The sequence below is a fragment of the Schistocerca americana genome, chromosome 5, assembly GCF_021461395.2.
Source record: "Schistocerca americana isolate TAMUIC-IGC-003095 chromosome 5, iqSchAmer2.1, whole genome shotgun sequence".
NCBI lineage: Eukaryota > Metazoa > Arthropoda > Insecta > Orthoptera > Acrididae > Schistocerca > Schistocerca americana.
In genome coordinates this window covers 579,763,708-579,907,886 of record NC_060123.1, presented here as the reverse complement: position 1 = coordinate 579,907,886, position 144,179 = coordinate 579,763,708, and positions in this window count along the sequence as shown.

Sequence of the window (144,179 nt, the reverse complement as noted above, 5' to 3'; positions counted from 1 at the left end):
GACTTACTTTGTAACGGCAACCTCTTGATGTCTCGATAAGTAAACCATCTGAAGTGTATAAGAGGAATGTATGGAACAAATAGATGGTAGATGGAACTCAACATGAAATTACACCGAAAGGGCGCTTTAAAACGACCTACAATCAAAAAAGTGTGTCAGTGAATAAAACAGTCGTGGTCTACATTGAGAGAAGACATTATTGTTAAAACCTTCAACAACTGCGGCATAAGGAACGCTTTCGATGGTAGTGGAGGCGATCTTATATATGAAGAGGGCAACGATGACGACGAAGAGGAAGAAGAAGAAGAAGAAAGTTCAGATGACGATTTTCAGAGATTTTAAAGGTCAGTTCGGTTTTATAGAATAAGAATTTTTTAAATTGTTTTTTTATTGCTTAAAAATTAAGGTGTGTCTTATATTCCGTAGCGTCTTCGAGTCCGTAAAATACGGTAATCCTTTAGAAATTGCTTCATTATGTATGTGACAAATAACACCGACCTGCTGCAACCCGCAGTAACGTTTGTCTGCCTCAGAAGCCAAATAAACTGTGCAGTAATGTCTTGGTGCATAGCACTGTTCATTGTATTTGCAAGGAAAATGGGGCATATTATCCGACGATGAAATACGGTAGTGCAAAGTATTTCGTGAAAGGCGGCACTCAATCAACCTTTCATGTGATTTTTGCAATTTTATGAAGTTCTATACATGGTCTTTACTCTGCCTCTGTTTTCTAAGATTTTTTTGTCTTTTCAGGAGAAAACACAACTCTAGGAAGCTATCTGGTTTGTTTTTATTCTAATTTTTACTACGCTTGATATTTGGCATACCATACACCTTAAAACACCTTTCCTAAACGTGGATGATTGCTTCATGCCGGCCGGATGGCCGAGCGGTTCTAGGCGCTACAATCTGGAACCGCGCGACCGCTAGGGTCGCAGGTTCGAATCCTGCATTGGGCATGGATGTGTGTGATGTCCTTAGGTTAGTTAAGTATGCGTAGTTCTAAGTTCTAGGGGACTGATGACCTCAGAAGTTGAGTCCTACAATGCTCAGAGCCATTTGAACCATTTGATTGCTTTATTGTACGCATGTGGCTGTAACTACAAACACTTGCATGTGGTTGAATTCAGGCGGATTTTCTTGGTTTCTTCTTACAACACAGCCTGGGAAAACCGTTGGGATTCAGTCACCAATACGGCACGAGTCTGTCCACCCGTCCTTTCGTAACGCACAGCCCTGCGATTGGTTCCTTCAAATCCACGTACAAGAAAACGGTTTACGCTAAATCGGTGGGAAATTCTGAACAGAGGAAGCAGACGTTGCGTCTGCTGTCCCCTTATTGGAGAAGACGCCTGGTATACCACTACAAATTCGCGGTGTCGGATGGTCAGTTCGACATGAGGTTGGGGCAGGATGGATTTTTGCTCAGAGCCAGTACTCGCTGTGGTGAGAAAGACCTGCCACTGCTGTGTGCACATGGAAGTTAATCAGATTATTCGCGTTAGGAAGATTCCGTAACTGTTAACTCACTTGTTAGAAGCACTTTTACGAGAATGTTGTGAGTTATAATTTTCCGATCGTTTATTTAGATTCATTTAGGGTTGACTTCGTTCGTTATCCAGTCACAATTCACTTTAAGCGTCGTGATCCCGATCAAGTGCAGTGATTTTTTTCCACTGTGGGTCGCAAGCCAGATTTCACAACTCTACCTCCTCCAATGATGGTGAACTAAGTCTTTCGTTATCTTAGAGTGAATTTTTGTAGCATTTGAATGTCCATATTGGTTTTTTATGTATCCTAATCTTACTGATTACTGGTGACAAACCTTGTGGAAAACAGGTACAACTTACTGAAGCATAGTGATAGGATTTTGTAAGTATTAAATGTTTACTGAAGTTGAGGACTTTGCTCCATTTTATTAATAAATGTAACTTGAATCAACTTAATGGGCTAAACTTCACCCTAAAGTGCATTTGCCGAATAATCCAATGTTCCTGAGCTCATTAAAACCACCTGTCTTGTAATGAAAATGTCTGAGAAGGCACATATCGAAATTTTATCCTTTGATCGGCTGTTCTGGAGCCTAATTATCAGAATTCCCGTCGCGCACATTATTATTAAACTTAGAGGCAAATTTTATTAATGTTTCGCGCGACACCAGCGGGCTTGCCATTCAGTGTAAGTTACGGAACAATAAACACTTTTTGATCAAAAGGAAACAGGGCAACTATGCAAAAGTCAACGTCATAAGGCAGAGAGTCGTCCCACAGAAAAATCAGCTACTAAAATTTAGACAATATGAATATTTCATAAAAAATGAGCAGTTTTTAATGTGGATTTTTCAGTAGACGAAATTCATGAAGTTTGGTTGTTCACGTGTCTACTAAATCGAAACATCGTCTCATCTATGAAAAAAATAGATGTTAGTAAACTACCGAAACCGTGAGCAATACGCTAGACACTTTTCTTTCAGTTTCCGTACACTAAGAACATGATTTGCACGAAAATTTAACTTCTGCATCGTTTTCTGAACATACGAAATCTGGTATAGGACAGATAGTTACCTCAAACGTTTTAAAGAAGAGCTCAGCGTATTACCTCTCACCTCGCCCTCTTTATCATCTGTTAAAACGGCCGATTTTGTCTGCAAGTGATCTGCATTTCCAGAAATAGTTGATTAATCTCGTTATTATCGACCTGTTCAACAGTGCAACTTCTCCATATTTCTCACTAGAACTACTTACGTACGACTGGCAAAACACTTTTCAAAAATGGAATCACATTGCTCTCAGAAAAAAGACATGTTTACTAAGCAGTGAACTGCACATCCCTATAAACTTCATGTGACCAGCAACCATTGTATTGTCATTCTTGTTCATTGTCGACTATACCTGTGGTGCTGTCTCGCATGGCTGATCGAACGAATGGCATACCCCTACCATTACAGGTACGTTTATTTTCATGTGTGCGACTTCTTGACTGCAGCTTATATGAAACGGGTGACTTCCCTTCAGATTTTCAGAGAAGTGTTATTATCACGTTACCGAAGAATGCAGTTGAAGAAAAATGTGAAAACAGAGGAGTACTCCATTAAACTTCGGGGGTGCAGCAAGTGAGCAAGTGAGGTGACGCAGTGGTCGTCAAACTAGACTCGTGTGCAAGAGGACGAAGGTTCAAATCCGAATCGGCCATCCAGATTTAGGTTTCTCGGTGATTTCCTAAATCATTTTCCTTTCCAATCTTTGAGCTTCTGCTCCATCTCTAATAACCTCGTTATAGACGGGGCGTTAAATCTTAATCTTCCTTCCTTCCGTCCGTGCAACCCATGAATTTCACTTCTTCTAATATTTCGGCCGTATATCGTTCGGTCGTCTTCGGAATGAGCCGACTGCAGGGCCGAAATCTAACGCAGAAGTCAGTGCACCGTGAAAAGATGAAGGCGCACAATCAGACGATTAGGTTGCCAAGTCAGGTTTGTAAAGAACTAAGAAGAATAATGTGCAGAAGTTTAGAAAGAAAAATTAAAGATGTACTGGATGCAAATGAGTTTGGTTTTAGGGAGGAAAGACGTATCAGAGAGGCAATACTGATATTACGATTAAAAGTGGACAGATATTGGAGAAAAATCTGGGTACATTCTACCTTCAGTGGACGTGGAGACAGATTTCCGGTAAGGTTAAGTTGGAATAAGATGAAACAGTCACGACATACCTTAGTTAAACAGGCAATGCTTAAACTGCCAATATATTCTCAATAGGATTACAGATCCTCTAGCCAGTTCCGCACGCTTACGCCGTAGCGTAAATAAGATCCTTTCTTATATCTGATTTTCCCTTGTATGCACACGTTGACTGCAATCACTAACTCCGAAATAGAAAATCGTAGCACTAAATCTTTCACGGGATTGTCTGGCGAGAAACAGTGCCCTCTTTTCGTGACACCCCGTCTTAGCAAAAGAACAGATATAAACTGACGGAATACGACAAGGAGGAAGACATATATAGAGTGCTGTAGTTCATTTATGACAATATAAAACTTTAAGCAAGCCTCAAAGATAGGGCGCAGACATAATTACGAATGCATGGTTTCGCAGCGATATAGACTGATATAATTCTCTCGAACGTCCAGCCGCATGAAGTGATTTACAATCCATGCGTTTTCGGCCGAGAACTCCTCGGCCATTGTTAAAACGCGTCTGTCTTCTAATTGCCTCTACAATATGTTTATAGCCGCGCTGCATTCTGTGACATCACTGATGTTCACTCAAGCGCGGTATAAGGTAACGTTCTCTTTGGGCCCCCACCGCGTCCGCCACGCCTCCTTCAAACTTCGGGTGCCAAGCAGTACTTAGCTGCCAACGGCCGTCGTTATTCAGGGTGTTGCCACAAATATTTATCTCCTAGAAGCTATTACTCTGTGTAATAACAGATGTCGGCCGAAATTCTATGTGCGTTTTCTGGAGCAGGTTCTGCTACCGCCGATTTCTCAGAGTGCTAGAGACGAAAACATCTCTCCTGTTCTATACAGCGTTGTTCAACAGCATGCACAATTTGTCGGACATACACCCCAATCTTTCTGAGGCCTACATCGTCTTCCACAGGTCTCACGAGCTGTATTTCCGCTAGAGCCTTGAAGATTGAATTAGTTTTATGTCTCTGAAGGAGCCAGCTAATGTTTCAGTTGCTGAGCAACAGAATGGCAGAAACGCAAGCTTCTTCGTGTCCCCCTATGACGCGGCTGGAAGATAGAAAGAATTTTATGAGGTGATCTAGTTGCATATACATTGGGACCACATACTATCAGGCTAGGTGGTGTGCACATATGACTATGACAGTGCTACCTTCTGCTACCTTTCGTTTGCCTCGTAGCTTACACATGTTGATAAATCCATCATGATATTGTTCTCAGAATCGGAACTCGTATGAAGAAACGACGTGGAGCCATTCTTGTGTCCATTGCTGGCGTTGTATACACCACTTTCGGCGTACATCTCTCTGCTGTCACGTCAAGGGGAGCCGTAAAAATGGTCATCATGCTGATAGTCCATGATCACGCTATCTTTCTTGAAATTTGTCTTAATGAAAACAAGACCATTTATTGCTTGTGGTATGTGGTACAGCTGTTCGATCCTGGACAGCTACTTAGGTGGCGCGTTCCCTAAGTCACCCATTCTATGTTCACATACTACTGTAGGAACCCAACCAATGCAAACAAAAGTATTGCGGAACTACGGACTATAATATCGTCGGGTCGCGATGCTGTCACTGTCGAATTTCCATACATGCTAGAAGACACTTTTCTATCTTTTATGAGATATAACGCGACCTTCTCAGAAACATTCAATATTCAGATCATATTTCTGAAAGATAACTCTGCAGCGTAACCTTCCCTTATACACAGAACGTAGATAGTGCTACATTTTCCTGTGACGACCAGACGAAACTACAATCGTCCAGCCATAACTATGGGTTCTTTGATTGCTCTTTGGCATGGCTCATCTGCAGAATAACGTATGAAATAGACCTATTAAATTCATTTTATTACAAGCATGATGTAAGAATTTTCTATCTTGATACAGTCCTTTGGCACATGTGTACTTGATAATTTACTATTGTCATTGGCGTTAAAGCGCCTCTTGATACATGTGGTTATAACTGCACTTCCATATTCGGCTCTATATTGACCTCTGTGTGAAGACGATGCAGTGCTGAGAGAGAGGTGTGGTCTTCAGGAATGCTTTCCATTCGTCGTCTGTGGTACCGATGTGCATTGCCGACTTTGCTGTCGCACCGCGGTCGTTGGACGATACCACACTCGCCGCTAATCATTTCCATACTGAAGAATTCAGTACACTGTGAAGATTCGGTATTCTCACACGTCATATTATTTACAATTACCTGTCACTAATTAATATAATAATTATAGGATGATCTGAATAATATGTATGATTGCTTGATTCGAGAAATGGGTGTGGAGAAGAATAATCTAGCACTATTGGTAGTATCTTCATGGCAGTATTACCATAAGTCACGCCAATTTTATATTTGTTGCTAGCCGCCTTCATGGTGTAGTTCCTTTAACGAAAGCTATTTAAGAGCGCAGACAAGAACTACAATATACAAAACAGTTTACAAAAGATATTCAGTCTGATAGTTGAGTAAAGATGAAAAGTTTTGCAGAAGATAGAAAAATGTTGAGAATAACATGGAAACTATGGAGATACCGATAACTTAAAGAAAAATAGCGATTCCAAGACTCTGTTCCCAATCTTTTATTTGAAGCAATAGTGATGACGTGGAACCAGCAAATTATTCTCGTATTAGTCGTTTAATGCCTCTACTAGTAAGTGATCGATTATCTGTGAATGACTGGAGTTGGAACTTGAGGAACTGTGAGTCCAGCGACAGTGTGCTTGTAGTTCTGCGATAGTCCTGAATCGCTGCGAACTATACTGGTTTATGAAGGGGTCAATTGAATGTGCATTCTAATCATTTTAATCTCAGATACACAGCATGCAGTCGAAGACTCACTTGCGTTCTATCCTTTTCCACGTACATCAGCATTGGTCGCCAATAACCACCCACAACACTGCTAGTTATACCGCTCAATATCCTCTCCTGCTGTCAGTAGCGCGAGAGTGTTTTGCCTCATCTGCAGTCAGACTGCGAGGAGCTGTCAATAACGCCATTTAGACGTGGCTGAAATATACAGTCGATAATCGTACGCGTTGACAAAGAGCTACAATCGCTCGCTTCATAGAGAGACAGATCTCTATAGTCCAGTACTGGAGCACTGTTACACCTCATGTGTTGCTCAGCAGCAGTGCTTGCAACGTGATACTCTCCTAATTACTGTCATAACCCTTCGAATATCAAAGCCTCTGATTGCTGGGAGAGCGCAGGTGCAAAGCGAAACGGTTTAATTCTCGACAGGTCACGTTGTCCAAAGAAATTTGTTTCGTAATGTCATACAGTATGGGCAACGTTGCTAGTAAGTGTATCTACGTTGGTTTATTCGTCATTGTAAACGAAAATAGAATACAAGCACCTGAAAATGGCTTCGAAACAGTTTGTGCGAGGTTCAACTGGTTAAGGAACAATTCACAGTCCAAGATGGAATATAAAGACAATATGATGCAATGACAGAATTAGATAATTACTTTAGGGTACGGGAAAGACTACCCTGTGAGAGTAAGCAGACTGAAAAGCTGTACAGCCACATGTTGTCGTATGGATTTACCCAATCGTATGACACAAATGACAGTCAACCTTGTATTTTCAGAACTGCAAGGGGCTAGAGCTCAAAAATCGCTTCGCCATGACCAATGAATTGTTGCAGTTGTTGGAAGAGGAAGTGGTATGACACGGGCCTTTCGACCAAACTTGCGTTCAAGAAACACGTGCTCATTTGTGTTCACTTCGCGGTTATGGTGAAAGTCTGTTTAAGTGCACACTGTCGCTCACGACACTATTCTCCCTACACAGGGTGGTCAGAAAATGTGTGAAATGCATTTTTTTCTTAACATTTATGTCTCAGTACAATCTGCGCTACAACATCACGACAAGCGTTTCAGACATTTTCTGACCAACCTGTATATCAATGATTCTCGGCGTCGCTTTCATCTTGTCTTTGCGATAGGACAACACGCGAATGTAATGGAAGTAGGAGTGGATGTTTCAGTTGATAATTGGATCCACTGGTTGAGCACTGGCTGGCGTGACAGACACATTGTGTCACAATTCCTACGTGGAGCTGATGGGCACGCAGGGTTTGCTATTGTATGTTACCTTACAGCTACTACAAAAAAGGCACAGAGATTAGCACCATAGCTCAATAACAATAAATATTACAGCAGACACATAACGGTCCAATTTGGAGGGGAAGCTGAGTCTTGCCATCGCTTCGTACAGGACACAGTCAAGTTAGACGAACATATATTTTATCTTCTTGGCTTTGATAAGCTACGTTTTGTAGTGAAGAAATGTAAATTTATTGTATTTGGCTGTAACTTTAATAAGCGTGGTTTAGAATTAGCCTTTTTTATATCGTTGGTATAGCTAGCACCTTACTGAAATTGCCTCTTATACGGAGATGTACATGTTCATAGAGAAGATACAGTCCGTTCGTATTCCATACACCGACATAATACACAGCAGAAAAAATATTAATGCACTCTGTTAGAAATTTCCAGTTCACTAACGATATTTCGTGCATCTGCGTATATGGGATACATAAATGATAACAATTACAGATCAAAAGCATAAGCGGTTCAGCGGTAACAGTTATCGATCCATAGTGAAGCAGCCATATTAGTACGTTGTGTAGCATCCAAGGATCGCAATCCAGGCGCTGACTCTGGCACCAGTCGATTGTACAGATGCCGAATACTGTCCTGCGATACTTTATTCCACCCCTGCCCGAAGCGATGGCATAGTTATGTGGGAATCGTTGGTTGACGAGTCGCACATGTGACTACTCGTCCCATCATGTCCTACACGTTCTTGACTGGAGACAAGTCCGCAGACTGTGGTAGTCAGGGAATTTACTGCAGATTTTGCAGACCACGTTGAGCTTAATGGTTAGTGTGTGAAGGAGAGTTATCCCGTTGTAACAACATATCAGCTTCCTGTTGCAAGAACGGCAAAATAACGGCTCTAACAACAATCTACACATACCGAGCTCAGGTCAGAATTCCCTCCAGAAACACCAAAAGTGAACCAAAGTTGTAACTTATCGCACAACAGACGAAAAGGCCTATGCTTACCAGGCCTATCCCGTAGGCGCAAACGAACGTCACCCGCGTGCTTTCATCGTTCACGACCACGGTGCACCATTCCATCTTCCAAGTGGTCCTCTAACGGTACCAGCCGAGCCGTTCCCGCCGATGCTTTGGTGTGTGTGGAAGACGGGTTAAAGGCGTGTATGCTCGTAATCCCACTGCTGATAAGTGGTTTGCAGCAGTTCGTGTTGAATGTCTGAGCTCACAAGCCCTCCTATCTGCCTGCGATAGTTATACAGTCTGCCACTGCTTCCCTTACAAGACGATGGTCCTAACCGGCGTCTTTGTTACGTGGACGTCCAGAATCTCGTCTACGTATGTGAGGATGTTCTCCCGACCACTGACATTATCATCGTTCCACTACCAACGCGGTACGTCCTACTATACCACACAAGTTGGTCACAGTAAACTTCCGTGCTTATGGAATATCGTCTCAGTTATGTCACTGGATTCACGATTTCCTGTCAGAGAGGTCACAGTTCGTAGTAACTGACGGAAAGTCATCGAGTAAAACAGAAATGATTTCTGGCGTTCCCCAAGGTAGTGTTATAGGCCCTTTGCTGTTCCTTATCTGTATAAACGATTTGGGAGACAACCTGAGCAGCGGTCTTCGGTTGTTTGCAGATGACGCTGTCGTTTATTGACTAATAAAGTCACCAGAAGATCAAAACAAACTGCAAAACGATTTAGAAAAAATATCTGAATGGTGCGAAAAGTGGCAGTTGACCCTAAATAACGAAGAGTGTGAGGTCATCCGCAGGAATACTAAAAAGAACTCGTTAAACTTCGGTTACACGATAAATCAGTCTCCCCTAAAAGCTGTAAATTCAACTAAATACCTAGGTATTTCAATTACGAAAAACTTAAATTGGAAGGAACACATAGAAAATGTTGTGGGGAAGGCTAACCAAAGGCTGCGTTTTATTGGCAGGACACTTAGAAAATGTAACAATCCTACTAAGGAGACTGCCTACACTACGCTTGTCCGTCCTCTTTTAGAATACTGCTGCGCGGTGTGGGATCCTGACTGACGGAGTACATCGAAAAAGTTCAAAGAAAGGCAGCACGTTTTGTATTATCGCGAAATATGGGAGAGAGTGTCACAGAAATGATACAGAATTTGGGCTGGAAATCATTAAAAGAAAGGCGTTTTTCGTTGCGACGAAATCTTCTCACGAAATTCCAATCACCAACTTTCTCTTTAGAATGTGAAAATATTTTGTTGACACCGACCTACATAGGGCGGAACTATCACCGCGATAAAATAAGGGAAATCAGAGCTCGTACGGAAAGATATAGGTGTACATTCTTTCCGTGCGCTATAGGAGATAGGAATAATAGAGAATTGTGAAGGTGGTTCGATGAACCCTCTGCAAGGCACTTAAAAGTGATTTGCAGAGTGTCCATGTAGATGTTGATGTAGCTGTACTGGTGAGGCAATACTCCGAAAGGGCATCCTACCACTCGGAAGACCCCTTTTCAAACTAGCTAAGTTTGCTGTAGGATACACGAGTGTTTCTCTGTTAAAGGGTTATCTGATTGCTTCACACGTTTGCACCACACTCAATCTTCTAGCTGTGAGCATTCGCTTTTAAACGTTAGACGCAGACAGCACTGCGGTAGCGATGCCACTACGGTATCTGTTGGCGAACGGCGCTGAAGAATTATCAGACTATCCACTACTTCCCAGGTGCCATATGATGTCATCGGCAGTGTATTTTATCATGAGTGATCTGAAGATGATTGTATGAACAACAGGTAGTCGAACGTGCTAAAGCACGGGTCTAACCTCGCCACTACTTAAATTTCAAAGAAAAGGCATCAGCAAAGTTGGCCGACGCCATGCGGATTAAGAATTCACCCTCATTCCGCCAACAGCATTGCCAAAGACGCCGGAGGAGCGAACAAAGGTTCAGGGCATTCCTCTTCCCTTGTGGTGGGAAACTGCTCCTATAAACGACATGAGGATGCTGAAGGCAATGAAACCACTGCATTGAAGACACATACGGCCTGTAATTCAAAAAAGTGTCATAATTATGTCTCCATTGGCAAAAGATTCCAGACTAGCCCGTAATCATATCTCTGGGAGGGGACGGCCAAGGGGTAGGTGGATATGAGAAAAAGACTGAATAACCAACAAGAGGATAACGTTATACGAGTTGGGGCGTGCAATGTCAGAAGTCTGAACGTGGTACGGAAGCTACAAAATCTGAAAAGGGAAATGCCAAGACTCAATCTTGATACAGCGAGGCTCAGTGAAGTGATATTGGAAGAAGATAAGGATTTTCGATCACGCAGGTGTAGAGTAATACCAACACCAGCGTAAAGTGGTATAACAATAATAAGATTGGTTATAAACAGAAAGGTAGGGCAGACCGTGAATTATTGTGAACAGTTCAGTGATAGGGTTGTTCATGTCAGTATAGACAGCAAACCAACACCGACAACGACAGCTTAGGCACATATAGCGACATCGCAAGCAGAAGATGAAGAGAAAGTAAATGAGAATATTGGACAAATAATTTGGTACGTAAAGGGATATGAGAATCTAAAGGTCATGCGTGACTGGAATGCGATCGTATGGGAAGGAGAAAAAGAAACTCTTACGGAAGAATATGTGCTCGGTAAAAGGAATGAGAGAGAAGATAGAGTAATTGAGTTCTACAATAAATTTTAGGTATTAATAGAGAATACTGTGCTTAAGTTTTACAAGAGGGGGAGGTATGTTTAGAAAAGAACAGGCCATACAGGAGCATTTCAGTTACATTACTTCATGGCTACGCAGAGATTCTGAAATCGGATAATGGATGCAAAACACAGGAGTAAATATGAACAGAGATCTCAGTTTAGTAATGATCAAGAGTATGGTGCAGTTTAAGAGTGTAGTCAGTGGGTGATGGGAGTACTAAGGAATGACGAGGTTATAGATACTGCGATAATGAATAGCTCAGAACGCAGTTCAATTGAAGAGGAATACACGTCTCTAAAAAGGAAAATCACAGAAATGCGAAACAAAACCGTAGGTACAAAGAAGGCAAGTGCGAGGAATCCGTGGATGATAGATGAAATTCTTCAGCTGATCGGCGAAAGAAGGAAGTACAAAATTATTGATGGACTTCAGCAGTACAAAAATACAAATCACTTACGAACGAAATAAATAGGATGAGCAGAGCAGGTAATGCAAATGGCTGCAGGAAAAGTGTGTAGAAATAAAATTTAAAAAAAAGATCGTCGGAAGGACGGACTTAGCACATGTAAAAGTCAAAACAACCTTCGGTGAAATTAAAAGCAACGTTTGTAACACTGAGGCTGGAATGGGAGTTCAGTGGTTAAATGCAGAAGAGGGAGAGTATAGATGGGGAGAGGACACAACTGAAGACCTCTACGAGGGGAAGACTCGTATGGTGACGTGAAAGAAGAAGAAACCGTAGTCGTCACGGAATGGATTGGGGATTCACTGTTAGAATCCGAATTTAAGAGAACTTTGGAAGACTTAAGATCATACAAGGCAGAAAGGATAGATAACATTACATCGGAATTTCTAAAGTATTTGGGGGAAAGGGCAACATACGACTGTCGTGCGTTGAATGTATGCGACTGACGATGTACCATCAGGCTTTCGGAAAATCATCATTCACACAATTCCTAAGACAGCAAGAGCCGATAAGTGCGACAATTATCGCACAATCAACTTGAGACCTCATGTGTAGAAGTTGCTGACAAGCATAAAATACAGAAGAATGAAAAAGAAAATTGATAGTGTGTTAAATGAAGATCAGTTTGGCTTTAGGAAAGGTAAAGGCACCAAAGAGGCAGTTCTGGCGTCGCGAATTGATAATGGTAGCAAGACTAAAGAAAAACCATGACAAGTTTGTAAATTCGTCGACGTGGAGGAAGTGTTCAACAGTGTCAAATGGTGCAATATGTTTTACATTCCGAGAAAAATTGGGAGAATCTGTTGGTTAAGATTGGTTACATACAGTATGTACCAGAACCAAGAGGGAACAATAAGCCTGGAAGATCAAGAAAGAAGTGCTCGGATCAAAAAGGGTGTAATGTAGGGATATAATATTTCGCCGCTACTGTTATACTAAACACCGAAGAAGTAATGAGGGGAACAAAAAAAAGTTTCATGAGAGGGATTAAAATTCATGGTGAAAGGATGTTAATGGTATCCGATGAGATTGGTGTCCTCAGTGAAAATGAAGAAGGATGACAGGACGTATGGAATGGTATGAACAGTCTAATGAGTACAGAGTATGAATTGAGAGTAAATCGAAGAAAGACGAAAGCAATGAGAGGTAGCAGAAATGAGGACAGCGAGTAACTTAACATCATGACTGGGGTTTCACGAAGAAGGAATTGTGATACCTAGGCACAAATTTAGCCTATGGCGGATGGAGCATGGGGAAATGGAGGACATAAAAAGCAGATTAGCACTTGGAAAAAGGGCATTCCTGGGCAGGAGAAATCTACTAGTATCAAACATAGGTCTTACTCTGAGGAAGAAATTGCTGAGAATGCACGTTTTGAGCACATCAGTGTATGGTAAGGGACGAGGAGGTTCTCTGCAGAGTCGGAGAGGAAAGGAACATACGGAAAACACCGACAAGAAGAAGGGAGACATCAGGGAATAACTTCCATGGCACTAGAGAGAGTAGTAGAGGGTAAAAACTGTAGAGGAAGACAGATAGAGGAATACATCTAATAAATAATTGAGGAAGTAGGGTGCAAGTGCCACTCTAACATGAAGAGGACGACACAGGAGAGGAATACGTAACGGTTCACATCAATGCAGTCAAAAGACTGATGACTAAAACAAAGAAAGTATTATTTGCGGTCTGGATAGCTATAGAAAGAATTGTAAAAAATGTATATTATTTGCGTTATAGGCAATTACAAAAAATTATAATTTTTTTAAATGTTCAAGTAATTATTACTACAATGGGCACGGGAACACATATGTGGATCATTGATAAATTTTCCTTGTAACACAAGGTCGATGCGTCCACATACAATGCAGTTCAGGCGATCGGCTGCTTGCGCCAAGGTCACTAGCCGATGGGGTCAGCTTTATGGTATGAGGGAGATATACCTGCGATTCTCTGTGGCATGTGGCAGCAATGGAAGGAATTGTGACAACTGTGGTCGCAGCTACGAGTTTCCGACTGCCTCCATCCCTTCATACTTCGTCTCCTTCCGATACTGATATCTTCCAACAGGATAACTCGCATTGATGCAATGTCGGGATCGTGCTACTGTAGTTTGAGGAGCATTGCAGTAACTGATCGTTGTTGTATTGTTCACAAAATTAGACCGATCTGAACCCAATGGAAAACGTTAGGGATGGTATCTCGCGTGATATCAACACACTTGAAACACCGACCAGTAACTTAAGGAAATTGCGTGAATGTTTGTACGTTATTTGGTGCTATCTGCACTGATTCTCATAAATTAAGGATAATTGCAGAATGTGGTGCCACACAACGTGACATACTCTGGATCAGGTGGTCGAGCAGCTACAGGGATATAGCCTCACATTCTTGCACCAGTGCCTTTCGAAGCTGTTGAAGTGTCCTAGGGGTTTGACGAAGTGCAGTGATACGTCGACCGACCGCATCCCAGGCGTTCGATGGGATTTAGGTCTGGAGAACAGGCTGGCCATTCCATTCGCCTGATATCTTCTGTTTCAAGGTACTCCTCCACGATGGCAGCTCGGCGGGGCCGTGCGTTATCATCCATCAGGAGGAAGGTGGGACCCACTGCACCCCTCAAGAGGTGGACATACTTGTGCAAAATGACGTCCCGATACACCTGAACTGTTACAGTTCCTCTGTCAAAGACATGCAGGGGTGTACGTGTACCAATCATAAGCCCACCCCACACCATCAAACCACGACCTCCATAGAAGTCCCTTTCAAGGACATTGAGGGGTTGGTATCTGGTTCCTGGTTCACGCCAGATGAAAACCTGGCGAGAATCACTGTTCAGACTATAACTGGACTTGTCCGTGGACTTAACATGGGACCACTGCTTCAATGACCATGTAATGTGTTCTTGACACCAGGCTTTACGGGATCTCCATTGATCAGGGGTCAGTGGCATGCAGTTTTCATATCTCCGTGCGAATAAACCATGTCTGTTCATTCCTCTGTAGACTGTGTGTCTGGAGACAACTGTTCCAGTGTCTGCGGTAAGGTCCCGAGCAAGGCTACCTGCAGTCCTCCACGGCTGTCTGCGGGTACTAATGGCGAGATATCGATCTTCCTGTGGTGTTGTACACTGTTCTCTTTGATCGAATGAAAAGTAGGTGTTCTTCGTAATTTTTCTCTAAAGAAAGCCGGCCGAAGTGGCCGTGCGGTTAAAGGCGCTGCAGTCTGGAACCGCAAGACCGCTACGGTCGCAGGTTCGAATCCTGCCTCGGGCATGGATGTTTGTGATGTCCTTAGGTTAGTTAGGTTTAACTAGTTCTAAGTTCTAGGGGACTAATGACCTCAGCAGTTGAGTCCCATAGTGCTCAGAGCCATTTGAACCATTTTGAACCATCTCTAAAGAAAAATAAAAAGTATTGCTGAATCTAATGAAACAATTTCATTGCTGACACTTTTCTCTTCAATAAATCATTTTATGCTCACATTGGCTGCTCCCAGTAACCGCTGCACCCGGTGAAAAGACCTTTTTCAGGCAGAACGTTGGCTATCGGTGTAGATTCCCGAAGCCCTCCTATTAGACCTGTAACATAATAATTATCTATAAGTAATTTTCAATATACAAGTGCTATTCGGAAAGTAAGTTCCGATCGATAATGAAATACATACCAGTGAGGAAATCCGATGAAGCTTTGCACTTAATTGTTGGCAGTATCTCTAATGTGCCCGTCGATCACGTCACGTCGCTCTATCCAGTTCTGAGCGCACGATGAGCAAGTAAAGATGCCTAGAACACTGGTGTCTCCGGCCAAGTATGAGGGTCTGGTGAGAAATTTCACCTGGTGTGATGCAGGCCACATAACGTAACTGTCTTGCAGTTCCTTCTTCATGGCAATTCAAGGCCCCACTCTGCAGGGGCAATGAAGGCGCTCCTGCAGCGTTTTCGATGGGAAGTGTCTGATCAACCACAATACAGCCCGTAATTGGCTCCCACTAATTTTCATCTCTGCTCACATGAACTGCTGGCTATCAAGACAACGTATTACCATAGACAACGAGCTGTAGATCAGAGTAGAGAATTCGCGGAAAGCACAGGCGGCTGACCAATGACCAGGATATTGAAAGGTTCGCACAACGTTGCGTTAATTGTCTAAGTCGGAGCGGTGGCTGAGTGGAGAAGTGGCTGGAAAGTGTAGCTAACTGATGGAAATAAAAAAAATTATTTTCTCAGTGATTTCCATTTGGCAACCGATCGGAACTTACTTTCCGAGTAGCCCTCTTATCTTCTATCAGAATAACTGTCATGCTGGATAATTAAAAAATTTAAAATATGAAGAATTCAACAAAATAGTGACGTCTTGAAAGAAATGGAATTGTCTTCACCCACCAATTTGAGACAAAAACGTTTACTCGAAACAGACTTTTGAAGATATCGCAAAACGGCTTCATACGCTGATAGAGTATCAAATTTAGAATGCCGGCATCAAATACTTATTCAAGTCGTTTCTACTGTTCTCAAGTTGTTTCCCGCCAACCTGAAAAATGGGGTACAAAAAAAAAAAAAAAAAAAAAACGCGTTTAAATTATGCGTTACAGTTTTTGCAGTTAAGTCAAAAATGCCTCTAGTCAGTGAACCCTCAACCATACAGACAAGGAGATCGTCCTCCATCTTCTTCGTGGCCATTGTGGTCCTGAAGGCCTCTTTGCCACCACCTGTCATCCGCTGATCTCCTCGCTCGATTCAGTTTTCGCCCACTTTTGTGCAGAAGTTGTAACAGGCTTGTACGATCTCAATTTTGAGCACGTACATAATTTCCATACTGCTTGATAGGCCGTAGTTTAAATTAAATGCTGCCACATTAGCCGCGGTGTCGATTATTATTTTCCCACTATCAACGACTTTGAAAAACGCATTTCCATAAATCCAGTCCTTGTAATCCAATAATGTAGTTTCTGGTGAACTTGGGATGAACACTATAATAGAAAAGACGTCTCATTTTAACATTTTAACCATAAAACATGGATTTCTTTGAAATTTTCAGAGAGAGAACCATCCCCTTAAAGAGGCGTTCGCATATATACACAAGAGCCAAGGAAAGTGGCGCACCTGCTTAATAACGTATAGAACCCCCGTGAACACGCAGAAGTGCCGCAACATGATGTGGCAGGACTCTACTTATGTCTGAAGCAGTGCTGGAGGTACCTGACACCGTGACTCCTGGAGGGCTATTCATAAATCCGTGAGAGTATGAGAGGGTGGAGATCGCTTCTGAACAGCACGTGGCAAGGCATCCTCAATAATGTTCGTGTCTGGAAGTTTGATGACCAGTATTTATAACGCCGAAGAGTGTTCCTAGAGCCACTCTGTTGCAATTCTGGGCGTGTGGGGTGTCGCACTGTCCTGCTAGAATTGTTCAAGTCCGTCGGAATGCACAATAGAGACGAATAGATGCAGGTGATCATACACGGATGCTTTCATACGTGTCACCCGTCAGAAACATACATAGACGTATCAGAGGTCACAAATCACTCCAACTGCACACGCCCCACAACATTACAGAGCCTCCACCAGCTTGAACAGTCCCCTGCTGACATGCAGGGTCCATGGATTCATGAGGTTCTCTCCATGCCCGTACAGTTCCATCCGCTCAATACAATTTGAGACGAGACTCGTACGACCAGGCAACAGGTTTCCAGTCATCAACAATCCAGTGTCAATGTTGATAGACCCAGGTGAGGCGTATAGCTTTGTGACGTGCAGACATCAAGGGTACACGATTGGACCTTCGGCTCCGAACTCCCATATCGATTAATTTTCGTTGAATGGTTCACACGCTGACACTTGTTGATGGCCTAGCATTGAAATCTACAGCAATCTGCGGATGGATTGCGTTTCTGTCACGTTGAATGATTCTCTTCAGTCGTCGTTGATCCCATTCTTGGAGGATCTTTTTCCGGCCACAGCGGTGCCGGAGATCTGCTGTTTTTCTGGTTTCCTGATATTCACGGTACACTTGTGAAATGGTCGTACGGGAAAAACCCCGCTTCATCGCTACCTCGGAGATGCTATATGGCATCGCTCGTGCGCCGACTATAACACCATGTTGAAACTCACTTAAATCTTTATTACCTGCCATTGTAGCAGCAGTAATCTATCCAACAACTTCCCCAGACGCTTGTTGTTATATATATGTGTTGCCGACCGCAGTTCCGTATTCTTCCTGTTTATATATCCCTGTATTTGAATGCACATGCCTATGTCCGTTTCTTTGGCGCTTCAGTGTATATAAGATGTTACAAAAAGTTACCGACAACGTATAAAGCATTGTAAAGGATATCGTTAGGAAGAAATGAGCTTGTGAGTGACGGATCGTAAGCAGAACTCCAGGCAAAGGGTCCGACAGTGTTCATCAGGTTAGACTGCGTCGAAAGTATTTGCAATATTGTAAAGCGTAGAAACTCACTATTCTTGCCGTATGGGCGTCTAGCCGCAGGTGTTGATAGCGTTTCTGGACATAGGTTTTTATCCTTAATTTGTTCCTGAAGACACCCTACACAACCTCTAGATGTTTGTCAATGTCGCTACTTTATAACCTCTACACATTTTATAGAAAGAGAAATGAAACTTTAGTTGTTGTATTGGCTAAAGGTTAAACTTCGTCCATAGTATCGTGGCATTACGAAATTAATAGAATGAAAAAAATGAAAAGTTTTGTTTAGCATTTCCGTCGACGACGAGGTCGTTAAAGGCAGAAAGTATCAGACTAAAAGAAAAAAAGTCCAAGAAGGATGGAATATAAAACATTACTGGGTATGTACTTTACGCTTCACAGTCACTTCATTAATGAAAATAAGGATTAGCTGACGAGCAAAATAAATAATATTTTTGCACTACTGATGGAACATAAATCCAATCCCAGATGTCCCCGTAGCAGGATCAGTTTCAGGACTCCAGTGTTCCCAAACTAGCAAATAACATTTTAGGGAATTAAAGAGCTCTTCTAAGCATAACTTCATAATTCATTCAGAAGTGAGCCAAGAATGTAACTACCCTAAAAAAATCGATAAAAACGAAAATTTATGAGTGTATCATGAAATATTGTGATACCGCACATTTACAGGGCAGTTTGTGATGCAGCATTTGGGTGGAAATGGAATCTGACTGAAAGCTGTGCAACCATGGGCTTTTAATCAGTCTTTGTTTCATCACAAAAAAATTTACAATACCAGAGAGAATAAGATTCCTCGCACTGAACCTCTTGCAATAATTAACTATAGATAGCAGTTGAGATTACAAAATAGGAAACAATTATTTGTTTTGCAGTAATAAAATCTGACTTCCAAAGTGGGCATCAATAATATACAGTAAAAACTTATCCTGAGATAGAGGCATCCGTTGTATACGAGGGTTGCCTGGAAAGTAATGCCCCACATTTTTTTTCTGAGCCGAAAGCCATGCTACGAGTGCGAAACGTTACGTTTATATTATCTGAAGTCTCCTGAGTGAACGCGCCAAGTTTCCGACACTTCCGATAGATAGCGGAGCTGGAGGACAGTCTAAAAATGGCGTCTGTAGGTGATGTACGTTACAAGCAACGTGTCGTCATTTAATTTCCCACTGCAGAGAAAGAAACTGTGGGGAATATTTACAAACACCTGTGCAAAACTTGGGTCTCTCCGGATGGACACACCCAAAACCAAATCGATCATGTTCTTGTAGGTCGGAGATGGCACACTAGTGTAGAAAATGTTAGGACTTTCAGGAGAGCAGACTGCGACTCTGATCATTTTCTCGTAGTTGCCAAAGTTTACCAACGGCTATCTACAGCAACATCAAGGTGTCACAATGCAGAACTTGTTAGGTTCGACACTGACAACTTTAGAAGAAGGTACATGATAGAAATTTCAAATAGGTTTGATGCTCTCAGGACACACGAAGATCAAGACGAGGATGTAAATAAACAGTGGATCACTGTGATGAATAATATCAAAGAGGCAGCGAAGGTCACAATAGGTACAATTAAGAAGAACAGGAGGAAACCGTGGTTTGATGAGGAATGCAAGAAACTGGTAGAGGAAAGGAGAAAAGCGCGACTAGATTGGGATAGAATGGGAGACAGAAAACGAGAGGAGTTCTTGAACTTGAGAAGGGAAGTTGGTCATAGGCTACGGGCAAAGAAGAGGGATTATTTGAACAATCAATTTACAAAAATGGAAACAAACGGTAAAACAAAAAGCATTAGGGAACTTTACCTAGACATAAATGGGTATAGGAAGGGCTTCAGGGCTAGGACAAATGCACTTCGAGGTAATGCTGGGGGAATACTGACAGACCCCAGTGCTATATTAAGTAAATGGAGGGTGCATTTGAGCATCTATTAAATGTACACCAGGAAGCAGGAAATGAGCAGGGGTACGAAATACATACAGCAGAACCTCAGATACCCGAGCCAACGTTAAAGGAAGTAAGAGATGCAATCAACAAACTGAAAAACCATAAAGCACCAGGATCAGATTGCATAACTGCAGAATTAGTTAAAAATGGGGGACAGAAATTGGTGGAAGTAATTCGCAAAGTGATAACTAAAGTATGGAACTCAGAGATGATACCTGAAGAGTGGCAGGAGTCGATTCTGATCCCAATTTTTAAGAAGGGTGACAAAATGGATTGTAGTAATTATAGAGGGATATCGCTATTACCAGTATGTTCCAAAATTTTCTCGAATATTCTGCTAAGCAGGCTTACACCATATGCAGATGAAATTGTGGGGGATTACCAGGCCGGCTTTCGGAGGAACAGATCAGCTATAGACCAAATATTCACCCTGCGTCAAGTTTTGGAAAAGAAATGGGAATACAATAAATCAGTTCATAATCTTTTCATAGATTTTACAAAAGCATATGATTCAGTATTGCAATCAAAATTGCACAGAATTATTTTGGAACTTGGAATACCAAAGAAGTATGTTAGACTTATAGAAGCAAGTTTGAAAAACACAAAAGGTAGAGTACGCGTGGGGAAACTGGAGTCAGAAGAATTTGTAATAAAGAACGGACCTAAGCAAGGAGATGCCCTGTCTCCGCTACTTTTTAATTTAGTCCTAGAATATATTGTACGAATGGCAGCAGATAATTCAGAGATATTAGGGTATGCAGATGATCTAAACATCATTAGCGACAGGAAAGAATCTGTAACAGCAAATGCGAATGCCTTAATCAAGGCTAGTGAAGATGTAGGTCTCAGGATAAGTGAAGACAAAAATAAATACCTGGTTACTACTAGAATGCCAACAACAGTAGATCAGGAAACGTTAAGAGTTGGAGACGTGCAGTTTGAAAAAGTGAACACATTTAAGTATCTATGGACATCACTTCGAGAAATGAAATTGAATCCGAACTGAAGAAGAGATTACGGGCGGGAAATGCGTGCTACTTCTCACTGAATAGATTACTTTCATCACGGATATTGTCTAGGAATTTGAAGATTAGAATATACAAAACTATTATAATACCAGTTATGCTGTATGGGTGTGAAACTTGGTTTCCCACTGTGCAAAATGAAAAGCCGTTTGGAGTATTTGAAAACAAAATTTTGAGGAAAATCTTCGGAGCAAAAAGGGATGACATTAGCGGAGAGTGGCGAAAACTGCATAACGAAGAGGTTCACGAACTCTATTCAAGCCGTGACGTAATCAGTATTATTAAATCACGTAGGCTGCGATGGGCGGGTCACGTAACTCGAATGGATGAGGGCAGGGCAGCGCGCAGAGTACTGGTAGGGCACTTAGAGGGAAAACGTCCTGTGGGGAGACCGAGACGTAGATGCGAAGACAATGTGAAGGCTGATTTGACGAGCCTAGGTATTGAAGGTGAATGGAAGTAAATAGCCCAAGACGGGGACAGATGGCGAAAATATGTTGCTGCGGTAACGGACTCTCGAGTCCAGTATGACCAGTGATAAGTAAGTAAGTAAGTAAGTACTGTGCAAAGTGAGTGGAGCATCTGCTGTCTCCCGAAGTACAGTTAGTCGCTGGGCGCTGAGGGTGATATCATCAGAAGGCTGTTGGGCGGAGCTCCGCGGTCTGAAGCGGTCGGGGAGACCCATCCACTTCTGTCACGCCTGACACGCTGCAGCGAGCTGATGTTGCCATTCGCGACGACAGACGCATTACCCCTCGGCAATTGGCGCTGCTCCTGTTAATCAGCAAAGGAAGTATGGCTGAAATTAACCCCACACTTCTAAATTCAAAAGTTTGTGCATGATTTGTCCCGCGGTGCACAACGGTGGATCACAAATCGCACAGAAAAAAAACAGTTGTCTGGATTTGTTGCAACGTTTACATGCCGAGGGGGAGGCCTTCATGTCCCGGATTGTGACAGGCGATGAAACCTGGGTTCACCGCTTTGAACCCTAAACAAAACGGCAGTCGATGGAATGGCGCCTTTCCCACACCCAACAGAAGGAAAAAATTCAAAGCAACTGCTTCTGCCGGTATGGTCATGTTCACCATCTTCTGGGACTGTAAAGGTGTGATTCTCATTGATGTGATGCCAAGAGGCGGAGCCATTAATTCAGAAGCATATGTCAACAAATTAACAAGACTCAAGACGCGCTTCCGGCGACTTCGGCGCTACAGCAATCGAGGATATGTTTTAGTGCAACACGATTACGCTCGGCCCGACACAAGTTTGAGGACTGCTGAACACATCGAAAAACAGGGTGGGACAGTGCTACCCCATCCGTCCCAGCCGGCCGCGGTGGCCGAGCGGTTCTAGGCGCTTCAGTCCGGAAGCGCGCGACTGCTACGGTCCCAGGTTCGAATCCTGCCTCGGGCATGGATGTGTGTGATGTCCTTAGGTTAGTTAAGTTTAAGTAGTTCTAAGTCCTAGGGGACTGATGACCTCAGATGTTAAGTCCGATAGTGATCAGAGCCATTTGAACCATTTGAACCATCCGTCCCACAGCCCTGAACTAGCCCCCTCGGACTTCCACTTGTTTGGGCCATTAAAGGATGCCATTCGTGGAAGACATTTTGAGGACGGTGGGGAGCTGATTCACATATTGAAGCACTGGCTTCGACACCAGGACAAGGACTGGTATCGACAGGGCATACACGCCCTTGTTTCGCTCTGGAGGAAGGCCATAGAAAAGGATGGAGATTACGTGGAAAAGTAGGGTGTGCAGATAAAACATCATTTTTTCGTGCGTGTAATTCTCAATATTTTCAATAAAGGAGTGTTGAAGGAAAAATGGGGTGCATTACTTTCTGGGCAGCCCTTGTAAATAAAACAATATTGCTTCTGCTGATAAGTGGCCTAAGAAAATGGCACCAAAATAAAATGTCAACAAGCGGAATGCTTCACAACAATCATCTACGTTCTACGTCTATTAACGCAGACAATCAACAGACGGGACAACACTATCTGCATGGATATACTACCGACAAGAGAGCTGTAGTGTTGACCGTATATGGGCATACTAATTTGGCCGTAGGCAGTGTATTGGAGCAGAGCCGGCAGCAGGCGAGTGCGGGATGTTGTCACCCTAACAATTGAACAAGACCAGCGCAGGTTAGCTTGCTGAATCAGCGAACTCAGTGGTACTACATCGGATAGTGTAGCAAAGCGCAAGGCAGATTTCCACACTGATCGTCGCGAAAATGTTTTAAGATACGTGACCGGTAGTGGTGCATAAGCACAACAAGCGCGCCACTGCTGAATGTAAGTACTGGTCATCTTTGTTATGGAGTTATTCTAACACTTGCAGCCCAGCCAGGACGATGAGGCTATGCTGGGAAAGGACACAACATGCACCTACCATCAAAGGCCACCAGTTCGAGGCCACAGCAGGGCAACTGCTCTGCGTGCTTAAGTCCCTCCCTAGACTTAGTGCCACGCCGCGGCTGCTCACACCAGGTCATCTCCATCAGCATGGCTGACTCCTGCCCAGGGAGCAGAGGTCGCTCCCAACACACACCAGCCGCCATTCGCCACCATTGGTAGGGTATCTCAAAATCGCGGATATTCCCCACTGTCCTGCGACCAGACGGCGCCAGGGGCCGTAGTGGCAGAAACAGCGCCGAATACGAACACCGGTGGCGTGAGGTCCACGCAGCCAACTACATATCAAGGCCACAGTGTAGTACCATGTCAGCAATGTGAGGTGTGTGGGCAGAGAGCCGAGCAGAATTCAGTGACCAGATGGCCAACGGTCTAGTGTGTTAAGCAACGCAGGTGCGTCAGTAAAAGAAGTTGTTACATTTGCAGCTGCCTTTGTCTGGAGCCACCTGGGACCCACACTATCTCGTCGCCCGCTCGCATCATCCTCGCTCATAACCATCCAAGACAGACGACCGTCGGTCATCTGGCGCCAAGCCTGGGCCAATATCAACCATCCAGCCCTTTCCACGGAAGTTTCGGGGCTGTGGTACCGCGTGGTCAACAATCGAATACCCACTAACCATCGCCTGGTGGCCATCCGCCTGCGGCCCTCGGCTGCTTGCGGCCGATGTGGTGACGTAGACACCAGAGAGCATCGTCTCTTGTGCCCTCACGTCACAAAAGTGTGGGACCTTGCGCATGTGCTGTTAGCGCTGATCGGTGGTACTACACCGGACAATGTGCAATCGACTGGTTCCTCTCCCCTGACATTCAGACCAACCCCCGAACACGACACAGCGCAATGGTGTGGATCTTGGGCCACACAGTTTTCACGATTTATGACATTCGCCTAACTGATGCTGTCTCTTTCATGGGCTACCTTTGGAGACAGCATCGTCTGGCGGAAAGCATCCGGCAATATACCACTAACTTTGCAAGGTTTCCTAAAGTGGCAATGGTTCATGGCTATCAAAATGTGTTCCGGGTCGGCTGAGGCACCTCGTACGAGGATTGCCTGAGTGTGGCCCAGGATCTCTGTAACTCGGACTTTCAAACTACGCCGGCCGCGGTGGTCTAGCGGTTCTAGGCGCTCAGTCCGGAACCGCGCGACTGCTACGGTCGCAGGTTCGAATCCTGCTTCGGGCATGGATGTGTGTGATATCCTTAGGTTAGTTAGGTTTAAGTAGTTCTAAGTTCTAGGGGACTGATGACCACAGCTGCTAAGTCCCACAGTGCTCAGAGCCATTTGAACCATTTTTTTTCAAACTACACTTGATTTGAATTTGCCCTTGATTTGACATTGCCATTCTGGGCGTCACTGGAGTCTATTCTCATATGATATCAGTAATGTGACAAGTGTGTGAAAATTCTCGGAAAATTGGAAAAACCGTAATCTATCTTAGAGGCTTATAATTTAGTTTTATTCTCGTCGGCGATGGGATTATCTCGCCAGTTTCATTGCATTTAAATGAGCCGCCCTCCTGTGTATTATTTTGTTTCATTTCTGTCTTTATTTACTTCTTTCTTTTTTAGTTCCACAATTCTTATCTTGCTTCACACCTGCAGAGGGAGGTGTGTTTTTCCGAAGTATGTGTCGTCGCCCCCATAAGGCATATCAGAGTATGCCTATTCTTTTCCTTTCATTTTTGGCGATAAGCCTTGTCACTGGAAGCACCCAATTTAGCGTGCTGCGTCGACACTAGTGGATGGCGGCATTTTCGGAGAGGAAAAGGTAGGGCTATAGGGGTGGTAGGAGGCCCACAACAACAAAAAAAAAAAAAAAAAAAAAAGAAACAGGCACCATGGGATGCTGGAGTTATTTTGCTTTCTCTTCACCAGTATCTCTCTGTTACTCTCCAATTTTTTGCTCTGCACCCTCCACGGCCAGATGATAGGCGATCCTTAAATTTCTCTGGTGCTAACACTTGCCGCCATAGTCTCGTTTCCTTGAACAAAAGTCCATCACATGTGCTAAACTGTAGTTGTGTACTATACTGATTACAGTCTCTATCAGCGCTCTGCACTACCTGCCACTCCGCAAGACCATGACACAGAATTTTCACCACTGCTATCTTCCTACTCGATGCTACTTCATTTTTGTGCTTCCTTCCTGGCTTGTGAACTACTTCGTAGTCGAACTTGCTGTCTCAGAGTCCACCTTGTCAGCCTGCTAGATGTGTCCTTCAGTCTCATTAATCGCGTCAAAGCAGAACCGTCGGTCACTACCAAAATTTTTCCCATAAAGATAATATCTACAGTACGTAACATCAAAAATTAGGCCCAATAGTTCTTTTCAGCCGAATTCAGCTGTCCCGGCGGGTAGGTTACAGGATGCTCTTCATCTTTAATCTTCTGGCTTAAAAAACATCCCAAAGCACGATTAAATGTTTCACACGAAATGATACACTCCTTCTGAAAGTATGGAAATATTACAACCACGTTGGATATCGAAACTCCCTTCAATTCTTCAAACGTGTACTGACACACCTCTGTTCACATGAACATCACATCCTTCCTTACCAATTGTGTGAGTGGTCGTGCCACGTCAGCAAATCCTTTCACGGATTTTCTACAATAATTTGACATTTCCAAAGCAGATTGCAGTTCCTTGATTGATTTAGCCGGTGTGAACTCTCACACAGCTTGCACTACTCTCAGACCTATCCACACATTGTCTTTACAAAGTAAATGGCCCAAATACCTTCTATCTTCTAATGCAAAATGGCACTTCTCTATCCTCATTGTCAGAGTCACAGATCTCAATCTCTTAAACACTTCCTACGCTTAGTGTTTATGCTACTCTGTGTGTTTTGCAAATACAGTGATATCATCCAAATAAAGTAGATAGTGTTGTAGTTTGAAACCTATCAACACATTGTACAACAACCTTTGAAACCTTTCTAGTGCATTTTTTTCATCCAAACGGAATACTCGTAAACTAATAGTGACCACTGGTACAAAAAATGCCGTCTTCTGCGAGTCTTGGGGAACAAATTAGAACTGCTGTTAAAAACTCCTCATATCCATAGTCGATAAATACCAACATTGCTCCAAATTATTTATGGTCTCAGTAATGTTTCGGATGGGGTATGCAAGCATTACGGTCATACTGCTCAGGTGATGGTAATCACAGCAGAGCATGCATTGTGTATACCCATCCAGAGACTTCTTTGATACGACCACAATTCCTGCTCCCTGTAGACTATTACTCTCTTCTTTTATCCTGTCAGCTGACTGCTGGTTAATAAACTCATCCATAATCAGCTGTAAATAACCGAGAATGTGGTTTGGTTTCTGGTAGGCTGGTGTTTTGTTCCCTGTTGGTATTCGGTGTTGGGTCACAGGCATTACTTGCAATGGACCACTTGGAAAACATAAGTTCTAAAATTCGAACAGTGATTCTTCCAACTGCTCCCTCTCTCTATTCGCTTTAGATTCTCTATTTTCCTATATAATGCAGTCTTAATAGTAGCTTGCAGTTGCTTATGTTTCACACTCTTTGTGTACCGATTACTGTCATCCGGAAGTTTTAAATTCGCTGTTAACATACTTTCTCTTAACTTCACTATTACTTTTACGGGCACCGTTCTCCATATACCTGACTTGTACGCATACTAACCTTAATAAAACTGCTTTCTGGATCCAGTATATCGTCCTCCTCCAGAGGGTCCACAACAAATAACATGCCCATCGATGGACCTGGCTCCATATCCACACAAAGTGACTTCGAAATGCCTTTCCGCATACAGGCATGAGAGTAAAGCCCTGCAATTTACACAGTTCAGCTGGTTTGTCCAACAAGCTAGCTCGTGACAACTCTACACTGGCAACAGTTTCCCATGGCTGGAATGTCATTCCATTAAGTTCTACTGCACGCTGCCGAAGATCACTTTTAGCACAATGTTAATACAAAAAACCTAAAGCCAAGATCATGCCGAAGCTCTGACTCACATGTAGTAATACTTCTACACTTTGCTTTAATAGAACAGACCCTATACGAAAATCTACGTCTGCCGACACCAACAATCTCACATTACATCGTTATCCCCGATCCCAGAAAACCTATAGTGCAGCGGTTTCCACTGCATTCGACTCACTCTTTACTGACAGCCAACACATGATACCCTATGTCCAACAATAACTCACACTCTTCGCCTTCTACAACGCCTCTTATTGTCTCTTGTAACACCTCTTAGTGCCCGCTTCGCCTCTGCATACGAATTTCTTGCATCTAATTTTAACGGGAAGGCCTTTTAGGTGGATTTCAGGTTCTCTCTTCGCTTTCACACCTGCTTACCATCTCCTCGTCCACCCTCTGCCCGTTACAAAAGTTTTCAACCCATACGGTGAAACACTAAATTGTTCGCAGAAAATACCCCACACTTATCTAACCCCTGTTGATATACCAATTTCCTCGCACTCCATCACTAATCTAGTTGCAGAATATAGATCTTCTAGTGTATGTGTGCACCCTTATTCACATTTCAGTCAGTAATCCCCTCAAAAAGCATCGTGTGCCCTTTGTTCAGCTTATTGTTGCATCACTCTGCCCTAACCCGTGTTCATTACATTTCCTCGACCTAAGCACAGTATTTTCTGCAGTTTCCCATGTCCCTTCACAATAGTGCTGAACTGTTCCTGAAAATACCTCGGACTATTCGGTTTCTCATACCTTTGCAAAAGCTATTTCTTTCGTGGCTCAAAGCTTGCTGCGTACCTTCATGCTTCCGTACACTTCCCGTGGGTTTGTGTTTCTCCCTCTAGTACCAGTTTTGCTGCCCTTGAGAACTGGCTATCCGTCCAATGACCCACATACGCCGACGTTCTGAAGTGCTGTAAGAACGATCGTACAGCCTAAGACGATTTTCCAGAAAAGGTAGCAATCAATCCTGCCAGCTGCCCACGTAGCTGCGTGTTATCCACTGTGTTTTCTAATAATTTCCATTATGTTTCAAACTCCGATTCACCTTTCCTCTTTCCTTTTGATGTTGCGACAGTGTAGCTCTCCATTACACACACTAATACACCAACAAAATAAAACTAATTACACCCCAGAATATCCATACAAAACAGTCGAATCATGAGTCATCTATACACTTTACATTACCTTGCAATACGACCATATCGACGACTTGCATAACAGGTTAAAGACACTGACTCCGTGCATGCTACAGAATGCCTCATTAACGTATGCTGTGTACACGTTTCCGTCATCAAATACTCATTTCTCCTGTGACTATTTCCTGGTATCATTTCTTTGACAGATTTATTCAAAGTTACTACCAAGATTGTTCCAGATTCCTCCCATAGTTAATAACGTTGCAAAAGAGCCCTGTCTTTTATTGTACTATTATTCATCTGTTTGTCTTTTGCTTACACATAACCTGTATTGTGTGTTGCATACAGTGTGTCCGTTGCATCCACCGAGTGTTCGAAGTTTACTTGCTCTTGTAAAACGTCAGCAGACCTTAGCATAAGTACTACTTTTCCCTACACATCCAACAGTATTCAGAAATTTTTGTTCTCCTCTTTTTTTCCTTCCTCATTATCCTGGATCAACATCATACCGCCTGAATATGCATCACGGCCATAACACTTTATCGTGATGTTCAGCCAGTTTTGCAATTACCGTGCATAACCTTCCACATTCACTTGTTTCTGCCTGTGAGTGGCATCAGATCCATCTTGATGTTATCTTTAATACAAAGTACCTCACCATCTTTTGATTGCAGTTTTCATTCTCATGTGTATACAGCAAAAAGCAAAAGACGATTTTTCCCATCGCTCCTTACGTTATTAAACAAATGCCTTCAGTTCTTCATTAATCTGGAGAAGATGTCTCATAATCGCTGTGTTTTAAAACCTGACATAGAAAAATTGACGAATTTGATCGACAATGAAGTTTTGATTCACAATTTTCAACAAGAGATCTATCAGACAACCAAGAAATGGCGTAATTCAACTTCATGGTGCTCTTTTCTCCAAAAACCTGACGTTTGTATGTTGAAACAGCAAAAGATTCTGTCTCTACAGATGGAACTGAACACATCACTCGCGAGACACCAAGGGAATGTTACAGAACTAGTGGACAATGTCAGAAGCTGCGTGAGGCTGTTTGTGGAAGACTTTGTTGTCTATTTGATGTCTGACGCAAGAAGAATTCAGCGAGATGGAGGAATGGTTCAAATGGTTCTAAGCTCTATGGGGCTTAACATCTGAGGTCATCAGTTCCCTCAACTACTTAAGCCTAACTAACCTAAGGACATCACACACATCCATGCCCGGGGCAGGATTCGAACCTGCGACCGTAGCAGCAGCGCGTTTCCTAGAACCGATCGGCCACAGCGGACAGCGATGGAGGAATACCCGTGGAGAAACGACGATGATGCACGAGATCGGAAGCTGACCTGGAAAGTAAATAAATTATAACAGATTGTTTATCAATAGGCTATGAGAGGCGATACTCATTGGAGAATACCAGTGAGTCACTACCCACAGGAATTGTGGACTATCTATGAAGAGGGTAGCTTCCATAACGCTATTTCAACCATTAACTGGCTACTGATAGTCATTGTGACATCTGGACCAAATGCGAATGACAGAGGAAACAGAGAAGATCCACTTCATCATAGGTTCGTTTAGTTAGCACAGAGCATCACAGAGTTGATTAATCAACAACGGTGACAGAGTTATATTACTTATCAGTATCATACCACTCACGCCTTTAGGGTGGTAACGGAATAGCAAGTTTCCATTAGACGCCGACAGATGTTATGTAGAATCTGACGGACCCAACGGTGAGCGACGACTGAGCTACGCGCACACCAGTTCTGTACTGCGAGCGTCCTTTGCTGTCACAATACAGGATGGCTGGCAGCAGCCGCTCGACAGCTTTCACTCATCGCTACGACACCATTGTTTCATCCTTAATACAGCTAGCTGCATCTTAGTTGCTATTGTATGAGCTGGAATCTACCTCTCGCTGCGTTATTTGTAATGAGTGTTCATACACTTGGAGAAATACAAGTTAAGTATATGTTCTGTTCACTGTGATAACTTGTTTGCTAATCATTTCTGCTCTTGACTACTTTCTCACGACGACAGTTGACATACGACACTGTAGTCCACCTCTCCATCTCATTGTGCCTGAAGTCGTACAGAACAGCAGATGCTAGAAGAAAGGCATTGTACATTACAGTCTGGTTCATTGTTAAAATTCTGACAGTGTGCAGTCGCAAAGAAGTCAACCAAAATATCTTCTTCTCTAAGTATATATCTCTCACGGAAAGACCGTGAAGGTAAAATAACGAGTTTCTAGGTCGCACTGAGGCGTACAAAAAGCTCCTCCTGCGGACCACTCGTGACTGGAACAGGGGAGGCAGGAGGTGGCAGTAGTACGCAAAGTTCCCTGCGGTACACACCATGCGGTGGCTTGACTCGTTATTTATTTATTTATTTATTTATTTGAGTCATCAGTCTTCTGACTGGTTTGACGCGGTCCGCCTCGAAATTCTTTCCTGCGCTAACCTTTTCATCTCAGAGTAGCATTTGCAACCTACGTCCTCAATTACTTCCTGGATGTATTCCATTCTCTGTCATTCTCTACAGTTTCTGCCGTTAACAGCTCATTCTAGTACCATGGAAGTAATTCCCTGATGTCTTAACAGATGTCCTATCATCCTGTCCCTTCTCCTTTTCAGTGTTTCCTACATACTCGCTTCCTTTCCGATTCTGCGCAGAACCTCCTCATTCCTTATCTTAACAGCCCACCACATTTTCAGTATTGGTCTGTAGCATCACATCTCAAATGTTTCGAGTCTCATCTGTTCTGGTTTTCCAACAGTCCATGTTTCATATCCATACAATGCTGTGCTCCAAACGCACATTCTCCGAAATTTCTTCCTCAAAATAAGGCCTACGTTGGCCACTGGTAGAATTCTCTTGGTCTGGAATGCCCCTTTTGCCAGTCCTTGTTTACTTTTGATGTCCTCCGTGCTCCATCCGTCATTGGTTATTATGCTGCCCAGGCAGCAGAATTCCTGTGCCTTATCTACTTCGTGTCCATGCTGTTGTTATTTCTCGCTGTTCTCATTTCTGTTACTTCTCATTACTTTCGTATTTCTCCGATTTACTCTCAATCCTTATTCTGTACTCATTAGACTGTTCGTGCCATTTAGCAGATCCTGTAATTCTTCGTCACTTTCCCTCAATAGCAATGTCATCAGTGAATCGTATCATTGATATCCTTTCACCTAGAATTTGGATTCCACTCCTGAACTTTCCTTTTATTTCTGTCATTGCTTCTTCGATGTTGCAGATTGAACTGTAGGAGCGAAAGACTACATTCCTATCTTACACCCTTTAACCTGTGCACTTCATTCTTGGTCGTCCACTCCCTCTTGACTCTGTACTTATTGTATATTACCCGTCTCTGCCTATAGCTTGACTATGGTTTTCTCAGAATTTCGAACACCTTACATCATTTTACATTGTCGAACGGTTTTTCCAGGTCGACAAATGAATGTCTCTTGAATTTTCTGTAGTCTCGCTTCCATTACCAACCGCAACGTCAGAATTGCTTTTCTGGTGCCTTCACCTTCCCTAAAGCCCAAGTGACCATCATCCAACACACTCTCAATTTTCTTTCCCATTCTTCTGTATAATATTGTTGTAACCAACTTGGATGCATGAGCTATTAAGCTGACTGCGCTATAATTCTGGCACTTTTCAGCTCTTTCAGTCTTCGGAACTGAGTGGATCATATTTTTCAGAAGTAAGACCGTATGTCGCCAGACTCATACATTTTACACACCAACGTGAATAGTCGTTCTGTTCCTTCTTCTGTCACATTGAACAAATCCTCACTCTCATAGAGGCCTTCAATGTACTCTTTACACCTATGAACTCTCTCCTCTGCCATTAACAGTAGAAATCCCATTGCACTGTTCATGTTACCACCCTTGCTTTTAAGTTCACCGAGGGTTCTTTTGGCTTACCAGTACGATGAGTCAATCCTTCCAACAAACGTTTCTTTTCAATTTCTGCACATTTTTCATGCACCCATATCGTCTTAGTTTCCCTGCACTTCCTATTTATTTCATTCCTCAGTAATTTGTATTTCCGTGCTGCTGAATTTCCCTAAACATTTTTGTACTTCCTTCTTTCATGGATCAACTGCAGTATTTCTTCTGTCACCCACGGTTTTCTTCCAGTTACCTTCTTTGTAACTGTGTTTTCCTTTCCAACTTCTATGATTGCCCTTTTTAGAGATGTCCATTCCTCTTCAACTCTATTTCCTACTGTACTATTCCTCATTGCCCTGTCTATAGCCATAGAGAACTTCAAGCGCATCTCGCCATTTATTAATACTTCCGTATCCCACTTTCTTGCGTATTGATGCTTCTTGACTAATCTCAAAAACTTCAGAATACTCTTCATCGCTACTACATTGTGATGTGAGTCTATATGTGCTCCTGTGTACGACTTGCAATCCAGTATCTGATTTAGGAGTCTCTGCCTGACCATGATGTAATCTAAAGGAAATATTCCCGTATCACTCGGCTTTTTCCAAGTACAGCTCATCATATTGTGATTCTACTAGTATTCGCTACTACTAGTCGATATTTGTTACGGAAGTCAATTAGTCTTTCTTCTCTCACATTCTTTGTCCGAAGCCCATATTCTTCTGTAACCTTTTCTTCTGCTTCTTCCTCTACAATTGCATTTCATCTCGCTTAACGTACTGTATTACCTTTCACTATCCTCATGTACTTTCTCTATCTTTTCATCTTCAGCTTGCGACGTCGGTATATACACCTGAACTGCCGTTGTCGGTGTTCGTTTGTTGTCGATTCTGGTAAGAACAACCTTATCACTGAACTGTTCACAAAAACGTACTCTCTGCCCTACCTTCCTATTCATAACAAACCCTACTCCCGTTATATCATTTTCTACTGCTGTTAATATGACCCTACCATCATCTGACCAGATATCCTTATCTTCTTTGCATTTCACTTCATGACGTTTTAATTTATTAGTTCTTTCTTGCTAACTCTGTTCGTAAACACCGAGATCCAGGGAAAACCAGATATTCTTAAAATGGTGTGGAAATTACTTATGCTATACCAATCCATTGTTTGATACTGGGAGTTGGATTCCCTAAGCATTCGGTGGGGCGAGAGGATGGTGATAACCCGCTTCTAACTGTTTCATTTAGATGCTGAAACTGACAATAATTGCGTACTTGACACCCAGGAACCTTACTTTAGACTCATGCAGTGGTATCCGTAAGTATCTGCTATACACAGAACTTGATATGATTCGTTTGGAAATGTACGATTCCTTAGGCACTTATGTGAAGATATAGATGACGTGAAGATGGCCGCTTGAGCAAAACTGGTTGTCGATAAATAAATATACACTACGGCGGCTGTTGATGGTTTCGCGTAGGCGTTGGCGTCTTCAGAGTTCCGTAACTAAATCTTTGAAAATGAAAGTCTTCCGGAATCATTTTGTTGCCTGTCTGTCTGTCCGACTGTAAATACCCTTTTTTTTCAGGAACGGGAGACGTATCAAGGTGAAAATTAGGTCAGGTACTAAAGTCTACGATGCATTGACGGTGAATGTAATTTAATCTTCTAAGTCAATTCAATCAAAAGATTTGGCCATTTATTTCACGTATTTACATAATATCAGACTAACTTATCAGATTCCATAGATGAAATATTTATCTAGGACTAAAGTGCGCGCATGGAAACCAAGACGTTGAGGGATCAAATCCCGTTCGGACAGAGGGTTTCTCACTCTCTCCCGATCACGGGAGGTGACGCCAGAAACAATATATGGGTCGAATTCCACGTTAACCTATAGGTCCTCTTTTCCCGGCTAGATAACGGGGGTAGGTTAGGGATACGGATGACGCCGGAGTGGCGTCAATTAGCCAGGCCATGTTTTTATTATTATCTAGCTATACAGTTAATGCCTCGGGCATGGATGTGTGCGATGTCCTTAGGTTGGTTAGGTTTAAGTAGTTCTCAGTTCTAGGGTACTGCTGTCCTCAGAAGTTAAATCCCATAGTGCTCAGGGCCATTTTTTTTTATACAGTTAAATTCACATGGAACCATCCGAGCGCTAGTCCTATTCGCACTTGTCTGTTATTTTTGAATTCGTCGTCATTCTGAGGCTCACCAGCAGCAGCGCACTCGACGCTGTAGCAAGTGAACGACAAGGCGTGTTTCCGCAACAGTGGGGTTGTTTCAACAAGGACCGGCCGGTATTCGGCCGCGCACAGCTTTCGGTAATGCCACGTGCGTACGGGTGGGGATTCCAGCAGCAGAGTACCGAGGTTGTCGCCAGGGGGATGAGCGTAATCCGGCGAGACCAGGAGGTGTGGCGGCGGCGGCGGCGGCAGCGCAGGCCCGCGGATGCCGGACGAGGCGGGCATTAGCAGGACACGGCCGCCCCCGCAGCCGCCGCCGCAGGCACGGCGCCGCCGCCCCCCGCGCCGACCGCAGCCGCAGCCGCCTCCAGCTTCCACTGCAGTCCGACGGTACTGTCGCCCTCGCTGAGCCGCCGCCGCAATACTGCAGGCGCATCGCCACCTACCTGCCGCGCGGTTCATACTCCTACACAAACTCTAGGCAGTGAAGGTCCGTGAAAGAACCGACCTCATCGGATTGCAAGGTTACTCTGGTGTTTCAGAACAAGACCGCGCGGAAACTACTAGTCATATACACTGAGGTGGCAAAAGTCATGGGATGTCTCCTAATTTACACTACTGCCCATTAAAACTGCTACACCAACAAGAAGTGCAGATGATAAACGGGTATTCATTGGACAAATATATTATACTAGAACTGACATGTGATTACATTTTCACGCAATTTGGGTGCATAGATGCTGGGAAATCAGTACCCAGAACAACCATCTCTGGCCGTAATAACGGCCTTGATACGCCTGGGCATTGACTCAAACAGAGCTTGGATGGCGTATACAGGTACAGCTGCCCATGCAGCTTCAACACGATACCACAGTTCATCAAGAGTAGTGACGAGCCAGTTGCTGGGCCACCATTGACCAGACGTTTTCAGTTGGTGAGAGATCTGGAGAATGTGCTGGTCAGGGCAGCAGTCGAACATTTTCTGTATCCAGAAAGGCCCGTACAGGACCTGCAAAATGGGGTCGTGCATTATCCTGCTGAAATGTAGGGTTTCGCAGGGATACAATGAAAGGTAGAGCCACAGGTCGTAACACATCTGAAATGTAACGTCCACGGTTCAAAGTGCCGTCAATGCGAGCAAGAGGTGACCGAGACATGTAAACAATGGCACCCCATACCATCACGCCGGGTGATACACCAGTATGGCGATGAAGAATACACGCTTCCAATGTGCGTTCACCGCGATGTCGCCAAACACGGTTGCGACCATCATGATGGTGTAAACAGAACCTGGATTCATCCGAAAAAATGACGTTTCGCCATTCGTGCTCCTAGGTTCGTCGTTGAGTACACCATCGCAGGTGCTCCTGTCTGTGATGCAGCGTCAAGGGTAACCGCAGCCATGTTTTCCGAGCTGATGATAGCCCATGCTGCTGCAAACGTCTTCGAAATGTACGTGCAGATGGTTGTTGTCTTGCAAACGTCCCCATCTGTTGCCGCAAGGATCGAGACGTGGCTGTGCGATCCGTTACAGTCATGCGGATAAGATGCCTGTCATCTCGACTGCTAGTGATACGAGGCCGTTGGGATCCAGCACGGCATTCCGTACTACCCTCCTGAACCCACCGATTCCATATTCTGCTAACAGTCATTGGATCTCGACCAACGCGAGCAGAAATGTCGCGATACGATAAATCTCAATCGCGATAGGCTACAATCCGCCCTTTATCAAACACGGAAACGTGATGGTACGCATTTCTCCTCCTTACACGAGGCATCACAACAACATTTCACCAGTCAACGCCGGTCAACTGCTGTTTGTGTATGAGAAATCCGTTGGAAACTGTCCTCATGTCAGCACGTTGTAGGTGTCGTCTCGGGCGCCAACCTTGTGTGAATGCTCTGAAAAGCTAATCATTTGCATATCACATCATCTTCTTCCTGTCGGTTAAATTTCGAGTTTGTAGCATGTGATCTTCGTGGTTAAGCAATTTTAATGGACAGTAGCGTAGCAACGGACCTCCTTTTGCCCTGCGTAGTGCATCAGCTCAACGTAGTACGTACTCACTAAGTCATTGGAAGTCTCCTGTAGAAATATTGAGCCATGCTGCCTCTATAGCCGTCCGTAGTTGCGAAAGTGTTGCTGCTGCCGGATTTTGCTCACGAACTGACCTCTCGATTATGTTCCATAAATATTCTATGGTGTTGGGGCTGACGGCATCCACTTTGATGCAAATCTCACTGACGCTGAAAAAGACTAATAAAAGCGTCCTAGCAGGACGGACGCGGGGATCCTAGGGCAGCACACACACACACACACACAATGAAAGTAACACGGACTAGTGAATATAAAAATACATTACTCAACTTTGGTAACGCTAGTTGCAGCAATTCCAGAATGCACGTTTAGTCTATTTATCTTGCATTGACTCCAGTTCCGTGAATACAGATAAAATAACGTTCTCTGAACTAAAGTCGGAAGAAAACTAATCTCCTATCTTGATGTACTACTCGGCGAACAGTTCTAATCTGTAGCACTAACCTCTGTCCATCTATCGACCGTCCGCCCACGATAGCTGAGAGGTCAGCGAGACAGAATGTCAATCCTAAGGGCCCGGGTTCGATTTCTGGCTGGGTCGGAGATTTTCTCCACTCAGGGACTTGGTGTTGTGTTGTCTTATTCATCATCATTTCATCCCCATCGACACGCAAGTCGCCGACTTGGCGTCAAATCGAAAGATTTGCACCCCGTGAACCGTTTACCGGACAGGAGGCCCTAGTCAAACGACATTTACATCTATCGACCACTGTTTCTACCACACTGGACGACTTTAAGACTTGAAGCCCAGGCGATCGTTCTGCAGGAGCAAGACTCGGACTGACTTACAACTTGCAACTGAGGACTTCTGCTCTTGGACTGTTACTGAAGCGTACGTCTCTCCTCCTGGTGGCGCTGCCGCTCCAGGGTCGTGATTCTTGAGGACAGCGTGACTGGATCGTTCGCAGTTATGTTCCTGCTGCGGACGGATATCTACGGTACTTTTGGTACCAACTGTAGCAAATTCTTCCTCTCCGGTATTTCAGCACCCAACAGATAGAATTCATGTAGGACAATCTCTTTCGAATTGTCCAGAATGCTCTTCAAACCAATCGTGGACAACTGCGGTCCGGTGATGTGGCGCATTGTCATCCACAAAAATTCCATCGTTGTCTGGTGACATTATGTCCACGAACGAACTGCAAATGGTCTTCAAATAGCCGAACAGAGCCATTTTCAGTCAACATTCGGTTTAGTTGGACCAGAGGACCCAGTCCTTCGTATAGAAACACAGCCCACACCATTATGTAGCCACGAACAGCTTGTACAGTACCTTGCTGAGGAGTTGGGTCCACGGCTTCATGGGGTCGACGCCATACTCGAACCTTACCGTCAGCTATGAACAACTGAAACTGGGACTCATCTGACGAGGCCACGGTTTTCCATTCGTCTAGGATCCAAACGATATGGTAACGAGCACAGGAGTAGTATCGCAGGCGATGTCGTACAGTTAGCAAAGACCCTGTTGTTTCCTGCCACAGTCCATTAACTTCAAATTTCGCCGCTCTGGCGTAACGGATAAGTTCATCGTACGCTCTACAACGATTTCTGCGGTTATTTCAAGCAGCGTTGCTTGTCTGTTATCACTGACTATTCCACGCAAACGCCGCTGCTCTCAGTCGTTAAGAGGGGGCCATCGGCCGCTGCGTTGCCACTGATGTGACGCAAGGTTGGTTCAAATGGCTCTGAGCACTATGGGACTTAACTACTGTGGCCATCAGTCCCCTATAACTTAGAACTACTTAAACCTAACTAACCTAAGGACATCACACACATCCATGCCCGAGGCAGGATTCGAACCTGCGACCGAAGCAGCCGCGTGGTTCCGGACTGCGCGCCTAGAACCGCTAGACCACCGCGGCCGGCTGTGACGTAAGGCCTGAAATTCGTTATTCTCGGAAAACTCTTGACACGGTGGATCTCGGAATACGGAATGCCCTAACAGTTTGCCTTACATCCAACTCCAGCTACATTTCCGATTTCAAAATCTGTTAATTCACGCCTTGCGGCCACAATCATGCCGGACACCTCTTCACATGAATCACCTGATTACAAATGACAACTTCGCCAAAGCTCCGCCTTTTTATTCGAATGGTTCAGTTGCTCTAAGCACTATGGGACTTAAAATCTGAGGTCATCAGTCCCCTAGACTTAGAACTATTTAAACCTAACCTAACCTAAGGACATCACGCACATCCATGTCCGAGGCAGGATTCGAACCTGCGACTGTAGCAGCAGCGCGGTTTCAGACTGAAGAGCCTAGAACCGATGGGCCACAGCGGCTGGGCCGCCTTTTTGTACCTTGTGTATGTGATATTACCGCCATCTGTTGGTGTGGCTATCGCTATCCCATGAACTTTGTCACCTTAGTGTATATTAAGCCATACATTTGATTGTTGACGCACGAGTGATTTGTGGAATTTGCTCCATCATAAACTGGCAGTGATCGACAGGAAAATATCTGCAGATGTAGAGTAACTGAACTGGTACGACCGTATTGATTCAAATGCCCACGAAAAAATAACAACGCTGCAATCTGAATGCTTGCACATTGCAACATTGACGAGACTCCACCGACCACCTATGTACTAGACTATTTATCAGACACTGAAAGCGGCCACTGGAAAACTGCACTGTACACCAAATATACGAAAAGCTTTATCAACAAGCTGAAAACCAACAAAATAAAATTCTTTCTGTATCATGACATAACACTGCCATGTGCTCCTGTGCAGCACACTGTCATCAGTCCGCCTCCCCAACAACTTCACCATACTCCCTGTTGGCAGGGTTCTCTATTTATATTTTGTTCCTTTCTAACTCCTCACTGTATTTCAGTTTTCTCCTCTTCCTTTATCCCTTACACTTCTGATAATACGTAATATTGCTCCAAAACTGCTATACTTTTCTATAGCATTCTAAACGCCCTTTACTGTTATTATTATTGTATTTATTAATATTATAATTATTTTTGTCATCATCATTATTACTGGGAATGGTTTGTAATATCTTTCGTATGTGCTTTTCCCAGTTAGCAAAAAGCAGTGCGTTAAGACCCTAAATTGATCAGGCTAAAAAAGCAGTAAATAAAGAAATAGCTAAATAAATACAGGAAGAAGAAAATGATGACCAGACTGCAGATAGCGATAATGTGATAACCCTACCCTATAAGAAAAATTTGCTGATTGTTGTGATAAAGAGAAACCTGAAACTTTTATAAAGTGCCAAATAACAAAGTCTCTTTTGTGAGTTACTTGATGTGAATATGTCTATATTATGTTAAAAATGTGTAATTATTTTTAATAAAATATTTCGATAAAAACGGTGAAGCTGGTCAGTTGTTCACGTGCTGCTGCCGTGAGCATTTATGGAAAGTTGGTTGAAGGACGGTGAACCACAAATAGGCAATAAAGTGTTGGATTTTCACGCCTCATCACATAGTGTTGAGGTGTTCGCTCTATAAAACTTGGTTCCCAATCATCTAAAAACTTCCGAGACTGGATTAACGCAAAGAAAAAAAACAGATAAAGTTGAGATGGTGGCTTTAATGCTTCAGGTGTGCAACATAGTCTGCACCCATTTGAATACAACGCAAAGAACGTTTATGCAACCATGTGAAAGCATCAGAAAACTTTTTTTATGTTGTTCAACTAGCGCTCACAGTGGCCTGCCTGTCGATTATGCCTCCAAAGCTTTGCCCTTCCTGTGAATATTTGCACTTTGTCCTTTAGTGTTAGGCTCGTATACGTAGGGTGATTCTGCTGTCCCTAACTCTGGGTTTTATTGAACACACGTACTGTGCGGAAGATTTTCGTTCGCCCTCACATGCCACGTGCCAATCATTATTGCTACAAAAAAAAAAAAAAATGAACAGCATCTTTTGGTTAAAAAAAATGGGTCTGAGCACTATGAGACTTACCTGCTGAGGTCATCAGTCCCCTAGAACTTAGAACTACTTAAACCTAACTAACCTAAGGACATCACACACATCCATGCCCGAGGCAGGATTCGAATCTGCGACCGTAGCGGTCGAGCGGTTCCAGACTGTAGCGCCTAGAACCGCTCGGCCACTCCGGCCGGCAATCTTTTGGTGGGAAGTTTAATGTAGAATCTTGTACTGGAACACTCTAGAGGCCATAGTTTTCGAATTATTCAAGAAAAATGTACGAATGTTACACTGAAAGACGTTTTTCTAGAGTAACTCGAAAAGCGTGGCCTCCGGTGAAAATGAATCTCAGTACAGAATTTAATTACATTAAATTAGCTACAGAAAGGTCCTTTTCTTTTTTTATATAGGACTAATAGTTCGCATGTACCGAGCGAGAGAATATGAAAGACTTGCTTGCGGTTTTTGAAGGTGTTGTAGATTGCATAAAACCCATCGGCTGGGGCAGCTGAATCTGCTGTATAACAAGTCTCGTCTGCTGACATCATTCATTTTCCTGTAAAGAATTTTCCACGTTTTTCATTTCAGTCATCTTCCAGCAGGCGTCCACACGTCGTCGTTTTTGTTCAGAATGTTGGTTATGCGCCAGGAAAGTAATCAGTCTCTGACCTTTTTGGTTGGGCGATGTAGATGGCAACCGTTCCAAATGGTTCAAACGGCCCGGAGCACTATGGGACTTAACATCTGAAGTAATCAGTTCAAAATGGTTCAAATGGCTCTGAGCACTATGGGGCTTAACATCTATGGCCATCAGTTCCCTAGAACTTAGAACTACGTAAATCTAACTAACCTAAGGACATCACACAACACCCAGCCATCACGAGGCAGAGAAAATCCCTGACCCCGCCGGGAATCGAACCCGGGAAGTAATCAGTCCCCTAGAACTTAGAACTACTTAAACCTAACTAACATAAGGACATCACAGACATCCATGCCCGAGGCAGGATTCGAACCTGCGACCGTAGGGGACGCGCGGTTCCAGACTGAAGCGCCTAGAACCGGACGGTCACAGCGGCCGGCGCGACCGTTCCAGATCTGTTGACAGAGAACAATGCTGGTCCAATAACAAGTGTTGCGCAGCACATCGTTCAGCGTGGATTTTTAAATATAGGGATCCGCAGACGTCCTTTACGCGTTCCGATGCTGAGCAAACGTAATCGTCAGTTACAAATCCAGAGCGCAGAGGGTCATCAAGACTGGACCATGGATCAGTGGAAACTTGTCATCTGTTCGGCTGAACCTTGTTTCTTGTACCACCAGTTCGACGGTCGTGTGCCGATACCCCATCACCTAGGCACCGCGCCATGGTCACAAGCTAGTGGGGGCAGTACAGCGATATGGGAGACAGTCAGTTGGCTACCATGGAACCTATAGTGTAAATCGAAGGCACCGTGAGAGCTCTGGACTATGTGTACATCTGCATCTTTTCGTGCTTGATATCTTTCCTGGCAGCGAAGGATTTTGCAGCAGGAACATTAAATCGGAAGCTATGGGTTCGACCATTTCGGATGAATTGTATTCCAAGAACGCCGATAAGGGGGAATGAAATTGTGAATCTGCTTGGAAGCCGTTGAGGAACGGAAACGTCGAACTTCATATCATAAATACAAATGAGAACTTTGAATCAAATTAGTACCGCTGAAAAGATCTTACAGTTCTGATCAGTTTGATTCAATCAGTTGTATGTGTTTTCCGTCGTCTCTATGTCATTATAGGGGAAAGGTGATGGAAAAGCGTCATCCCACGCCATTCAACTGGAGCAAGAGCTAACATCGTACTAGTATAGTAATTTGCGTTTCCTCACTCCTACTTCAATTACTTGCACCGAGCAAGATCCACTTTAGGTAGCGGAGGCTGTGTGGCGTTGACTGTGCGGTTTCTTTAGGTTAGAAGGCCTCGGGAAAGTACGGGGTGGGCTGCAATCTCAAAGGGTGCATGGCAAATACAGGACGTGCTTGGATCAAGGAACAGTCGGAATTGTACACTCCTGGAAATGGAAAAAAGAACACATTGACACCGGTGTGTCAGACCCACCATACTTGCTCCGGACACTGCGAGAGGGCTGTACAAGCAATGATCACACGTACGGCACAGCGGACACACCAGGAACCGTGGTGTTGGCCGTCGAATGGCGCTAGCTGCGCAGCATTTGTGCACCGCCACCGTCAGTGTCAGCCAGTTTGCCGTGGCATACGGAGCTCCATCGCAGTCTATAACACTGGTAGCATGCCGCGACAGCGTGGACGTGAACCGTATGTGCAGTTGACGGACTTTGAGCGAGGGCGTATAGTGGGCACGTGGGAGGCCGGGTGGACGTACCGCCGAATTGCTCAACACGTGGGGCGTGAGGTCTCCACAGTACATCGATGCTGTCGCCAGTGGTCGGCGGAAGGTGCACGTGCCCGTCGACCTGGGACCGGACCGCAGCGACGCACGGATGCCCGCCAAGACCGTAGGATCCTACGGGGTGCCGTAGGGGACCGCACCGCCACTTCCCAGCAAATCTGTTGCTCCTGGGGTATCGGCGAGGACCATTTGCAACCGTCTCCATGAAGCTGGGCTACGGTCCCGCACACCGTTAGGCCGTCTTCCGCTCACGCCCCAACATCGTGCAGCCCGCCTCCAGTGGTGTCGCGACAGGCGTGAATGGAGGGACGAATGGAGACGTGTCGTCTTCAGCGATGAGAGTCGCTTCTGCCTTGGTGCCAATGATGGTCGTATGCGTGTTTGGCGCCGTGCAGGTGAACGCCACAATCAGGACTGCATACGACCGAGGCACACAGGGCCAACACCCGGCATCATGGTGTGGGGAGCGATCTCCTACACTGGCCGTACACCACTGGTGATCGTCGAGGGGACACTGAATAGTGCACGGTACATCCAAACCGTCATCGAACCCATCGTTCTACCATTCCTAGACCGGCAAGGGAACTTGCTGTTCCAACAGGACAATGCACGTCCACATGTATCCCGTGCCACCCAACGTGCTCTAGAAGGTGTAAGTCAACTACCCTGGCCAGCAAGATCTCCGGATCTGTCCCCCATTGAGCATGTTTGGGACTGGATGAAGCGTCGTCTCATGCGGTCTGCACGTCCAGCACGAACGCTGGTCCAACTGAGGCGCCAGGTGGAAATGGCATGGCAAGCCGTTCCACAGGACTACATCCAGCATCTCTACGATCGTCTCCATGGGAGAATAGCAGCCTGCATTGCTGCGAAAGGTGGATACACACTGTACTAGTGCCGACATTGTGCATGCTCTGTTGCCTGTGTCTATGTGCCTGTGGTTCTGTCAGTGTGATCATGTGATTTATCTGACCCCAGGAATGTGTCAATAAAGTTTCCCCTTCCTGGGACAATGAATTCACGGTGTTCTTATTTCAATTTCCAGGAGTGTAGTTGTAAATTGTTGTAGTTGTGCTGGGAAAGTCCCTGAGCTTCAAGCGCTAATAGAAAGCACAGAAGCTGAAATCGTTATAGGTACAGAAAGCTGGCTAAAGCCTGAAATAAGTTCTGCGGAAATTTTTACGAAGTCTCAGACGGTGTTCAGGAAAGATAGATTAGGCAGAATTGGTGGTGGAGTGTTTGTGTCTGTCAGTAGTGAAGTCGAAGTATGGGTGGAGGTTATACTCAACAGCCGAACTAAGTTAATAATTGGCTCCTTCTACCGACCCCGAGACTCCGATGATATAGTTTCTGAAAAGTTCAGAGAAAATTTGAGTCTCGTAACAAATAAATACCCCACTCATACGGTTATAGTTGGTGGGGACCTCAACCTTCTCTCGATATGTTGGCAAAAATACTTGTTCAAAACCGGTGGTAGGCAGAAAACAACTTCCGAGATTGTCCTAAATGCTTTCTCCGAACTTTATTTCGAGCAGTTAGTCCATGAACCCATGCGAATTGTAAATGGTTGCGAGAACACACTTGACCTCTTAGCCACAAACAATCCAGAGCTAATAGAGAGCATCATCACTGATACAGGGATTAGTGATCACAAGGTCATTATAACTAGGCTCAATACCGTTTCTTCCAAATCCACCAGAAACAAACGCAAAATAATTTTATTTAAAAAAGCGGATAAAGTGTCACTAGAAGCCTTCCTAAGAGACAATCTCCATTCCTTCCGAACTGACTATGCTAATGTAGACGAGATGTGGCTAAAATTCAAAGATATAGTAGCAACAGCAGTTGAGAGATTCATACTTCATAAATTGGGAAGAGATGGAACTGATCCCCCATGGTACACAAAACAGGTCCGAACGCTGTTGCAGAGGCAACGGAAAAAGCATGCGAAGTTCAGAAAAACGGGAATTCCCGAAGATTGGCTAAAATTTACAGACGCGCGAAATTTGGCACGGACTTCAATGCGAGATGCCTTTAATAGGTTCTACAACGAAACATTGTCTCGAAATTTGGTAGAAAATCCGAAGAAATTCTGGTCGTATGTAAAGTACACAAGCGGCAAGACGCAGTCAATACCTTCGCTGCGCACTGCCGATGGTACTGTTACCGATGACTGTGCCGCTAAAGCGGAGTTATTTAACGCAGTTTTCCAAAATTCCGTCACCAGGGAAGACGAATGGAGTATTCCAGAGTTTGAAACACGAACAGCTGCTAGCATGAGTTTCTTAGAAGTAGATACCTTAGCGGTTGCGTAGCAACTCAAATCGCTTGATACAGGCAAGTCTTCAGGTCCAGATTGTATACCGATTAGGTTCCTTTCAGATTACGCTGATACAATAGCTCCCTACTTAGCAATCATATACAACCGCTCGCTCACCGATAGATCTGTACCTGCAGATTGGAAAATTCCGCAGGTCCCACCAGTGTTTAAGAAGGGTAGTAGGAGTAATCCATCGAACTACAGACCTATATCATTGACGTAGGTTTGCTAGGGTTTTGGAGCATATACTGTATTCAAACATTATGAATCACCTCGAAGGGAACGATCTAATGATACGTAATCAGCATGGTTTCAGAAAACATCGTTCTTGTGCAACGCAGCTAGCTCTTTATTCGCACGAGGTAATGGCCGCTATCGACAGGGGATCTCAAGTTGATTCCGTATTTCTAGATTTCCGGAAAGCTTTTGACACCGTTCCTCACAAGCGACTTCTAATCAAGCTGCGGGCCTATGGGGTATCGTCTCAGTTGTGCGACTGGATTCGTGATTTCCTGTCAGGAAGGTCGCAGTTCGTAGTAATAGACGGCAAATCATCGAGTAAAACTGAAGTGATATCAGGTGTTCCCCAGGGAAACGTCCTGAGACCTCTGCTGTTCCTGATCTATATAAATGACCTGGGTGACAATCTGAGCAGTTCTCTTAGGGTGTTCGCAGATGATGCTGTAATTTACCGTCTAGTAAGGTCATCCGGAGACCAATATCAGTCGCAAAGCGATTTAGAAAAGATTGCTGTATGGTGTGGCAGGTGGCAGTTGACGCTAAATAACGAAAAGTGTAAGGTGATCCACGTGAGTTCCAAAAGAAATCCGTTGGAATTCGATTACTCGATAAATAGTACAATTCTCAAGGCTGTCAATTCAACTGTCTGGGTGTAAAAATTACGAACAACTTCAGTTGGAAAGTCCACATAGATAATATTGTGGGGAAGGCGAACCAAGGGTCGCGTTTCATTGGCAGGACACTTAGAAGATGCAACAAATCTACTAAAGAGACAGCTTACACTACACTCGTTCGTCCTCTGTTAGAATATTGCTGCGCGATGTGGGATCCTTTCCAGGTGGGATTGACGGATGACATCGAAAGGGTGCAAAAAAGGGCAGCTCGTTTTGTATTATCACGTAATAGGGGAGAGAATGTGGCAGATATGATACGCGAGTTGGGATGGAAGCCATTAAAGCAAAGACGTTTTTCATCGCGGCGAGATGTATTTACGAAATTTCAGTCACCAACTTTCTCTTCCGAATGCGAAAATATTTTTTTGGGCCCAACCTACATAGGTATGAATGATCATCAAAACAAAATAAGAGAAATCAGAGCTCGAACAGAAAGGTTTAGGTGTTCGTTTTTCCCGCGCGCTGTTCGGGAGTGGAGTGGTAGGGAGATAGTATGACTGTGGTTCGATAAACCCTCTGCCAAGCACTTAAATGTGAATTGCAGAGTAATCATGTAGATGGAGATGTAGATGAATTATCAAAGTTTTCTGAGTCAGTCTTAAACTCGGTAATGGCTTACTCCAACAAAGAGGCTTTTAATGTGAGTAGTATGGTTGTAAGTATTCAAACGCATATTCAAGGCATTTACCAGTAGTCGGCAATTCACTCGCTAGAAAATTTAAGAAGGCGATGGCTGGAATTTATAATTAGAAAAATGACGCTGGTGGAAAATTAAACATTTAAAATCGCACTGACAGAAAATAAAAAAGTCAGAGATTGTGGAAATAGCCCAGTTATGCCTTGTAACACTCCCTCCTTCTGCTTTGTAACACTCACTCCTCTGAAACTACAATCAGAGGTGGTGCATGTTAAAATGTTTATCTCAAATACTGTGCCTATCATCTAGCATGTTTAGACTAATCTAAAAAGTCTTAATTAGTATTGTGTAAAATGATACTATGTTTAAAAAATTTATTGTCAATATTACTGCACTTCCAAAAATATGTAAGCTTCCCTCAAATCACATAAATTCGCTAATACTAAAGTACTTCAAAAATATGTAAGCTTCACCTGCATCATGTAAATTGGAGTATTCGGTAAAAACTCTAACACATGCATACATATATGCACGCACACATGTACACACTAAAACACACCGGAATCATGCGTGATATTCAAAAGTATCCGGATGACCTGAATTAATTAAAACTATTTAAAGATTTTACAACACTAACCTACAGTTTTTCTGATTAAAAAAACTTAAGTTTCACCTGAGTTGTGTAAACTGACATCACGTTCAAAGTATCCAAACTATCTTAATTGTGCGCGATATTCCAAATTTGCCGAATGGTCTGCATCACTGTACGACAAACAAATGTTTATGTCAAATACAGTACCTATCATCTCACATGAGTGCGAACAGTATCAAAAAATACATTGTGAGTGTAACTTAAAGTATGCACATACTTGTATTATTTATCAAAGATACATATATACCTAATATCCTACATCTCTTTTCTCTCTCTCTCTCTCTCTGTTTCAAACCTGTTTCTCGCTTCATGTCAAATACTGTGCTGTCTCACCACTAAATATAATATCTCTATGTAATGGTTACTTTCTGAGACAGTACAACATACACGTCGCTAAAAATAACATAATTACCAGCTTGTTGACTTTTGCTACTAGGCCTAAATGGAGCTATGTACATAAAGGAAGTATCGGGAAATGCAGAAACATTTACATTTACTAATCGAACCTGTAGTCCCACGGCTTTCTAAAAAGTTTACTAACTGTATTTCCATTCCATTCCATTATCAATAAGTAATAATACCAAAGTCTAATCGTAATTCTCCAAAATACGGAATGTAACCACACAAGATAACCAAAGACAAACGATCTGAGCATACACCATTTTAGGAGAGAGGATTCAATGCACAAAGTTCTACACTAGAAAAACGTAGTCGGTGGTAGGCCCTGGATAGTATTGCTTTTTATTACTTCAACCAAAATATCCATCATAGAAGACAGCAACTGAATTGATATTTAATACAATTTTAACATGTAGTTTGTTTTTCAATCTCAGCTGTACATTTTGATTGTTACATTTTATCAACGCCTAGTCAAAGTTACGTACAAAAAAACAACCTTATAGTAAGGTTTCGATATTCACCAATTGAAACTATCGCGACAAGGCTCTCCAAAATGTTTACAGACAGTATTTCAGTATCTCTCTATACCCCACTACTAACTAATACCAAGAAGTAATTGTAATGCTTCACTATACGAGTAGTAAACACTCAACACAGCCAAAGACAGCCGAACTGATGACCAGAGCATACACACACACAAACACACACACACACACACACACACACACACACACACACACACACACACACAAACATAAACACACACACTGACGCACACACAGACACTAACACACACACACACACACACACACACACACGCACACACACACACATACACATAAACATAAACACACACACACTGACACACACACGGACACTAACACACACACACACACACACACACACACACACACACACACACACACTCACTGAGAGCTACTAGTGGTAGAATACAGTTTTAAGATCCAGTAGCTGACACACAATGCGCACACACACTATCCGATTCCGGTGTTACAATACTGTTTTAAGATTTAGGGGCTGTCACTCACTATCATGTTGGAATACTGTTTAAGTTCTGAATCCCTCTTTGTTTGTGAGAGTAATTACAGTATTTCCTGTTAACCATATGAATTTATTATTATTTTAAAACTGTAATTTGAGGTGGGAAAAGAAAAGGAATTGTAGATTTTCAGGTATGAAGAGCATCAAATGATTCAGGCTTTAGAAACTGTAAAAAATTGGGTGTCAATAGACAGTGCTGGTAATTTCTTCAAAGATGCCAGAACAACTCTGATTTCACTATGTGACGGCATTACTTAGCATTGTCACCATACAAACGTTACGTAATGCAAGATTTAGTTAACACCCTTGCATGGCTGTCACTATAATGTTTGCGTGCCCCAGACATCGGCTTTAGTCAAATTTTTTGACAGATAATAGATGTGGCATTAACTTTGTTTCCTTTGAGTTGACTGAAGTCGCGGTATACCTCATAATTTAGTATTGTACCTACTTCTACCCGGAGTAGTCCAGCATCTTGACGTGGCATGGACTCAGAAACTCGTCGGCAGTCCCTAAAGATACAGTGAGATATGCTGTCTCTACAACGAAAGTATTGCGGATGCAGGCTTTTGTGCACGAAATTACATCTCACATGTCAGGTGATCTGCGTGGCCAAACCATTCACTCGAACTGTCCGCAAGTTTCTTGAAACCAATCGAGAACATTTTTGTCCCGGTGACATGGCGCTTTGTCCTCCATAAAAATTCCACTGTGTTTTCGGAACATGAACCTCATGAATAGCTGAAAATGGTGTCCAAGTACGCGAACATAACCATTTCCAGTCAATGACTGGTGTAACTGGACCATAGGACCCAGTCCATTCCATGGAAACACAGCGCACACCATTATGGAGCAACCACAAGCTTACACACTGCCTTGTTGACAACTTAGATCCATGGCTTTATGGGGCCTGTGCCACACGCGAACACTAGCATCAGCTGTTACCAGCTGAAATCGCAACTTATCTGACCAGGCCACGGATTTCCAGTTGCCTAGGGTCTATCATATATGTTAACGAGCCCGAGAGACGAGCTGCATGCGATGTCGTGCTGTTGGCAAAGGTTCGCGTGAGAGTTGGCTGCTGCCATGGCTAATTAGCGCCAGATTTTGCCGCACTGTCCCAACGGATACTTTCGCCGTACGTACCATATCGATTTCTGCTGTTATTTTAGGCAGAATTCTTTTGTATCCCGCCTGCAAGGCGGCTCGTGAGTCTGCTCCTGAAAACTGGAAGGCTGGCCGAATGACGAAAGCGAGTAGGAGCAGGAAAAGATGAAAATCTCTCGATACTGCAGTCTGATTTATGGATGTTCACTATAGGCAAAAACAAGTTAATAAATGGTTACATAACTTTGCAATGATCAGCAAAGCCTTAGAACCGTCGTATGTAGTACATAGTCTCAATAGCGAGCCAACACCCTCTGAGGTTGAAACGATGTTTCCACGCCGTCTGCTCTTGATGAAACGGGCTGAATCCGGAGCGACGCTCGTACAGCTCCACAGCGCCGGCTAAAGTGCGCTGTCGTCGGTGTCTCGTAGTGCCAACTCATGAACTTGCACCTACGCCGTGGCATCGTTGCTATCGATACCACGCATTCCTTGTCTGTTGTCACTGACAACTCTTTGCAACCGCCGCTGCTCTCGGTCTTTAAGTAAAGGCGGTCGGCCACTGGGTTGTCTTTGGTGAGAGGTTATGCCTGAAATTTCGTATTCTCAGTACACTCTTGACACTGTGGATCTGGGAATACTGAATTCCCGAAATGGAATGTCTCATGCCTCCAACTAGCATTCGGCGTTCGAAGTTTGTTAGTTCCCGTCGTGCGGTCACCATCGTGTCGGACACCTTCTCACATGATGGATCACCTGAGTACGAGACGATGATGTTAAACATGCCTATCGCTACATGACGCAGATGTTCTTCATCATACTCAGAGTGCACAAAGACAGGAATGACTGTGCTTGGAACAAGAAAGAAATTATTCTGAACATGTTTTACCGCGTGCAACTATAAAAATATTGCACTTTATAATAATGCCACTTGTGATAAAATGGCAAACAAAATTTTTTCGAAGTTAAAAATGTGACAAAAGTTTTTCCCTCGCTGCAACATTGTATACCATATCCATTATCATCTAGACTCTCTTTGCCTTTCCTTAAGCGTTCCTAAACTGTCAAATCCAGGAAGATTTTTTATGGTGTTAGCAAAACGATGCAAACAAAGAAAATTAAGAATACAATATTTTAGAAGAAACGTTCTTTGTTTTGTAGCCTTTTCTAATTGTACTTACATTTTCGCGTATTCCTGTATGAAACTCTGAAGTTGAAGCTATATCTTGATTTTCCAGCAGCTCGCACGCAAAGAAAAGTTCACTATTATATTTACCCATATTGGCTTTCATAGAACGCGTGTGACCCGAAAATAAGCGGACCCAGTGTTTCTGAGACCAAGAGCCTGAAATGTCTTCCTCTTTGGACGTTCAGTTTTTTCATTGCACATCGATCCGCTTTACCAGCAACGGCCGTAGAAAAAGAGTGTCTTATAATTTGATTCGCTGTTGGGTAGGACGACCGAAACAAAAAAGATGTCAGATTGGCATATGTGAAGAAAGCTTTCTTCAGTAATAGAGCTGTACAGATAGACATCGATACCGAAATGACTAAAAATTTCCGGTTTAAAGGTTCTGGAACATATTACTGTCTCCAGGTGAAACGTATCGGAAATAGGGAAACAAAACATGAAATCTGGTAATATCATTGAATGACAAAAATTGATTAATGGCTACAAAAAATATTAAGTGGATCTATGCTCCCTTGACGTAGAAACCTTAGCATCCGATCGCGAACCCCATGTACGCGGGCGTTCGCTCTTCTCGTTAGAAGACACCCATTTTTGTCTCTGGATTTGCACAGATGAAGCGCTTTGTATTGTTACAGCTTGTCCTCACATCTGGTCATTTTATTAGCACATTATGGTATGAGGATACAGAAGGCAATGGAAACCACTGCATCAAGATTCATCATGTGTGTGCACAGGATACTTGGCCTGTAATTAGTGCCATGACAATCTCTCTATTGACAAAATATTCCGTATTATTCTCCTATTCCTACCTCTGGGATGGACCGCCAAGGGGAAGGTGACCATGAGAAGGAGACTGAATAACCAAAGAAATGACAACGTTCTATATGTCGGGGCATGGAATGTTAAGAGTTCGAAAGTGATAGAGAAGCTAATATATCTAAATACTGAAATGCTAAGGCTCAGTCTAGATTTACTGGGGGTCAGTGAAATGGAATGCAAAGAAGACGAAGATTTCTGGTCAGACCAGTGTAAGGTAATATCAACAGCAGCAGAAAAACGTATAACGGGGATAGGATTCGTTATGAATGGGAAGGTAGGGCAGAGTATGAGCTACTGCTATCGCTTCAGTGACAGTGTTGTTCTCATCAGAATCGCCAGAAAACCAAAACAAACAACAATATTTTAGGCGTAGATGCCGACGTCGCAAGCAGAAAATGAAGAAAGTAAATGAAGATACTGAACGGTTGCTTCAGTACGTAAAGGGAGTTTAACATCTAATAGTTGTGGAGGATTGGAATGCGGTTTTAGGGGAAGTACGACGGTTGGAACTTCAAAAGTGACAACTACTTATTTACAGCTTGTACAAAATAGATACGTGTTTCAGACATTTTACTGACCTTCAAAGTAGTCACCAGAATTGTGTATAACCCGTTGCCAGCGATGTGGAAATCGAAGGATACTCTTAGCAGTGCGAGTTGTGTTGGCAGTTCGAGCGGTGCGGTCTATTGCCCGACGAATTTGTAGCAGTTCTGAAGTAAATGCCGTGAAGTGTTTCCTTCAGTTTAAAAATGGAGTTGAACTCACGAGGACTTAAGTCAGGGAAGTGCAGTAGGTGGTATAGCACTTAGCAGCCCCAGCAGTCAAACACTGGACGTGCTTGAGCATTGTCCTGCAGAAAGTGTCACCACTTCTGTCTCTAGGCTTGTCGTAGGTTGAGTTCCAAAAATGAACTATTAAAGTTCCAACCCCCTTAGTAGAAGAAAATGTTGTGGGAGGTTATTGGCTTGGTAGCAGGATTGAAGGAGGAGAAAGAGAAATTGAGTTCTGTAATAAATTTCAGCTGGTGATAGCAAATACTCCGTTCAAGAATCGCAAGAGAGGATGTATACCTGGAATATGCCGGAGATATGGGAAGATTCTTGTTAGATTTAATCATGGTATATCAGAGATTCCGAAATTAGATACTGGACTCAGATCACAATTTAGTAATGATGAAGAGCAGGCTGAAGTTTAAGAGACTAGACAGAAAGAATCAGTGCTCAAAGAACTGGGATACGGAAGTACTAAAGTACTGCAGTTTTCTGAGGCTGTAGAATCTGGGATAATGCATAGCTCAGGAGGCAGTTCGGATGAAGACTAATGGACATCCCTAAAAAGGACAATCACAGAAATTGGAAAGAAAACCGTCGGTACAAAGAAGGTAACTGCGAAGAAACCATTGATAACAGGAGAAATACTTCAAATTATCGACAGGGTAATTCAGGAATACAGATGTACAGGTCACTTAGGAACGAAATAAATACGAGGTGCAGGAAGCTCATGCGAAATGGTTACACGAGAAAGTGAAGAAATGCAAAAAAATGAATGTTTGAAGGACTGGCTCAGCATGCAAAACAGTCAAAATAATGTTCGGTGATATTAAAAAGCAAAGGCGGGAACATTAACAGTGCAGTGAGAATTCCACCGTTAAGTGCAGAGGACAGAGCGAACAAATGGAAAGAGTACACTGAAGGCCACGATGAATGGTAGATGTTGTCTGATGGCGTGATAGAAGAAGACACAAGAGTCGATAGGGAAGAGATAGGGGTTGTAGTATTAGTGTCAGAATTTAAAAAGAGTTTTTGAAGGCTTAAGATCGACTAAGGCGAAAGGGGTAGTTAACAGTCCATAGAAATTTCTAACACCATTGGGGGAAGTGACAACGAATCGACTATTTATGATGGTACGTAGAATGTATTAGACTGTTGATATACCATCAGAGTTTCAGAAAAACATCATCCACACAGTTCTGTAATTTGCAAGAGCTGACAAGTGCGAGCATTACAGCACAATTTTAACTTAACCGCTATTGCACCCTGCTTGCTGACTAGAATAATATACGAAAGAATGGACAAGAAAATTGTCGATGTGTTAGATGACGATCAGTTTGACATTGGGAAAGATAAACGCGCCAGATTTGCTGTTCTGACATTGCGGTTGATAACTTTAGTCTGCATGGTATTAGATGACTGAAAACTAATACGTGTGGCTGCCTCAACTTTTTGTGCTGATTCCAAATGCGTTTACAGTTGTTTCCTATCACATACAGTTTTGCTGAAATTTGACTTCAAAAATATATTGTTGTGCCAGTAGGCTATGTGTGTTGTTGGAGGGAAATACCTTAGGTTGTTACGCTTGTTGATGATGCTTGCTGTTATTGTATGACCCTGAAAGCGTTTTTTATCTCATAGTCTTGCATTAACAGTACTGCACTGTTATTATCATGCCGTATATACGAGACACTATTAATAAAACAGTTCCCCTATTGTTTGTAGTTACTACAATGTCAACACTCAAGTGGGTGAACTGTCCAACTGTTCTCTCTAACATTTGTGAATATTATACAGTGCCTAACCAGAGAATGGTTACAACAGACTTCGTAAAAAAAGCTTGCCGTACTTATTTTAAAATAAAACTTTGTAACCAAACACGGGATTGCTGCCAAAGACAGTTTGTCACTATTGTACTGACACGTTAAGATTGTGGACAACATTAAAATAACATGCTGCCATTTGCGATTACAGTGGTGTGGAGAGAGCCTAAAAATCACCTAAAGGACTGTTATTTCTATTTAGTTAATGTTCAGGGGTGCAATTTGAAAAGTAAGAAACAAATTGAGTATCTAATCATTGATTCAGCCATTAGGCCAGTTGCACATTTTTTCCCCTCCTCCAGGTCTTTTAGAGAATGCGGCAGAAGTTGATGACGAAAAGGAAGTTGATGCAGTTACCAAAGAAGATAGTGATGTCTACCAGTCTGAATGTCACTTTATTGCACAAATGTTGTCTCAAGTGATCTTAATGCTCTCATACAAGATCTGAATTTGCCTAAGAAATCTGCAGAGCTATGTGGTTCGTGGGTAAAAAGTAAGCATCTTCTGGAACCAAGAATACACTACGTATGGTACAGTCATAGAGAGAAAGAACTAGTTGCATTATTCTCACGGAACATGTCCTGCGTTTACTGCAATGACATAAACGAGTCAATGTGCTTCTATGGCACTGGACATGGTGCTACTCAGTGAAGACTATTTCTAAACTCATCAGCCACGAGCCTGAAAGGTGTGTTACTGCATAATGGGAATGAGTAGATGTCCATTCCTATGGCACATTGAGTTAAAACGAAAGATATGTATGAGAACGTGAAAATACTCTCAACAAGTACCCAGTATGAGGAACAAAAATGGCTTGTCTGCACTTACTTCAAAGTTATTGGAATACTATTAGAACAACAAGCTGGGTTCTCTAAAATGTCCTGCTTTATATGCAAATGGTACAGTCGGACAAGGAAAAGACATTGGAATATGGGAGTCTGGCCAAGAGTGGAGAAATTTTGTGCCCGGAACTAAAAATATTCTGCAAGAACCGCTTGGAAAAAAAAACCTTGCTTCTACCACTACACGTAAAACTGGGCTTGATGAAGCAATTTGCAAAGGCTCTACTACAGGCATCAAGTGCCTTACTAAGAAATTTCCATTCATCACACAATATAAGTTGAAAGCTGAAATTTTCGTTGGCCCTTAAATACAGAAATTGATGAAGAGTGAATATTTAGATAAGACAATTATGAAGAGAGAAAAAGCCGCATGGACCACCTTCCGAACTGTTATCGAGAACTTTCTCTGGAATAACATAGATCCTAATCACAAGGTCATTATTTTGAAAAACTACTGCAAACTTTCAAGAAGACGGGTTGTAACACGAGTGCGAAAGTCCATTTTCTACACTTTTCTACTTTCCGGAGCAGGGTGAACGTTTTCACTAAGATATTAAGGAGATGAAGAGAAGGTAACAGGGGAATGGAATGCAACTATAATGGCTGGCTACTGTTGGATGTTTAAGAGGGACAGGCATCATATCATCATATGTAGTAATCTACAAGAAAGTCAAAGAAGAGAAGATGTAAAAATTAAAATAACACTGTTTAATTCTTGTTTTTATGCAATATAGTCACGAAATAAATTAAGGGTGTCCTGTAGCGTATTTTTAAGCGTATTTTATTTTTAAATCTGTTTTGATTAAAACCTCACATTGTGTGAAATGTTGTTTGAATATATTTGTGGGCCTAGAAGTTAAAATAGTCAAAATACTGCTTCTTAATGTGTGCAAAAAATCTGATGTGATAGACAAAAATGGAAGTTATTTCTAGAATCAGCATAAGAAACTGATTCAAGACCGCCTGCTTTCAACAAATCATCTGACGAAAAGTATTAAAATGCAGGCTAGTGTAATGAAAGCAAGACTGAAGAAAAAGCAGGACAAAATTATAGGATTTCTCCGCTTGGAGAAAGCTTTCGACTATGTCAGATGCTGCAAAATGTCCAAATCCTGAGAGAGTGGTAAGCTATAGGGAAAGACGGGTGAATCAAAATATGTGCAAGAACAAAGAAGGAAAAATAAGAATGGAAGATGAAGGATGAAGTGCTCGAATTTAAAAAAAGGATAAGTCAAGGAATTAGCCTTTCACCCTTACATTTCAGTCTATGCCTCTAAGAGAAAGTGAAACATAGCATCATATGGTAGTGAAACATGGTCTGTGGGAAAACCAGGTCAGACGAGAACGGAAGCATTTGAAATGCGGTTCCACAGACGAATGTTGAATATTATTTGGACTGATAAGGTAAAGAATGGTAAGGTTCTCCGGAGAATAAGCGATGGCGGGCATATGTGGAGGACGCTGAGAGGAAGAAGAGACGTGATGGTAGGAGACATGTGTTAAGTCGTCAAGGAATAACCTCCATGGTATTAGAGGGAGCTGTATAGGGTAAAAATGGTGGAGGATGACAGAGATTCAAATGCACCCAGCGAATAATTGACGACGTAAGTTGCAAGTGCTACTCTGAGATGAAAAGGTTGTCACAGAGGAGGAGTTCGTGGCGGGCAGCATCAAACCATTCAGAAGACAGATGATTCAAGAAAAAATCTTTGATTTCCAGGAGAAACAATAAATTGATTTTCAATATTTCATGTAGTTACTCACCGTATTTATAAATTTAAAATGCCGTCCAAGTCTACCCATTAACAGGAATAATCCTTTGTTAAAAGCACAACAGAATAAGACAAGTATTACACGCAGAAACTGACTGCTCGTCTTGAGTCGTAACTGACTGGAAGCTAATACCAGAAATATATACGTCCACTATCTGAGAATGAGCGCAGTTAGCGACTTACAACAATTCTTCTCACTGACACCCCCACAAAATGATGAAGAAGAATACTTATTGCTTACTAACAGGGCGTACTGAAAAGTAATGCCTACGGGTTGTTTACGTGATAACTCTTAAAGGTTTTTAAATTAACATTATCATTCTACATCTTCGTTGTTTTGACATTAGCTGTCTTGACATTAGTGACTCTTCACGTTCAGGAAGACCTTCAGGGTTTGATGAAGGTCGTTTAAACGCATTAATCCACAATTATCCACGTCAGCGTACTAGGAAACTGGCAAATGCGATGAACTGTTGTCATTTCACCACCGTGTGACATTTGCATGTCATGGGGAAGGTTCAAAAATCGGGCGTGTGCGTACCGCACCCTCAAAGCCAATATCACAAAAATCTGCGGGTGGCCATATGTGCGTCTCTGCTTGCTCGTCATCAACTGGCTCGTGAGCAGCACCGACCATTCCTATCCTACATCGTTACTGGTGACGAGAATTGGTGTCTTTATGCTACCGTAAGCAGAAGAAAGGAATAATTGAGCCCATACAAAGCAGCAGCTCCTCGTACAAAGACATGCGTGCACCTAAAATATATAATGTTACGCATCTGGTGGAGGGGCGGTGGTGTGCAGCACTATGAATTGTTTCCCCTACGTGTAACCATAACTGTTGACGTTTACTGTCAGCAACTCAGACGTCTTACAGATGCAGTCCAAGAACTGCGACCAGGAAGACCGCGTAAATTGATGCTACTCCACGATAAAGCCCGCCTGCATTGTGCTAGACTGCCAAAAAACCCTGTACAGGAGTTTGGTTGGGAAGTCATTACGCACACATATTACTCACCTGATCTTGCGCCGTCAGATTTTCACCTTTTCCGCTCTCTATCGAACATCCTTCAAGAAACTACCGTCCGGATGAAAATGCACTCCGAAAATGGTTCGACTTGTTCTTCGTCTCAAAACCGTATGATTTCTATAGCCGCGGAATCTAAAAGCTATCCCAGGGTTGGCAGACTGTTGTAAATAATGAAGGATAATATATTATTGATGACTAAAGACTCTGTTATGTGTATCTGCTGAAACTTCTACAAAAATGCTTCGAAATTGTGCACCAACCCAATAGATGCTCTCTTGCGGAGCGCGAAAAATTTTTCTGTTCCGAACAGGTAATGTAAAGGCTGATACACACCCAGGCACTAGGACTACTAGCAGCACCATAGATTCTAGCCCTATTACAGCGTTGGGAAGTGTATACAGAGCATTGTTTGGTTCGCAGCGGTGTATGTTCGAAAAATAATTCATCATCAAACGTAAAACTGCGAATCCTTGCACATTTACTCGTAAGCAAAATAACGCCTCTGACTTAACGTATCAACCCAAGCTAATAGCACAGCAGTTCTACAGCTGTCGGAAATAGCTTTGTACGTTCCTGTTTAAATTTACTCAGCTTTATTCAGAGTATAATGTGTAGCAATCAAAATTTAATTCAAGCTCCAAATGTTATTCTCCTATTTAATTGTGCCTCTCCTCTGCTCCTTATGAACTTCAAACCAACTGTGTGTGTAGTAATTAATTCGAATGAATTATTCATTACGTAATCTGTAGCAAACTTTGAAGTGAAAACGCGTGAGTTAATCAATTAGTTGCGTTGCACCAGGCAACTGTTTACATTTGTTCGAAATTATTTACACCGACTCAGAGACTGTTGTGAATATTGCGAGAGTTCTGATTAAGTACTGTTAAAGTTTGATAATTTCACGCTTTCAATGGCAGTACCGAACAACATTATTGAAACAAATGTGTGTGTGTGTGCGTTTGTGTATGACTAATCTCCTTGCAGTATAGTTATTTACTTATGAATTTTGTTGTTCGTAAAGGAAATTTTATGCGGTTATTTTGCAATAAAGGATAACCCTTGTTCAACTCTTAAATGTAACAACACAACGATGAAAATTTATTAACGCCAAAAATCATACAGAGCACAGTATCGCATTAAGTAAACACTTGTAATATGTATAGTGTAATTTCATAAGGCGGCGAGAGCATACAATAATTTGCATTCTAATATCTAACAGGCCACCAAAATGCAAATCCATTGTATCACTATAATGTAAATGTTTTTCGTGTATCGTTCCTTCCGTCAAGCTATCAGCTACCGTATCACATCCTTTAATGGACATAAACTTGGTTCTTGTCCTCTTAACGTTTTCTCTGGCAAATTGTAGATGGGTATCTGTTCCATCTTTGGAAGACAGCAATCTGCGGGTACCAGCTTACTGAGCTTTGATTGTCTTGGTATATGACTAGCGGGTTATTTCCTTGTTGAAGGAGTTAAGTTTCTAGCTCTTAAAACAACAAAGCTTCTTGAGCTGCTATCGCTATTTACCTATTCTGTCTCTGTCGTAGAAAGTGGTATAGTACGCTGCTTGCCGGAATTCCATGCAATACTGCCTTTCTGAAACAGGAAAATGTATCCAGTACAGGACCTTCTATTTAACGGATTACTGACCCAGTCTGCACCACGATCTACAGTTATTTCAGTAGTCCCTTCTTCAGTGAAACATAGTTGCAGATCCTTGGTTTCTTGAAGACACCTCAAAACACCGAATGTTGTTTCTGTGGAGCATTTAAGTAATGACTTAGCTTGTTTACAGCATATGTAATATCCAGTCTTGTCACTTGTCCAAGTTACAAGAGACATCCTATCGCTTGTCTGCTGGGTATGTTGCCTCATTTTTCACAGAATTTTTATCAGGTTTTGCAATCAATTCAATGGGAGTTCGAACAGGTCTGCGCTCTGACATATTAAAAAATCCAGGTCCAGATTGATGTACCTCATGTGACCGAACTTAATCAAACCTGTTTCGTGAATTTCGGCTATGTTCATCCCAAGGAATTGCTTTATACAACCAATATCTCTCAAGCAATATTTTCCGTTTAGTCCTTATATGGTTTCTAGTTTGTTTCCCTGACGGACAGCAAAAATTAATATATCATTTACCTTCACTACGTGGAATGGGATTATTAGTCAACAAAATAATACGTACAGGGATGAGTCCTCAATCTTTCGAGTCATATTTCAGTAGTAGATTATTCAATTTCAGATTCCACTGTTGGCTAGTGTGCTTCAAACATTACAGAGGTTTATGTGCCAAACGTACCCGTGCGCCTTCTGAGTACGTCTCTGGGCGTGACGTATAAATTTCGGTGTCACTGTCCCTCTTGTACTGTCGCTGGTACCGAATTCTTTATATTAATCTCGTTTAATAGTCCTGGTAATTTATGTTTTTACTCTGGAGCATGAAAGCTCTTTTGATTAATTACATAGAAAAGACGTTAAATGTAGATTGTCCTTTAGCTTTCGTACTTTTATTGATTTTTTTTTGCAACACCATGATTAGTACGCACGTTATTATTAATATGTGATCAAATTAACCACGCAAATAGCCACTAAACTGCAATGGAATCGATCATGCATAGTGGCAGAAGAAATCGTTATTGCGTCTTGTTAATCAAAGGAGTAAGCTGACCTAACGTATCTCTCTGGCGTCGTCTTCATCTCCGTAAGAGGAAGATAGATGGAAGTCCAGAGAGCAACAAATATATTTGTAATCATATCAATCGATTTTGTGGATAAGTTGATCAGTGGCTGTCTAGCTTTCTGAACATGTCTGTCTCTGTCGACCTGCAGAATGGGTCTGCACTATTCGTTATCTTCCATGTTGTCAAAAAATAACTCACATGGAATGTGGTTGTCAGCTGATGTGCAGTTTCCTGAAATGGTACTAAATACTCAGCCCATGTGCTATGCACATGACACGTGCTTTCTCATAAAGTGAGGTAATTCTCGAAAACATCACAATACAGGATTATTTTCCAGATAGTATTTAGAGATGAAAATTTGTTTCCTGCTGTTGTCCCTTAAACAATTTTTTTCCACTTGTGGCTAGCATACTGACTGCCATTATCGAAGAGCAACTTCTCAGGCTTGGCAACTCTCACTAAGTAATCCAGTTGTATGTGTCAAATGATAGACACTGTCATCACACTAAGCACAACAACTGGTACGTATCGCAGCCGTGGAGGTGCAATAAGAATACAGAACAGGTAAACAATGCAAGACAAGTTTATTAGTAAACAGATGAACTCATCTCTTCCTTGAAGTAAGTTTTTACATTGACAGTACGCAGTTAAGTCAGAGCCGCTCCTGAATGTCACACTAACCTTTTTGTTTGGCTGATTGCACCAATTAATATCAAATTTAGTTTCTGATGTCACTTTGGAACGAAAAAAGTTGAGGACTTAAAGTAATACAGTGGCCAACACCTGAGTCCACCACATGTCCACAGTGCAGCGGCAATACCTCCCGAAAACCTGGTGACAGCACTAGCTGTTACTGATTGTTCCTTAGTGAGACTCTGATTGATAAAATGCTACTGCAGTCGTTGCCTTGACCGGAAAACTCGTTAGGAACGAACTGGCCTAGAACAATCAGGGCATTGTCCTAAATACTGTGAAGATGCCAGAGTGCTGCCAGGTGTATTTGTAGCCATGTGAGCCCGCAGAGGCAAAGGGTCCAAAGGGCCAGTGATCTCTTGTGGCGATCATGCTACCAGATGCTGGCCTGTTGGACGACTGGAACCTTCTGGCTGCCGTCTGCTGGAATGACCCACACTGCTTAGCTCTGTAGGTCACCCACTTTACGCTGCTGTATGACTGGTTGCAGTTTAAGAGGGTGAATGGATTTGACATAGCAGCAACAAATGCAAATATTTAAAGAAAACATCGTAGAGGCTTAAAATCAGTCACTCCAGCTTTTGCTTGTCACTTCCAATAAGTCACTTCCAATAAGCTCCAGCGTTTTTGTTGAAATAATTGGATATATATAACCCCAGTTCAGTATTTTAACAGATAGGACAAGTATTAAAAGTCCATAGTCCTTCTTGGCACATATTTGTGAAGTAACAACATTAACACAGCTAGTAAATTTTTATACACCAAAGTGGCACCGTACAAAACATGTGCCTCAAATTTGTTTCTCACTGCTCCTTGAGAAATACAAACTCGCCACAATTTACTATTTAAACTCCCCAATATTATAATTCTTCTATTAAGTAATGCAACAAGGATTGTGGATGACTCGTTCCCTTCAGTTAACCTTTATGGTTCTGCACATAGAATTGGTATATTGCGTATCTGACACAGAGCAGCAAGTGTCAACAGAATATTTTTGGTGGGTTGTATCCTGGATTATCCTGGACAACTGGCATTTGTATTTCACATTTGTCGGCCAAGTGATGTTTGACATTGTTTAATGCTCAAGACAAACTTAATAATGTGCCAGGAACTATTATCAGTTCCTTTTACGAATATTATTTTAAAGGAATGTTCTCGTAAGGACAGTGGCCATTGTGCCAGGCTATGATTGTTTACAATTTGGTAGACAGCTTAATTCTTTGTGGTCACAATAAACCTTGATATGATATAACATATGGAATAGTGTATGTGATTCAATGGCCACGCAACTGCTGATTTTACTAATTCTGTGGTGGAGTAGGTGCATTCACAATTATTTGAATGTGACTCGCAAAACCAGTGGTTCTCACTATCGCTTTGTCGTATACTTGTTTAGGCTGGAAGAAACAATAACCTAATTCAAGTCGTGAAGCATCAGTCGCGAGACAAAAATCTAAGTTCATATTAGAGTGGAATAGAATTCTCCTGGCAAACTAGCGTTAATTATGTCAGAGATGGCTCGTCACTCAGATGACCTATACCACAGTACATACTTCCGTAAAGGGTTATTTAGCATGTATCCCGTTAGAGTCTAGTGTCATCCCAATGTCTATAAGATAAACATAATCGTAGGAATGGTTTAAACTGTTTCTGTGTCTGTGAAAAATTAGTGACGGCTTACGTTTTTCTTTCCATATGAGGTAATACGGCATGCTGTTTTACCATATGACCAAGAAATCTGAGATGAGGTTCTCCAAATTAAGGCTTCTGCAATTCAGGAGCATCACACACTTACCTAAATGCTAGCAAAATCTTATGAGTTGGGGTAACATGTTCAGTCAAACTGGAAATGGCAATCAATAAATCATCTACATAAAGAGTGACTAGTCCATAATGCCCCAATGTAGCATTTGTTTTATTTCTTCACTTATTGCAGGTCTGCTTCGCCTAGGGCTCGAGTATGATGACAGATCAAATAGATGAAGAGGCACAACGTCTAGTTCGAAAATTTCACCATAACTAGCGAGAATTTTGGGCAGACTGGCTCTTTGTTGATTATTAATCTGTGCTCAGTCATTAACATTGTCTCCAATGGTTCATGTTGAATCCCTGTCATTGCAAGTTTCTGAGATGCTAAGGCATGTTAGTTTACGATTGGTACCCACTATGTGCTTTTTTACCTATGGACAGAGTCGCCTATAGCTTTCAACTGTAGTTAACAGTGATATCCCCACGATAAGCTTATGGGATGTAAAACCGATATTCCTACAGAAAAATCTATTATAGCATCGTTTCTGCAAGGAAATCGGTGTTGAGTATGCAGTTTTCAACCAGGTTGTCGACTATTGAGAAGGTGTGACCCACTTCACGCCTCTTAAGTTTCACGAGCAAACACATCTGCAACTTCAAAGCTTTTCTACATGTGCCTACACTACCAATAATTCTGTATGTACTGACGTGTATGCCGGCAGCTTCTTAGGTTGATGGCTGTTTGGTTTGGGTAGGGAATAAAACAGCGAGGTCATCGGTCCTATCGGATTAGGGAAGGATGGGGGAGGAAATTGGCTTTGAGGAAGTCGACTTTGCCCTTTCAATCGAACTATCCCGGCAATTTCCTAAGCGAATTAGGGAAGCCACGGAAAACCTAAATCAGGATTGCCAGACGCGGGTTTGAACCGTCGTCGTACCGAATGTATGTCCAGCGCGCTAACCACTGCACCACTTCGGTCGGTAGCGCCGTATTAGACTCAGCAACTTGTCTGAACAGTTTGGAAGAAGTAACTGTGTTATATCGATTCCCTCAATTTGTACAGCTACTGACGATCACTTATCACTTGGTTGTAAATGTGGACAACTTTCAGTAATGTCTTGAAAATCATTACGTATGTCCACACTGCCAATATTATTGTATTAAGTGGACTTCAACGTCTGCACCCATCGCCTCTCGTTCGACATTTACATTGGGGCAATTTTTTTTATGGTCGACGTTAGTTTTCTTGGTGCTCACAATCTATCATTTCATTTAACCCACGTTCCTGGTCGTGCTTTCTGTTGTCGTAGCTGGGTTGACAACAGCCATTGTACTTATTCTTCCACTTTCTGTTGTTTTGTTTCCTTGAGCTCTTTTCATCTTCATTATCATTATTATTCCAGTTGCTCTGCATATTTTATCACGTTGGCGACGACTATCGATGTCATGAATTATCACGGCATTATCAGCAGATAAAAATTCATCCCCATCATGTCAGGAACAGTAATTAGCTTTCGTGTGATCTTCAGTGGTAGCTTTCTCTTTAGAGTTTTTAACACATCAGTGGGTGCCATTTCTTAACCCCAGTACTTAGTCTTTTTCTATATATACGAAGGGCGTTCGATAAGTAATGGAACACCCTTTTTCCGAAAGTTGGTCTGTTTCTTTCAGGATTACACTACACCACATTATTCCCCACATTTTTGGCTATAAAATCCTATTTTTCAATATAATATCCGCTCAATGTGACGGTTCCTTCTTGTGGAGAGGGGTCGGCGCCGCTGTGTGCCAGCATGGTACCGTTGTATCGGCCGGCGTCGGAGACATAGTCTTGCTGCATCCGCAACCTCCACATAATCCATGGAGTGCATCATTTATTGAGCTAAGCATATAGAAGCCGAAATTTGAGAGCTCTGGGCCGGCCGGTGTGTCCGAGCGGTTCTGGGCGTTTCAATCTGGAACCACGCGACCGCTACGGTCGCAGGTTCGAATCCTGCATCGGGCTTGGATGTGAGGGATGTCCTTAGTTAGGTTCAAGTAGTTCTAAGTTGTAGGGGACTGATGACCTCAGATATTAAGTCCCATAGTGCTCAGAGCCATTTCATTTTGAGAGCTCTGGGTTGTAGGATGGATGGGGAAGAACAGTTCAACGAAGTTTTCTGAGGGCCTATCGCGGTTTTCAGACTGAAGTTCCTTTGCGTTATCATGGTGACTAACACGCTTAAGTCTTTTCTTCAGTTTCCTGAAGATAGCACTACACAATTCCGAGTTGTCTTCACAGCAGGAGAGAGGATACCATACAGAATAACCCCTTCATAGCCTCAGAAGACCTTCACCAATATTGGACTGGCTGAGGGTCTGGCTTCGAATTTTTCCTTCAGATGGAAGGTGGTGTGGTGCCCCTCCATGGATTGCCATTTTGTTTCAGCATGTTTCGTCACATGTGACGTTGTTCGGTAAAATTCGACATGATCAGCCTCGTAACGCACAAGTTATTCTGCACATCTGGTGGATGATTGTGTCGACACTGTCAACAGAGTCGTCCAATTGAGGAGTGAGGTTCCTGATTGTGATCCGTTGATCATTTCGTGTGAGAGTGTCTGCACGTTCCAAAACTGCAGGAACCGCAGCTGGGTTCGGCTATCGGGCTCGTGGGAAATCGGACAGGTTTACGTGACGACATGATCAGCCTCGTAACGCACAAGTTAATCTGCACAGATGGTCCTTCATTGATCTTTGCGGTTTTTTGTTAGTTGGTTAGGAATCATGCGGGCACACACTTAAATGTACCCCATCTGGTGGATGAATGTGTCGACACTGTCAACAGAGACGTCCAATTGAGCAGTGAGGTTCCTGATTGTGGTCTGTTGATCATTTCGTGTGAGAGTGTCTGCACGTTCCAAAACGGCAGGAACCGCAGCTGTGTTCGGCTATCGGGCTCGTGGGAAATTGGACAGGTTTACGTGACGTTGTTGCGATGATGACTGAGGCCTCGCCCAATGACTCACCGTGCTCTCGTTCTCCGCCAGGTCTCCGTAGACATTCTGCAAGCGCCTATGAATATCTTGTAATTGAACCGTGATTTATTTTCAAAGAATATTCTTAAGAGTTTATTTTATTTACTAGCGATTCATCAAGAACATTAACACATTTAATTACACTATGTAAGAATGGAAGTAGTTGCCAGGGAGTAACTGATGAAATCATAACCAAATTCCTTTTAACAAATGGGAATTTTATTCACTTTAATAGTGCCTAAAAGCATTTTTTAAAAGAAATAGATTTAAAATTATAATCAGAAAGCAGCCTCTAAATATCAAAGTTACAATTTATTCAGAGGCAGAAAGAAGTTTTGACTGTATGAGCTTTCGGGCAGAGAACCTTGCCATTCTCTTTTGACACGGCCGTAGTTACGACCGCTCACAACAGCCTCTGAAAGACTACACTGGTGCAGATCTGCAACACACCAGATGACTTTAAACTAGGAGTTTTAACAATTTACACAAGCGCACAAGCTATGCACCCCCCCCCCCCCCCCAGGAGGGATGGAAATGGTACAAAACACCAGCATTTAAAATATTAACCTTGCCACCGAAGGTGCAACTAGACTCTAACTTCTAAGAAAAGTCTTACAGTGAAAGGGCGGCAACTTTATATACTAAAATGATCATTTAAATAAAAGCCCATGAAATGCAATCCTATATAAAATTCTACAAGGTTCGCCAAACAATACTCAAGATGCTCTACAGCAGACAGATACCGCCTCGCAAGATCATAGGCAATAATATCAAAGTTTACAAAGATCAAAACATATTTCAGGTATTAGGCCATTACACTTCAAGCAATAAATTCGTTAACACACCAAATCCGACAAACATGACAGAGGCAGCTACTAACGTACGGTAGATTGATAGGGAGATTACCGAACAAACCGAATCGCAGGATGCTCTAACCCGCTCCTACTCCACAAGGGAAAAACGGTCCACCTAATGTATAAAGAACCACCTTCCCGCGGGTGGGCAAACGGAGAAGAATGGTGGGACGACCCCAAAGCAAAACGGCTGGTGATCCCACCAAGAAAACAAGAAGACCTGGTGCAGCACCCCCAAATCGCTCTCCCGAACCGTCCGCTGCCAGCCGTAGCAACGGACGCAGCAAGGCGCGCCGATCTCCCGTCTCACGGCGTCGCAGCTCGCACCGGCCAGACTGATGTCGTGGATTGACTCCTGTTGCTCTCGTGCCGACCGCGAAGTCACTACCCCTCGCTTTACGCAGCGGCCCACTGGACTCACGTGGCGACCTCACATGCGCCGACGCTCAAGACGGACAAGTCATCTTGTGTCTCAGTGCGCGACCGCCCAACCGATCGATCCAACCGCCAATGACCATTGCCTGAACAAACTCGAGCGGACTGGCGGCCTAACTCGTAGACTCAGATGCAGGAACTAAGCCCCGACCGGGTGACCACTCGCTGAGTTCTCTTACTGGCGGAGTGGAAAGACTCTCATTTTGCCGGCTTTAAAGATTGATCCGAACGACAAAGACACTAGCACTCCGAACGACAGACAGACACTAACTGCCTAACAAATGCGGACGAGAGACAGACTAGCAAGCTGGGGACGAGAGACTGACCCAGACTGACTACTGGCGAGCTCATAGGGCTCTTTAAATAAACTTGAACAGGCAGCCATTCCCCTTTCCCACCAGAGGGAGACATCAAAGCTGCGACTGCCACAGCGGCGCCACCACCAGAAACGGAGGGCGACTGCTTCACACTACGCGCTGCAGCGCGCTCTTCAAAACAGTCATCTTTACGACAGCTCAGTAATTGGTTTTCCGTCAAAAGAAACTCAATGATAGCTCACTGTTGGGAACGCACCTTCGTTACAGACCCCACTTTGAATGCTTCGTACAGTGCCGCCACCTGTTGTAACTTCATGAAACTATGGGGGTTGAAGCGGGAATGTTTCACGACGTCGCGCAACAAATTCTTCCTTTTTGAAATGGAAATGAGCCAAGAAAAAATGCGTTGCATTGCTTACTGCATATATATTGTTTTCCAAATTAGACACACAATGTGCTTTGCTTCGCATTCTATGCAGTTTGCTTTAGCACTTCTTAACCTTTTCTGATGACTCTTCTAGCAGTATTTGGCTAGCAATGGCTTTTAGAAATTGTCATACGCTGAACACTCCTCTGTGGCTCTGAAGGGCCGAAGTGCTGGGTCGCCCTGTATGTACCTGACACAATTTGAATGTTTTATTTCACTCGCTCGGAATGACTCCTCTAAAAGCATTAATAAATAAAAGAGGATGGTCTTCGTGTTGTCCCTGTGTAAAGGTAGCGAACTGCTCCCATAAGGTTGTCATGAAAATCTCTGCTACCATGAAAGATATTTCATATATTTATTTACAAGAGAAGAAAAGTGTTAAACCGAGGGCCGAAAAACGTGACTTAGTTAATTCGAAAGTTTACATGTAAGACCGTCAGCGAATATTTGTGTATATTTTGTAATTTCATAAGGTTGCAAGAGCAAACAATAATTTGTATTCAACATCAACACTGAGAATGTATGATGCAAATAGTAGTCCGAGATGAAGAAGTGAGCAGGGGAGTGTAATTCGCGGCGAGCCACATCAAAGCAGTCAGAGGACAGATGACTCACAAAAAAATAGTATTTTTCTGGAACAGGCTACATTAATTAAGTGCGTTACATGTACGTTGTAGTATATTACAGCCTAATTAGGTAGCCGAATTACTAGCGGGATATTGGTTGCTGACTATTCCAAAATTTTAACTGGAAAATTGCAGTTTCTGGTTGCACCGATTTCAGAAGGTGAACATGTAAGATAGGTATCATGAAATAAATTAGACCAGGGCTACAAGTAATTAATGGTCACTCTTTTGTGTAAGTGCATCTGCACAGCATTTAAATTGATAAACGGCATGCAATTTGACGAACTGTAGATTGTGCAATTCAGGGCGTGAGTAAGTGAACGGAAAGCTCAGTTCGTAAACAATCGCTGCTGACTAATGAACTCAATTATACTGGAATTGAAGACATTTTCAGGGGCTGTAGTGCACTCGTGTCCGTGCCTGAGAAACAGGCAGAAGAGACAGTAGTAGCTTACGCTCCATTATTCTCGCACGTGGAGCACTGCCGCACGCTACATGCCTAACACCAGTGCCCCGAGTGTCACAACACTTGAACGCTGACCAGCATTTTGAAAGAAATAATCCGCACTGGCTGTAGAATACGTTTTATTAAAGGTCACGACCGGTTTTGCGCCACTAGAAGACGCATTCTCAGGTTGGTTGGTTGGTTTTGGGGGAAGGAGACCAGACAGCGAGGTCATCGGTCTCATTGGATTAGGGAAGGACGGGGAAGGAAGTCGGCCGTGCCCTTTGAAAGGAACCATCCCGGCATTTGCCTAGAGCGATTGAGGGAAATCACGGAAAACCTAAACCAGGATGGCCGGACGCGGGATTGAACCGTCGTCCTCCCGAATGCGAGTCCAGTGTCTAACCACTGTGCCACCTCGCTCGGTCGCATTCTCAGGAGATCTGTACAAATAATAAGGAAAAATTCTCTTACAAAGAATCCTTAACGATGGTGTAAGGAACAAAGGTATAATGAAAAGTAGTATTCTAGAGCTGTGCTTGAAGAGAACTGAGAAACATTCTCTTTAATAGGTCATCTCCCAAGGATAACGCCTTAGAGCCACTACCTATCATTCACGTCATGTAAAAAAATAGCACGCTAAAAGCAGTAGTCCTTATTAAAAACGAGCGAGTAGCAGAACGTATAAAAATAATATCAGGATGAAAATTAATCGGACCAAACCAAACTGTAACTGATAATGCCTAGAGACAGTATCAAAATATGTACTTAGAGAATGAGAAGAGCCTTACCACGCCACAAGCAGGAAGGCGGTTGAGAGGTAGTAGGCGATGCAGTGCTGACCGCTCTGCGACGGGGAAGATGTTTACAGGTGGTCTCAGAGGCGACGGGAACAAAACCGACGCCATAGGTTGTGTCCCATTTATAAAAAATACTGAAAGTGGACGATTAAAATGCAACATATTAATAAAACCTGAGTGATGACATAAATTCTCTCTTTCACAAACACAATTTATAAAATACTGAAAATGGCTATCTAAAATGTAAAATATTAATAACGCCTGAGAGGTGGTGCAAATTGATTGGCGACTCTATGGAGTGTTGTGTGCACCACGACCAAATAGTGGATAGAATTGGAAGGAAAATCAGCATTGGCCGTATTTTGTTGTTTTATTGTCAGCAAAATCGATTTTCGGTCACTTAGTGACCATCCTCAGTGCTGTCATATACAATGAAAATTGGTAAGGACTGGTATGAAGTTATAACCACAAGCTTAGAGCGATCACATAAATGTGATCACATTTATGTGATCGCTCTAAGCTTGTGATTATAGCGTCTTCAGTAATTTCACCGGTGATACCATACTGGATGCAGAGTATGAGCATGCTGTGAATGTTTGGCACGAATTTAATTTCTCAACTTCGGGCCATTAAACAAAGCTGTACATGTAGTTGGATATATGTCTGCTTGAGGACGTTTTCGAAAAATTCCAGACTGTGTGCATGGCCACATACAAAATCCACTCTGCCTTTTATTACACTGCACTCTAGTCGTCTTGGGATGCAATTTCCAAGAGAGAGAAGAATATAACCGACCTATTGACTAATGTAGACGTGCTTCTTTTCCTTGAGTGAGGGAAATATGAGGCTTTGCCAGTGTGTCCATAGGCACCATACCAAGGTAAATAACCCAAAGATAGGTGAGTTGTTCAGCAGATTCTGTGAGTCTAGTTTTATCTTGTATCTGGATCTCAGGCATGCCATGCAACAATCACTGCCGACTGGCATGTTTCAATGGGTGCCCGAAGAAATCTCAAAAGATTGAGATATTTAGAAAAGGTGGCGTGGCAGATGAATGTGATGTGTGATATGTTGTGGAGGTAGACCTTGCATGCCCTATTAGTCTGCTTGATGCACATGCCAATTATTTGCAGATTTGTCCAGAGCACCTAGTTCGGTGAGGTACAGGTTCCGTACCAAAGCTGATGACAATGATGGGGTACAAGCAGAGGTATGGTATTCATTACACAAACCTCCAGCAGTGTCTTCAGTTATGGACGTTTCTGATTGGAATTGGGAGTGCTGTTCCCTTCAGGGAGGATCCCTGGTTGAAGGAGTATATTGATTTGAAGACGAGAGAGAGAGCTTCCACGGGGTGTGACTTTGAAAAAGATTTTGAATTAATTAATAATGCAACTTTCTGCAGAACCATGGAAATTTAAGAACCTGCCGAGAACCGAATGGAATGGGCGTTATGCCGCAAGGAAATGCATTGCCAGACCAAATTTAAAACAGGTCACCATATTCAATAAGAACTTTCTCACTGTAGAGATGGCGAAAGTTGCAATAGACTCCACAATACTACTTTATGTGGGAATGTGTATATTAGACCTGCCCAAACTCCACATTGCGAATTCGCAATAACTAATTTCACTAGTCCAAAGTTACTTTACATATATACAAATAGTCTCATCTACTGGGTGAAGAGCTGCAGCCATATAAAGTAATTAGGTACCAAAAAAAAAATATTCGACATTTCTTCATACACGACCTTTAATGCGTAAAATATTGTTGTGCAGAAGAAGAAGGAGAAGGTTATCGACCTAAAGAAAGTGAAGGTGAATGGACTGTGAAGCCCTGATGTCTGGTGCCCTGCCACAGCTGAGGTGCATGGTGTGGCAAAGCAGTATTCAATCATGAGGCCACGAATTGTACAGTGTGCGGCAGTCTAAAATCGCTTGTCGCCTCATGACAATAAACAGGTCATTTCTGGGGATAGAGCTGAGACCCACCTGTTCACGTACTATTCTCTTCATGACATGGATTGAGGGAACGATAGGGAGTGAACCTTGGTTTAAGAGGAATATATGTATCAACATACCCAATATCCAATACCCACGTACCCAATACAACTGCACTGCAACGTAATTTTCTTGAAAACAATGTTACAGAGAAGTACAGTTATGTTACACATTTTTACATAATTTTTATTGACTTTGCATTTAGTACATAATGCATCACAACAGGCATATTACATGTATTCAGTTGAAATAGACGTACCACGTCTTTTACAAACGGTACTAAGACTTATCTTACAGATGTTGTATAGTTCACAGAACAGGTTCGAATATCTCACCATGAACGTCAATGCACTTTTGCGCTCTTGATACAGTTGGCTGTGATTGGTTCCTAATTCAACAGCGTCCATGATTCGACGCAGTTCATCTCGTGTATTTATCTTCGCTTTGTGCAACTCTGATTTCATTGAACCCCATAAACAGAAATCTGAAGGTGTAAGGTCAGGTGATCTTGGAGGCCATCAATAGCACCGCCACGGCCAGTCCAGCGATTAGGGTAGTTGCGGTTGAGATGTTCCCTTTCACGTAAGGTAACATGTGGAGGGGCACCGTCATATTGAAAGTACATTCCAGTTCGCTTGGCTAAAGAAACGCCTTCCAATAGTTCCACAAATGAATTTTCCAAAAAATGCTGGCACCTCTCCCACGTCAATCGCTAATAATAAATGGACCTATCAAAAATGGACTTATCATGCCGAACCAAACATTTATGGCAAATCGAACTTGGAAATCGCTATCCACTGGAGCGTATGTATTTTCCCGTGACCATCGATAATTATTGGGTGTGTTGCTTATTCCAAGTCGTGAAAACTGGGCTTCGTCAGGGAATAGTATGTGTGGAAGCAAATGACTATTCTCAACTATCCAGTGACACAATTGAAGTCGTTGGTATTGTTGCAACATGGAGATTTTGGGCAAGCTATATGTGAAATGGATGCAGGTTTTCCACATGTAATGTTTCCCATACACGTGTCTGTTCCTACACAGATACATTCTTCGTATGCTCTAACAGGAACATCTCTCAACACTTAAGATAATGTCTTCCCATTATTGACGTGCACTCTCGGACTAAAAATGTCTACTTGGATGAGAGCCTGTTGCACACAAAATGATAAACACTTTGGTAAACACCCCTCGATAGGACAATCGTTGAGTCGGAAAGCGCCTGTGGTATTATTCTCTCGCAGCGGTAGCACTACCGTCGCAGAAGCCATAAACATTCACCGTATGTGCGTATTCCTCATTACTGTAGACGTGTGGCTTTGTTAGCAGCGCTTGTACAGACACAGTTAACACCATACACTCTTAACCGATCCGTCGCCGGCACAATACACCATGAGGTTTACACGGCACAACTGCGCAAACAATGGGTGACTGTACCGCGTACTACGTACGTCACATGACCATAATATATGGTAGGTTGCATAGTGTAAACATGGCATGTACCCGTGCATTGTTTGCAAGAAAATCACTTTACAGTGGCGTTGTATTGCGTATACGTTTACGTTGTGCACATCAGTTTTGCAGAATTAAAGTTATTTTCAATACCCATACCTCCCTAACGAAGCATTTGCGGACCTATGTTCATACAACATTTTTTGTTCAGAATTACTTATAGTATCACTGTTTAAAATATTGACCTTTCCTCCTCAAACACCCTGTATAATTTTGATATGTCTAGGTAAAAAAAATTGTAAAATTCCAAAAATGTTGTTAAAAAAATAAGTTGTATGAAAAAATTGAACAGCACCCTATTTTATCTTCGTAAACTATCTGACTATTTGTCATCTAAAAATGTGTATCAGGTACACAAGTAAATAGCACAAGTAAATAGCTGAATTTTTAAGTTTCACCTGCTACTAGCCATCTCAGTCCGACTAGTTTTTCAGTATGTCCTCTTCCCAGTCCAGTGCAGCTTGTAGATATTTCGGATACATCCAGTGTTACTATTATAATATAGCCCAGGGATCCATAGCCCATTGCAAAAAAATAGTCATTTGCTTAAAATTTCTCAGACTGTAGGTTTTAGTTATTATTGGTAATAGTACTGGTTTACTGAAACAAAAAATTGGTTCTGCTTGACTGTTCAATCTCATTATAAAATATAAAAATATCTGCTCTCTAAAAAAAAACAAATTGTAACTGTTTTGCAAAGTATCAGAACTGCATCTGTTCTCTAAAAGAACCAAATTGTATCACATGAAACAAATTCTATCTCTGAACCTTATCTCAGGAACCACTGTGAACAAAGAACCAAATTGTATCGCTTAACATAGACATCCATGTGTGTCTGTGTCTAAGAACCAAATTGTATCTCAAGAAAACTATTGCAGCTTAGGAATGAAAGTGAACCTGTAAGAACTGAATAAACGGAAAAATGCGTTAACATATGTCTGTGTTGTTGTTATTTACAGAAAACGAATAATCGTAGCGATATTACCATCTCTCTATAGGGTATACCATGATCATCCCAGTTAATTCCATGGCAGAAACGTGATAGTCACTTTGCACGCCACTGTATTTTAAAACACGTCACATCCTTGAAACACCTTGGTGATGTAATAATGTATGCTGAGAATGTATTGTACCAGCATATTCTATGTACGGTATGAAAGCAAAATTTTTAAATATGAACTGTCCATGCTCTTCATCATGGAAGCCCTGAACGTCCACAATAATGTTCACGCCTTCAGAAACCACTGTGAAATGCTTTGAGTATGCCACAGCACTTGTTCATTTACAGAGCTTGTTGCACAACACCAGGCAGTAGGTAACAGTTAATCACATGGTCATGTTGCACTAGAGCGTAACACAGCAGTGTGTTCAGCGAAATTTGCGTAAGATTGAAATTCATTTCCCATATTTGTAGCCCTTGATATAAGAATGTCGTTCTGTTTTGAGCAGTATTACGATGATTGGCACCAGCTCCTTGAATTTCCGTGGGCTGAGTAGACATCCTTCCTCTTCATAGTAAGAAGGACGAAACTCTACATACTTGTGAAACGTTAGACTGTATGCATTGTTATCCACTGCGGTTGTAAATAATCATATGAGTAGTACTCAGAGTTTCTGTACACTCTGGAATTGGTCAACACACAGTCACCAAATTTGGTGTAATGATTTGCTATATTCCCTCTTCTGTTGGTCTGGAATGCAAGTATGATGGGTCTAGATGCCTCCGATTGAGCTGAGATTTTAATAGCTCATGATTGTCTGCCTGCATTCAGTAGAAGTGGGTATTCAAAAATCTCCCATGAATGGGCAGATAACAGTAGAAATACACCTGCATTCAAAACTTATAAAATCTTCAAGACTTCTCATCTGATAGAGTGACGTGTAACATTTCCCATATTATTTTATTAATGGTAATCTTGTTCAACTCTTGCGCTTCGTGATTGTAAGAGCTGTTATCTGTTGCACCCTGTACCATAATAAGTTCCTCTTTAGCATCAGGAATAAGACATTGCACATCTTCAAAGTATCCCATTAGCAGTTTTAAATGTATACGTACAGTAAATCGCCTGCACTCTTCTGCAGTTCTACCGAATAGTTCGTGTACGACCTATCCACAATTCTGTCAATCCTTAAGATCTGAGGAAAAAGTAGATAAATACGTTTTAAGAATTGATTCTATGCCCACATTGTGTGTATGGTCAATCTTGATCATATCGTATGTCATGAAACAGTAAAGCTAAAGCAAAACGTTCGCTCCCACTGTAGTAGTACCATCCATTTTTGTAAATGATCCATCAAGAAATACAAAATCCCTACATGGGAGGGTTGAAGTCTCTTGGTGTGTGATGAAAATCCTGATTTCATCGTTCTTGTTAAATGTGGATGAAGCATAAGGTTTATGCGAGAAGTATTCCTAATATATAACATGCTCATCATAGTTATATTGAACGATTTCATTGACAGCTCTCAGACCTGGTGATTTGAGAAACTCATAGGTCACACATGTCATCACCTTACAGTTCTACTCTGAAGTGTTACACGTGCATTGTGCACATCGATTTTGTATCATATCCACATAGTTAGTTTCTGACTGCTTGCAGGTCTCTAATAATGGCTGGTCGAAATTCGCCACTGCTACTTAAAGTCTCCCGTGTTCTCACAAAGAGGTTGGCAGTGGGTCCACTACAAGTCCCGACTGGTTGAAGTCACTGATGATCTCTACACGTTCAAGGTCACTGGTGGTTCCACTTTAGGTGGAATCGTACAATGATTTCCTCACCACAAAAGTCGACAAACTGATTATCCTGGCCCACAATACACAGCTCCAGGTATTCCAACGTCTGGACTGTTAGTGGGAGGTATATAGCGTTGGTAGGGACCTCAGTAATCCTGTAACCAGTTCCAACTAATTGGAAGAATCCGTAAATTGTACGAATCAATCCACTGTTGGCATAGGAGTCTGTTGCAATGGTAGAATGGACAAAGGTTGTACTATCAGCAAGTATATCCAGTGACTAATCAGATCTGTAAAATTTAATACGATCCTTCTTCAAAACCTGTCCTTTTGCAAGACCCAGTAGTCATCCTACTGAACCTATCTGGTTAAAGTCAATCGTTGCATTTGCTGTCTTTATCTTAGATGTAAATGTATTGATGTTTGGACATAGCACAAATTCTTTCCCAGACTGTTTTAAGACTTCGGTCAAATCATGATTATCGAATAGACCAGGTTATATTTCCACAATTTCTTTTCGACCATTAATTTTCAGACAAAGTGTATTGTTATCCTCTGTGATATTAAGAATGCTGTTGTACGTCTACAGTCCAGTCAACTCAATAATCCACTCTCCATTGCTTAAATCAGCCAATGGGAAGAAATTTGCTCATAATACAGACGATAATTCCCTTAAAGTCAAGGTATACGACATTGCATGTGACGTGGACAAGTCGATACATAATGCACCTCCTTATATACCTTTTTGTAAATATTAGGAGGAACATGGTGCACAGATGTCTGCATAGGTAAGTATTAAAGTATTGGTAGCGATGAAAATTGTGGAACACACGCCCTTTATCGGTGAAGTATTGTTGCAACTCTTCTAGTGGTTGCATGTGTTCAAATAAGTCGAAATAGTAGATGTTATTTGTATTTTTCTTAACATACGCCACAGTGGGTTCCATGTCCTCCAGCAACATTTAAATTGACAGCACCGCATTCTCTGGATTCCCACATAGTCTTAGTGATGTATCCCGCATAAACACACCTCAGAATATTGGAATACGAATTTTTTTTCCATTTTAAGCGGTCAGTCCGGTAGGGTGGCTAAGGGGCGTTATTCATTTATAAGGAAACCTAGTCTTTTTTTGTATTGATTCAGATATAGTCCTTTTTCTATGGCTGCCGCTTCCATCATGTGGTTACGTTTCCTTGCCTCCTCTAGCTGCTCCTGTGATTTCGGTGCATTCTAGCAATAGCCAGTGAACCAATTGAGAGAGCTGCGAGGGCAGGAATGAGGAAGGGGATAATTCCACCGAACGTCTTGGGTAGTGGCAGAACCAGGGTGCTTTAACCAGTCCTTTATGCTTCAGGTCACTCTTAGCTGCTTACATCGCTGTCAGAACACAGTTTTTTAAACACCCTTGCCCTTGCCCTTGCCCCTTCTTCATCGCTGTCATCATCATCTTCTTCTTCTTCTTCTTCTTCTTCTTCTTCTTCAGTGCACGATGTGTAGAGTTCACAACTTGCTTGAAATTCACTCCCAAACCCATCTCAATTTTACCATGCGTGGTTTTATCAAGTGCATCACCAAACCGATGATTGGGATGGATAAATGTTATCCAGGTGTGCTACAGCATCCCAAGTTGCTGCAGATCCCAAGAGCCTTCTGTTGCTGCAGGTCCTGACACTCTGCTGGCTGCTACTGCTGCTGGAGGTCACTGGTGATTCTGACAACCCGGTGGGTGCTGCTGCTGGTCTGGACATGCAGAAACCCACTGAATAAAGAAAAATAAGAAACAATAAGCTTCCACAAGCAAAGGTATGAAGCTGAACAAAGAACTGTCATGTGCAGTAATAGCAGCAAAGACATATAGTGAGTACTTCCACTTTTTCTGCGAGATGGAAGTGAAAGAAGATCTCAGCTGCTGTTGATGCTTCATGGCTACTTTCCCACCGACTGAGACTGCTGGTGTGCCATGTCCACCTTATATCACCCCTGTCATCACAATAATGTGATTATGTGATTGGATGTAGTGTTCCTGCATTCCTGTTGGCTTCCACCAATTTTCGAGTCAAAAAGGTGGAATTCTATGTTCCTATTGGCTCCCTCAGAGGAAATTGTCGGGAAGAAAATCCCACATGAAGTACTCTCTGTGGCATTTCTGTAAACTAGCTCAGTCAGTCTGGGATTTTCGGTGAAGAACACACATACATCTCTTAGACATATTGATAGGGCATTTTAAAAAATATAGAGCGCCATAGCATAAGCTGTCATGTGCGCAACTTGTGAAATGCGTCTTCAGCCCATCATGATGCATCACCATTATTTGCTGCGAAGTATTCTTCTTGTGCCCATCCATTGCCTTTGCATTCAAGTCCTAATGTAGGGAGTAATAGACAGTCCTCAGCTGTGTGCTTACAAGTAATACTTGTAGTAGTGGAGGTTTTGCCTCAGTGACAGTGATAACCGGATGTTGATTAGTATAAGGACAGTTGAGAGCCTCTAACCAACCTGCCTGCATACTAGACACACTGGATCTACACCTGGAGTTATGATCTGGGCTGAGCTTTTGGCACACACCCTGACTACCAAACTGTATGTAAGTAGGGTATTCAATGTATTGTGCTGTCGTTCATGGACAGCATTCCAGCGGCGGCTTTCCAGTGATATAACGCTCGCCAAAATACTGCTGTTGTAATCCAATATACTCTACACAATGCCGAGATGTTGTTTTGGCCTACTCGGTCACCGGATCCGACTGCAATAGAGAACATACAGGACTTCATCGGATGACAGTTCCATCGTCATCCATTAGCCATTTCTGTACTGACCGACCAAGTGCAACAGCCATGAACACCATCCCAGGAACTGGAATTTGACACCAGTAGAGCACATTGCGTTCACGTTTCCATGCTTGAATTTTCGCGGATACACCGGTTACTAATATATCAGCATTTCACATTTGCAATGTCTTATTTCGTGCTTAATTTAACCTGTAGTGTTGCAATGTTAATCAATTAAATATGTTATTTAAACACGTATTTCTAAATGTAAGCGTAGGCTTCCGCGGCCGTTGTCTTCTTCAATAAAATTCTTCAGGGTATCAGACCGCATCGTCATAATTTAAAATGCGCCAACGTTTCGGCCAGCGTTGCAGCTAGCCTTCATCAGGGCCTTACGTTAACTGCTAAATGAACACACTTGGTTCCTTAAATAGCTGCACGAGAAAACCGTGTCGTTACTTGATTGACTGTAAAAGGAGGAGGAGGAGGGGTGAAAGGTATGCTTTATTGGTGTTTCCTTTATTATCTGTCATTGGCTGAAATAGCTGTTTTCTATTGGTCTTTATATTAATCCACCCCATTGGAGGAGACGGACGAATAGCGAACAGGTGATGGCTGTGACGTCACACTGTTTCCATGCTGTCCAGAAGCCGGCTGCGGCGTGCCATTGCTTTGTGTGCTCGCGACCACTACTGCGGCTCTCCGCGTGTCTGCATTGGCCGCCACGGCTCTGCCGCCGCTCCGTAGCCCTGCTATTGCAGGCAGCCAAGACCTCGGAAGCTTGTACCCGTCCTCTCTATTCATGTTGGCGGGTCTTTTGGCTATTTCTATCGCCTCTCTAATCTTTCTTTTGAAAGTGAGAGGCTGTTTCGCCAGGACGCGGGCTTCTTGAAAAAATATTGGTTTCCCGCACTCGTCTCGGTGTTCCGCCACTGCTGACTTAGTGTGTTGTTTCAGGCGGATATATCTTTCACGTTCCGAGAGCCTTGTGCTAATCGGACGTCCCGTCTCCCCTATGTAGACTAATCCGCACGCACAACCAATTTCATACACGCCAGCTGTGTGTAGTTTGTCAACTGCATCCTTGGTAGAACCGAGCATGTCTGATATTTTGTTTCTGCTTCGGAAAATTGGTTTGATGTCGGCTTTTCGTAGAATTTTGCCAATACGTTCGGTGACCCCTTGTACATATGGTAACACAGCAATGCTCTGTGCCTCCTTCTCCTCTTCCCTATTAGTCTTCTCCCTTGTCGACATGGTGCTGTCTATCATCTGCATCCCATAGCCATTAGTTCCGAAGATGGACCTGAGGCGTTCAAGTTCTGTCTTCAGATGTTCTTCGTCGCTTATCCTGTACGCTCTCTTCGTTAGCGTGTGCAGGGCGGACTTCTTCTGCGTGGGGTGATGGTGGGAGGAGGCGTGAAGGTACCTGTCCATATTGGTTGGTTTCCTGTACACTTTGTGGCCAAGTTTACCATCAGGTTTTCGATAAACTTCCACGTCGAGAAAGGGCAGCACCCCATTCTTCTCTGTTTCCATTGTAAACTGAATTTTCCTATGCTGTTGGTTAAGGTGCTTGTGGAAGTTCTGTAACTCCTCTTCTCCGTGGGGCCAGATGATGAAAGTATCATCGACATAGCGAAGCCAACAATTTGGACGTAATGGTGCGGACTGGAGGGCTGTTGCCTCAAATGCCTCCATGAAAATTTCTGCTGCGATAGGCGATAGGGTGAGCCCATAGCTACACCGTCAGTTTGTTCATAAAATTGACCTCTCCACTTGAAATAGGTGGTCGTCAGACAGTGGCGCACAAGCTCACATATATCAGGTGCCACGCGTTCTTCTAGGATGTTCACAGTATCTGACACTGTAAGTAATTTCACTGCTCCCCGTTAATTATTTTTTGGTGATGCCATTTTTTCCATCATTCTATTTGTACCCCTCTGTCGATTATGTAACATGGAGGCGTGTAATGCAAATATGTCAGTGCGTGAGAAACACTGATCTGCAGAATTCGAAGAGTTCTCCATACATGGAGTGCCCTCTCCTTCAGCATAATGCCAGACCACACACGAGTGCTGCGACAGCTGCAGTAGTCTGACACCTAGGGTTCACTGTCATCGATCATCATACAGTACCGACTTAACCCCCTCCGATTTTCATCTATTTCTAAAACATAAAGAATACCTTCGATGGCGTCATTTTGACACTAATGAAGTTGTGCTACCACAAGCAATGTTATGGCTCCGTCAACGAAGTCAAACGTTCTACAGTTATAGCATCATTAAACTGATCCTCTTTGGGAGAAATGTGTTCATATCCAGAGAAATAAATATGTAGAGTGTTAGTAGCGTTTGTCTTATTTCACCATCATCAGTTTTCTGCTATTTTAGCAGGTCCTTTGCCTCTTCATTTTCTGCGATCCATTGACTCCTTCTTAAGGCTGGTGTATGTACCATCCATCACGTCATCCAGTATCTGAAATCTCTTCCTTTCTCGCTTCCTTTTCCCTTCTACATAACCTTCTAAAACTGTTTTTATCAGTCGGTCAGTCATTCTTAATATATGCCCAATCCAATTTCTTTTTCTTCTTTTTATTACTTCTAGCAGCTGTCTCTTCTCTCCCACTCTTCTCAGTACCTCTTCATTTTTTACTCTGCCCATCCAACTTATTCTTTCCTTCCACCGCCATGTCCACATCTCAAAAGCCTCCGGCCTTTCTCTGTCTTTCTTCCTCAAAGTCCATATTTCAGCGCCATATAGAAGAACACTCCACACATAATATTTTATGAGTCTCTCCCTGAGTTCTTCTTCCAGACCGCTGCAGAAAATTCTCCTTTTCTTATAAAATGCCTCTTTTGCCGTTGCTATCCTCGTTTTAATTTCTGTGGTGCACTTCCAGTCGGTGTCTATCCTGCTTCCAAGATACTTAAAATTTTGCACCTGTTCTAGTATTTCTCCATTCAGCATGATTTCTATTTCATTACAAAGCTTTAATAGTTTCCACATAAAAAATTCGGAAGCGTTACCTTTCCGCACGCCCTCGTAAGAGTGACTCACTTTATTAGTGTTACAAGCTAGTCCGTTATGGTTCAATAATGAAATACCAAAACCGATTTCTTTACTAAGAAATTTGTTTAGACTACAGGTAATGATATTAGAAACAATTCCTTCACATGAAGCAATGCTGAAGCTTCTGTTCCCTCTCACATGCCGCGGTGAGGTGCAGCGTGGAGATAATTCCGTTCGTGGCCAGCACGTGACAGAGAGGTTTTGGCTGCAAACAGCAGCCCACGATGGGTCGAAATAATCCCATCGGCGTCAGCTCGCCGTTTACTGCCGTGTCCCGCATGCGAATGCATAATCCGCTCCGTCAATTAGGCGGGCCGCTCGCCTCACTGCGCCCCCCCCCCCCCCCCCCCACCCCAGAGGAGGCACGAAGCCAGCGCGGCGATATGCATACCCCCCATCCTTTGCCAAATGACTTTAGCGCTACGGGCGGGCCGAATCTCGCAGCTGGTGCATCACTGCAATATGATTGCAAATCGAGGAGACGCACTTCCAGGAAATCATCTATTTTACATTTACCGACCGGTACACTTCCATCGTTGCCATCTGTAGAACAGTCATGCCTCTGTTCCTATACAGCTTTAACTAGAACTCCACAGAGAGAAGTTTTGGTTTTTGTTAAGCTATATTTTATGGTTACTATGGTACTAGGGGCCTTTAGTTTCTGGTTGTTCCCCTGTCGAAACACGTACACTTCATTATGAGCAGACGAAACTTCAGTCGTCCGGCCACAGCCGTGGTTACTTTGATTGCTGTGCAAGATGGCTGACTGGAAGTACTACCTATGAAACATAGTTCACTTTATTACAAGAATAACAGAAAGATTTGTGTTGTAACAATTTTCTTTGTTTTTCAAACTTAATTAGCGGTAGTGAGGTATTTTGCAAAATTTCAAATGAAGGTCTTATTTCAATAGTGGTACAAGTCCATCACCTCCACTTTTCTGCCTACAATGCTTCCGAAATTAGTGATCCAAACTAGCAGAATGAAAGGTTCATCTCTAGAAAGAAGCCATTTGCTTGGATATTTCTGGTATCTCAACTGCAGATTTTTCAGCGCTATTTTAGGACTCTGTATCTCAAAATGAACAAAAATGGACTTGTACAACTATTGAAGTAAGCCCTTCAAAGTATTACAGAAGTTGATTCTAAAGTTATGAAGAAAGTTACTTAAATATCAACTTTTATATAAATTATTTTTATACGTCATCGTTTCGAAGATATTCGTTCTATACGTTTAACAACCACTTGCTGATACAATAATGATGTAGTGTTCCATATATCCATCTTTTAAAAGAAAGATCTACAAATGCACCGAGGTTGCAGATCACTACTTCGACCATCTATTAGCGTAATTGTGCTCTGTGCAACACTCCTGGTAGTGTAAAAACAGATTTTTTTAAATAAATCGAATCCAACAAAAAGTTACCTTACATACTAGCGGATAATAAACATACTCAATGAAGGGCAGGACGAGTGGTCACTTGTTTTTTTACTCAAGGGTGAGTGTCACGGAAATGCTGAGAAAACTGACCTGGCAGACGCTTGAACACTGACGCCAACTGCGCCAGGAAAATCTACGTATAACGATTCAAGAACTAATTGTGGAGAATCTAAGAATATACTGCAGCTCGTATGCAACGCTGTCAAAGGGACTGCGAAGACGAGACTGGAATAATTACTTGCGCACAGATGGTTTTAAGCAGTCGCTTTTTCGACACTTCTCATTCGCAGTATATATACATATATGTAACATATTTCATCAAAATATAAGAAGTAGTAGAGATAAAGTTAGTGATCCGCTTATATACATTGACTCTAACATTATTAAATCAAAACACCACTTCAATAATTTGACATTTCCAATGATTCCTTTGCGAGGGTACACATTAGCTGGCTTTTTCTCAAGCAGTTCTTTGTGGAATGGGGGAGTGACCCAGTATTTTATTTGAGTCCACAGATGTATTAACACTGCACTGAACAGGTATTTGAATGTTGTGCAGGGGAAGTTGAATTTAGTGAAACTAAGCTTTTAATTCTTGTTGTTTAGAAGTCTCCTAACTCTGACTTCAGAGTAATTCTGCTCAAGCTACAGAGGGTTTTTGGTTCACTTTATAGTAAACACCAAAAATTAGTTGTATGTGATGATTTCAGTATTAATTTTGTACATTGCTCAAGAAAAAGGAAGATCTCCTAAATTCATACAGACTGTATTTTTTTCAACTATGGTGCAAGGGAACAGTAGCACAACCACAGGAAATACTTCTATTGATTCTTCATTACTATATGGACAAAAATGTGAAAGGCCTTTCAGATAATGATGCGTAAATTTTAACAGTAAAAGGTTTTTGTACCCAAACAAATGTTAAATTTAATTGCAAACTATGTAGAAAAGGTAATCCAACGGCAAGAGAGATTTTTCGGCTCGTTAAGGAACAAGAACGGCAGGATGTTTATAGTGCTGGCAACATAAATCAGAAATATAATGCTTTCCTTAACACATTTTTCTTACTCTTTGAAAGTTGCTTTCCATTACAACGTCCAAGATAGGGTACTAACAGTAAAAGGCTCTCTGTGTGGCTGACTAATAGGATAAGGATGTCATGGGGAAAAAAGAGGGCATTATATCAAAACGGTAGAAGTAATCGCTAATGAGCTCCAGTAGCCCATTACAAACAGCACTGTTAGGCGCTTAAAAATATTATTAGGAAGGCAAATAGTATGTGGCACACAAATACAATAGCTAATTCAAAGGATAAAATTAAAACCATATGGTCAACCGTGAAGGAAGTGTCTGGCCAGCAGCATAAGGTCGAGGATATTAAAATAGTGCATAGCGAAAATGTTTCAGTTACTGATAAGTCAGGTATATGTACAGTATTTAATCGACACTTCCTGTACATAACTGGTGAATTAAGCCAAAAAATAGTATCCACGCGGCGCCGAGTGGCCGCGCGGTTTGAGGCGTCATGTCACGGACTGCATGGCCCCTCCCGCTGGAGGTTCGAGTCCTCCCTCGGGCATGGGTGCGTGTTGTTCTTAGCATAAGTTAGTTTAAGTATAGTGTAATTCTAGGAACCGATGAGCTAAGCAGTTTGGTCCCTTAGGAATTCACACTCATCTGAACATTTAATATCTGCAGGGAATCATATAAATCTCTCTGAAAATGCCTTTCCGAGACTGATATCTGAAATAATCCTCTGTGATACTGACAAGGGGGAGATTGAGTCAATAACTAAATCACTGGAGACTAAGGACTCTCATGGATATGTTGGAGCGTCTAGCAGAATACTAAAGTACTGTGTTGCCATATTTGTAATTTTTCCTTTACGAATGGTCAGTTTTCTGAACAATTAAAGTGCTCAGTAGTAAAGCAACTCTATTAAAAAGGGGAGACCTCTATAAAACGCATAATGTATACATTTTACATCTATTCCCACAGCATTAATATTCGCTAAAGCTTTTGAAAATGCTGTATATGTAAGGATAATTTATCATTTCATTTCACATAATTTGCTATCAATTGTACAGTTTGGTTATAGAAGTGGTTTAACAGCTGAAAATGCTATATTCTCTTTTCTCTGTGAGATACTGGACTGATTAAACAAAAGGTTTCGAAAGGTAGGCATTTTTTATTTATTTAACTAAGGCATTTGATTGTGTTAATCACAAAATATTGCTCCAGAAGTTGGACGATTATGGAATACAGTGAGTAGCTCACAGTTGGTGCACCTCTTGCTTTAAGATCAGACAGCAGAAGGTATTGAGAATGACTGTGAAGTGGGGTCCGAGTAGGACAAAGTTAAATGGAGGGTGTCTCAGGGATCAGTGCTGGGGGCACACCTGCTCCTTATTTATATAAATGATACACCTTCCAGTATTACAGGTGATTCTAAAATATATCTGTTTGCTGTGTTATCTTGGCTACTTTGCTGACTTTTCACATATACATACCACCCATACATTTTGTAGGGTGCTATTTCTGAGATAGTGTAGGTGCCTTTGGTAAACTCACTACAGATGCCTTCTCATGAAGAGAATGGCAATAGTTACCTCCTACAGGTACATCTGATAGATTATTATACAAATATTTGCAAAAATTACATTAGGATAAACACATAAATGGAATAATCAATTAAACTTATTTTTACATGTGTAGCACTGGAACATATTTGCATCTTTCTCCCACATTCCATTTCAAGTTTTTCTGTTTCTGTGAACTTGTAAGTTTCCTCTAGTCTGTTACCAACTATTCTTAAGTACTCTTGATTTGATGTTTTATAATTGAATGCTAAATCTAAGGTTCTCGTTAAAGTATTAATGTTTGTTTACAGGTCCTCACAACAATCTAAGTTGGAATCCACATTTGATATTACATCTCTCCTAGCGTGACTGGTCCAGACCACTTTGTCTGGCAATAGGCATATGTGATTCGTCGCCTTTGTAGTTCTTCCAGAACTTTATTATTCCCATTCCGGTTACCTTAATATCTTCTTATCAATAGGTATTACATAATACTCTCAGAGCTTCCTCTCTAGGAACTATATACAACCATTCGCTGGCTCTTAAGTGTGTCAATGAACTCTTAATACAATTATTAGGCATGTATTTGTCTTTCAATATCTTCACGTATAGTCATCTTGGTCGTACCTCGAAGTAAATACGCGATTTTGTTTAGAGATTTTCTTTCTTCTATTCCCTTCCATTCCATTTGATCCATTGGCAACTATCTGTATAACTTTTTGAGCCATCTTCAAATAATCACTCTGGTTGTGTATCTGCATACTCCTCCTTGTCAGTCCTCACTTTGACTGATAAAGTTCACATTTTATGTTGACCGAACTATTTACTCCCAGCTAATGGAATATTATTTATGTTGCCTAACTTTCCGTTGTTTGAAAATACATCTAGAGTCCTGACTCACTGTAGTATATGTCCATATTCTACAGTTAGAGGTACTGGAAATCTTAATCTGTTACTTTAGCTTTGATTAGCTTCAGGTACGTAACAAATTCTGCTCCATTCACAATAAGTTGTGTAATAATGTCTTTCTGTGCATGAATTGTTGCTCTCACCATTAGTTCATATTTTATACTTAATTATCTAAATAGGATATTTAACTGTAAGAGCTGTTCACTTCTTGTCATGGAAGCTGCAAATCTCTTCAAATCCAGATATGAAGTTCTCAAAGAGTACGTGACGAATTGGTCACTTCGTTCTTGAGCAAGTGGTCGTTTGACGCGATCGAGTATGCCGTCTCATTCAAACAAAATCGAATTGATCCTGACTATAGTCATTTGCTCTTTAGTCAATTTCAATAGTTATTCTGACCTATACTCCATCATGTCGGTGTGCATATTTTAACACGCAGCATCTGCCGCATCCAAGGTTCCAAAGAATAGTTTGCTAATTTCATCTAGAAAATCAAGACTACATTTGTTTATTCTGTCTTCATACGTTGTTAACAGATTGTTTAGGGACATATTTGATTGTAGTTCCTCTACACTGAGTGTGACAACATTCATCAATCAATTACTTCATACTTACTTCGTTTAAGTACACTCACACCCTACTAAATTTTTCGTCCATTGTTGTCAGATTTATATATGTTACGTACTTCTGTGTCGCTCTTGTAATTTCTCTTCTTTTACTTCATTAATGATATTCTTTCAACCTGTTGGCGTGTACCTTTAACACTAGCCTCCTATTTCTTTTTATTATTACTGCTGTAACGGGCGAAATAGCACCGGTCGGTACAGTGGTGAGTTTTTACCTTTCCTCCTGGAGAGGACCTGTTATACTATAATCCATGAAATATTATATCGCTTTATTATAAGATGATAGAGGTGAAATACTTAACTCTGCTTCAATTCATGTTCACAGTAACGTCATGAGTCTTCATTACTGTCAGTGAACATTGCTCTACCACTTGATACCAAGCAAGGAACTAGCCTCATCCCACAGAGTACAGTGGGCTATGAACTTTTACGCAGAGTTCTGTTAAATATAATTGTCCCACTACTGGATCGGTAAAGAGTCGACGCTATTGTCATCGTCGATGACTGCTAACTGGGTGAGCGGCACTCCTCTCAGACGCAGTGAGCGAGCTTATGCGGTGACTTATGGATACTCTTCTGGGTGGCACCGTCTAGCATTCGTCGTTGCTTCTGGCAGCGACTATGTTTTCTCGTGGTTCCGTCGCGAGGTACCAACCTTGTCTTGGCACTTCGCCCTTCGTACGACACCACGATTACATGAGGTAACACTACCCTTACAACTTCATAATTACGATCCTCTAAATTTGGAGTCAAGCTTCTTTGGTCCGTCTCGCCCTACTGCCTCATTATGCACCTATATTTTGTCTCCTATCTGAAACGTTCCTGAGAGGTCTGTCTTGTCGTAATGGGCTTTTTCTAGCTTCTTGGTCTCTTTTATTTTTCCCCTTACCACTCTATGCTCTTCCTGTATCCTAGTTCTGAACTGATACATGTAATCATCATAACTGACTCTTACTGCAGCTGCCTTTTGGTGGATTTACTAGTCTGCCTAACAACAACTACAAATGTGTATATCCAGTGCTATTACGTGATGTGGTATTGAAAAGAAAGGTACTACAGGGAACCCCTAAAAGCCAGTTGCTCGAACATTCTACAAGCCCCCTATGAGTATCCTCCAACGCTCCATTTGTTTGTGGATCGAAAGATTTTTTTCCGTATCTTCTTTGCCGTAATATTTCATACACTGTCTTAAATACCTTATTTGCAGAATTAAAGCATTGCTCCGTTAACACCACTGACGGAACACAGTACCTTAATATAATTTTTTTCTATAAACTTTCCCGCTACTGTGTAGGCGCCTTGACATTTTAGCGTGATGGTTACTGTAACTAATCGTAAAATGACAAACTAATTAAAAATTTTATTTTTACAAGTGTCCACAGGCTCAACGTGTTTTGAGAATGAAAACATGGTCCGAGTAGCCTTTGTTCTTCTCAAAAGCCGTACAAATGGCCAATTTCAACTGTGGGTCATTTTCAAACCCCTGTAATAATATCTTAAGCTTCCAGCTCCATCTCATATTCTAATACACCGCTAATACATTTGGACATGTATACACCGCATTTCTGTGCACGAGGCACAAAAACAATACAACAATGTACTTGATTACATACATTATCCGACACAAATAGAAAGCTATTAGAACTTTGCCTATGTGTTCCGATATTATCGGAAGTGTGTGCTTCACAGTTTTGGTAAACGACAGTCTTCACCTTTCGAATAGAATACATCGCAGTATGCACTGCACATTTTTCTAACTCATGTTTTTCTTCTACTTTTACGTTTCCTGCTCGCAAAGCATCTCTGATCCGCGCAATGTGAGTATTACATTCTTACGCATGTTCCGGCGTTTCTCTTACGCCCTTTATAGTGGTGTACCGGAAGGTGTTGTCGTTGAGTGACTGTAGGAGGATACAAGATGACTTGGACAAGATTTTTGATAGGTGTAAATGGCAGCTAACTCTAAATATAGATAAATGTAAATTAATGCAGATGAATAGGAAAAAGAATCCCGTAATGTTTGAATACTCCATGAGTAGTGTAGCGCTTGACACAGTCACGTCGATTAAATACACTCCTGGAAATGGAAAAAAGAACACATTGATACCGGTGTGTCAGACCCACCATACTTGCTCCGGACACTGCGAGAGGGCTGTACAAGCAATGATCACACGCACGGCACAGCGGACACACCAGGAACCGCGGTGTTGGCCGTCGAATGGCGCTAGCTGCGCAGCATTTGTGCACCGCCGTCGTCAGTGTCAGCCAGTTTGCGGTGGCATACGGAGCTCCATCGCAGTCTTTAACACTGGTAGCATGCCGCGACAGCGCGGACGTGAACCGTATGTGCAGTTGACGGACTTTGAGCGAGGGCGTATAGTGGGCATGGGGGAGGCCAGGTGGACGTACCGCCGAATTGCTCAACACGTGGGGCGTGAGGTCTCCACAGTACATCGATGTTGTCGCCAGTGGTCGGCGGAAGGTGCACGTGCCCGTCGACCTGGGACCGGACCGCAGCGACGCACGGATGCACGCCAAGACCGTAGGATCCTACGCAGTGCCGTAGGGGACCGCACCGCCACTTCCCAGCAAATTAGGGACACTGTTGCTCCTGGGGTATCGGGGAGGACCATTCGCAACCGTCTCCATGAAGCTGGGCTACGGTCCCGCACACCGTTAGGCCGTCTTCCGCTCACGCCCCAACATCGTGCAGCCCGCCTCCAGTGGTGTCGCGACAGGCGTGAATGGAGGGACGAATGGAGACGTGTCGTCTTCAGCGATGAGAGTCGCTTCTGCCTTGGTGCCAATGATGGTCGTATGCGTGTTTGGCGCCGTGCAGGTGAGCGCCACAATCAGGACTGCATACGACCGAGGCACACAGGGCCAACACCCGGCATCATGGTGTGGGGAGCGATCTCCTACACTGGCCGTACACCACTGGTGATCGTCGAGGGGACACTGAATAGTGCACGGTACATCCAAACCGTCATCGAACCCATCGTTGTGTCATTCCTAGACCGGCAAGGGAACTTGCTGTTCCAACAGGACAATGCACGTTCGCATGTATCCCATGCCACCCAACGTGCTCTAGATGGTGTAAGTCAACTACCCTGGCCAGCGAGATCTCCGGATCTGCCCCCCATTGAGCATGTTTGGGACTGGATGAAGCGTCGTCTCACGCGGTCTGCACGTCCAGCACGAACGCTGGTCCAACTGAGGCGCCAGGTGGAAATGGTATGGCAAGCCGTTCCACAGGACTACATCCAGCATCTCTACGATCGTCTCTATGGGAGAATAGCAGCCTGCATTGCTGCGAAAGGTGGATATACACTGTACTAGTGCCGACATTGTGCATGCTCTGTTGCCTGTGTCTATGTGCCTGTGGTTCTGTCAGTGTGATCATGTGATGTATCTGACCCCAGGAATGTGTCAAAAAAGTTTCCCCTTCCTGGGACAATGAATTCACGGTGTTCTTATTTCAATTTCCAGGAGTGTATTTGGGCGTAACATTGCAGAGCGATATGAAGTGGGACAAACATTTAATGGCAGTTATGGGGCAGGCGGATAGTCGTCTTCGATTCATAGGTAGAATTTAGGGAAGATGTGGTTCATCTGTAAAGGAGACCGCTTATAAAACACTAATACGACCTATTCTTGAGTACTGCTCGAGCTTTTGGAATCCCTATCAGGTCGGATTGAGGGAGGACATAGAAGCAATTCAGAGGCGGGCTGCTAGATTTGTTACTGGTAGGTTTGATCATCACACGAGTGTTACGGAAATGCTTCAGGAACTCGGATGGGAGTCTCTAGAGGAAAGGAGGCCTTCTTTCCGTAATTGCTACTGAGGAAATTTAGAGAACCAGCATTTGAGGCTGACTGCAGTATAATTTTACTGCCGCCAACTTACATTTCGCGGAAAGACCACAAAGATAAGGTAAGAGCGATTAGGGCTCGTACAAAGGCATATAGGCAGTCAATTTTCCCTCGTTCTGTTTGGGAGTGGAACAGGGAGAGAAGATGCCAGTTGTGGTACGAGGTACCCTCCGCCACGCACCGTATGGTGGATTGTGGAATATGAATGTAGACGCAGATGTAGGTAGTTGTTTCTCTGCTTAGCGCTTCAGTAATTACCTGTAGAGAAGATACGTAACACTCTTTCCCATTTGTTTTTATAATACTGATAATACATTCTTCACGTATATTTCGTACTAGAGTTTCTGGAATGTGCTTTGGCACACTCATCAAATCGACGTCAGGAATTATCACGTGTTTCTTTGTTAGAATTCCCATTACCTTCTTTTCCCTTGGTCCGAACGTTCTCTCTTCAACGTAAGGTTTGTTTTCCTATCTGCGCGCCTTATAGGATGGCTCCCTGTCAACTGATAACAGCTTTGATCTGTTACTTTCACTGCCAACATTCTGCCACTTCAAATTCTTTTGGTCCCGCTCGATCCATTTGTTCTTCCCGTTATACGCGGACCCTTTACACTTAAGGTCTTTTCACCTAGCGAGGTGGCGCAGTGGTAGGACACTGGACTCGCATTCGGGAGGACGACGGTTCAATCCCGCGTCCGGGCATCCTGATTTAGGTTTTCCGTGATTTCCCTAGATCACTCCAGGCAAATGCCGGGATGGTTCCTTTCAAAGGGCACGGCCGACTTCCTTCCCCATCCTTCCCTAATCCGAGCTTGTGCTCCGTCTCTAATGACCTCGTTGTCGACGGGACGTTAAACACCAATATCCTCCTCCTCCTCCTTAAGGTCTTTTCGTACATCCATCTGTACTTAAGCTAGCCGGCCGAGGTGGCCGAGCGGATCTAGGCTCTTCAGTCAGGAACCGCGTGACTGCTACGGTCGCAGGTTCAAATCCTGCCTCTGGCATGAACGTGTGTGATGTCTTTAGGTTGGTTAGGTTTAAGTAGTTCTAAGTTCTAGGGGACTGATGATCTCAGATGTTAAGTCCCATAGCGCTCAGAGTCATTTGAACCAACCTTTTGTACTATAACCTTTTCTGGATCGTTTGTTCTCTTAGCATTTCACCTTCAGGTGTCTCGCCTGTTCACTTGTAACTGTTTCTAGAATCTTTTGAGGACAAGACTTCCCACTAAACCATTGTAACAGACATATGTTCCCTTCCTCAAAACGTGGAGTCTGTACTCTCCTAATACATTTCCAGCTCTCTACAGCGTCAGCATCATCGTTCCAAGCATGCCCACTGTCCCAAGTGACCTACACTCCTTTGTCTGTCATTTTTCACAGATTATTATCTTAGTACACTACACATGTGCTTGTCATAATTCATCGCAGTGGTAACTGAAGTTGTAAAATTTCCTAGCTTCTTCTGCCCTGATGGCTGTTTGCCTCCGTCTTATTTTGGCGTTCTTTCGATGGTTATCACACTGTATGAGTATATAACGCAGTTTCCCACAAATGGCGCAACTACGGCTGATATATGAGTAGCTGTTTTACAAGTTTCACTGAATAGTGATGATAAGAGATAGCTTATCCTTCTGTCAATGGGCAGTGTAACACATTTAATTTACTATTAGGAATAAGTAGCTGCATAATACTTGTCCCCTGTGAATTAGTACCAAGGGTCCATTGATTTAGTAGCTAGGCCAAGTTAGAAATGATTCAGTAGACGGCAGAACAAGTGGGAACTATTGCTCTTGTCTTTGAGTTAGGAACCCAAGGTAGTGCATTTTATCAGGACTGGAACAAGAAGCTAAACGGCTCTTGTTAGTGGGCAGCCTATGCGTGACAGGTGTAAGGGTTCTGCCGGCCGGAGTGGCCGAGCGGTTCTAGGCGCTACTGTCTGGAACGGCGCGACCGCTACGGTCGCTGGTTCGAATCCTGCGTCGGGCATGGATGTGTGTGATGTCCTTCGGTTAGTTAGGCTTAAGTAGTTCTAAGTTATAGGTGACTGATGACCTCAGAAGTTAAGTCACATAGTGCTCAGAGCCATTTGAACCATTTTGTAAGGGTTCTGATGATGTCAACTCTGCCCAGTAGTCTTTATTCTGTTGTCTGCAACTCCCAGAATGAATCAGGTAAATACAATCACATAAATCAGTTCGCTCACTCCTTTTGATTGTCATTTTGACATCACGTTAAGGCAAATGATTTGGTGTGAAACAGTTGACATGCATTAAAGCCAGTCATCCGTTTACTTCAATAGTTTTATCCTCATATATTTCGTACATCCAGGCAACTGCTCGTATTATCTGTATCAACTAGCCCACTGCATTTCCCGTAATTTTCGATTATACAGTCCATAATAATAATTATATGTACTCAGCGTTAACGACCTCAAACATGACACTCGCGTTCTCAGTGAATACCAGCATTTCCTTTCTCTATCCTCAAATATTCTCGAAATGTTCTCCTTAGCACTTATACGACTCTTATCACGACTGGAGGATGACGTTTCACACAATCAGAACAGATCTTATACTTCATTCGACGGGCTGCCTTGCCTTTTCTGAAGTCTTGATACGCTTCCGCTAGTTCAAGGTCTCATCCGGTCATTTGCTCCTTGGGCACTGCTTCTCGTATGGGCTTATTCTTCTTGCAGTACTACCCGCCTATTTTAACACACGCCTCACATCTGACATTAGCACTTCACGTTGGTCCCAGGGCAGGTCCAGACCGCCAATATAGAGTTGGTGTGGCCTGAGTGGGACGAGCTCCTAAGTTGTTTAAGATTGGTGTTGGGATCAGAGATGTGTGACAGGGATGGTTATCCAACAAGTAACAAAATTATGTTAACTCTTTAAACAGTTTTACTTACCACACTTGGTACCAAAGGTTTACTATCAAAAACCCTTAAACGTGCTATACTTTTTTTTTTTTTTTTTGGTCATCAGTCTACTGACTGGTTTGATGTGGCTAACCTCTTCATCTCAGAGTAGCACTTGCAACCTAAGTCCTCAATTATTTGCTTGACGTATTCCAATCTCTGTCTTCCTCTACAGTTTTTGCCCTCTACAGCTCCCTCTAATACCATGGAAGTCATTCCCTCATGTCTTAGCAGATATCCTATAATCCTGTCCCTTCTCCTTATCAGTGTTTTCCACATATTCCTTTCCTCTCCGATTATGCGTAGAACCTCCTCATTCCTTACCTTATCAGTCCACCTAATTTTCAACATTTGTCTATAGCACAACATCTCAAATGCTTCGATTCTCTTCTGTTCCGGTTTTCCCACAGTCGATGTTTCACTACCATACAATGCTGTACTCCAGACGTACATCCTCAGAAATTTCTTCCTCAAATTAAGGCTGGTATTTGATACTAGTAGACTTCTCTTGGCCAGAAATGCCTTTTTTGCCATAGCGAGTCTGTTTTTCATGTCCTCCTTGCTCCGTCCGTCATTGGTTATTTTACTGCCTAGGTATCAGAATTCCTTAACTTCATTGACTTCGTGACCATCAATCCTGATGCTAAGTTTCTCGCTGTTCTTGTTTCTACTACTTCTCATTACCTTCGTCTTTCTCCGATTTACTCTCAAACCATACTGTGTACTCATTAGACTGTTCCGTCCATTCAGCAGATCATTTAATTCTTCTTCACTTTCACTCAGGATATCAATGTCATCAGCGAATCGTATCATTGATATCCTTTCACCTTGTATTTTAATTCCACTCCTGAACCTTTCTTTTATTTCCATCATTGCTTCCTCGATGTACAGATTGACGAGTAGGGGCGAAAGGCTACAGCCTTGTCTTACACCCTTCTTAATACGAGCACTTCGTTCTTGATCGTCCACTCTTATTATTGCCTCTTGGTTGTTGTACATATTGTATATGACCCGTCTCTCCCTATAGCTTACCCCTACTTTTTTCAGAATCTCGAACAGCTTGCACCATTTTATATTGTCGGACGCTTTTTCCAGGTTGACAAATCCTATGAAAGTGTCTTGATTTTTCTTTAGCCTTGCTTCCATTATTAGCCGTGTCGTCAGAATTGCCTCTCTCGTCCCTTTACTTTTCCTAAAGCCAAACTGATCGTCACCTAGCGCATTCTCAATTTTCTTTTCCATTCTTCTGTATATTATTCTTGTAAGCAGCTTCGATGCATCAGCTGTTAAGCTGATTGTGCGATAATTCTCGCACTTGTCAGCTCTTGCTGTCTTCGGAATTGTGTGGATGATGCTTTTCCGAAAGTCAGATGGTATATCGCCAGACTCATATATTCTACACACCAACGTGAATAGTCGTTTTGTTGCCACTTCCCCCAATGATTTTAGAAATTCTGACGGAATGTTATCTATCCCTTCTGCCTTATTTGACCGTAAGTCCTCCAAAGCTCTTTTAAATTCCGATTCTAATACTGGATCCCCTATCTCTTCTAAATCGACTTCTGTTTCTTCTTCTATCACATCAGACAAATCTACGCCCTCGTAGAGGCTTTCAGTGTATTCTTTCCACCTATCTGCTCTCTCTCCTCTGCATTTAACAGTGGAATTCCCGTTGCACTCTTAATGTTACCACCATTGCTTTTAATGTCACCAAAGGTTGTTTTGACTTTCCTGTATGCTGAATCTGTCCTTCCGACAATCATATCTTTTTCGATGTCCTCCCATTTTTCCTACAGCCATTTCGTCTTAGCTTCCCTGCATTTCCTATTTATTTCATTCCTCAGCGACTTGTATTTCTGTACTCCTATTTTTCCCGGAACATGTTTGTACTTCCTCCTTTCATCAATCAACTGAAGTATTTCTTCTGCTACCCATAGTTTCTTCGCAGCTACCTTCTCTGTAGTTATGTTTTCCTTCCCAACTTCTGTAATGGCCCTTTTTAGAGATGTCCATTCCTCTTCAACTGTACTGCCTGCTGCGCTATTCCTTATTGCTGTATCTATATCGTTAGAGAACTTCAAACGTATCTCGTCATTCCTTAGTACTTCCGTATCCCACTTCTTTGCGTATTGATTCTTCCTGACTAATGTCTTGAACTTCAGCCTACTCTTCATCACTACTATATTGTGATCTGAGTCTATATCTGCTTGGGGGACTGATGACCTTCGCTGTTTAGTCCCCCTTAAACATCCCAATAACCACCACCACCACCACTATATCTGCTCCTGGGTACGCCTTACAATCCAGTATCTGATTTCGGAATCTCTGTCTGACCATGATGTAATCTAATTGAAATCTTCCCGTATCTCCCGGCCTTTTCCAAGTATACCTCCTCCTCTTGTGATTCTTGAACAGGGTATTCGCTATTACTAGCTGAAACTTGTTACAGAACTATACATAGCATCCCCATTATCAAGAGTCACCTGGCTTCTTGTACTAGCCATTATTACGGGTACAACCTAAGGTGCCTATCTCAGAGACAAGAGCAATAGTTCCCACTACCTCTGCCGTACACTTGGTAACTTGGTCTAGCTACTAAAGCAATGGCCCCTTGGCCTAATTTGGAAATCTGTAGTAAGTGCCTTTGGGACCAAACTGCTGAGGTCATCGCTCCCTGGGCTTACACACTACTTAATCTAACTTAAACTAAGTTACGCTAGGGACAACGCACACACCCATGCCCGAGGGAGAACTCGAACGTCCGACGGGGGGCCCGCGCGAACCGTGACAAGACGCAACAGACCTCGCGGCTACCGCGCGCGGCTATTGACCTAATTCACAGTGGACAGGTACTATGCAGCTAATTACGCCTAGCAGCAAATGAAATGCTGTGCATTGATTGTTGACAGAAAGAAAGGCTATATCTGTTCATCATTATTCAATGAAACACATGTAATGCACTTCTCGTGGATGAAGCAACTACCGCTCTATCAGTAACGGCAGTTGTCAACCAGTGTTCTCCGTTACTTCTGGATACTTCTTAGATACTAGGCCATTCCAGTGCGTCACTGCACTCCTCTACTGCTCGATACCTCTTTATTGCTTTTAAACTGCTCTTAATCTTATTAAAAGACATTTTCCACTCGTATCTCTTTGAACACGATCTGCTTCATTATATTTCTGTAAAATTCTGTCTACAAGTTATCACCTTAATTTACATCTAACAGCAAAGAATTGTAGCTGAATGCTTCTTTTCATGAGTATTGCTCTGAGCACTAAGGGACTTAACTTCTGAGGTCATCAGTTCCCTAGAACGTAGAACTAGTTAAACCTAACTAACCTAAGGACATCACATACATCCATGCCCGAGGCAGGATTCGAACCTGCCGCCGTATCATGAGTATGGTTTTGACTTTCACTTTACTTGACGTTTTGGCAGGTGGTAGCCACTTTCTAGCGTCCTGGCTCACCTTCAAGTGATAACTCACGTGTGTCCAGGGTGTTAGCAATCAAGCTAGCTGCCTAGTCGGTTCCTCAAGTACACAAATGCATGGCTGCTAAGAAGTTTCGTAAGAAGCTGTTCCATTCATTCTCTAATAGTTAGCTAAAATGGTCTCCTCTCATGATGTTTGTAGACTAGCTTGGTCCTGCATATGACATTCCCATCAGCATTGGCGAGGACTTTTGAAAAGAGCACTCTTCATATTCCAAATTACCAAGTACAATACTAATAGATTTCCGAGATGTAGTGTTGTCGGTTGTGTTTTGAATTTAAGAAAAGAGAGAAGAATCGGTTTTCGAGTTCTTCAAAGTTATGGTAGACTGAAAAACAGATGACTCACTACAAGTATTGCGGCGTTACCTGAATCCAGAACAGCCAAAGCTTGTGCCGACAGAAACTATCAGACAGTAAAGATCAGAACATCCCTAAAAAAAAGGATGTGTAATAATTTTGTACATCTGAATCACGAAGGCGATGATGCAGATTTGAATAGAAGTACTATGTAATAGTATCTTTAGGCTTAGAATCAGATGCCTGTCAGTGCAACAGAACTGATTACTAACCACAAATGGACAGATAGAATTTAAAGATAGCCCATCTAAATTGTATGAGAATTCATGGCATTGATCATGGAATTTGCAAAGTAGTTGAAGTTCGACAGTCTGTGCTGACAGGAACCGCACACAAAATGTGGAAAATCCCTGAAATGCCAGTCACAGCTCAGGTCTTCCTATTCAGTTCCAAACCGATGACAGCGAATGTCATATACAACAGGAACATTTCATCTATGAAAATACGGCGATACTGACTTGAACAAGTGACCTATATTGAGGTTCTGACAGTCCGGGGAAATTTGAATTTTGTCTCAATGTATTTCCAGCCCAGTGCCACCATAAAAGAGTACGCAGAACAGACAAAGAGGTCAGTCACCCAGAGCAAAAGAATCCATTAATCCACACCATACACTAGATCGCTAAGTCAGTTCGATACGGTTGAGTTCAGTACAGAATGAAAGAGACATTATACTACAGGAAACCATAATGAAATTAATTATGTAAGTTGAAAACGGAAGTGGAAATTTTTACAACTGTGAAGGGAGCACTGGTGCGTAATCCAGTGTACACTTCGGAATAGTCAATGACCATCTGGTCACGTAGGTCAGAAGCTGGAATGCTGAAACCGTCACCACGACTAACCATAACGTTATAATCTTTACGGTTGAATCCTGCGTAAATGAACTCAGAAATGATGATGCGTTAAACACCGTAAAGAAACCAAGGAAAGCCAATTGGAACCATCTGAGGAGTATTGTTCACTAACCGTATCAGATGGAAATGGATGACAACATAGATACTAAAGCTCAAGAGCTCGTCACCACAATACAAGAGTTCATGAAAGATGCAACGTCAGTCATGAGACAAATGTGCTGGAATCCACAAGTACCATGGAACGAGGGTCTGCAAAGACTCAGAACAGGAGTCAGAAGGCAAAAAAGATTCCTCCAGAATGGCCGCACTGCGGAGGAGAGAGCTCTCAGACTGCGCAAATACAGAGACCTCAAGCAACAATTTAAAGACCGCATGCGAAAGGCAAGAACAGAGAACCGAAACTGATTCGTTTCACAGAATCTACATCTTGATCCATGACGCACACGGTACAAAATCGTCTACAAAGGGTAAAATCTCCGTGGATATTATTTGCATGTTCATGTACTTATACATCTACATATATACACCATAAGACATTATATGGTGTTTGGCGGAGGGTATCCATTACCACAACTAGATATTGCCTTTCCTGTTCCGCTCGCAAATAGAGCGAAAGGGAAGCGACTGTCTCTATGCCTCTGTACGAGCCTTGATCTTTAATGGACCACACGCCAAATATACGTTGGCGGCAGGAGAATCGTTCTGCTGTCAGTCTCAAACGCCGGTTCTCTAAATGAACAGATGGCAGTATGACATAAAACTGGAGGCAATCTGCACTATTATTAATGGACACACACCTAGCAGAATACACTAGAGAGGACGAATTTCATGAATACATAGATTTTCGGAACAAATGTAGGGAAGCTTGTGTGGAGATGGGATAGTTAACCCAGTTTAGGAAGAGAAAGAGAGGAAAGAAATCCTGATCTGAAAAAAAATAAATTACCTAGTCCTGACGGCATCGTCAGTGAGGTTTTACATGCTTTTCACATACACGTAAGTCTAGTTCAGCGAAGGATACAAGATATATAAGGAAGCAAATGTATCTTGACAGAAAAAGGTGCAAACAAGGAGCCTCTTTCTCTAAAGTTCTACAACCAAAATGTCTTCTAGATATCTCAGGGAAAATTCGGGAGAAGCTACTATGCGGTACAGGAGAAACGAACTCTTCTTGGAACGAATTCGCGCCAATATGGATTCGGAAGCGGAAAGTTAACAGAAGACGCTGTAAATGAGGCGATAAAACTTGCGATAATCGCTCTGCATAACTATGTAGTAGCCATGGCCGTGGATTTCGCAGGGTCTGTCAATCTATTATGGTGGTCAGCATCATTCGACCGTCTCAGGTACTTGGATGTACACTGTTGATTTGTTATGTGGAGTTTCCATCGTAACCCCTTATTAAGAGTAATGCCTACAATATACACACCAGCAGCTGCTAGTATAGGACACAGGTCTTTATTCCAAACTATCTCTCTCTCGTGAAATCACAGAAATCTCACTACCTGAGTCTACTTAAATGTCTACCTTCTCTCAGTATAGTTCCCCAACTATCCGTTTTGTGTGGTTTTCAACACTTTCCTCATTTTTGTCTAACAACCATTCCCATGTAGGTATTTTATGGGCAGTTGCTCTCATGTGTTCTACATGTGGGCCTATTATTAGTACTGTGTTGCCACGTCCTGGATCCTGGCTCGTGGCCCAGGATGTTCTGTATTTTCCATTATGATAACCGGAAAGATTCCATTTTTATTCTGTTATTAGCTATGGGCATATTGATGAGTATTGCTTGATTAGTACTGTCATTATATACTCTTGATACCACCAATTGAGACTGTGAATTACTTCATTTTCTCCTGTGTAAATTATTTTTAGTCACCAGTGTTTCTTAGTTAACCTAAATTTGTTTCCCACTTTCTTACAAAATTGTTAGGATGATGTTAATTGTCTGAATTTGCATTTCCCCAATTATGTACTTGAACATCTCCATTACATTTTATAATTCAAGTGTCTAATCCTTCGCACAGGTCATTAAATCACTAACAATTATCCATCCTCCGTATGAAGTACTCTAGTTTTCTGAAACTGTTTTAAGAACTACTGTGGAAGCAGGAAACAACATTGTAGTGCCAAAGAGAGATCCTTAAAAAATAAATTTCGAAAGGCTGCCCACAGGGATCCATTAGTGGCCCCGTGTACTTGGAGTTGGTACTCGATCCGGAATTTAAAAAAAACTGTAGAATAAGAAAGACATCGTAAGAAAAGTAGCGTATGCTGACGACCTGGTGATCGCTGTGAAGGGAAGCTCAGAGACAGATGTAACATAGTCCCACATTGGATGTGACAAGGAGTCAAACAGTCAGTTGCACCTGAAAATACGACGTAGATATTGTTAAAACGGAACATTTTAAAAGACACGACCATGAAATTGATCACCAGTCATAAGCTACGTTAATAAAAAGTCAGTTCCCAGTTACTCAGGCATCTTCGTGGACGAGCGACAAAACTACAGGGTACATTGGCAGAAATGAGCTGGACAGACAGGAACATGACGGAAAAAATTACAAGTCTTGCCAACTACGATTATAAACTAGCAATGAAAACGATAAGAACGTAGCACAACTCTGCAATCATAGTATACTCTGTGTACGGACTTCTGATTGTAACGTCATGAATTGCTGTTAACAGGGTGCGAAGTGAAGTGTTTCTTCGGTCGACGGGAGCTTTTCGCACCGTGTCAGGTGACACACAGTGGACACTTGCAAAAATTGAAGGGCACGATCAAGTTCAAACGTACAGGAATTATGATGGACGTCATCATTCCGTTGTACTGTAATGTCCGCGCACATGTTGCCAAGATTGTTTCGACTACGCTCGAGAAATTCCTCTGGGCAGCCCTTATACTGCCTTTATAGAGTTCCGATCTCTCTCTATGCAATTTCGACATTTTCGGAGACCTGAAGAAAAATTCGCGTCCGTCGATTTTCTTCGGACGAATAGGTGAGCGCCTAGGTACATTCGCGCTTCGTAGAAACCACAGCTTAGATATGTTGGTTTCTTTAATAGGCATATTTAACTGACCCTTTATGTAAACGTGTTCTTGTACGAAGTGCAAGCAGCAACCGTGCAACGACACCAGGTTTTCCGTAACCACTACTGACGACTGCTACCGGCTAGCAATGCGATGCCTCAGAAACTCGTCCCCTGCGACAGCGCTTCCCTCAACCCTCCTACTCCCATAACGACGCCTGGGAGTCTCCCACCCCCTTCGCGGCCCACCCACCCTAACGTGACCCCGACCCGCCACGGTTAACTTTTAATGGCGTAAATTTCCTAAAGTTATGGCAGCTCCTTGACACTTAGACGTACCTCCCACCACAGCCAGCCCAACGTCTTGCGTAGCCTCTCAGCCCACCCCCTGCACGCTAATAGCGAGACCTCGAGTAGGCAGCCTTCATCGCCAGGCAATCCCGCAGGCTCCACCGGGCACGATGATAACCCTAGTCTCGTAAGCAGCGCCATATGATCCGCCCCACCTGCCAGCTTTCAAATACCTACACATAAAGTGTGCCTCTGCACGTTGCTATGGTTTCGCGACCTTTTTACCTTGAATAAATAACCTCATGTTCAATCAGGTAAGTAACAATTGTCTATTTCGACAACTTCTAATACAATGTATAGCACTTATCAAATGTCAGCTCTCCATTAATCTACCAGTAGCAAATCAAGGAAGCAGGTGATGACGTAACCATTTTCTATTTCGACATTTCTCCATACCATACGAGTCATGCTGACAAGTAGGTTTATTGCAATTGATTTGTGCAAACCTACAGGGTGTTACAAAAAGGTACGGTCAAACTTTCAGGAAACATTCCTCTCACACAAATAAGGAAAAGCTGTTATGTGGACATGTGTCCGGAAACGCTTAATTTTCATGTTACAGCTCATTTTAGTTTCGTCAGTATGTACTGTACTTCCTCGATTCACCGCCATGATTTCATACGGGATACTCTACCTGTGTGGCCGGCCGGTGTGGCCGTGCGGTTCTAGGCGCTTCAGTCGGGAACTGCGTGACCGCTACGGTCGCAGGTTCGAATCCTGTCTCGGGCATGGATGTGTGAGATGTCCTTAGGTTGGTTAGGTTTAAGTAGTTCTAAGTTCTAGGGGACTGATGACCACAGATGTTAAGTCCCATAGTGCTCAGAGCCATTTGAAAAACTCTACCTGTGCTGCTAGAACATGTGCCTTTACAAGTACGACACAGCATGTGGTTCATGCACGATGGAGCTCCTGCACATTTCAGTTGAAGTGTTCGTACGCTTCTCAACAACAGATTCGTTGACCGATGGATTGGTAGAGGCGGACCAATTCCATGACCACCACGCTCTCCTAACCTCAACCCTCTTGACTTTCATTTATGGGGGCATTTGAAAGCTCTTCTCTATGCAACCCCGGCACCAAATGTAGAGACTCTTCGTGCTCGTATTGTAGACGGCTGTGATACAATACGCCATTCTCCAGGGCTGCATCAGCGCATCAGGGATTCCATGCGACGGAGGGTGGATGCATGTATCCTCGCTAACGGAGGACATTTTGAACATTTCCTGTAACAAAGTGTTTGAAGTCACGCTGGTACGTTCTGTTGCTGTGTGTTTCCATTCCATGATTAATGTGATTTGAAGAGAAGTAATTAAATGAGCTCTAACATGGAAAGTAAGCGTTTCCGGACACATGTCCACATAACATATTTTCTTTCTTTGTGTGTGAGGATGTAGGTAGGCTGTTTAGGTTTTTATATTGGTAACGACATGTAGCGCTCTATATGAAAATCACTGACTGTGCTGTGTGCAGTGCAACCTGAGGCTGGTCGGAATATTGTGTGTCAGTTTAGTTTCAAGGAATGTTTCCTGAAAGTTTGGCCGTACCTTTTTGTAACACACTGTATAAAGAAAATCATGAAATTCTGATCTTTGTGAAACCTGAATTTCTCCCGTCATATAAGATGCTGAAACACCTAACGCTAATGCAGCCGGGATACATCTTCGACAACCGCCGGAATTTCGACAGGTACACACCTCGTCATTTTCAAGCCACGAGTGCGTCGATAGACCCCTGGGAAAAGAAATATAAATCCTCAGTATACGGGCTACATGCCGAAAGACAAAGTATATACACACAAACCGTAAACACCAGCGCCAACACACAATCGCAGAAAACCAACGTGGGAAGTTGTTGATAGTGAATATTATTTACCAACAGATGAGTTACTTGTAAGTAACTCCGTCCCTTTGTTGTCTGACCATAGAGGCAGTAGGATTCCAAGCAGAATATAATCAAAAAGCTGCCGGCCGGTGTGGCCGAGCTGTTCTGGACGTGTCAGTCTGGAATCCTGCATCGGGCATGGCTGCGTGATGTCCTTAGTTAGGTTTAAGTAGTTCTTAGTTCTAGGGTACTGATGACCTCAGATGTTAAGACCCATAGTGCTCAGAGCCATTTGAACCATTTGAACCAAGCAAAAAGCTCCATTCATGTTTAGACGGTCTCTCGCTAATTTCATCTTAACTACTTCCTTAATAAAACCAACAGATTAGCTGGAAGTGCATGCCAGAATTTCTGTGTTGTTATATTCCATAGGATGACGTTTGCTAAGAAAATCTCTTGGAATACTTCATTTAGTCATCTCTTGTAGGCGTCTGTTCCTCCTCGATTCTGACGGTTTGACCAACGAGTGAGATGCCACAACCGCTAAAGATATGGCAGACCCGGCCATCCACAAATCAAGATCACCCATCACAGACACACAAAGGGCCCCACTTTTATACTGTGCGGTAGACGTCCACCTCTTACAAACCAAGATCATCGAACATAGAAACTCAGAGGGCCCTAATCCTGTAAAGTGGTCCGATAGTTGTGGTGTTTCTTTTAAAATTATATTTTGATTAGATGATTATTCTCTTGTGAAGATTCAGAAATCTGTTGTGTACGACGTTTGCCGACATGCAGTCGGTCCCTGGTAGGTGCATGAAAACTATTAAAACACAGTTATTTCTGTTACTATTAAGAGGAGATGGATAGCATAGAAATACTTTAAGTAATAAGCAGAGACTACCGCATTTGAGAGCACAATAACTTATTTAATTACCTTAGTCAGTATTGCTAACAATAGGTTCCGTACAATTTCAGTTTTCTATCTTTCTGGCTGTTTTCTTAAATAAAGTTCTTTAACATGTTCGATGTTTCATCTTAGATGCGCACATAAATTCTTACATAGCACTGAACAATAGTAATATTTTATGAAGTGTTGGCAGAAGATCCAACACCGTGTTGCTAGAGGAGGCCGAAATGCACGCTTTTAAGCTCACGCAGACTGGCGTGAGGTCTGGAACAGTTAAGGGAATTTATAGTAGCAAATAAAGTACGTAGTTGATGTAATACTTAACTTTAATCCACAATTGGGGAACATCGCTCTTGGTTAGACATTATTACAATCTGGATATAAACTGGTAATGGCGCCTTGCTAGGTCGTAGCAAATGACGTAGCTGAAGGCTATGCTAACTATCGTCTCGGCAAATGAGAGCGTATTTGCCAGTGAACCTTTCCTAGCTAAGTCGGCTGTACAACTGGGCGAGTGCTAGGAAGTCTCCCTAGACCTGCCGTGTGGCGGCGCTCGGTGTGCAATCACTGACAGTGGCGACACGCGGGTCCGACGTATACTCCCGGACCGCGGCCGATTTAAAGGCTACCACCTAGCAAGTGTGGTGTCTGGCGGTGACACCACGTTTTATAATAACTAATTAGTGATTGCGGACCACGCCATATACGCGTCCGCCGTCTTTAAAAAATATCACGACTGTGTTAACAGAAGAGGATTACAATTCTTCAGCTGTCCAAGAATAAGAAACACAAAATATCTCTATCGATACAATTTATGAACGATTCGTATTCCGCGCCGTGGCCCGTAATATATTCTTTGAAATATCAGGTGGTCGCTGCTCAGCGACGATCTAAGAAATTTTTACAGTGATGGGTTTTATGAACCTGCATGGTTATATTATCGAATGTAAGTTTATTTAAGCTATCCAAGCACATACTAATATTACAAAGTACATTTCACGTGATGTTTCCGCGGAATACCACCAGTGCTGCTGGAAATGGTGCCCAAGTAAGACCAAAAGGCTGTACGCTTTGCTGCCATCTCGTTACTTTCATCACTCGGACAATTCATAATAGGTCGATGGTGCTACGTGCGTCTCTTCTGTTTCCAGCTGTAATCATTCTGTAGAAGGTGACTTTCAGGTGGTATAGCTCAGCTGATAAACTTGCAGGGCCTGAGATGACGTTCGCCCCATGAAACAAGATCTGATTTACCCTATCACACTGAGCGAGATGGCGACAGCTAGCAGCATGCAGACAGAGATCAGTGTGAGCTGACATCGTATAAACGGCCTGTCGCAGAGTACTGTCAACCATAGTCCCCACCAACACACCTATGGTGAAACGAATATTCAAGTTGAATGAATGCAGATGTTTACATTCTTACTCCGATGAGGCTAAACAAGGAAAGTATCGTCTACGTATCTGAAGAACCACACAGGCCACATTTCCGCCGACATGAGGGCACGTTCCTTGAAATTTTCCGTAAGCAGAATGGTAGTGAGAAGTGACAAACAGCTACCCAGCTCAACTCCGTCTGTATGAACATAGAACTGCTCTTTAAACACGTTATCATTGTAGATCTTTAATCGTCATTAAGTTGTACTGCACAGTGACGGTCATCATAATAACACTTGTCAATAACTCATTTTACTTGCTGCTGTATATTAAAGTACCTAGATTGCTGATTTTACGTTACGCGATGTAGTATTTTTACCCCGAGAAGCGTTTCGTACGCATCACACACTTTTCCAAATGAAACAGTCGCATCTCATTATGCGTCGCAACAAACGTTGCATATATCCTTTCTTTTTTTTTTTTTAATATTTCCTTGTTACTCAAAAATGTGTGTAATATTTTTACACTAACTTTACTTTTCAAATTTTTCGAAATTTGTGGTACGGTCTCATGAGACCAACCGGCTGAGGTCATCGGTCCCTAAGCTTAAACACTACTTAATCTAACGTAAACTAACTTACACTAAGGAAAACACACATACCCATTCCCGAGGGAGATCTCGAACCTCCGACGGAGGAGAACTGCGCGAACCGTGACAATGTGCCTAAGACCGCTCGGCTACCCCGCGCAACTTTACTTTTGATTTTGTGCTGTTAGATATTATTTCAGGCTTAGCAGTGTTTTATGTGTGTCACATCCCTTTCCAAACGAAGTAGTGGCATTCCATGCTGTTGTATTAAATGGTCCTGATTCCCCCCTTCAAATTCTTTACATTTTTTTCTTGCTACTAACTGTAACGTAATACCTTGTGACAGTATTATGTATAGTTCTTTCAGTTTTTTAATTAATGTAAGATAAATTAATTCATTTCAATATTTTATAGATCTAGATAAGAACTGCATCATCATGACCATTCTAGAACGTCGTGTGGCCTATGGTTGCTACTTTTCCATATATAAGGGGTAGTCAAATGAAAAAGAGACTTTTGGGAAAAAAATAAGTGAGCTGTTTATTATTGAAAAAGTAATCACCATAACAGTTCATACATTTACCCCACTGTGAGACAAGACGATCAATGTCCTCATGTAAAAATGTTTGCGATTGCCTGCGGAAACATGATTGTGCCCAGGCATATTCCTCTGGCTCTGAAAAAAGTGACGCCCACGAGTGTCTTTCTTCAAGGCTCAAAAAATATGCAGAGAACTGGACTGAATGGAGGATGTGTGAGGGCTTCCCACTGAAACTTCTGCAACGTACTCGAAAGAACCTTGGCAGCAAGTGGGCTGACCTGGATAGAATCATTGCTCCGTAGGCATTGCAAATATTTTTCCATGAAGGCGTGCACTCCATCAATAATGGCAGTATCCAACTGATTTGTCATAATAAACGCATTTGCTCCCTTCTTCCTATATTTTATATTGCTACGATTCGTCGTACACTGTCACGCACTATAAACTTTGCGATTTGTAAAAACGTTGTTCGTATAACTTTGAATATTATGTTTTACGTTTGTTTAAACAGACGTGTGTGTTTTCATGGCATATCATTGGTTAAAAATGTACTACACTTGATAAAATTTTAGTGGCAATATAATGACGAGTTACATATTGCAATGTGATTTTCGTCCGCAGTATGTTATATAATTGACGTACCATATATATAAATTGATTTTTAAAATTACATACAATTGCATTAAACGAGTTACATTCCATAGTTATGTTCTTTGGTTATCGGTAGTAACATTTATCAGTTACTCTAACGAGTGACAGCGGTGTTGCTTTGTTACATGCCCTAGAGGATGAGATGTTCTGCGCACTGTCGCTATGAAGGAATTTTTATGAATGGACAAGACACTGTGTATCGAAGTAAAGTATGTAACTCAGCAGCACTACGTTATTATAATAACCTTTTCCCTATTCTGTCTTATGTTACAGTTTTGTACCACAGATCTGATGCCAAACAAATGACGATAAATCAACAATAATGAAAATATATCTTTTGGTGACCAAGAAAATGTTAGTCATTAGGTCCTTGAAGAGAAAGTTAGTGAAAGTCAGCCCATTTCGAAACAGGTTCGTCAGTTCAACGACAAACCTAACCTCTACTGACCGTAACAAATTAGACAGAGGAACACCAAGAGAGACCACATCAAAATTTACTAAAATATCAGATTAATTTAGATGCAATCCACTGATCGAAGTAAAAAATCAGCAGAGTTAGAAAGGTGATCCACACACCTACCTACTCGTGGTCTCAACAGAGTAACGATTTCTTTTGCTACTCCCTACGTCCGGGCACCGATGTTATAATAGGGTTAAAATGAATCTCTCTCTTGTGGATCTTTAGAAGATCATGTAATCTTAGGGGGGACAGCACAATAAGTGTTAAGGTTTTTTTGTAGTTTGTTCCATAAAGGAAGTTTTCTTCACGAGGTTGTTATTTTTCGTTTCAATCCTATGATCAACCAAAGAAAGAAGCGTGCATGAAAATATTGGCTTCACGAACTACACTGAATGCCGGATTAAGTAACAGTGAAGGTCACCAACAAACTAAATAGAACTTAAATATTTTATAGAAAAAAATTAGGTTTCCCTTGTCAGTGAAATAAGACACTAAATGCGAAGATTTCAATCTAGTCTTACAAAATTAGAAAAAAAAATTGGAGAAAATTAATTACTTCCGAAATCTTAAAGTTCAGATTATTTCCAATACCTGTAGTCGAGTAATGACTGCAGGAGCAATGTGCAACAAATCCAAGACAATTTTCTTTTATTGCTGTAGAAAATATTAAAAAAGCAATTAAAGTAAGTAGCCCTATAATTTGCAATGTATCCAACAGAAATTTAATTTAATTCTCGTGGCAAATATTGATAATACAATTATGCATCTAAAATTAGGAAAGGAAACAAAGGCATCTATATAAAAGTCAAATGCATTTAACAAACCCCAATAGGTTTCTAAGAAAATACCAATTTTGTAAAGGGCTATGTATAGATTGAATGGCACGAATATAATGTGTGCAAAACTTAAAAGGAAGTGGGAAACATCGCTTTGATCTAATTAAACGCTCTTGCACATTCAGGACTCTTCCGATAAAAGATGTGTGAATAATGAACAATAGAACGGTATATTTTCCATCATTAATAAGGAAAGAAAGCATTTTTTTTATGGAGTAACTCTATGAATTCGTGAGAGGAAAATCATATGCAGACAGCTGTTTCAGGGTTACTATGCCGACTAACGAGATGTGAGAAACTAATTTAGTAACGTATCATTTAAAAATCGACTGTCGAATAGCTTTAGACCAGATTAAAATAGTCCACTTTTGGGATACATAGACAGTATGAGAAGTAGTAGGCTAATAAGTTGGTTGGAACAGGTCTGTGAAGCTGTCCCCACCTTCTCTCTTTTCCACTTAAAAGAATACGGTCCAATACATTGTGTACCACCCCCCCCCTCACCCCCCCCCCTCACCGCACTCACGCCCCCTCCCCCCACACACACAAAATAATGGTTCAAATGGCTCTGAGCACTATGGAACTTAACCTCTGAGGTCATCAGTCCCCTAGAACTTAGAGCTATTTAAACCAAACTAACCTAAAAACATCACACACATCCATGCCCGAGGCAGGATTCGAACCTGGGAGCGTAGCGGTCGATCGGTTCCAGACTGTAGCGCCTAGAACCGCTCGGCCACTCTGGCCGGCCCACACACACACACATTAACCATGGACCTTGCCGTTGGTGGGGAGGCTTGCGTGCCTCAGCGATACAGATAACCATACCGCAGGTGCAACCACAATGGAGGGGTATCTGTTGAGAGGGCAGACAAACGTATGGTTCCTGAAGAGGGGCAGCAGCCTTTTCAGTAGTTTCTTGGGCTACAGCCTGGATGACTGACTCATCTGGCCTTGTAATGCCAACCAAAACGGCCTTGCTGTGCTGGTACTGCGAACGGCTGAAAGCAAGAGGAAACTACAGCCGTAATTTTTCCCGAGGGCATGCAGCTTTACTGGTTAAATGATGATGGCGTCCTCTTGGGTAAAATATTCCGGAGGTAAAATAGTCCCCCATTCGGATCTCCGGGAGGGGACCACTCAGCAGGACGTTGTCATCAGGAAAAAGAAAACTGGCGTTCTACGGGTCGGAGCGTGGAATGTCAGGTCCCTCAATCGGGCAGGTAGGTAAGAAACTTTGAAAAGGGAAATGGATAAGTTAAAGTTAAATGTAGTGGGAAATAGTGTAGTTCGGTTGCACGAGGACCAAGACTTATGGTCAGGTGAATACAGGGTTATAAATACATAATCAACTAGGGGTAATGGAGGAGTAGGTTTAATAATGAAGAAAATAATAGGAATGTGGGTAAGCTAGTACAAACAGCATAGTGAACGCATTATTGTGGCCAAGATAAATACGAAGTCCACACCTACCACAGTAGTACAAGTTTATACGCCAACTAACTCTGCAGATGACGAAGAGATTGATGAAATATATGTTGAGATAAAAGAAACTATTCGGATAGTGAAGGGAGACGAAAGTATAATAGTCATATGTGACTGGAATTCGATAGCAGGAAAAGGAAGAGAAGGAAACGTAGTAAGTGAATATGAAATGTGGGTAAGGAATGAAAAACGAAGCCGCCTGGTAGAATTTTGCACAGAGCATAACTTAATCATAGCTAACACTTTGTTCAAGAATCATGAGAGAAGGTTGTATACATGGAAGAAGCCTGGAGATACATGAAGGTTTCAGACAGACTATATAATGTTAAGACAGAGATTTAGGAGACAGGTTTTAAATTGTAGGTCATTTCCAGGGACAGATGTGGACTCTGACCACAATCTATTGGTTATTAACTGTAGGGTAAAACTGAAGAAACTGCAAAAAGGTGGGAATTTAAGGAGATGGGACCTGGACAAACTGACAGAACCAGAGGTCGTAGAGAGTTTCAAGAAGAGTAATAGGGAACGATTGACAAGAATTGGGGAAAGTAGTACAGTAGAAGAATGGGTACCTTTGAGAGATGAAACGGTCAAGGCAGCAGAGGATCAAGTAGGTATAAAGACGAGGGCTCATAGAAATCCTTAGGTAACATAAGACCTATTGAATTTAATTGATGAAAGGAGAAAATACAAAAACCCAGTAAATACAGGAAAAAAGGAATACAAACGTCTCAAAAATGAGATCGACTGGATGAACAAAATGGCTCAGCAGGGATGGCTAGAGGACAAATGTAAGGACGTAGAGGCGTATATCGCTAAGAGTAAGACAGATTCTGCCCACAGGAAAATTAAAGAGATCTTTGGAGATAAGAGGACCACTTGCATGGATATCAAGAGCTCAGACCCAGTTCTAAGCAAAGAAGGGAAAGCAGAAAGGTGGAAGGAGTATTTAGAGGGTCTATACAAGGGCGATGTTCTTGAGGACAATATTATGGAAATGGAAGAGGATGTAGATGAAGATGAAATGGGAGATATGATACTGCGTGAAGAGTTTGACAGAGCACTGAAAGAGCTAAGCAGAAACAAAGTCCCGGGAGCAGACAACATTCCATAAGAACTACGGATAACCTTGGGAGATCCAGCCCTGACCAAACTCTACCATCTAGTGAGCAAGATGTATGAGATAGGAGAAATAACCTCAGACTTCAAGAAGAATATAATAAATTAAAACCCAAAGGATGCAGGTGTTGATAGACGTGAAAACTACCGAACTATCAGTGTAATAAGCTACGGCTGCAAAACACTAACGCGAATTCTTTACAGACGAAGGTTGGGTTTGGTTGTTTGGGGGAAGAGACCAAACTGCGAGGTCATCGGTCTCATTGGATTAGGTAAGGACGGGGAAGGAAGCCGGCCGTGCACTTTCAAAGGAACCGTGCCAGCATTTGCCTGGAGCGATTTAGGTAAATCACTTAAAACGTAAATCAGGATCGCTGGACGCGGGATTGAACCGTCGTCCTCCCGCATGCGAGTCCAGCGTGCTAACCACTGCGCCACCACACTGGGTTACAGATGAAGGGAAAAACTGGTTGATGCCGACCTCGGGGAAGATGAGTTTGGATTCGTAGAAATGTTGGAACACGTGATGCAACACTGACCCTTCGACTTGCCTTAGAAATTAGATTAAGGAAAGGAAACCTCCGTTTCTAGCATGTGTAGACTTAGAGAAAACTTTTGACAGTGTTGACTGGAATACTCTCTTTCCAGTTCTGAAGGTTGCAGGGGTAAAATACAGGGAGAGAAATGCTATTTACACAATATTTTCCAGAAACCAGATGCCAGTTATAAGAGTCGAGGGGCATGAAAGGGAAGCTGTGGTTGGGAATGAGTGAGACAGGGTTGTAGCCTATCCCCGATGTTATTCAATCAATGTTTTAAGCAGGCAGTAAAGGAAACGAGAGTAGGAGTTAAAATTCATCGAGAAGAAATAAAAACGTTGAGGTTCGCCGATCACTTTTTAATTCTGTCAGAGACAGCAAAGGACCTGGAAGAGCAGCTGAATGGAATGGACAGTGTCTTGAAGGGAGGATATGAGATGGACATCAACAAAAGCAAAACGAGGATAATGGAATGAAGACGCAATAAATCGGGTGATGCTGAGGGAATTAGAACAGAAAATGAGACGATTAAGGTAGTAAATGAGTATTGCTATTTGAAGAGTAAAATAACTGATGATGGTCGAAGTAGAAAGGATATAAAATGTAGACTGCCAATGGCAAGGAAAGCGTTTCTGAAGAAGAGAAATTTGTTAACATCGAGTATAGATTTAAGTGTCAGAAAGTCTTTCTGAAAGTATTTGTATGGAGTGTAGCCATTTATTGAAGTGAAACGTGGACGATAAATAGTGTAGACAAGACGAGAACTGAAGCTTTCGAAATGTGGCGTTACAGAAGAATGCTGAAGATTACATGAGTAGATCGCATAACTAATGAGGAGGTATTGAATAGAATTGGGGAGAGGGGAAATTTGTTGCACAACTAGACTAGAAGAAGGGATCACTTGGTAGGACATATTCTGACGCATCAAGGGATCACCAGTTTAGTACTGGAGGGCAGCGTGGAGGGTAAAAATCGTAGAGGGAGACCAAGAGATGAATACACTGAACAGATTCAGAAGGATATAGGTTGCAGTAGGTATTCGGAGATGAAGAAGCTTGCACAGGATAGAGAAGCATGGTGAGCTGCATGAAACGAGTCTCTGGACTGAAGACCACATAACAACACATTGTGTATAGAAATATCAAGAAATAATAAAATACTTAATAAGATCTGTATTTACTTCATTTGCAAACTAATATTTGTAGCTATTTCTCGTAATACGTTTTTAAGCTGGTTAGTAGCTCCAAGTGTGTGTGGCACAACCCAGTCATTTATCTTTATTTTCTTCTGGGTGACAGGTCAAAAACTGAAGTGCTGACTTCTGGATGAAAAGCAGGAAGTCTACACTGACAGGGTAACCCACTTTGCAGCGCAGTTATGGCAGAAAAAAACAACTTAACTAGAAAAGAAGTGCTTTACAAATCACTTATTCAACCATTTCTTCTGTAGAGCTATTCAACCTGGGAGCATAACCAGGTAGGATTAATAGAGGTGCTGGAGAAAATTCAGTGAGGATCTGAATTAATAAGAGCGAGAGTGGAACAGTACCATGATCAGACTCCAACAGCAGACGTTACAAGAGTGTCTTCGTGTATCCCCCTGAATCTACCTGTAAAATTTCAACAGCGGGTGTTCCAAGAATAGCGAGGCAACACATTATTTTCTACCACATAAATCTCACTAAAAGGCGAAGAAGGAAAAATTAGAGAAACTCGTTCTAATACAGAGATATACTGCTGGTAGTTGTTAGTTCTACATATAATTAGTGACTGAAACAGAAAGGAGCGTAAAGCCCAGAGGTACCAGTAGTACTCTGGACTACTCACCGAAAGGTGAATTGTGAAGTAAAGTTGTAGATGCAGATGAGAACCACTAAAATCTGATGTCTCACATAATTCAACCCTGTTAAGCAGATTATGCGACTGCCCTATAAGAACCATACACAAAAAAAATCCATTTACTACAAAGTTAACAAACACAAGGTATCTTCGTCGCAAAACAGTTTCATGTATCTGTGTCACTGTGGGGAGCAGTACAGCATTCAGTAACAGTTCCTTGGGCTGCCGTAATACTTTCTAATTTACGTTTTGAATTTTCTTCTCAGTACTAAAATCTTAGATAACACTCTACATTCCTAGCTCAAAAAATAAGTAAAAATAAGTTTTCTTGTTGATAGTAGTTAGGCACTGTGTAAATGTTTCCTTATTCGTTACCACATGGTTACTTATCAGAGGCTTCAAAATGTTTAGTGTGCCATGGAGCCATGACAATCCAGTGAAGTACGTGAATAATGAAAATTGAAACCAATAACTGTATTGCAATTCACACATCGTTTATTCGAAAAATGCTTTGATTCGACGCGAAAAGCGTCATACTCAGGCCCCAAGCTATCAACGTACGGAACACAATGACAAAGAGCAACGCAGTCTTAAAATGGAAACAGTACAACTTGTTAAGCATGTTACGCAAGTATGTGCAACCATCAAAGTCGATTGGAAGACTGCGTTGGTCTTTGTCATTGTGGTTCGTACGTTGATGGAAGATTACTCTTGGCACCGGGAGATGCAGGTAGCATGTATATAATAATCGACGTTTGAATTATGAAACAGCTGTTGGTGTCAATTTTCATTATGTAAGTACTTCATGTCCAGCTGCTGTCCCACCGTTTCTGAAGGATTACCATTTATAAAATCCAGTAAATTAGCAGTTAGCAACACATCCTGAGGAAGGCGTCGTGCAACTGTCGCCGAAACGTGGGAATTGTATAGTTGACAATGTGGCCTCAAACTCAGAAGAATTTTATTGACTGTGACGAAGGCCGCGGAAGCCTACTTTAACGTTTAACGAATTCATTATTATTTTCACCACCTACCACCAATAAGTTTTCCTGAAATGCGTGGAACCGCTACACGTTTATCTTTCACTTACCGAATTAATCATTTTCCAATAATCGTGTGAACATAGAAGCATTAATATACACCGCTTTCCGATCATTCGTGTGGACAGTCAGCTTACGTATTTAGTAACTGAGGAATCGACTAATCACAAGAAATCTTTTTCGCAATAAATGTAAGTATACGCCATCAATAACAAGGTCAACAAATAGGGAGGAAAAATTCGGTGTGGATAAGCGAGGAATAGGAAATCAGCTGAGAACATTTCAAAGCAACTATCCCAGCATTCACATTAAACCAATGCTCGTCAGACGTTTTTGCTTAAGAGCCAATCCTGGCACTGTAGGGCGACATCTCGGGCCGTGTAAGAAGGGAGGGGTTTGGGGAGGGTGTGCTAATATGGCTACCCAAAGACTATTTCAATTTTCACTAAACCATGATTATTGATAACAACTTGCCACTTACATGTTTTGTACATCTTAAAGTATCACACCAAACATTTTTAAGTGAAAAAGAAAACGACATACTGGAACAACATGCGTTTTTCAAAAGGCTTGCATAGATACCACTTTCTGTATCCAATCGGGGACTATGGCCCCTCCCAACGCAGCAGGATCCCATGTTTATTTCTCTGATTTCCCGAAACATTTTGTATGCCTTTTGATGATCTAGTACCTGAAAGAATACCAAAAGGATGTAGCAGACCGATTTCAATGAGACTTTTGTACTAGGTCAAACATAACAGAACAGAGACGGTTTTAAAGAATCCGACTTAATTCATAAGTTGTAATTGTCACAAAGGGATAGAACGGCGGATAACAGATTTTATATTGAAGGGTTTAGAAGTCAGTTGCGCCTGTTGTCCTGTTGTATTAGACGTGGTTGTTTATTTTTTTTTTTCGAAAAACGTAGCTAACTCTATTGGAGTGAACACCTCGTCCGATTTTCCCGACGAGTACTTTGGCTACTTACCCCGAAGGCATGCATGTCGGCATTAGTGATTCAGAGAAGAAATTATCAGACTCAAGTAACTAACAAGGAACTACATTTGTAGGCCAAAAGACGTTGTTTTTAAATATTGACATTATTACGTCCGGTCTTGTCGTCAAATATTAGGTCTCTGTGCTCGTCGTCAAATATGGGGCGTCTAGAAAGACTGCTTACTCAGATCACTAGACAACATGGCAAATAAATCGTATTAATGAGTTTTTTATTACAAAATGGAAAGAGACAATACTTAACTTGGCAATCACGCAGATGTGTCCCGAGCATAGGGCGACACACGAAATTGGCTATTTTCTTCAGTATAAACAATCTCAAGCCTAAGCTACAGCCGACCGATGTGGCAGAGCGGTTCTAGATGCTTCAGTCTGGAACCGCGCGACCGCTACGGTCGCACGTTCGAACCCTGCCTCGGGCATGGATGTGTGTGATGTCCTTAGGTGAGTTAGGTTTAAGTAGTTCTAAGTTCTAGGGGACTGATGACTTCAGATGTTAAGTCCCACAGTGCTCAGAGCCATTTGAACCATTGAGCCAGTCTAAGCTGCATAGAAAGTACAAGCGAAGTAACGAGCGTTGATCCTTCTACCCAAGTCGCTAGTCTTGAAGCTACTATTCAACTGGGCGTCGCCAATCGGTCGCGGTGCTTATCTCATTCCACATAGCGACCGCTGCTGTCGAGTTGTCGTCCGGGAGATGGATCGGTCATCGTGCGATTGGCTGACGTCTTCCCACAGCCATCTCTTCTCTATCGTTCCGGATTGGCGGGCCAGCGCTTCACTTTAGGCCGTAACAGATATTTTAATAAATTATTACTCTACTTACAAGTGAGGTAAAAAAATAATATAAATGTCTTACATTACATTAGATGACTCAAAAACAAAAAGGATTTTACTAAAAAGTAACGGAACAAGCTTTCTCTGCCAGGCTCACCGATAACGATGGCGACGCATATTGGAACTAGTCTGACCAGCTTTCGGCAGGCAGCAGCGCTGTTAAGAGCAAAATGTATGGAATGACCACTTTTTCCCCTTGTGGTCGCATTACCACCACCTTCCTCTATCATACTATTAATTACTAATCTTCATAAATTAATATATTATATTAATTGTATGTTGTTGTAGGTTAACCGGGGGCCTAGAAACGACGGAGAGGGGCCGTCCCCGTCGCAGCAGCAGTGGTCCACAACCCCACGACGACTACCGCAGTCCACTTCACCCCATCGCCGCCCCACACCGAACCCAGGATTATTGTGCCGTACGGCACCCGGTGGACCCCCAGGGAACATCTCACACCAGACGAGTGTAACCCCTATGGTAGAGTAATGGCGGTGTACGCGTACGTGGAGAACTTGTTTGCGCAACAATCGCCGACATAGTGTAGCTGAGGCGGAATAAGGGGAACGAGCCCACATTCACCGAGGCAGATGGAAAACCGACTAAAAACCATCCACAGACTGGCCGGCTCACCGGACCTCGACACAAGTCCGCAGGGCGGATTCGTGCCGGGGACCAGGCGCTCCCTCCCGCTCCGGAAAGCCGTGCGTTAGACCGCTCGGCAAAACGGGCGGGCTATATTATATTAATCAGTAACAGTAACTGCAATATGATTCACAATCACAAAAGCGTAATACACCCTTTGAATGTTAATTAGCTTTTATTCATTGCATTGTCAGGTAACTGCCTTAATTTTATTTCGTATTACTTGATACAGATATGTACCACATTTGAAGATGACAGGTTCTTTAATGCGTATTCACGAATCCATGTTATTTCCGTTAGACATTTATGCTATAGCAACTGATAGGTGCTAGTTGAGCGTGCTCATCAGTTGCAGCATCGGAAGATAAAAATGAAATATTCCCATCTTACTTCCTTAAATGCCACAGTGGCATCGCTCAAACCACTCTGCCCCTGAGCTAAGCGGCAAAATTTACTCACCTCATGGTCGAATTCACCAGCGTCGATTGAAATGAAGCACAACTGTCTTTTTAAGTATTTTTGTCTGTTATTGTGCAACAAAAATGCACTCATAAGAAGCTCGTAAGGTTAGCTGCTGTCAGCTGCTAGGAGCATATTATTACAAAATGTTTCTGAGTACAGCTGGTCACACGAACACATGATCAGGGCCGCATGCGGCACGAGGGTCGCTGTTTGCCGATCACTGCTTTAACCCTTTCTCTGCAAATGGGACATAATGGGTTGAACCGTGCGTGGCTCGTGTTTCCGCCATCATGTATTTTACACCTTGTCTTCAACGTACTTCCACCTCCCTATGTTAATTTAAATTACCACTGTCACTGAGTTGTGCTTTGCCTGACCGTGAGCGGCGTTAGCAGCGCGTATCGATATATCTTCTCTCGTAGTATCTTTGCTCGACTGCTATTATTTCGCGGTCGTCGTCTGTCGTAAGCCACTTCGGATAGCGAGTTTGGTTCGCGAGTTTGAGGTCTGACAGTCAGTTGGAACGTGTCGGGAGCACATTCCGGACCTGCCATTCGGGGAGTTGCAATGCGGAAATACTGCAGTCGGGCTGGAGCCGTGAGGTCTGCACCGACATGACCGGCCGAACATTGCCGCCACGCATCACTTGAGCCGGGTCGCCGTCTTGGGGGATCGTCGGTCGGACGTCCTACCGAAAGACGTGTTTTGGTTCGCCGATCGTTCATGAGTCGGCTGTGTGTGTGTGCGCGCATCGTCTCCCGATTTGTCTTCGTGCGTGCTTAGTTGCTGTTGTATCATTCAGATCTTCGTGCAAGTGTTTGTCAGCTTCTGTGTCTAGTTGGCGTTAGTTACTCTGACGACGATTTTAGATGTTGTCGGCATACTGAGAGGAGTTAGTCGGAACGTGCGAGGAGTAGAGTTCACGGCGGCAGTTCGGGTCGTGAGTTGGGCCCTGCCAGGGAGTTGCAACGCGTCTGCAGCGCAACCCGGGCCAGCCAGTCGCCGGCTTGCAGCAGGAGTGAGCCGCGCGTGGACATCGCCCGCCCGACCGTTTCCGCCAAGCAGCACTTATGCCGGGCCTGACCTTTGGTGGATTGTTGGTGTTGTGGATTGGCAGGAGACCAACCCACTAAATTGAGAGGAAGCCGAAAGGCACGCGTTTTAGCTCACGCAGGCTGGCGTGAAGTCTGGAACAGGACAAGGAAATTAGAACTTAGAAAAACGGACGCAGATGGTGGAATACTTAACTTTAATCCATTAATGTTGAACGTGGCCCTTGTCTGTACATTCTTTACAATATCAATAGCAACTGAACATGGCGCCTTGCTAGGTCGTAGCAAATGACGTAGCTGAAGGCTATGCTAACTATCGTCTCGGCAAATGAGAGCGTATTTTGTCGGTGAACCATCGCTAGCAAAGTCGGTTGTCCAACTGGGGCGAGTGCTAGGAAGTCTCTCTAGACCTGCCGTGTGGCGGCGCTCGGTCTGCAATCACTGATACTGGCGACACGCGGGTCCGACGTATACTAACGGACCGCGGCCGATTTAAAGGCTACCACCTAGCAAGTGTGGTGTCTGGCGGTGACACCACAGTTGGTCGGTCGGTTGGTCCGAGGACATCTCCGTGCGGCGTAGTCGACTCGGCCGGTGGCGGTCTCTGCTCAGTGTCGAAGTCTGTCTGGAGCTGTCCGATCGGTACGAGCATCGTCACTCGCCGACCCAGGAGGTGGAGGTTAAATGGTTTTGAGCATTACGTTGTTGTTTCCGGCGTTGCTGTTATGGAGGTTTTCTTGTGAGCGACAACGAGTGAAGTGTTCGAGATAGCCGCCGTCAGGTGGAATCGATTAAATTAATTTATCCGTAGTTAAGTGCACCAGCGGAATTTTCTAACTTGTGCTCGTTAGTGTTCTGATTACCTACCCCGACCGCTGACGTAATTTTTAGGCAGTGTCTTTTCCTCACCGGTTGTTGCTGCCCAACGTGGTGTGAAGTTTTGGGAGCTCAGTTCACATACGCGTTTGTTAGGGGATAGTGATACTTGTAACGTTTCGGGGCCTTTAATTCACGTGTACTCCGTCGTGGCAAGCAAGTGGTTGCTCGGTCGATCCGTGACTGTCCCTTGGTTCGGTTCGGATGAAACGAGTGTAGTTGGGTTCATCGCCTGTCTCGCCCAAATGAATTAAATGATAATAAATTACAATTGTGAAATGAATCCGACTACAACTCCCTGGGCCCTTCCCATAATCCTAATTACCTGTTAGCCCTGTGTGATTTAGCGTGCGTTTCATGTGTCTCACGAAAGGAAGGAAGAAAGATTTGGTTTCACTTTCGTCGACATCGAGGTCATTAGAAACGGAGCACAAGCTCGGACTGCGTCAAAGATGGCGAAGGAAATCGGCTGTGTGCTTTCTGTGTCTCACGACAGGTTATCAGAGAGTCAGTGGGAATTCGCTGAATTTTCTTGCTATGTGCCACTCATGCAGGAAAGCTTGAAAGAGGTTTGCACAGTTCTTATAATCACACATCGCACCTGCAGGTAGGCAACTCTATGAACAGATTTTTGAAAGCGGATTACTATTCCGTCTCCTTGCACAATTCGTGTCAACGTATTGCACATACAAGCCCACCGTTAGCCTTTATGACAGATACGTTCAAGCAGGTGGTGGAAGGTTTCTTGGGGAATGACAGCCCATTCTTCACGGAGTGCTGCACTGAGGAGAGATATCGATGTCGCTAGGTGAGGCTTGGTAAGAAGTTGGCGTTCCAAAACGTCCCAAAGTTGTTCTGTAGGATTCAGGTCATGACTCAGTGCAGACCAGTCCATTATAGGGATGTTATTGTCATGTAATTACTCTGCCACACGCCGTGCCATATAAACAGGTGCCGATCGTGTTGAAAGATGCAATCATCATCCCCGAATTGGTCTTCAACAGTGGGAGGCAGGAAGGGGCTTAAAACATCATGGTAGGCTTTTGCTGTCATAGTGCCACCCAAAACATAAGGGGGGCAAGCCCCCTCCGTGAAAACACAACGACACCATAACACCACTGGTTCCGAATTTTACTGTTGGCCCTACACACTCCGGCAGATGAAGTTCCCGGGGCATTCGTCATACCCACACCCTGACATCGGATCGCCACATTCTGTACCGTGATTCTTCACTCCACACAACGTTTTTCCACTGCTAAATCGTCCAATGTTTACGCTCCTTACACCAAGCGAGGGGTCGTTTGGCGTTTACCGGCGTGATGTGTGGCTTATGAGCAGCCACTCGACCATGAAATCCAAGTTTTCTCACCTCCCGCCTGTCATAGAACTTGCAGTGGATCCTGATGCAGTTTGGAATCCCTGTGTGACGGCCTGGATAGATGTCTGCCTATTACACATTACGAGCCTCTTCACCTGTCGGCGGCCTCTGTCAGTCAACAGACGAGGTCGGCCTGTACTCTTTTGTGCTGTACGTGTCCCTTCACGTTTTCACTTCACTATCACAACGGAACCAGTGGATATAGGGGTGTTTAGGAGTGTAGAAATCTCACGTACAGACATATGACACAAGTAAGACCCAATCACCTGACCACGTTCGAAGTCCGTGAGTTTTCGCGGAGCGCCCCATTCTGCTATCTCACGATGGAGTAATCCCTATATGGAGTACCTGGCAGTAGGTGGCAGCACACTGTACCTAATATGAAAATCGTATGTTTTTGGAGGTTTCCTGATGATTTGGATCACATAGTGTACGTACTGGCGTTTTCGAAGTCGCAAACTCCGCCCACATTGAGCAACTGCAATTTCAGTCATAAACTTGGAGAAAAGCTGTATCCACTGATGCGTGTCTGTTTCCTGTGTGTCTTGTAGTTTGTGCACGGTAGTCTTCTGAAACCACCGAAATAACTATCACCAACCGTGTCTGCCGGCCGCTCCCTACGTTGAAAAACAGAGCGGTAAAAAATATTCTTTCATATTGTTACTTCCGATATTGACATTAGTTAAAATAACCGTTCATTAATGTCTTTCATTGCGAAGAAAATGGATAGCGAAATGTTTATGTGATTTAGAGATACCTCGGTCAACGTACATGTGGACAGCCGAATGGAGATTCGAAAGTCACTTATCCCAAATACTGTCCTACTGTGTCGCGTTCAAAAATGTTCAAATGTGTGTGAAATCTTACGGGACTTAACAGCTAAGGTCATCAGTCCCTAAGCTTACACACTACTTAAACTAAATTATCCTAAGGACAAACACACACACACCCATGCCCGAGGGAGGACTCGAACCTCCGCCGGGACCAGCCGCACAGTCCATCACTGCAGCGCCCAGACCGCTCGGCTAATCCCGCGCGGCATTGTGTCGCGTCCCTGTGTGTGGAGCAGAGGCATATGTAAAGTAATTTTTAGGGCATTTTGTCCCGAAAAAGTGAATCTGATCGTGCTTCTTTGAAGATGAGTAGTAACCACTCATCTGCGAAATAAGTACTTTCTCGTAACACATCACCTGAAATATTTTTAAGTTCCCTAGGATACCCTGCATGTTTCAGTGCGACTGCTTTACCTGCCGCACAGCGAGGACAACAACACAGTATTTAAGTAAACAGTTGGCTGATTTATCTTAACAGAGACGTATATAGGTGTCTACGTTCTTGCGATGACTTATAAGAAATGTGTATTCGGAACGCAACAATCAAATCTTGAGCTTTACGCTAAAATATCATATGTCATTTAGGAAGCAACCAGCAACAACCTCCCACCAGAGATTTTTTTAAGAATCGAACTTCCATGAACGTATAAAACACTTCAAACGTCTCATTACTTTACACAAGAGTAAATGTGTTAAAAATGGATAAATCGATTTCCTTTCATTATCTCGAGGGGTTGTAAGCTTTCTAATTGTGTTTAAAGTTGGTTGAAATTTGCTAAGTGCTTTCATTATCAGACAGTGCAAGAGTGTAGTCTGGGTAATTTGCACTCCGTTTTAAGAAAAGCTAGTTTTTTTTTTTGTCGCCTCTCAATGTTTATGGCGTTAATCCTCCCGAACTACGTGAAGTACAGCAACACAATTATGCAGAGCAACACAATTATGCAGGTACATTCAGTGGTATGCGTCGATACTATCCGCAAAGTGGGTTGCGAGTAGAATTAGTAGTAAAGAAGTGATTAATGTAAACATCACGCCTCACGCTCAAGTTTCTCTTCATGAACAGAGAAAATGTAGTAAGCGACAATTTTTTTTAACACTTTTTGCACCGCGTGAGCGGAAAAATATTCTGAATAGGTTGAAACTGCATGTAATGACTATTGAAGACACTAAGTGCTCTCATTACCGAATACTGGATGAATATATTCCCGGGAATTTACGAGCTATGATTAACACTGTATCAAGACGTATGCACAATTTCTGATTGTTGTACTTGTATTTTGTTAAACCATTAACGTAAGATTATATTTGTTAATGAACAGATTATGACAGCAATTCAGATTTTTAGATACGTTCAGTAACCATATGAAATGCTGAAAATCACATTTTTGTTGCCACTAGAAGCCGTTAGATAGGCAACGTACAACTTAAAATGAGAGACTATTTTAGTGGCAAGGTCTTTACATCAAAAGGAAATTTGTTATTCGTACGATCAACAGTTCTTTATATCAAAGTATATACAGGGCTATGACAAATGATTGAAGCGATTTCATAAATTCACTGTAGCTCCATTCATTGTCATATGATCACGACACCCTACAGATACGTAGAAAAACTCATAAAGTTTTGTTCGGCTGAAGCCGCACTTCAGGTTTCTGCCGCCAGAGCGCTCGAGAGTGCAGTGAGACGAAATGGTGACAGGAGCCGAGAAAGCGTATGTCGTGCTTGAAATGCACTCACATCAGGAAGTCATAACAGTGCAACGACACTTCAGGACGAAGTTCAACAAAGATCCACCAACTGATAAATCCATTCGGCGATGGTATGCGCAGTTTAAAGCTTCTGGATGCCTCTGTAAGGGGAAATCAACGGGTCGGCCTGCAGTGAGGGAAGAAACGGGTGAACGCGTGCGGGCAAGCTTCACGCGTAGCCCGCGGAAGTCGACGAATAAAGCAAGCAGGGAGCTAAACGTACCACAGCCGACGGTTTGGAAAATCTTACGGAAAAGGCTAAAGCAGAAGCCTTACCGTTTACAATTGTTACAAACCCTGACACCCGATGACAAAGTCAAACGCTTTGAATTTTCGGCGCGGTTGCAACAGCTCATGGAAGAGGATGCGTTCAGTGCGAAACTTGTTTTCAGTGATGAAGCAACATTTTTTCTTAATGGTGAAGTGAACAGACACAATGTACGAATCTGGGCGGTAGAGAATCCTCACGTATTCGTGCAGCAAATTCGCAATTCACCAAAAGTTAATGTGTTTTGTGCAATCTCACGGTTTAAAGTTTACGGCCCGTTTTTCTTCTGCGAAAAAAACGTTACAGGACACGTGTATCTGGACATGCTGGAAAATTTGCTCACGCCACAACTGGAGACCGACAGCGCCAACTTCATCTTTCAACAGGATGGTGCTCCACCGCACTTCCATCATGATGTTCGGCATTTCTTAAACAGGAGATTGGAAAACCGATGGAATGGTGGTGGTGGAGATCATGATCAGCAATTCATGTCATGGCCTCCACGCTCTCCCGACTTAACCCCATGCGGTTTCTTTCTGTGGGGTTACGTGAAAGATTCAGTGTTTAAACCTCCTCTACCAAGAAACGTGCCAGAACTGCGAGCTCGCATCAACGATTCTTTTGAACTCATTGATGGGGAGATGCTGTGCCGAGTGTGGGAGGAACTTGATTATCGGCTTGATGTCTGCCGAATCACTAAAGGGGCACATATAGAACATTTGTGAATGCCTAAAAAAACTTTTTGAGTTTTTGTATGTGTGTGCAAAGCATTGTGAAAATATCTCAAATAATAAAGTTATTGTAGAGCTGTGAAATCGCTTCAATCATTTGTAATAACCCTGTACTTTCCGATCATCTAACATTTCATTAATATGCACCCTGCACTATTTATTTCAATTTTGTTCACTGCGCGCAAAATAAAACTGGTCCAGGAAGTATTTCGTAGTACAGGGGATAGGCGACCCCAACTACGTTATCTGCCCGAATTGCACAAGTAGGGCGGTTGATGTGTCGTGTTGCCTATCGCCAGCCCGTTTTATTTTGGCCCACTGTAAGATAAATGATCAGGAAGGAGAAGAGGAAGTCAACTTTTGGTTAACTGAAAGAGATGTAACAGGTGAACAGTGACAGAAACGCCGTGAAGAGGCTTATTCTGGTTTTCTTACATTGCTCACCTTTGGCCTTTCTTGGAGCTGGCGAAGTTTTCGCAGCCCTTGTACACTAATAACTTCCTCTTAACAGTGTACGTCACCTGCAAAATCTGTTGGTTCTGGGTAGAAAATCCGTGATTTCACCGTACGAGGCCCTTAAAGAAAGTTTCGACCTGTTTCGATCGGCTCTTGTACCTCTGGTAAGATTGTCCACTGTGGGAACGTTAGAGTCTTAAGTAACCACTAGGGATGCTGATGGGTAAAATAATAATGCCCAACTGGTGTGGGGGAGACGTATGGATGTGCGAACTTATTATTCCACAACCTGCTATTGCTAGCTCTTTCACTAGTTGGATACTCTTGTGAATAAGTGCCCATGGCAAACGACAGTGTGCTGACCTGTAGCTAAGTGACAGTATGTGGCATTTCATAGTTTTATGAGAAAAACAAAATATTCAAAATAAAAATATAAAGTTTACGTCTAAGGCGACATTCGGTTAAGATTCGGGCGTGTCTTAACAGGTTGTTGAGCATGAATAATGATTACATTTGGAATACGGCACTCAACTGTTAGAAAGTTTAAATTAATTGTTTTATGTATCTACCAGTTAATTTTTATTAATTTATAAGTGATACAAGTTTCAAATACGTTTTGGTCGTCATCAGACGTTTCTTTTGTTTTGCATAATATAACAATAAATGAATATGTGTCGTACGGCATTGTTGTCTGGGATATGCCTCGGGGTGGTTTCAGCCGCCTGTCCTCTGCACACGGTGACCCCTTCTCTTGCAGATGTGTGAGAGGTGTGGCGTATGTGTATTTGTAGAGCATAGATGAGTGTAATGGATGCATGTATAGTATAGTGACATTCTGGTCTTGTATGGCGACAATGAAAGAAGGAAGACGGTGAAACTCGATGCCAGCACGTAACCTACTCGTCTAGAATAGCTCCACGGGGACAGCCGAACTTAACACCCCAGACGATGGAGTTTGTGTTGTCCTCATCATTTCATCATCATTCATGCAAGTGGAGAGACTGGACTGAGCAAAGGTTGGGAATTTCTACGGTCGCTGATAACCGCGCAGTTGAGCGCACCACATTCCAAACATCATCATCATCACAATACACGATGGAGCTATCACTGTCAACACTGCTTCATACCGTCACTTCATAGGACACTGCGGAGCGTTTTGTCATTTAATGCAAGACACAGCCGCAATGACTGATGATTAGGAAGTTGATGCCGCCGCCTCTCCTCTGCCTTCTTACCAACTAATAGTAGTAAAAAAGTCTTCAACCACTGGGATAGGGAGTCATCTCCAATTCGAACGCCGGTACACTGCAGTGCCTTAGCAACGTCGTCTACACAGTAGTGGCGACTGGTGGCCTGTAGAGTAAGAGGTTCGGCAGGCCTGTCAAAACAGTCGCATGCAACATTTTGTCTCTTCAGAAAGTTTCTTGAACGGCGAATGTACAGATTTTAGTGCAGTGGCAAGTGACGTGAGTCAGATTTCCGTCTAACACAACTTTTTGCTCTGATACCCAAATATAGAAAAACAGTAACAGATATATAGTTTTCAATATTTTCTGCAGGCAAAACTAATTTATGAAATAAAATTAAAACTATGTTCGTACCCTAATTAATAGGTTTGAAGACAAAGTCCATACTCCTGTCCTTCCCTTCAGAAAAGTTATCAATTACAAGCTAATTAAAGTTATGCACATTCAAAAGTGCTTATTATGTAGAGCACGTAGCTAACACACTCAGTCAGTCTTCCCTCATTGTATTTCTGGTGAAAGTTCTTATTCTTTTCACGGGGGAGGAACAACTCTTGCGCCCGCCGCTGTGGCCGAACGGTTCTAGGTACTTCTGCCCGGAACCGCGTTGCTGCTACGGTCGCAGGGTCGAATCATGCCTCGGGCATGGATGTGTGTGATGTCCTTAGGTTAGTTAGGTTTCAGTACAGGACAGGACAGTAGGGGACTGATGACCTCAGATGTTAAGTCCCATAGTGCTTAGAGGCAATTGAACCAAACAGCTCTTGCTTTCCGCTGTTGTCATTGGTGCTGTACAAATGATTCGCAATAGTTTCACTGATTCCGGTCAAACAGCTTCTAACCTATCCTCGTAGATGCAATTCAGAAATGTTAAAGCTCTATTTGCAGTTTAGTAATCATTGCTACTATGTATGACTGTCCATTTCTGTCGCAGTCCATTTTCTTTTAGGACAAATTATTTACCTGTTGTCTGAAATTGGAAACAAACTTGACTGGAATAAAATAGCTGCTGACAAGTGATTGCTAAATGCGAAACGCTCGTCCACGTTAGCCATAACAAGGTCACAGACTTCCTTCCCAAAAGTTTTACGGGAGATTACAAAACGAAAACGTTTTGGTCGCCTACCTCTTCATTTCCATTGCCATTACCGAAATGATGATCGAGATTCAGAGAATTTCATCGAGATGAAGATAACTTCTCTTAGCTAAATCGATGGTTTGAAATCAGAGAAGTTCTTAATAGCTTTCACACCATCAACATCTCTACCTTGCAGCTGATTACACAAAATGTCGCACTGTTTCAGGACATTATTGAAAAATTCAAGCCAAAAGAGAAACTCCTCGTCGTTGTTGAGAAGTTTTCGAACTGCTTTCTAGGTTGTTGAGTAATCGTTGCAATCATCAATACGGTGTTCCCACATAGCGTTTTAAACTTCCATCTTGTGTCAGCATTTCTTGGAACACGTTTCTACCCAATATCATTCAATTCAAATGGTTCAAATGGCTCTGAGCACTATGGGTCATAACTTCTGAGGTCATCAGTCCCCTAGAACTTAGACCTACTTAAACCTAACTAACCGAAGGACATCACACACATCCATGCCCGAGGCAGGATTCGAACCTGCGACCGTGGCGGTCGCGCGGTTCCAGACTGTAGCGCCTAGAACCACTCGGCCACCTCGACCGGCGATATTATCCAGTATTGGCTCAAACATCGCATTTTAAAATGCCATCTTGTGTCACTATTTCTTGGGATATGTTTATTGCCAACATTATCCCGTATGGCAGCTCTTTTCACTGGCTTTGAGAAGAAACTAGAGAATCCCAGTAAACTGCTAAAACGTATTCTAAATTCTTTATGTTGTGTTGCACACCGCTCTACAATTATTTTGAGTTGGTGGGCATAACAGTATACAAAATTTACTCTTTCATTCAATGCTTTCACTTTTAACTGCACCCCATTGTACCTACCGCTCATAACTGAAACTCCATGATAACTCTGAGCTGTCAGCTTTTCTGAAGAGTGGGTAATCCCTAGTTTAAATTAGGTAAACACTTCACTACTTATTCCCGCAGCTGTATAATCTTTGGGTGCTATGAAATTTATGGATCTTTCATAATTTCCTCTTTTAATTCATACCGAACGATAAATATGAGTTGAGACAAGGTTCCACAACCTGCGTTTTCTTAACAAATCAACTCATGGCAAACAGCATAACAGAGTCCAGTAGCTCCTTGTGAAATGTTTTGGAAAACCGAAAAAATAGATGATTAGTGGTTTTTTCAATATGTTCCTTCAATCTGGAATCCATTTTTTCCATTAGATTGACCAAATCCATAAAAACACCAGGGTTCTCTGAACTATCCGTTTTGTTATGTCCCTTTAGTGCAAGTTCGAACTTACCACAGAACTTGATACAGTCGATCAGCTTGCTAATGATGTAACAGTTCTTAGAAACACCGTTATTAAACTTCTTAATCCTCATTCTGCAAGTTTTATCCAACTGACATCTTTTGTCGATTTTGCAAATTCGATGCTACTGTTTATGTGTAGTTCATTCAATTCATGTTTTCTAACTTTGACAGCTAAATGTTTAATGTCTGTCACTTCATCTGTGTTCCAAGCACGTTTTGCAGCATTCATTACCAGACACATGTAACAGTTGAAAGCATTTCTTGTTCACGTCCACACAGACAGTCCGCATGTTATGAAGAAGGAGTAAATTTTGTGATAAAACTACTTTTGCTTTTGCACACGTTTTGAATCTGTAAACGTTTAAATCAGATCTTTTCAGTTCCAACTTTCTCTCAAAAGAAAGATTTTTTTTATCAGTAGTTAAAATACCTTTTACGCAATTTACATTATTCATTTTCAACAGGAAACTAGCATATCAGTTAGTCAGTCGGTCGCAATTTCAAACAGTCTCATTCACAACGAAACAAAAAACTACCGGATGATCAAAAAGTCAGCATAAATTTGAAAACTGAATAAATCATGGAATAATGTAGACATAGAGGTACAAATTGACACAGTGTGCTTGGAATTACATGGGGTTTTATTAGAACCAAAAAATACAAAAGTTCAAAAAATGTTCGACAGAATAGCAATAATTAGCATAACAAAGTAAGACAAAGCAAAGATGATGTTCTTTACAGGAAATGCTCAATATGTTCACCATCATTCCTCAACAATAGCGGTAGTCGAGGAATAATGTTGTCAACAGCACTGTAAAGAATGTCTGGAGTTATGGTGAGGCATTGGCGTTGGTTGTTATCTTTCAGTATCCCTAGAGATGTCGGTCGATCACGATACACTTGCGACTTCAAGTAACCCCAAAGCCAATAATCGCACGGACTGAGGTCTGGGGACCTGGGAGGCCAAGCATGACGAAAGTGGCGGCTGAGCACACGATCATCACAAAACGATGCGTGAAAGAGTTCTTTCACGCGTCTAGCAGTATGGGGTGGAGCGCCATCCTGCATAAACATCGTACGTTCCAGGCTGGGGATTATGCGATTCTGTAACATATCGGCGTACCTCTCATCCGTCACGGTAGCAGTTACAAAACCACGGTAGATGTGGTAAATCCAACCCAAACCGTGACTTCTCGTCGTACAATGGAATTTCCACGACAGTTCTAAGATTTTCGGTAGTCCAGATTCTGCAGTTGTGGGCGCTGACAGGCCCTCGGAGCGTGAAATGAGCTTCGTCGGTCCACAACACGTTACTCAACCAATCGTCATCTCCCACCATCTTTCTAAACGCCCACACCACAAATGCCCTCCGCTTCACTAAATCGCCAGGTAACAGTTCATGATGCCGATGGATTTTGTACGGATAGCATCGGAGGGTACGCCTCAGTGCCAACCAAACGGTAGTGTATGGAATGCCGGTGTGACGTGCGACTGCACGAGCGCTGACTTCCCCGTCCATTTCTACCTGGTCTCAGCAGGATTACGCCTTGAGGTCGGTCGGCCATTACGGTGTCTATCGTTTAAACAACCCGTGGCTTCGAACTTCGAAATCATTCTCGCCACAGTTGCATTTATCAACGGACCTTTACCCGTTCGAATCCCCTTCCTATGACGATAGGATCGTAACGCTGAACTAGCACATTCCCCATTCTGATAATACAGCTTCACTAAAAGCGCCTTTTCGGGTAACGTCAACATTCTGCTACTGCTGGCGCATCTGAGTCTCTCTCTCATTACAGCTCCTTTTATACACGATTGTCATGCGCAGCGACTAACGTTTAGCTGTCCAGCGCCATCTGTCTGACATTTTGTGAACTTTTTTTTTTTTTTGTTCTAATAAAACCCCATGTCATTCCAAGCATGTGTGTCAATTTTTACCTCTCTATCTACATTATTCCGTGGTTTATTAAGTTTTCAAATTTATACTGACTTTTTGATCACCCGCTTCGAGCGAACACCGTCCAAAGCAGATCTACGCGACTCACGGTCCCCCCCCCCCCCCTCACCCCCCCCCCCCCCCCCCGATAACAAGTACCTCCGCCGTTCCACACGCGTCTCGCGTCTATCGTCTACCTTTAAACCGCCGGGACGGCTGGCCTAGAGTCCGACAGAGAATCCATTCCAAAAACATCGATCATCTGCTTCCAGTGGCCGGTAGTCTGCCCATTCTAAAAACAATTATGTTTCGCGTGCACTTCTTGGCGGTATACAAAAATTAAATGAGGAGATTTTTGATTCACGATTGGTGCCTAGCGCAACCTTTCAAGTAACAGGTATTATTGGGAGGGGGCCGCCCTGCAGTCCTCGAGGAACAGCCGCCACTGCTACAGGTGTTGGGGTAACGATAGACAAATAAATATTCCCCTGTCTACCACTGGTGCAACTTAAATAAACTAGGGTGAAGGCTGTGGAAGAACTTTAAGCTGTAAAATTCTGTTATTTCATTTAGAATAATATTTTCATTCACTGTTTCAGGGATAAAATTTCCATTTGCTCCATGATGTACCTCTTTTCCTTTTTCCCATTTTATTCAGAACTTTCAGCTTGTGTTCCATTTTTAATTTGTGGCTGTTATTCTCTTGTTGTGTCATTGAGACACACGTACCGTGGTTTCGAACGCCAACGTTGAGTGTGACGCTTAGAAACGATGCGGCTTGAGCGTTTTGTTCACTCCCCTCAATGTGCGGTACGTGAACGCATCGGGCTCCAGCGGTAGTTGTCGAGTGTGCGTGGCTCGTAAGTCATGCTATTTACGAATAGAACGGGTATAAAATTCCTACTTTAGCTCTATAAAATGTACTTTTCCTCCCTTGTCCATATGTTACTCAAGTTCTGCTCTCTGTGGTATATACAAAAAAAAAAAAAAAAAAAAAAAAAAAAAAAAATCAGTATGATGAACATGGTATAAAGCAAATAGGAAAGCACATGTCCATTCTGTAAGGACATCGACGTATAAAAGTTCCATTACAATAGTTGTCCACCTAAGATAAAAATGATTTCTTCACACTTTTTATTGAAACTCAAAGGTTATTTTTACTTCATCACGGTTTGTGTTGAGTAGAAGAATCTTAATGACATGTGGAATACAAAATAGGAAAGAAGAAATTGCATAGTAATTCACTGCAAGTGTCGCAAGCTGTGTTGTAGATAAAGCCAATCGAACAATCTCACTTCTCAGAAAGAGCGCACCTATATTTACGTAATATCGACTATTGTAGAGTATAATTGCATTAAACTAATAAGGAACTGTGAGAACAACCGAGCGAGGTGGCGCAGTGGTTAGACACTGGACTCGCATTCGGGAGGACGACGGTTCAATCCCACGTCCGGCCATCCTGATTTAGGTGATTTCCCTAAATCACTACAGGCAAATGCCGGGATGGTTCCTCTGCAAAAGGGCACGGCCGACTTGCTTCCCTATCCTTCCCTAATCCGATGAGACCGATGACCACGCTGTCTGGTCTCCTTCCCCAAACCAACCCACCAACCAACTGTGAGAACCTATTACAAAACACAAAGAGTGGCAAAAAAATACTTGGATCCAGTAAAACACGAACCACAAGCACATCGCCTGTTCTTTCACAATTCTGAACCTCTACTCATTACGTTGCACCGATTATGAATGATTTACGATTTTTATTTGGATCTTCCAATATCGTGAAAGCTTTGATCGTGGAAATTTTGTTAACTGATGTTTAATTAAAACAAACTACACCATGAACAATGTGTTTTTTTTGGATCCTCGGTGTTGACTTGAAACCGCATACTTTCTTAATTCGATAGTCACAATAATTCTTTAACCACCAATTTGACGTTTCCCTTAATTTTATTACAACAAATCATACAGTTAACGATAGGTTTTTCGGGAGGCCCTCTATTTGTTTCTACTTAGAAGAGGCACATATACAGATGATATGGGCTTCAACTGAAAGCGTCTGTGTATTGAAGATAGTATGTGACGTAGGTGGAGTTCTTCCATTTTATTGGTCTACATCTAGATGCACGTTCAGAAAATCTAACATGCTAGACATTGCCCTGCACCTTCGGGAAGACTGCGCGAAGTGTATTTCAGCGCTGTGACGTTAGAAATGCAACACACACAACACTCGAATGCACGGTCAGTGTGCCGAGGGCTTAAGCGTGTCGACGCCACCGCTTAATTATCATACAGTTTGCGAGGAACGTGCAACAGCGGAATGTGCACAGTAGAACGCAGAACATTGCCTCCCGCTCCACGGCGACATGAATCGCAGCGGCGGAACAGAAGAAGTGTCTGACCGAAGATGTGGCTGGCGGTGGTGGATCGGATGGGGGGGGGGGGGGGGATGGAGGGTCGGGGGAGGGGGCAGAGAGGACGCGGTCTGAGCGAGTCGAGGTGTCACGATAAGATAACGGCCACGGCCCTGTCGCCCGGCCACCACTGTGATGGATGTTTCCGCGCACAGTTGGCTTTGCGGCCGATAGGGGCGCCTCCGTCGCTGCCCCACAGGGAGCTGCCCCCTGCCCTGCTGGTTGCTGCCCACGAGTTTGACCTGACGAATCCTCCGCTCCTGTTCAGACGCCAAGTTACGCCTGTGGCGAATTCTACTGCTCCGAGGTGGCATACACAATACGTGCTCCTTCCACTCCTGCTTTCGTTGAACCCTCTGCTACGTACTTAACTTTGGATTGCAGAGTAATCGCATAAAAGTAGATGTAGACAGTTTTTCCAGTTCATGCCTGCACCCGCCTTTCATTCCTTATTTCTTCATTTATTATTATGTCTTCTCTTGTCCTGCCTTCCACTGATCTAAGTAACATCATTTCTAATGTTTCGTCTTAAGTCTTTGGATCTTAGTGTCCAATTTCCGGTTCGAGTTGTAACGGATATAAGTGTAGATATTTTTATGCGTGGTACCTTAGTACACTATTGGCCATTAAAATTGCTACACCACCAAGATGACGTGCTACAGACGCGAAATTTAACCGACAGGAAGATGATGCTGTGATATGCAAATGGTTAGCTTTTCAGAGCGTTCACACAAGGTTGGCGCCGGTGGCGACACCTACAACGTGCTGACATGAGGCAAGTTTCCAACCGATTTCTCATGCACAAACAGCAGCTGACGGGCGTTGCCTAGTGAAACGTTGTTGTGAAGCCTCGTGTAAGGAGAAGAAATGCGTACCATCACGTTTCCGACTTTGATAAAGGGCGGATTGTAGCCTATCGCGATTGCGGTTTATCGTATCGCGACATTGCTGTTCGCGTTAGTCGAGATCCAATGACTGTTAGCAGAATATGGAATCGGTGAGTTCAGGAGTGTAATACGGAACGCCGTGCTGGATCCCAATGGTATCGTATCACTAGCAGTCGAGATGACAGACATCTTATCTGCATGGCTGTAACGGATCGTGCAGCCACGTCTCGATCCCTGAGTCAACAGATGGGGACGTTTGCAAGACAACAACCATCAGCACGAACAGTTCGGCGACGTTTGCTTCAGCATGGACTATCAGCTCGGAGACCATGGCTTCGGTTACTCTTGACGCTGCATCACAGACAGGAGCGCCTGCGATGGTGTACTCAACGACGAACCTAGGGGCACGAATGGCAAAACGTCATTTTTTCGGATGAATCCAGGTTCTGTTTACAGCATCATGATCGTCGCATCCGTGTTTGGCGACATCGCGGTTAACGCACGTTGGAAGCGTGTATTCGTCATCGCCATACTGGCGTATCACGAGGCGTGATGGTAGGGGTGCCATTGGTTACACGTCTCGGTCACCTCTTGTTCGCATTGACGGCACTTTGAACAGTGGTCGTTACATTCCAGATGTGTTACGACCCGTGGCTCTACCATTCATTCGATCCCTGCGAAACCCTGCATGTCACCAGGATAATGCATTACCGCATGTTGCAGGTCCTGTACGGGCCTTTCTGGGTACATGAAATGTTCGACTGCTGTCCTGGCCAGCACATTCTCCAGATCTCTCACCAACTGAAAACGTCTGGCCAATGGTGGGCGAGCAACTGGCGCGTCACAATACGCCAGTCACTACTCTTGATGAACCGTGGTATCGTGTTGAAGCTGCATGGGCAGCTGTACCTGTACACGCCATCCAAGCTCTGTTTGACTTAATGCCCATGCGTATCAAGGCCGTTATTACGGCCAGATGTGGTTGTTCTGGGTACTGATTTCTCTGGATCTATGCACTCAAATTGCGTGAAAATGTAATCACATGTCAGTTCTAGTATAATATATTTGTCCAATGAATACCCGTTTATCGTCTGCTTTTCTTCTTGGTGTAGCAATTTTAATGGCCAGTAGTGTAGATTGCTTTTCCAGTTCATGCATGTGGCCGTGGCGCGGCTCTCGGGCGCAAGACGCTATCGATTACTCCTCTGGTTGAGGTTGGCACTATGTGCGATCGCGAGCGCATGTCGGAGCGGATCCTAACGGTGGAGTGAGTACGAGTAACGGCAGTCTGGGGCGGACAGCAGGGGGGGAACGGACATTGCGGCCGCACTGTGAGGTGGCAAGAGAAGAGTTGTTGTGCACGGCGGAGAAGGGAGCGTTGAGCAAGGCGGCAGTCAGCATCGCTTTCCGGAGGACAGAGAGTTGCGGCAGTCCAGCGAGCAGACACCAGCTCCGGGAGCAGTGCTCCGGTTTGTGGACGTGACGTGGGTCGTATTTTGGCGCAGTATAGTTTGCTTGGTATGCATCTGCTGCCTCCTTTATGCCCACGTGTGTTCTGTCCGTATGTGCATTGAAATTGAAACGGTTACGCTCCGGCTGGAACAGTGGCTTGTGCTTTACGTTCATGCACCCTGACTCATTTGTTTTGCTGCAGGCAGCTGTAATTTGAGAGGTTTTTTTTCGTGGCGATTGTCTTAGCGCTTTGGTGCCTAGTATCAGAACAAGACAGTTAACGTGTGACCTGTTTTGGGTTTTGGAGTCCTCTTTGGGCAACCTCGTTATCATGCACACAAATGTATTGCTGCGGAGTGAGGTTAGCCCTAATCTTGTGAAACTGAGCTTTCGGTGACTGGCTCGTCTGCAAATTAATTAATTTAACCTTTGTGGTGTTTTTTTTTTTTTTTTTGCTTTCAATGGTGAATTTCTTGTCATTCATTTGTGTATGTTTCGCTGTTAATGATAACTGTAAGATAGCAAGGTCTTGAAGGGCTTGCGTATTGTGACTGTATTTTGGCTACTGTTTAATTTCATTTCTTGTTTATCGGACTGGTGAAAACTTATGCCAAGTTTTCTAATTTCCGCCTGTGGTCCGGAAGTTGGTTTGAAGGTAAATCCGTGGGTAAATCTTTACTGGACCTAACTGTTAACTGCTCTTGCGTTGAACTAATGCCATTATTAAATCGTTTCTTCTGTGCTATACATTGTATTACCATAGACAAGGAGACAGGGCACATTCTGTGGTCGAGGGGTAGGCACGGTTGCTGCTTTGCGCGTAGCGTCTTGTCGCTCGCTATCATTTCCCGCGTTAGTACGGGCAGTGTGAGATTTGTTTTCTCGCGGTTGTATGGTCGCTAGTCAGCTGTGCCTGCTCCCGCTTCAGGGTGTGCCGTGTTTCGTAAGGCGTACGCCGACTTTGTCACTGATACTCCTGTGTTGTTGTCGGTCGCTTACCGAAACGTCAGTCTGTTTTAGCACGGCGGCCACTGGGCCGTGACGATGCCGGTTGAGGACCAGCGTTGGGGCGGTCGTCCGCCCTGAGTGGCTTCGGTCGCTTGGACTTGGCAGTTGCCTTCTGGTTAAACGGATCAATTTGTTTATTGCTGTAAATTTCTAAGTAGTTTGTGAGAAAAGTTGTAACTGGGCTTTTCATGATTTTACACAATTAAAGCATTTTGGTAAGGCATTTTCCTATCTATGTTTTATTTAAATGAGAATTCATTATAGGGGTTATTCACCTGTTAAAGCTTAACATAAAATTTGTAACTTAGCTTTCATGATTTTACTTAATTTAAGCATTCTTGTAAAGCAGTCATTTATCTACGTTTTATTGATTGGTAATTCTGAATTGGTGTTATTCACTGGTTGAAGGTTAACATATGTTTGTAACCAAGTTTATGTCCTTGCTTAATTGAGATTTGTTAAGAGCCTTTATTGCTGGAAGATCATTAAAGCTTGGGTGCTTGTAATTGTGAATACTGTTGTCTATGTTGTGGGCTACCCTTCCACTTCCACAGCCAAGCTGTCCTGTCTACCAGTACACCCACATTTCTTTCCTTATTTGTTCATTTATTATTCTCTTTTGCTGCCTTCCACTGATCTAAGCAGCTTCATTTCAAATGTTTCGTGTTATGTCTTTTGATCTTAGTGTCCAACTTCCTGTTCGAGTAATAACGGGTATAAGTGCAGATATTTTTATGCGTGGTACCTTATAATGTCCGCATGTCAGTGTGTTGGTCATTTTTTTCTCTGTGTCAAATCGTCTTCCCACAAACAAGTTGTAAACTTTACAGCCTGATTTTTTGTGGAGCTTCTTACTGCACCACTAACTGAATTGCACCTTTCAGTGTAGACCAACCGTTTTTGGTCCACACTTCAACACCTGACCTGCTGCCCAACGGAAAAATGAGCATTAATGGCTTGCTATCGCCACATCAACGAGGAGGTACTAATCTGTCTAAAAGCATACGAATTGTAATTGCTATAAGCCTGCAAATGACGTGAATACTGATGTAATGTTGTGCATTACACTGAGCCCTTTCACAAATAGAAATGTCTGCACTTATCATTGGGGTCAGAAGTTCAGGACTGGACAACAACTGTGGGAATGGGAAGACACTGACCAAGTATTTAGACAAGGGTGACGGCTCTCACCACGTACCACCTGAAATTCGATATCTTCCTTTAAATAATCGATCAATAGTAATCAAAGGAAAGTAGTCAAGTAAATTTTTAATATACTAATTAGTTTAAATTCATTAGCAATTATTGCATAATTTTAAATGGTTCATCCCTAGACTACCAACTGACCGCAGAAGCCGAGCGGTTGTAGGCGCTTCAGTCTGGAACCACGCTACCGCTACGGTTGCAGGTTTGAGTCCTACCTTGGGCATGGATGTGTGTGATGTCTTTAAGTTAGTTAGGTGTAAATAGTTGTAAGTTCTAGGGCACTGATAACCTCAGATGTTTAAGTCCCATAGTGCTGAGAGCCATTTGAACCATTTGTCCCACGGTAGGTTGTCAGAGAACCAACTGGAATTTACCCACTTCACTGTATTGTCACACGGAATTAGTTCACATCTGCGGATAGGCAACCCAATTAGCAGATTCGCAAGGTGGGCTGCCCACATGGCTTCCCCTCGAGTCGATGACTTGCACCCAACAACTGCCACTTGCCACATCACAAACTGAGCCCCTATTGAGCATCTGTGGTGTGAGTTACAAACTCACTGATGCGTGTCTGCAGCGTGTCTGTGGATTGTGCGCAGTTTCTTCTGAAGCCCAGGAGGCACTTACGAGTAATCCTGTATGACCTACCCCCACCCTCAAAAGCCCCTTGTAAAAAGAAAAAACGGGATACATTCTTTTTGATATTTCTAACTAAGATATTAATTAAAATAACCACAAATTAATGTATTTGTTCAAATAGCAGTTTTAGTCAAATGGTTAATGACGTTGGATTTAGCAGCGAGAGCTATCAGTAACATGTGTAGGTACAGGAGTCAGTGGATTCAAAGTTTCAACTTGATAGCACAAAATCGTTTGAGCTCGTGTTCATGCCATTTATTGTTTGTCATTTTCTGTTATGGTACTGCCGCATCGTTTTCTTATTCTTTTTACTGGCGTCACTAGCTTCCTACCTTACTTGTCCGTGAGCGGCAGTAGCAAGGCGTATCGATAAGTGCACTGTTGTACCATCTCTGGAGCGATCAATAGTATTTCCAGGTCGTCGTGTCTGGCAGTCAGTTGGAGACGGACCAGTAGTGCAGTCGGGACGCAGCAGCAGTGAAGTCGGGGACGGAGCGCGGGTGAGGCACGGACAGCCGGTGCTCGCCGAACGCTGACGACACACATGCACTGTCCGACGGAGGGAGACTGGAGCGGGACGACCGTTGGTTGGTCCTTCGGTTGGTCGTCTCATCGGCCGACGTATATTTGGTCCTTTCACCGTTTCCGTGTCTGGGCAGTCGGTCGGTTGGCCCGTACTCCAGCCGGGGGCCACTGGCAGTGTGCACGCGCGGTTGGAATGTGAGGTACTGCTTGCGGATGCTACGAAGTTCGTCGTCCACCGATCTTGGACATGATAGTTGAGTCCTCATTTAACTTACTACCGAGCCTTAATTGTTTACATTTCTTCGTTTGATCCTGGTTGTCGTTTTTGGGGCATTCCTGCGAGCAACAAGGTGTGTGTATTCAAGTTGGCTAAGATTCCAGCCGTCTTCCTGTGGAATTTAACTTATTCCCTGTTTTTGAAGTTGACCAGCAGTATCTTCTGTCTTGTGACCGTTGATGTTCCAGATACCTGCCTTGGACGCTGACGTAATTTTCGGCAGTGTATTTTCCTCGTCGTGTTGTTGCTGTCCAGCGCATTGTATAGTTCGACAGCTGAGGTGATGTTGGTCGTTGTGGGCACCAATATTCTGTGTGTCGTTGTATTTAAATCCTGTGGTCATTTTACTAGTTGCGTGAAGCGGAACTGACTTCGTTGATTGGTCGTTTGGCTGTCTGTCGGGTGGGTTGCCTTCAGATTAAGAAGTTGTTGTGTGTGTGTAAAATCTTATGGGACTGCCAAGGTTATCAGTCCCTAAGCTTACACACTGGTTAACCTAAATTATCCTAAGGACAAACACACACACACCCATGCCCAAGGGAGGACTCGAATCTCTGCCGGGACCAGCCCCACAGCCCATAACTGCAGCGCCCCAGACCGCTCGGCTAATCCCGCGCGGCAAGAAGTTGTTGGACAGGCTGCCTGTCTCACCTAAACGGGCGTTAGTGTTGCAATCTTAAAGGCCGACCCTTGGAAACTTCTGAGCGCTGTTCCTTGTGTGTTACATAGTAATTTCCCTGTATGAGTTTTAGTTATTTGGTTGTGTGGCCTTTAGTCGAGTATTAATATCTCTTAAATTAATGTTCTTGTCTTGCCATTAAGACATAAGATTGTTATGCTCTTGTATGGGGCCTTCAGCCGAATTTTACATGAAATATTTCAAAGTAAAGCCTTCTACCTTTTGATTGAAACTCTTCTTATTGCTTAACATGCGGCCTCCAGCCAAGTTCCATTAAAATGAAATTGCTAAGGCCTTCAGCCTGTTTAGATTGAAGATTTAGAAAATATTTTTGGGCAAAACCTCCAGAAGAGCCTTGTATTTCAATTTCTTGCTCAGGCCTTGTGTCTTGTATTTTGAGAGTGGCCTTCAACCGATCTGAAGTTAATCAAAGGAGGTCGAGTAAAGTTTTGAGTGTTTTGCATCCTTATTGTAATACTGCATGTTCTTAATATTGTATGTTGGGTGCAACTGGCAGCAACTTATTTTGGCCCCTTTCCACAACCAAATCCGCTCTGTTCTGCTAGCCCAGGCATTTTGCCATTAATTGTTTGGTTAAAATACGCAAGATGGTGGCTAATGAGAAGCGGATGTTGCTGAATTAGAAAGCAGCTATTTCGTTTAAAGCTCCTCTTCACCACGTACAGTGGCTGCCAATCGAGAGCATTTCCACTGGTTCCTCCAGATCCAGTAGACAGAGGGTTGGTAACATGCATGACACATGCAGTCTCCTGTTGTATGGAAAGCGAGCTAACGAAACTACTTGTTTGTACAGTGAGCAGTACTATTACACTGACAGGGAAGAAATCGCAGCACCGAAAAATAATAAATCTAGAATAATGTAATTTCGGGAATACACTTGTCTAGGTAATACACGTAAGTGATTAAAGTGCAAGATCACAGGTTACTGTAATCACGAGAGAAGCCATTACAAATGTGAAATGTTGGTCCTTTAGTGACGGATGTAACCGTCTGAATGGTGAATGCAAGTGCGGAAAGGCGCATACGAATTGTGCTGCCAGATGTTAGTTGTACTATCGGTCAATACAGCAACGGTTTATGCTTGTTATGAATGACGATGGATGTGTCGTTCAATGATGGCCCTTATGCGCTCTATTGGAGTCAGATCTGGTGACCGTGCAGGCCAAGGCAACTTGCAGAAACACTGTAGAGCACGTTGAGTTTGCTAGCTGTATGTGGGTTGGGGTTATCCTGTTGGAAAAGTCCACTTGAAATACTGTTCATGAATGGCAGCACAACAGGTCGTATCATCAGATTGGCGTACAATTTTTCCGTCAGGGGGTGTGCGATAACCAGACGAGTGCTCCAACTTCCATACGAAATCACGCCCTTGACCATAACTCCAGATGTAGGTCCAGTATGTCTATCACGCAGACATGCTGGTTACAATGCCCTCAACTGGTCTCTTTCTAACGAGCACACGCCGTGGCAGAACCAACTTTTATCAAAAACGCAGCAGATCTGCACCCTGCCCTTCAATGAGCTCTCGTTTGACACTGGAGTCCCAAATGGCGGTGGTTTGGGGTCAGTGGAATACACACTACGGGGCGTCAGGCTCGGATCTCTCCTTGAAGTAAGCAATTTGTAACAGTTCGTTGTGTCACTGTGGTCCCAGTTGATGCTAAAGTTGGTGCTGCGTCAGTACGGTGCGTCGAGCTATACGCTGAACCAGATGGTCTTCCCTCTCGGTAATGCCACGTGGCCGTCAGGAGGCCGGTCTTCTTATTAATTATCATCATCATTAACAACATATTATAATATAGAAACAATGTCGATGGTTTACAGCGAAATATGCATGAGTGAAAGCTTTTTGCAGCATTTTATTATATCGGAGCATATTGACACGAAAATACATTTGCATAGTAAAAGTGAACTGAACAGCAGGGCTAAGTAATTGTATTTTGTTGTACAATGATGATGATGTGCTATAACTAACGTCGAATTAATAATTTCGTGGCATCCATAATTAGAAAGTTCGGTCCTATTAAACTATATGTCTCTCATCACAGTACGAAACAGTAGACATACTGTATGGCTTACATGTCGCTAGCGTGCATCATTACTGTCGAAGTGCTTCTCATACTACCTAAATTAATAATTTAGATCTTGTTATTCACAGTTCTGTCATTACTGAAGCTGTATTTTAGTGTATTTGTAGCTATACCTGCACCTGCAGATAAGAGTTACCACGTGCTACAATCAGGACACACGTTGAAACGTTTTTTACGAAAATTTGAGCATATTTATGACATTAATAACTTTGTATAACTTAAGTGTACACAAAACTATCAGTCAAATTATTACGATTGACCTCGAATAAGTAGTCGATGCAAACAACAATGACCTTGGTACATGTGCCAGTAAATGTTTTCATACATTGTTGCGTTCTCAGTCAACTCCTTAAATTAAAATAAATTCTTCTTTCAAATCATAAAAACGTTATAATTCCGAAATAATTTCAGTCTCGTGAATAATCCTTGTTTTTTCTCTTATATAAACTTCAATATAAAAAATTTTAAGGTTCAGTCAGTATTTTGGTTATGTAAAGAAATTCATTGAATAACACTCGTTTACAAAGAGTTTTGCCGGAATGTTGTACACACATCAAAAAAAAGTTTTCCATTACCTCGGTTCCGAGAGTTCCGGAACCTG